Source organism: Homarus americanus, unplaced genomic scaffold, assembly GCF_018991925.1.
Source record: "Homarus americanus isolate GMGI-L3 unplaced genomic scaffold, GMGI_Hamer_2.0 scaffold6317, whole genome shotgun sequence".
Classification (NCBI taxonomy): domain Eukaryota; kingdom Metazoa; phylum Arthropoda; class Malacostraca; order Decapoda; family Nephropidae; genus Homarus; species Homarus americanus.
The window spans coordinates 20,495,055-20,603,083 of NW_024730668.1; the positions used below are offsets into that span (position 1 = coordinate 20,495,055).

Consider the following 108,029-nt stretch of genomic DNA (forward strand, 5'->3'; position numbering starts at 1 on the left):
CCAGATAAATCAAAATGGACATGCAGACAATTCCAAGTTCCTAAATGGAGTATTGATATTGCATTATCCCATTTATCATGTCAATTAACTTAATCTGCTTAATTATTTATATTTAACACCAAGCCTTTCTATATTCGATGTCAAGACTTGCCATTTATGAGGTTACCGATACCAGGAACAAATACAATAGCATAGGCTTTCAGGATATTTAGTGAGTGAGAAGGCTACTATAGACCTTGTTATATGTAGCGCTCCAGTGTGCAAAAGTTACGTGAAGGTTCCCTAACTTGTGAGATTTAATGCGGTGCCCTTTGGAACATATTCCTCGTTGTAGTACAAGTTTCATGTTCTTTCTTATCGATATTTAATAAAACAAATTATGGGTCACGGGTAACCTTAAGATTAACCACCCTAACTCTACTCTAACCTAACCTAATCGAATCAAATCTAACCTAACCCTGCCTAATTTACCCCACCCCGTAGATCGCTTTAGAGTGGTAAATCTCCAGGTGAAATAACCTGGGAGATAATCTTTAAGTGATCCAAAAATTTCAAATAAGGCAACGCGAGCAAACAGTTAAGGTGATATTGAAAAATGCCTTCCAGTATGAGGCAGCGATGTCAGTTCTGGAAATCCTATAATGGAGTCAATATGAAAAACGCTGAGGCATGGGCAGGTGAAACAAAAACCTGGTTAAAGAGGTGAGGCTGTGAGCAACTTGACCATTATAGAGTTGAGGACGGCAGTTTCATGTTTTTTGTTTAATTGATTCCTTTAATGCCTGTCCAGTGTTTGTTCAGTCTATTATACAGTGCAGTAATGGTTGACGATGAACAGGATGCAGACCAATATCCAGTCTTTTTTTCTTAGACTGAAATAGATCTGAACCTCTGACATACTGTGATCACATATCCATCTGGTGGTGACTTGACTTCGTTGAGGATTACCACAGCCAGACGATAAGTAGCTAACTTTACAAACATGCATTCTTGAAGAAGTCTGACAGATTATAAAATAAGGATAAATATGAATAACGTAAGTTTTTCTAAGCATGTCGTCTTTCCTCTGACGTAACGCCCAGTCATCACCTTGAGATTTCCTGAAGGACTTACTGAGGCAATCCAGGGCATTAGAGAGATTCATCCATAAGCCACTTAGTGAATTGTTGTCTTAAAAGTCGTAAAATAAATTAATATATGGATCTTATTATAGTTGTATATTGTGATTATTGATCCTATAAGTGGCGAAGAAAATTTTACAGTTAATTAATAACAAATATTCATCGTTAAATGTGTTCTTAGATATACGTACAGGGTGTCCATAAATGATTACCCTGATTAAAGCATAAGAACATACTGTTTTAGGGTAATCATTTATGGACACCCTGTATTACCTAGTCCTAACGTCACTTACTCAAAATGCTCGTACAGTGATAATTCCTCGTAAATACAGATATGGGGCTAAGTGTTTTGACATAAACCTATTGACAAAACTAAAATAACATTACAATATTTTCTAAAATATTATCTACACTACTTTGTCACCTAACTTCTATCTTGTTAAAGTAGAATCTCGAGTGTTACCTTTATTTGTCATTTTTGTGGTTTAACCTAAGTCCACTATTAAAGTTAGGTATATTCTTACATCTACAGTATATGAATCTTTATGATTTTTACTTGCAGCTATTACGCCTATAAACTGATTACATTTTGGAACATAAATGCACCATCCATTAACAATGAGAAATATTACGTACGTACTTGAACAAATTTGACTAAGATACATCGACAATGACTCATTATTAATATTTTCACAGAAGGATAATTCAAGTTTATGACAATATGAATGCGTGAAATGTCGCTATTGAGAATATAAGGAAAAAAGCAGAGGTGACTTTTTTATTGTTCACTCCATCCATCGTCATAGTTTATCACCTTTAGGGGTACTGAAGATAATTCTATAGTCTACCACTCCAACGAGGCGCGAAGGGGTGAGGGGGGGGTGTCATGTGAGTGAAGGCGCCGTAAGCTGGCAAACTAAGTTTTGTGTCGGTTAGCCACCTGGCTCAAAGGACCACCTGCCCACCCGTCTTTTAGAGCGAGTTATGATCTACCTCATCTCTCTTTATCTTAGTCTGCCCATTAAGCTATCACCTCAATAAATACAAACACAGACACACACACACACACACACACACACACACACACACACACGCACACACACACACACACACATACAATTATTTATATTATGTTACAGCGCCCACAAACATGTAAAACGTTTGAGTCCCCCAGTAGAGACGTCCGTTCTCTATCCACTTCAGGATGTTGTAGTCCTCCGTTTTCTTCTCACATGCTCACTCAGGGACTCGGGTATTTTTTAATTAACTCAAGATGTTCAGGGAATTTAAATTTGTGGGTGAATGAATTTATTGTACAGTCAATTAGGTACACCCGCAGTCAGATAAAAGAGTCTAGATGTATTGAGTATATATTAGAGGTATCTTGTATCTTATATGTAGAGTATTTCGTGTTAAGAGATTGTGTGTTGAGTACTCTGTTTACCAGCTGTAAATCATGTGTACCGTTTGAGTCCAGTGACTAAACCACTTGAGTACAGTGACTAAACACCTTGAGTACAGTGACTAAACCTCTTGAGTACAGTGATTAGACCCTTTTAGTACAGTGACTAAACCACTTGAGTACTGATTATTCCATAAGTTCACAGCTCTCAATCCCCAAGAAGTTAGCTTAGACAAGACGAATGAGTCTTTCAGAGGAATACATATCGCTCGAACTCTTAAGAGGGGACAGTAAAACTATCAGCGAAGGCATACCAATAGCGATTTCCCCAGGAACAATAAACACTGGACATGAGTCGCTCGTGGGAACGCACATTAACCGGGCAGAGGAAGTCATGCCAACAAACATGATTATTAGCACAAACAGACGGACCGACGTGACTGACACCTCTACACACGCACACCTAATAGTGGTTGCCTTTCGTGTACGAGGATGGCCTGCCCAAGGGCCACCTTTAGGCGTGAATTTGTTTAAGGTGTAGAAGCTGTCGCCAACAAAACAGCCACACCCTAAATTAACGAGTTGCATGACCCAGTGTCAAGGAATAGTCCGAGAAGACCGGACAATTCGCCAACTGCACAAGCTAACCATTACCCCGGAACACGATCCGGAAATCGATTAATATGCACAGGTGATTAATATAGGGGACTACAGATTACAAGTATGTTTCTGTGACCTAGTGGAAATGTGTGTGCCTTTTGTGTCTGAATAGTTGGTAGAGTTTGACGAATATACATATATTGTAGGCTATATGATGTCTCTTTAGTGAGGATCCATCTATTTACTTGTACTATTTTTCCAAATAAAAGACCATTTAAACAGTATATACTTTTCTTCAACTGCTGGTTTAGTCCATGTCAGTAACTTACTGTATACATCTTTACTCCTAACATTGAGCGTCAGTATTAATGTCTTTACGATTGGCTAAGGTTTTGGCCTATCGTTCTAATTCATGTCTGAAGTTTAAAGAAATTGTGTATGTAGAGCATAAGATTAGAAGAAAAAATATTGACAAAACGAAGGGAACTTACGTGAATGGAATGCAAAGGGGTCCAACAGAAAGCTGGAACATCACTCAACTGTGAAGGAAAGATACACAAAGGCTGAATGAAGCAAGATGACGGGAACTAGGCTTCAGTCACAGTTCTTATAGAGATGGCTGCTCCCACCAGTTTCCCAGGCTCTGTTGTCCTCTTACTAGTATTTTTTTTTCTACTCCTCTTTGGCTCTTATAAAATCATTCTCATCTGCCTTAGATATTCTTAACCAATTTTATCATTAAAATTTGTCTCTCTTGTGTTTCAGAAAGAAATGAGAAAGGCCATCACACATGAAGTGACAGCCTCTAATTCCTCTAACACACACACACACACACACATACCTGAGAATGTGCAGTTCACCATCAATACACGGTAGAGGGAAGCTATACACTGGGATTAAAGTACCAAAACAGATATTCGGACCATTAATTTTCCCGTCCACTGTCACTAGACCCAACGTCACTGCTCACGTCATCCCTCATCCTTTAGAGCTCCAACCATTATCGCCCACGTCATAAGCTAGTCATTAGTTATTTGCAAACATTAGAGTTGATAACTGGTATATATGTCAATCTGGAATATGTGCAGTAATACATCATAAAATCAATACCATTGCATAAGTCATACGGTATTGAAGACATGTGTAGAGAGATGTAGCTGACCTTAGCAGATAACAATTAAATATGTATAGGAATTGTAACAATAGATGTGTTTATAATTAGCAGGTAAATAAAGGAGTGGCCGTAACCAAGCAGCCACTCAGCGATAATCGTTATTATTTGTTAACGTCCTCCGATGAGGCCCAGAATCAAAGACTGTATACGACTATGTAGTTTTTGCCCAGAATCTAATCTGGCAGTTTGAACGACCTTCGTCCCCGTGACTTGATAAGAGGCTGATCTTGTTCAAACACAAGGCACTAAAAAAAAAAAAAAATCTAAACTGAGGAATAAAGTAACTGACAAAAGTAGTGTTAAACCTCCACAGTGATCATTTCTCCTTGAACAGTCAGTGGTCACCCCACATCTGAGCGTCCTCAACCAATAACAAGTGACTATAAATAATCCTCAAAGCCCTTCTATGGCAGTTGGAGACAAACAGATATGACTGTCAAAATAACACAAATCTTAAATTTTCGGTGACGAAGAACTGCCGATGCTGGTCACCATACACGCCGCCAACCAATTACTTATAATATCTTGTCAAAATGATAATGGTGAGAGCGGACACCCTACACCTTCACCATGTTCTTCTTTTCGTTTTTTCCTTGCCACTTCAGGGACTGGGAAAGTTAGTTACCTTTGATGGGTTAAACTTGTGGGAGACATTCTTGCTGCGCCGTTAACACCATTATCACAAGAGCAGATGCCGCCTTTCCTCCTCTCCCCTCCACACATCCTACCCATCCTCCTCAAGCCTCCTTTGTCCTTAGCCAAGCCTGAATGTCCTGAATAGTTGAAGAATAACACTACAGGACTTTGGTTCTCCGAGACATTAAGACAAAAATGTACTCCATTAGCGGTGAAGACAGACATGCTTACAACTTACCTAAGTGGAATATTTTTGACAGTCAAGGACATTGTTTGGCTATTTGGAATACCCAGGGACGGTGTGCGAATATCTTATATACTCAGGAGGTCTGAATTTCTTAACAACTCATGGACATTGTCTGAATTCCAAGAATACTCCTGAGCGGTTTCGGCAGAATATTCTTTCTTACAAAACTTGACCATTTTATTATAATCACCGCCATAATTACTACGAAATTTCTTGTAGTGCGAATATAATATTTACAATAAGTTAATCATCAGCTAGCATTTATACGTGATTGCAATGTTTTCTTAACTTGTATTGTTTTTGAACTTGGTGTGACTCAATATTCTGTATATGTTCATCTGTACTCCGCCCGGGACATTTTTTTTCAGTCTAATTCTATTTACATGTAGTTTATAACCACTGTTTAATTCCTCGTTTAATTCAGTATTGATGTATTTTCAATATTTTACCAGTGATACCAGGAGCCTGGATATCCGAGGTTAGTCGTGTATGTGAGATTTCATCGAAAGCTTAAGAAAAATTCCTGCATGTAGTGCATTCACTGACTGGAATTCATTGGTTAGATTAGGTTAGGCTAGCTTAGGTTAGGTTAGGTTAGGTTAGGTTTCCATTGAATATGAGCAGAGTGAAATAAATCTATTCTTCACGAATACATACTAGAATACCTTGACGAGCCTGTTGCCTACACCGTCTGGGAGTGGTCATGTGAGAGAATGGAACAAAAGATGACGAAATGACTCAGAGGATCAAAAGAAAAGAGAATAAGATGTGAATAAAGAAATGTATTGAGACAAATTTGTGAACGAATGTAAAGTAGAGCATGTCCAGTGGTTTTGTTGAACCTACAGTACGTGTATGGGCGTGCAGCATAAATTCTATATAAGCATTGGCGTCCACAGGAGGGTCAAGGGGGCAACTACACCCAAACTGGCTTTTTTTTTTTTCGCTGACTAAAATTATATGTCAACAAGGGAAGACGAGGAGGCCATACAAGAGTGGGGTGAGACGCAGAGGGGCAAAGGGACCACAGGCGGGGGGAGGGAGTATAAAATAAAGAGGTGTTAGCATGGAGAAGCAGAAGATGGTGTCTTGATGCTGGATGGAGTACTGACCAAGAAAACCACAATTACAAGAAATTAATTAAAAAAGAAAATGTCGATATTGAGTTAAATAAAGGTCTGAACTCTAATGACATATTCTTATTAACTTTTAGTACCTAAGGAAAGCTTAACTGTCTACAGCTGTCTTCTTCCTCAGGAGAATACGACATCTTACTCAAACGGATTAAGTCATTGTATTCAAGGGATTGTAATTGTCAACAAAGGATTAATCAAAGTCGTCAAGAAATTATCAGATCTCAACTTTTACTTTTTTATTTTTATCCTGGCCACTGAACGGCTCTTTAGTTGATTGGGCGGTCGGTCAGGTCTCTGTTATAGTCCAAGGGCATTAGATTTGAAATGAAAATAATTCGTTCAAAGCAGAGTTATGCTCTTAGTACCATATACAAATTACACCACAAAACTCCTTGAGGAATTTCTACAATTAAAGATGGCGTCCACGATGGCACATGCAAGGTGTAGATTGGAATATACTCGTATTAAATCCATACAGTATTATAAGAAGCGAAAACTTGATGCTGAGCTTGTACAGGTCACTATGCTAGTGTTATGATCTGGTACCACAGTATTTGATATCAAGAACGATTGTCTTTGTTGTGGGGAGCACATCACTGCAGCTTGTAATGAAAGACAGCCAGTTGCACGACGGAGGTCTGTGAGCGAGGTGACGACCTTAGACTATCTTGAAATATGACTCTGAAGGGAATGACGAGTGGGCTGAAATTGTTCGAATCCGGGTGCAAGCAGTTAATAACTTGGTAGCAGAGGAGGCAAAATATCATCACGACTGTGCAGTGAGGTCAAATGCTCCTGGACTCTGTTGGCCAGTACTTGGCATGCACTGGCTCCTGAATATATCGAAACCTGCTCCAGTGCCCAAGGGATTATTTCATTGTCCTCAAGGGATTAAGTCATCATCAAGGGATTACATCATCGTCGTCAAGGGAATACGTCATCGTCGTCAAGGGAATACGTCATCGTCCTCAAGGGGTTCATCGTCCTCAAGGGGTTCATCGTCCTCAAGGGGTTCAACTACCCCGACGTTTTATTGTATCCATCACCATTCGTTCAATTGTTTTTAGATATTTATTTACACAGACAGACAGACAGACAGACAGACATCAAAGAAACGATTGTAAATACTTTTCTGTCGCCCAGAGAAAGCAACTTCACAGACAAACACTTGGACGCATATTCCTATAAACACTTGGCCAGTCACACACCCACCCACACACTTAAGAGTCCTATATACAGTCAGACAGACCTTTATTCCTGCAAACAAACAAACAAACATATACGCACACTCATACATATACTGCATAACAAGAGCAACAAAAACTGATACAAACAATACGACAAACAATCATCCATAGTTAATAAAGAAATAATCTCAAACACAAACAATGCAATAAACAAATACACACACACACACACACACACACACACACACACACACACACACACACAAACAGCTAACAAGAGAAAAAAAATCCAGGCACAAATGATATAAACAAACGGGATGATGAACGTCCCCAAATTTGTGTAGAGACCTTCAAAATGTACACAACCATTTCATACAAAATATTCCCTAATGAATTGTTGAAATTCGCACCATACTTAGGTTTTATGCTTGTTTATTTTACTCTAGTTTATCCATCACGTGCATAGTAAAACTTTTTCCATATATTTTTTAATTTATAATTTTTGCAGGTGAAAAAGTAACTTGTAAATTTTATCCTTTCTTTTATTTTCTGGTCCTCTATTTTTCTTCTTTAATACTCGTTTCTTTTATTAATTTATAATATTTCCTTCTTTTTTTGGAAGGGGAGGGTATTTTTTGTTGAAAATTTAATAAAAGTATGCAACTGTTTTTGATCGAGTGATTGTACATTAAAACCGGTACATAAATATTCTTTGTTTTTGTGTGAAGCCTTTATGGAAAAAAGTCTTTGTTTCCTCGATGTCTTTTTTTTATTATTTTAACCTTGGGAACTTATGTTATCTTGTTAGGTAAATTTTCTTACCTTCAACACTCCCTTGCGGGCCGTAAATACAAATCTTAGCAGGAATCATTGGCTCTTCGACTCATGCTGAGCTTCGAAATTTGTTGCCTCGACTCCAGGAATAGATCACAAGATTTATATTTTTGACCAACAGTAAGTCAATACTGTACATCATCATATCACTAATTTTCATAGAATCCTAAACATTATATCTATACTCTATTGAAACACGGTAAAATATTTAATTCTCTCTTAACATAAATAAAACTTATTTTTCTCTATACAGGTAATAAATGTCTCATTAAATTTATTAGAATACAAAACACGCGCATTCGGCTGCAATTAAGAAGAGAAATGCAAAGAGTGAGATTCCCCACTAGGCTCCGAAACTCACATGTCAGAACCCCGTCGGCGTTTATGAAGCAGCCTCAACGCTCAAGCCAACAAGGCAAACTTTAATTAACGTGGAACTAACAGCCGAAATATCCCTCCTACCCCCCTCCTACAGTCACTCATTCACGACCGTAAATAAACTGCAGGATGTGTTGATTACCTGGCCACAGTGTCGTAAGTCCATGACACCGTAGTCGTAAATTTTCTCGTATGGATGTAGTTCACAAAACCAGAGGGTAGAAAAACGTGGCATTATTCTTTTTGGTGTTTCATTATGGACGGAGGTAATAGTGTGTGTGTGTGTGTGTGTATGTGTGGATGAATGCCAGACTACGTAGATGTGTCAAGGACTGAAAACATGTATATGAACAAGAGGGATGTATATGAACACTATAATTGCTGAATAAAATGAACATTAGATGGTTAAATAAGTTTAATTGATATATAAGTACAGACAGACAAACACATAAACAAAATCTGATGTGTATAATAAACAAAAAAGTAAAAAAATATAAAAACAATCCTCGAAACAAGGATTTTTTCTAATAATTCACATCAAGACCTTTACTGTAATTGCTATTGAAGCGTAGTAATACATTATAACATCAACATTACAGGCGCTTGCCAAGATGGTTCAACTAAGCCTCGACGATCTCTCCTGTCTCATAATTTTTAGCTTTTTCTTTTTCAGGTGTAAATGATTCAGCCTTTATATAGTTGTGCACACGACTGGAACAAAAATATACTCACAGTAGTAGAACACACACACAACCACCGGCTGCAACTCTATTAATGAACCGTTTATTATTATTATTATTATTATTATTATTATTATTATTATTATTATTATTATTACACACACACACTACTTTGCTGTCACTCGGAATCGAGTATGATATTCATCCAGCTATGATACAATGATATGAGTTATTAAGGATGTCACCTTCATTGGTGAGGTCGGAGGTGACTCGAGAGGCCGAAACGGGATGGACAGGGCTGTCCACAGGTGTTGCACGTGTGGAGGGCTATATCAAGTGCGGGAGGGTAGGCCACACAAGACGCATTACACCACCCTGTGTGTACACACACACACACACACACACACACACACACACATGCGGCTCAATTACCAGGCACCACAAAAACACACATGTCCCCACATGAACGTTTAAGCACATTTAGTCACACACTCATACGTTTAAAGACTCAGCTATACATAAACACTCTTTCGGTTGCACTTACAGACACACACACACTTTCCACGCTTTGAGACATATCTACAAACAAACTCTCTTCTACACGCATTTATAAACAAACGTACATCCTTGCACTCCCAGACACATATTTTGATATTTATTTGTAACTACACATGAAATAAAATCTTTACGCTCAATGTACTTGAAGTATGCTTTTGGGTATTAATTTAATAATACAGTTGGTGGTTACTCTTTCCAATTATGTTGACGCAGGAAGGAGAGAGGACTGACGTAAGAAGTATTAGAGAGAAATGGTGCACAATAACCACAACAATTTTACATAAAAATAGCTTATTTTTATTATATGTGAGATAACACCTGGGCAGGCAAGGATTGTGTTGTTATAATGTATTACTGCACTTCAACAATTAAGATTTTAAAGCGCGTATTCTGAGTTAGTATATTTAGCGGAACGGCTAAGTGTCAATTTTTTAGGGAATCTTGCAAAAGTGCAAATCTTGCACTTAAATCCCAGGCTAAATTTTGAAAATCCCGGGATTTCCCGCGTTTTAATAATCCTTCTCTAGTCAACCTAAATAAGTACATAAACTGAATAAAAATAAAATAAAATAGAAATAGGTGAAATACGTATGTTGCTAAATTACTAACCAGTTACGACCTGCAGGAGTAGAGACGAGTGTTCCTGTCCTGTACACCAATATGACCTGACTGGTATGTCGTGTACTCGTACAGTATATGTTTAGACGAGTGACGAGCATGCCAGTGAGGCTCTGGCGGCCTGAGAAGTAGGGAATGTTTCATGTAATTTTGTCAAAGGTCTAAATAAGTAGAATTTCACAGGATGTATTCATTCTTGTTCCCATTATCATAAGAAATGCTGTTAAATTGCAACTCCATGCTGTAATGTTCTTTTTCGTTCTTATTTCCAGACTCCAGAAGAAAAATCTGAGAGATCCCGGGATCCCGAAACTAGGGCTAGTTCTGTACCAGAATTCAGGGACATATGAAACTCCGGGAAACCAGAAACCCACTGGGAATGAAATATGAACCTAGTGGACGTCAAGCTGTAAGGATTAGGTATGTCTGTCTCTCTCAGGTGTTCTAAATTTGAGCTGAGTTGAGCATGAAACAAGTCAAGGGATATACAGTATTGACTTTTAGTACCAAAACCATAAAATTTTAACAGTTAATATGGTATTGACGTAGATTTGTCTGAATGTTCGTTTTGCTTCACTTCAACTGTCAATAACTTTACAAAAAAATATATGATCAAATTCAGTCAGTCAGAGCTCAGAATGGTATTGTTGTCTCGAGTTAATTGCTTCAACTACCACGGTGAGTGAACACTGGTGTCATGTCTGTTCCGAAACACTCGACTTTAAAAAAAAAAACTCTAAGTGACAGCATCGTTAGTGTAGGACAAGGCGAGGATGATGCCTTTTTTTAATAGATGTTTCAACTGCCATGGTTGTAGGCATCAGTCACCGGGTCTCTTGCTTGCGATAACCAATGAGATGCACAGTATCTCTCTTAAGTTCTTTACTATTAGTTACTAATGTATTTACTAGTCTAGAATACACGCTTAAAGACCTTAATATTGAAGAGCAGTAATACATTATGACTAACAACCAACAACTCGGAATTCACCATTAGTTGAGATGTATAAAACCCAGATTAAAGGTTATGATATATTATGTATTGGTGTTTCTTCATCTTAAGTGTCTTTATGTATTCTTGTGTTTCTCCAACTAACTTCTTAAAGCACGTAAAGTACATGAAACAATAACTCTTAAACGTGTAGAAAATTAATGTTGTTAGTGTATAGGATTTGAAACTTGTACGAACATTCAGTTTCCCGAGTGGACCGTTTTGTCGCTATTCACTGTGCAACTAGATGACATGTCTCTACCGTAGGAGTGAGGAGAGTCAACGATACACTGAACATTGATCTCTTGAGGTGTGTGTATGTGTGAGCTTTGGTGAAGACCGAGTAGACAAGTGAGCGTAAATGATGAAGTTACTTAGTGTGTGGGAGTGTAAGGATATGTAGACTATGGTGTACTGGAGCTGTGTGGGCGTGTGATCATTCTCTCCTTCCTTTAAGATTACTGACCGTCATTTACAGGGGTGGTTATTATTACGGCCGTGTCCTTGTTGTTGAATGTTTAAGTTTACTGTAGCCTCTTACATTTGTTCTTCTTGTTGTTGACTTCTTTTTTCTTCCTCATTTCCTTGATGTTATTTTTGTTCTTTATGTTCTTCAATTTCCATTTCTTGTTCTTTCTTCTTCTGGTTCTTGGTCTGCTCCTTGTTCTTCTGGTTCTTGGTCTGCTCCTTGTTCTTCTGGTTCCTGTTCTTGATGGTTTTCAGGTTCTGGATGGTCTTTCTTGTTTTTCCTCACTTGGAGGAGAGCATCCTTGAAGGAGAGGCTCTTGGTGTGTTTCATCTTCACGATCCTACACTGTTCCCTCTGGAAGTTGGTGGAGAAAGCCAACTAAAGCTGAGGTGGATTTTCCGTCAGATCTCTCCATTTTTCGTTGCACGACTACTATTTTTGTTTTTCCTATAAATCTCCGATCTCGTTTTCGTCTATATGCTGTATTTCGGCTTGTGAAATAACTGCCCCACACCGCGTTGTCTTCGAATATTGTTTCCACCTTAACGGGACGTCATTGATGACTTTGACGTCGCACAATTGCTCAACCTGTCCCACGACGCTGAAGGTAACCATAAGACCACCAATCGGCCGGCGGACGACCTTTTTAACCCACTTCTTGAGGACGAGGAGGTTTAACTTTTCTGGAGGTGTGGAGTATGTAGCATACAACCGTACCACCGTCACCTTGTTCCAGTCAGAAAAGTTCATGGTGTCCTCGCTGAGGTCTTGTCTCGTCTCTGGCCATGGTGAGTGTGATCATTACTACCGAGGATAAGCAATAGTGGCGTTAACGGAAGAGTTGCGTAGGGGTGGGAGAAGAAGAGGTGTGAATGGTGGTAGAGGCGTCATAGTATAGGCTGAGGGTTATCATTCACGGGGAAATACCCAACATAATCACAGAGTGTGACCAGATAACCTCGCTCTACGTCAAAGGGTGTGTCTGTCGTGAGTGGCACTTCCTAAATGAGGAGTAAGCTCACTGTTATGGTTGCCAGGTTTATAAAGACGCAACTTCTAGTTACAAAGATCAATAATACAGTCAACCAAGTCAAACACTAATTATTATTATTATTATTATTATTATTATTATTATTATTATTATCATTATTATTAACAACGCTGGCTCACCTGAAGATTCGGTCTCCTAGATTATTTCTCCTTTAGGGGGATTAGATTAGATTAGATTAGGTTAGGTTAGGTTAGTGTTAGAGTGTTTAATTTTCAGGTTCAATAAGCTGGGAGGAGGGGGGGGGGTTATTACACTCCCAACCTGTATCAATTACATGTATTCTTATGGGAAAAATAGGTTTAATTTACACGTTTTTGAATTAAGCGGAGATTTTCAAGAACCCGATCCCCACGTAAAACGAGAGGTGGGTGGGTACTGGCAGACAGCGAGCGAGGGGATACGTTACAATAGTTTAACATAAGTAATGCAATGTGTATTTATTTCGGCGTAATTAATATGATTTTCGGTTACCAAATGTAATAGAATTAGTATGCCACAGAGCCACGCATACCAACCCTCCAGGGAGATCACGAGTTGCATGTAGCATTTCGGAAGTCAGATACTTTTTTGAGATACCAGTACTGTACAAAGTCTAATTAAGTTGATATTACAAACACTTCATTACTTAACAAGTTTGTACCACTGAATTATTGTGTGTGTTTTTTTTCAGAGTGTATTAACGTCTTTCATTGGGTCATATTTTAAGAGCAGGTCACTTATCAGGATCTACATTACTCAATAATCGGTGAATATATTTGGAAAGGTACATCTGCTATTCTGTAAACAACTGAAATTATCCCAAATAAGACTTAGAGTTTTTTTTTTCATTAAATTCCGGTATCACTATCATTATAACATTAAAATGATTGTAACTGTTATAATTATTAATATATAACATGAGCATTATTAACACAATGACAAGTGTTATTATCAGTGTTATTAATGGCACGATTTTGTACAGTGCCACATATTATACACATTACTTTTCCTGTGTTCCCCAGCTGGTTGTAGGGAAATCAGCTGGGGAACACATACTGGCATTTCAGTATGTTGTTTCTCTTACAAAGCCAGTTATCTCTACCCCTGAACACAATACAAAAAGGCGACCCTGCCCCTTCCAGTCTCATATACTGAATTTAGTTACATTTCATAAATAAAAAATCTTGGTTGTTGTCTAATATCTTTCTACTTCATGAGCGGCTGAGATAACATTCACTGAAGGCGACTTAACCACAGCTATGAGAACTACTTTAGAAACTGTTATTAATAATACAAGCTGCATTAACTTAATTTTATACGGGGTTAACTCTCTGCTGAATAACATGATCTGCCACAATAGCCACGATACCACTAATAATAAGGTTGTCTTGATATTACTTTTGACGCCACTCTATCCATATATATCCTGAGCCACTACTGTTTATATGAGTAGTATTACAATGAACAACTATGATGTTACGTTTAGTTTTAGTACTCAACTCACCCTTATTAGTGCTACTAGTATTGTTTTTTTAAATACAATTACAAGCTCCTAATATCACTAATTTTACTATAACACTATTACTACTACGACTACTACTACTACTATGATACTTCTCCTCCTTCTTCCTACTATGAGTAACAACACCTACTACTGCTACTGCTACAGCGCCCCAACACCAAAAACCGTAAACACTGTGTCATCCACAGGGTGTCAGGCGAATCTAAATTTTTTATCCCTTGTGTGACGCATGACGAGTGACGCCGCCCACCCCATAGGGTAAACACCATGACGGCTCGACGTATACACCAGCCAGACATGTCCCCCCTCCCCCATCAGCCATACATTTCACGACATTAATTAAGCCTTTCTTGATTCACGTTTTACAAGTGCAGATCCGGTGGTATAATGACTGATTGATCTTCTTCGGCGTGGCTAAGATAAGATGGCGGTGATGATAAAGATAATCCTGGAAACGAAGACAATCTGAACGGGAAATATTTGGTTTATAGGATTTTGGCTCCACAGTTTTTATATTTTAAAGCCTGATTAGTTTGGTGTTATTAAAGAAGGCACGGGACTCAATACATTTTATTTTTCCATGTTTATTATTGATGAAGACTAATAAGAATCATGTTTACGGTTCACCTGAAGATTTAATAAGCTCGTGTAGATAGTCTAAGACTCTAAGGTGTGTGTGTTGAAAGAAACCCGATTTAACAAGATTTGTAGTTGGGCAAACAAGCAATGCAATAACCCTGGACCAGTGAGAGAGCGCCGAGATAGTGACATCACTGTGTGGGCTGAGATGATTGGTGGAATGAGCGTGACGTACAGTAGATGGCATCCTCGACCAATGGCTGTGGGCGGAGGAGGGTCTTGTATATATATGGGTGCGCGTGGCCAGATGCTGACTTGGTTACCTCCATCCCTTGTAGACGAACGTGAGTTACTGAGGCTCTGCCCAAGCACAAGCAACAGGCGACACCCCGCGCCCTCGTCCCTCACAGCTGACGCAACAGGCTCTTCTCCCGCCAGTCTAGCCGAGCCAGCCCTACCTCTACACGTGAGTACTCGGCGCTCCTGCTGCCTTACTTCACCTTCCCTTCCTCCCGTCCCTCTATTCAATTTTTCATAGTCAAATTCCCATCCCTCTCACAGTAACCCTCTTATCCTTGGTCCTACCCTCAGCTTGTATTGTATTCATATATCTGAGATTTTTTCTCATTCTTTTTGTCATTCTTCGCCCCTTATTTTTACTCGCTTTTCTGTGTTCCCTCTTTAGTGTATCATTTGCTCTTAACCCTATTGCTTTCTTTTTTCTTAGCCTCTTCCTGCTGCTGTTTTCAATCATTCATTTTCTTCTATGCTATCGTTCCTGTCTTATTTTCACAGCTCTCTGTTGCTGCCTGTCAATTCTTCTGCTTATCTCTGTCTACCTTTATTCTGTTTCTCTCGTGTTTATGCCTCTGTTTATATCTTTCACCCGCTGTGTCGTGTTCTTGTCTTTCATTCTTTTTTGTCTTCTTTGCTTCTGATCATTCACCTCTGTCCCTAAGCCTCTATTTTCATACTCATTCGGGCCCTCGCTCCCAATTTCTGTATTAGTCCCAATTCTTATTCCCAACTCCAGTATTAGATCCTGTTTCCTTATTTCTCCCGATTCCCACATTATACTTCGTTCTCGGTTCATTTCCCAACTCCCGTTCTTCGTCCTACATGTCTCTCTTTCCTCCTTCATATACTTCCTCCTCCTCCTCCTCCCAAGTGTGAGACATAAAGTGCCAGCCTAGCCACCGAGAAGCCAAACGACAGATGTGGCAGTTATACCTATTTTCATATACGTATTAAAGTGATTTTGGTGTGTTCATTTCTTCGTGGCAAACTAACCGATCTATGTCTGACTTGTGAAAATAAATATCTTAAGTATCATCGCATTTTTTTGGGTATTGGAGTTTGTTGAGGATTTTATAACACGGGTAGAACACTGTTTTTTTGTGAAATGCCTCGTAAATAAATAAATGCTGCTTCGTTTGGATTTTTTTGAGGAGTTGGAAGAAATTGTGTTATTATTATTATTATTATTCCGTATCATTGTAAAACTCAGCTATACAGAAAGTTATATCAATATAAACTGGTCAGAATTCACAAAACCGAACTTTACTACAAACATGGTATTTTATCAAACGTTCTATCAACTTGAAAGGGAACTCGTGAAGTTGTTATATAACATTGCAAATATTATTCTGTGTAGGTTTATAAACTAAGCGACATTATGACCAAAAAATAGAAAATCGTGGAGTATTTTATAGACCATATGGCATGTTAGGTTACGTCTTTTTACAGTGTAACTCTATAATGAACAATGATTTCAGTCAACTTACTACAGTATAATTATCAACACCAGTTATAGTAGTAATTTTAAGACTAACGAAAGATTTAGATGATGAGTATCGGACTCGCACAGATCGATGGCTCAAACTTTAAAAGCGCTGATGTTTTAAAGTGTCACTACGACCCTACTCCTAAAAATTATAAGAGAACAAGTAATTTAGAAACATCAACGATCATTTACAAAAGAAAGCAAAACAAAGATAAAAACGAAAATCAGAGTTTGAGACAAGAAATAGTTATGACCGTAAGTGACTATATATATCTACAGTTTCTGGATCAGGGATAACTGTCTTGCTAAAATCTCTATTGCTATTGCTATTCATTTTCGCTTAAATCTACTGCCCTACGCTATCACTATTACTTAAAGTGACAGAATAGTTCTTGTCATTAGTACTACAACTATCATACAGAACAGGAAGAATTTCATTTCTTTTTGACAGTTGCTCTCTTACAGTATATATAAACTGACTTCAAAATACGCACTTATACAACAGCAACGGGTTACAGAAAAATTACGTTTCTTAACTGTTGATAGCTAGTGTATGGACCTACTTACAATACATATTTAAAGACCTTAGTTGTCGAATTACATAAATGCATAAATACAATAGCAACGGCTACAAGTATTCGCGAGTATTACAAGGGGGTAGATTGGTGGTCTATTTTGATGTATCCAGATTCATGTTTATTCTTGGAGAGTAACGTTTACTTTTATTCTCCTCTCGTTAGTACGTATACTCTGTATGTTTATTATTTGAACATTGCTATCAGTCAAGCTGTTTACGGTATAAACAAGTTAGTTCAAGTGTTTGGCGTTATGCTAGAAGCAAAAACAGTCAGGATTCTGATACAGGTTCTTACTGTACTTTACACATTTAATCTTCTAAAATTATTATTTATTGTGAGACTTAACTTCACGATCTCAGGGTTATCAGTTAAAACACGTATATTAGTTGGCGTCCTGTGTATGCCTTGTAAAGATCTTAGTTGTTGCAGAATAGTAATGACTTATAACATCAGCTATTTTAGGAAAAATCATGCTATAATCTTATCTTAGGATAACGTACATTATTTTTAATTACCAAAAAATAGGAATTTAAATGTAAAGCCTCATTAAGTACTTGACAAATATGATTTGTGTATCACACCTTAAAATAATGTACTACTTCTTGGTTTATCTGAATAACACTTCAAACTTTAACTGTTCGGCAAAACACAAAAGACTAAATATCAGAATTAATAGAACAAGCACAGAAAAATATTTTTTTTACTCAAATTGTGATAAGCAAAAACAAAAGGCCGATCTTACACTAATGACTTACAGGTTGTCATTATTCTTCTGTCATTAACAAACTGGAGGTAACAACACATTATGAATTCTTGCGTAAAACTTCATCAGCGTTGCTCGAGTTTCAAGACTAATGCACTGTTAATTAATGCTGTTTGTCCTCAGATCTAAAACTTGCAAAATGTATGACACTGCAACACAACACTCAGATAGCATATTAGGGTTAAGTCTTAATCCACTCGCTTTACTAACTTTGCTTTCGGGTTTATGTTTAATAAAGGCGTATGCGATTAAATTCATGATGATATTTACTGACTTTAAAAAATGAAATAGAAGGCCAAATGTGTTCGTTAACCCCGGTTGTCTATTAATTTCGCAATCACTGTGTTAATGGTTTCGTAGAAGAGTTAAAAGATAATATACATAGGTTAATACCCATTGAAATATTTTTTGTTTCTCTTAATCTACACCGAGAAGTCAAATTAAGAGACGTGTTTACTCACTATGTAAATTATAACAATGTGGCTGTACTGTAGGCCCGGGGTGAGGGTGGTGGTAAGAGAAGCAGGAGGTGGTGTGCGGATTGAGCCGATGGTTTAGTGGGGATGGGTGGGGTGGGGCGTTAACGATCAATAGTAAGCTATCACAAGTACCGGGGGTGAAGGATCACAGGAAACACTTTTTGTGTTTGTATTTTTTTTTTATGCCTGGTAGAAAATTTGATTCTCTAGGTGTTACCAGGAAAAATTGAGATATTACACATTTACATAAATTACAATTACCTGTTACTGTGTTAGGCTACGACTGAGTTACTACTTATTAAAAGTCTGGTAGTGAAGGTAATCGTATTGGACCTTTGTTATGTGTATTACAATCGATAATTTTTATGTATGTTAAAACTCGTAATTGTTTTGTATGTTAGTTTTAGTAGTGGTTTAATGCTTGGATTCATAAACACTGCTGCATACTAGGATAAGCAGTTGCTCTGTTTGATAGGATCTACAAAAATTATGTATGCGAGGTTAGGGAATTTCTACGTGTTCGTAATAAATGGTGCTAATTGTGTCAGCTAGGGATTACATTTGTTTTGTACACCAGTGTGGAAAAATACTTCGTGTGATGGAAGCGATAATAGCTGTTTGTGCAGTGTATGAGAAGTGTATGTATGCTAGGAATAAACCACTATGTTTGTGTGTTAGGCAAGACTCGTGGCCAGGAGTGGGTTATCATGTATGGAGTAGGTCGGGTCTACCTAGAACCTCCAACAATGTAATTTCCTTTCGATGAAATACAACATCCTAAATATCTAAAAAGTGACCTATTTAACACCATTCACGGGTCTGTTATATTCTTACCGCTAGGAGAGACAATTATTGATACATGGATCAAGTTAAAAAAAATCGGTGAAATACTATTCAGAATGTACGTTGCTGATTGATTGGGTATGTACAGCAATATCCGCAGGCGAAGTAGGATATTAAAGAGTATTGTGGACTTTATTTCAGCCGTGACTATTATAAAACTTGGACTCGGGTCAGTGCTGCTGTACGATATAGGGAATACAAATCGTTAAACATGTGTATACTTCTCCAGTGGCTCCAGGGCTTTTCGGCTTTAGTTCTTTGTCATGAAGCCTCTCCGCATCTCTCTATGCTGTGCTGCCTCATGTCAATCGTACATTACACCAACTTCATCATCATGCATGATTGGTTCTAGACAAGACATTTTTTTACGTATATTCAGAAAAAAACAACATTAAGATTGACACAAATAAACAGCTAACTTAATGATAAAAACATTTTAGAATTCATAGGTAATAATTTTTCTCAATCAAAGGGAACACCTTACGAAAATTATTATGGCACTGAATAAAGCCTCAGGTAATTATCGGGATATACTAGAAATAAGAAATTCGTTAAATACATTTCGTAGCAAATAGTTGCTTCAGGAAAAGATTATAAATCAAATGAAGATTTTTCTACATCGTGAAACAAAATTAAACGAAAAAGAAGACATACACACATTACATGAGCCAAGATTTTTAGGATATATATATATATATATATATATATATATATATATATATATATATATATATGTCGGTAAACAGTCGAGCCAATTTCCCGAGCAGTGACACTGTTGGGTCTAGTTAGCTCCTGGATGGGTGAACTCGCCAGCCGCTGGCCAATCCGAAATGGTCCACCACGGGGTTTCATGAAACACTTCTGGGAAGACTTACCCAGGAGTAATCTGATATTAGGGTATCTCTTATAAGAATATACTTCCAAAAAAATAGTATCAAATATGACTACTTTCCACCCTGTGAAGTAGATAAATATGAGCCCACATAGATGATACTTGGCTAAAAAATAAAAATAAAATAAAATTCTTCAGTATTAAAAAGAATAAATATAAAGCATAAAAGCGTCTCTCCACCTTTGTGGCGCCACTCTCGCCCCAACATAAATAAAGTTAATGACATTTTCTTTTCCTCTCTGAAAAGTCAATCAACTTATCATAGTCGTTTTCATTCAGCCAATACAGAACCCTGTTTTTGTCTCTCCATGTCCTCCCTCCCCTTCTTCTTTACCTTTTTTGTACTAACTTTTACTGTATGTTATAAAATTATCGCATGCTGACACCTATTTAATCCAGGGAACAATGAAACTATAGAATACATAGAGGTATATTAATAAAAGATAGAATATCATCACTATATTTTCAAACACAGTTATCGAGTGTAAAACTTGGTGAGCGCTGCTTGAACACATGTTGATGCTAAAGTGTATCACCACGCATCGACATCTATGGGCGATTCTAGATTAGTAAATTAAACTAATCATCATCAACTAAAAATTATGATAAACAACTTGAATTTCCCAGTAGCCGAAGCAATTGGATATAAAAAACCACAAGAGGCCTTTGAAAGATATTAGTGTAGAAATAAAAACTTGTAAAAGTTGTTGAAAGACCCAGGCAGCGAAGGGCATTTTAATACATAAAATAATCACAGCAAAAATATTCACTATTGTTAGTTACGTCGACCTCCAAGACGTTTGAGGGACTTGCTTCACTCTACGCTCACACGCTACTCTTCTGAGTTCATTTCAAATTGGGCTTTTATTCTCTTAGGGCGTTTCTCAGTGTCCCCCACCTTTCTAGGGTACGTACGTTCACGCCCTCTCATGACATTCTTGAACCCCTACTTTATGCCCCCGTCGATCTAGGACATTTGGTGTATTGAGAAATCTTGAGAGAGAATGAACATGAAACCCTGGGAAAGAGAGAGAAATGAGAGCAGTATCAGTTGTTTTGTGTCTGCCACTAATGGAAGAGCTATGAGGAGAGCACTGGCGCTACGAGGATTTAAGATATAACAGTATATAGTTTCCTCCGCGAAAAATAAAACGAGGAGATATAACTATTACGAGAACAAACACAAGAAATCCGATCCCTTGTGGCGGGCCGTACGATCACGAGGTAAACACACTAATTGTGAGGATGTCCAATGTCCGAATCCTCTTCTGTTATTTTGTTATTTTTTATTTTTTGGGGTTAAGTGAGCCTGGCACGCCTTAACCAATGGACAAAATCAATGGCCTTTCCACACATGAATCAATTTTGGTCGTGGTGTGCATGAGCAATGAGCCACAGCGGAAAACCTATCCTATTCCTCATCCAGATTAGATTGAGTTTTAGAGTTGCTTTGCACAATACTTCCTATTAGAAATGTCGGATCACCTGAAGATTAGACACCCCAGATTCACCCTAAGATTAACTGCTCTAACGCTAACCTAAATTAACCTTCCCAAATAGCGTTAGAAGGTTTAATCAACGGGTGAAATAAGTTGGGATGCCTAATCTTAAAGTGATCCGAAATGGCTATGGGGCCTCCTAAGAGGTAATCTCACGTCACTAGGTAATGAAAATATTGAACATGTGAGTGTTTGAGGAGCCGGTGTATGAAGATAAATAGATAAACATTTAACCATTAAAATTGTCATACCTGTTTACATTGATTCAGCATATGTATAGACAAAGCAGGTATACAAACAATATACCCTGACCGTGCAGGTATACAAACGATATACCTTGACAGTGCAGGTATACAAACTATACCTTGACAGTGCAGGTATACAAACAACGGTAAACAATAATTAAATTCGACCAAGGAAACCGAACAACTCCGACAGATGGTTATTTCTAGTACGGGCGACAAACCTCAATGATTAGAGGTCAGGATATCGCTGGAGGTCACGGTAATTTATTGGAGGTTATTACAGGTCAGAGTAGGACGGTCCGTTCAGGTTATTAAAGAGCTGTAGAGATTAAGGTTGAAATTTCTCTCCAATATTTCTTTCCCATTATCTCGTTTCTTCTCTTTATTTCACTTTCTGTTTTTTTCTCCTTGTTTGTAGTACTCGTTCTGTCAGCCTGACTGTCTCTCTCATTGTGGCTCTCTGTTTGACTCTCCCTGTCTCCACCAATCTCTCTCTCTCTCTCTCTCTCTCTCTCTCTCGCTAACACTCCACGGTATATCTAGTTCTACAGTTCCTACATCCTTCTCTTTATCAACTATCTCTCCCTCCCTTCATTCTCTTCTCCCATATACATTTATCACCATCTGTTCTCCGTCCACTACCTTCGACGAGTCTTATTCCCTTAACAATTGGCTATAAACACGATACAAAATATCCTCTAAGCATGTCTCTTTTTTTTCATTGGTGGAATTTTCACTCTCGTTCCGTACTGTATATACACCTGGTACCTACCTTTAAATCACTCTATTAATACCTGTGCCAGACTCTACATCACTGTACTGTACCTATATCGGAACCTAACTCTTAACACATGATACTTGTGTTTGTACATTACTTAAAGCCTCTGTAACTATGCCTGTATAAATGCCGTTGTTTTTAGGTAAACTATTTGAAACTGAACTTGAGTTTGAGGCAATGGGAGAATTGTAAGTCTTGTTTTGGGATAGTTCTTTTTTTTTAATGGTGTGTGTGTGTGTGTGTGTGTGTGTGTTTGTGTTTGTGTGTGTGTGTGTTTGTGTGTTTGTGTTCTCGCTGACTTACATAACTCGGTCATATAAAAGTTACCATGAGTTGCCAGTTAGGGATATAGAGATTTTCATAAAACGAGTATGGAAATGATTTATCTAGGGCGGTCACTCTATGTATAATTAAAATTTTTGTATCCATTTAATCTACCATTAATTTCTCCCTTGGATAAAAACTATGACGGGATCAAAGGGATGGACTAGGAGGCCGCTGTCAACATGACCTACTGTGAATATTACCACGAAAACGTAATTTGCATTTTAGCATCGGGTATAGAAAACGGGTATTACTTTTTATTGGGGAACTATGGCTTTGAAAGAGTAAAATGAGGTGGTGATTATAATACTGTGTGTGTGTGTGTGTGTGTGTGTTTACAAAGTTGCCCAACATCTTGCTCTTGCCTGAGTCATTTCCTATTACAGTATTGTAGTGTAGGTGTTGACAAAATATCATCAGCACTCACTTTTCAAACAGGGAGACCAGTGTTCGATCCCAGCTATAGACCGTATGGTTGATATATGTATTCATCTTTATAATAGCACACCATAATGATGTAATGTAACAAAAATATGACCCAGGTGATAGCGGTGACTCACTCACACTGTAGACACTGATGTTCAAACGTAACTTGTGAGGCGTGCATGGGGCGGCATGCTACACCCATAGAGCGACAGGCAATATGTATAAGACGTAATATTACATACAGTATGTAGTGTTTTAGGCCTCGTCGCATAGTTCGCCCTGCCTTGAAGCAAAAAACCAAGCAAGGAACAATACTTGTGTGAAAAAGATGAAATTCTCTTATTGTATACGACATATACAGTATACAGTAATTTAACTTGACAGACAGGGAACATCCCACTCAACCGCTCCAGCTGAATATATTGCACATCATGATGAAGAGGTCCATAACGTGATCACAGACAACCATCTAGTCAAAGAAGTGTTCCTCCCTTCCTCCATCTGGACAATTTATCCAAACCTTGTGTGACACTTTTCGTGTTTCATCGTTTAATCTCTGCTTGTGGTGTGATGCAGCATCTGACGTAAACAACCAGCCTTCACCAGTTACTGTGTGACCCAAGATGAGTGACTGGCGAGTTAGTTGTAGCAGGATGAGACGAAACCTTAGAATGCCATCTTCGAGCACATGGGTGTAGTTTTCTGTTGGCGATATGTTTTTTGTATTTTAATACCTTTGAAATCAATTAATACACTCAACAGCTAGTAGAGTTTCTATAAATATTCAAATATTCATTTTGTATACAGCTAAGTAGATTAAAGGAACACCACGTGAAAAGAAAGTCAACTGCTACGCTTCGTGGGAGTTGACGACTTAACCAGCACACACAAAGGAGTTTAATGATATATTATAACATCACTAAGACCAAAGAAATATTAAGGGAAATTGTATGAGTCAAAAATATTCATACTAAAAAAAAATGAAGAAAAAAACTCGCAAGAGATAACTTTATACTCAGAAAAAATGGTGTTTAAAACGCTTGAGTTAACGCGCCTCGCCTGGCTCCTGCCCGTCGGTATAATAATAATAATAATACGTAGTATACACTTGACCCGTGAAGGAGCCTCCGCCTACCCGTGGGAAGGTGATGGTGTCCCCGGGGTGTCTTAACCTTTTAGTGGGTGTGTGTGCACTTCTCGCGCCTTCATGGTTGCTAAAGATGACTTTAATAACCCGTTGTCAACACTTCCTGGAAAGTCGTCGACGGGAAAAATTCTATTTTTTTTTCGCAACACCAAAGTCGAGAACTTGCGTTGAAATTGCTCGTAATATATGCATGTATGTATACGGCTACATACAAAACACATGCACAGACACACACCCACACACCCACATACATAAATCAATTGTCTAGAAGTAAAACATTAACTTTAGTCAAACTCATAATCAAGGTGAGAGCACAATATCAAAACACTAACTAAAAAAAAAAATCAATGTAGTTCCACTCTTAAGTGTTTTAACTGCGAAAATTTACCGCAGCTGAAATTCGTCGATCACTATCCCGTGGTTGTGTTGTTGGGTGATCCGGGTAGTATTTCTGCTGCCTGTCCCACTGTCTCTATGACACTAAGATGGTAAGGCTAAGACTATCAAGGGTATCGCTGTGAAATTCGACCTTCACGTTGTTACGAGGAAAAAGAAAAATCGGCTATGAGATTCTAGCCTAGAGAGTTAACGCTCAATAAGTTTAGAATCTTGATTACAGTCTTGTTTACACCTGAATACCAAACCTAAATTCCTCTTAACAATATCCATCTAACGTTTATCTCATCTGACGCAGTTTTAACATCACACGTAACTTACCCAGAGAGCACAAGAATTCATTCGACTTTCTATCCTGTAACTTTGGTCAGGATAATAAGTGTTTTATATACTTTATCGTCCCAGGTTCACTCAATGTGGTGGTAGAGGCGTCAGGTGAGTTTTAATATAACGCTGTATTTATGATGGTGTTATTCGGTGATTGTGTAGTGTTATCACCTCACACTGACCATATATTCTCGTTTTATGTGCGGTGTATACATTTGTCTACTCCCTTAGTGAACAGATTCGCTTATTCGTCTGTTATTTGTCTCTTAAATATATTCTTCCCCATTATTCTGTTATTTATTTATAGTTGTCCGTCCATTCCTTTCTTTATAGCTCCGTGCGTTTAAGTTTTTTTTCTTTAATGTAATTACTGTATGTATTAATCTTAGTTACTTCATACCCCTGACCCTTGATTGTTTGCTTTTACACACACACACACACACACACACACACACACACTCATCTCGAAACGAAAGATAACAATTTAGTGAAACGTAGCCAGGAGGACCCGTAGGCCTTACAGTGAGGATATATACAAGTCCCTTTCTTCTGATACACATGGTGGCCGGAACCACCTGAAGATTAGCCCCCCCCCCGGCTTATTTCACTTCTAGATTAATCACCCTAATGGTAATCTAATTTAACCTATCTTAATTTAATATAACCGAACCTAACTTAACTTACCCTAATTTAATATAACCTATCCTACCCTAATTTAACATAACCTAGCCAAACCTAACTACAACCTGGATTAGTGTAACTTACTACACTAACCTAATCTAATCTAACGTAACCTAACTTAATCTTTCAAATAACTTTAGGGTGAAATAAACCTAAAGGGATACGGAGCTAATTTTAAAGTGACCTTCAAGTACACATCCGGCACTACTTCAAAGGACAGGACAGTAGGAGCACATTATATCATCCAGCCACAAGAGAGAAAATATAGTGGGTTATGTTTAATGCAAGTTGTCCCCGTATTGCGCCGCGTTAATGTCAAGTGCCTCGTGTCTGGATGGCAGAGGTTGGAGTAGATCTGGCGGGTGTAATGGTAATCAGCTGGAGTGTGTCGTGTTGAATTACCGTCGCACGTTCATGAGTGTTTATGATGATCAGCTTACCAGTGAAGGAGGGAGGGGTGCAGGGAGAAGGGTGGTGAGGGTGGGTGGGAGGGAGGGAGGGAAGGAAGCAGGGAAAGGGGGATATGAAGGAGGGAGGATGGGAGGAAAGCAGAAAGAGGCGGGGAGGGGGGAAGAAAGAGAGACACCAAAAAATAATGTAACAGCAAAGACAGTACAATAGATTCTTCACGTCAGAATCTCTCTCTTATAATAACAACAACAGCAATAGGTCTTTACATCTAATTCTCTCAAACTACAAAACACAAACAAGAAACCAGGACAGTATTCGTTGACCGCAAGATCTCAACTCGCGGAATACCACACCACGAGATTCTGTACATTCTATATCCAAGGCTTTGTCCATCACCTTGAGAAGATACAACTCTACACAGGCTGTCTTAAAACGTGATATAAATGAAAAGCGACTTTGTTATTGTTTCTAGCGATAGGATTGGGCAGTGGTATCCCTCACTCACACATCCTTCTCACTCTACTCATTCTCACATCCCTCTCACACACACACACATATCCTTCCCACTCACCTCTCTCATTCACACACTCCACTTATTCGCACATCCCACTCACTCACATTCCTCTCACTTACACATCTCACTCACTTACACATCCCTTTCACACACACACCCCTTTCACACACATCCCTCTCACTCACACATCCCACCCATTCTCACATCCCTCTCATTCACATAGCCCACTCACTTACACATTCCTCTCACTTACACATACCTCTCACTCACACACCCCCTCTCATTCACACACCCCCTCTCATTCACATCCCTCTCAGTATCACAATCCACTCACATATCCTGTGACCTTCGCTACAGGATCAACCCACACCCGTCCCTCCCCAGCCCTCTGCCTCCCGATCCGCAGTAATTAGGAGCAATATTCTGTTTGTCATGGCACTTGAGGTAATCTTATCTTTCCTTATCCGAAGTTGACAGCTCATAAATGACATCAACGAGGCGGGTGGATTCGAAGGGCGACGGTCATAATAACATAGGAAAGACTAAAAAAAAGTTAATATTGTATTATTATTTTAGTAAAACTGTGAACGTAAAAATTGATCGGTAATTTCTTGTTTGCTTTCTTAATATATAAATAAAAACTTGATTTTCTCAATAGGAAATCCAAGGTTAATTAGCCATTAATATATTGTAATTATTTTTGTACATTTATAATTGTTTTATCTTGTTCATCTTTCTAAACCATCCTGTCTACAACATAGTTAATCTCTCATATATTTTACTTGTTCTTGGACTAGTGTATTACTGTACTAATCTTGTTCACGCTGACAGACCATAGTTGTTGAAGCGCAGTAATATCATTATAACAACATCAGCAGTTATCCAGTTTTTCATAATTTAATAACTAACTATCTTGTCCTGTTTTAACGACAGTTAGAATTATTTGTAGACGCTTTATAGTCGTTGATGATTATCTAGACTGTTTTATCTGAATTATCGTTATCTGAAACTGTAATCGATAAGCAGGGCGACACAGTGTTATAGTATAGTCTCCCTCTTGTTATACCCAAAATGCCACTGACTCTCATAAATTATGAAGATTTTGTTTCCACTAAGTTACACTCCGAGTTAACAGTATTTGATATACTGTGAAATGTATGTATTTGTTTTTCTTAGCAATCTATATTACTAATAGAAGTAATGCAGGGTGCAGCGCAAGTCACTTTACCGAAGACTGTACAAAATAAAATTAAAGGATAAATAGTTAGCACTACACAGAATGGAGTTTCTTAAAATAAAAAATGCCCTCGGTAAAGCGACTTTACTGCGCACACCGTAATACAGCACATAATATGCTGCTACCGAGAAACAGCACCACACAAAATTCTGGTGCGGGGCTACAGTACCCACCTCTCTCCAATATTTGTTTGACCTCACAGGAATACCTATTAGGATTCTTCCGATTTGAGGAGAGAATCGATCTTTGTATGATGTCGATGTTCTCTGGGGACAACCCTATTACCGTAGAGATAATGCTTCTCATCCGTAAATAAGGACAAGACCGTACTGTACTGTACATGTAACGTGTTGTTTAATTTGGGGGTTATGTAAACAAGTTAAAGGTACAAATTTTGATGCAATAACGAAAACTTTATCTTATTTCCGTAATATATACTGTAGATGCACCTTTGAGGCTATAAAATTAATATAACCACTCCTGCTGTTAACATCATGAATAATAATATAGTTAATTATTCCGTCCTAGAGAACTATACATTACCATATTATTAACACTATGACGTACACAGATTTCTATGTTGTATAATGTCGTTACTGCGCTTCAACAACGAAGGTGTTAAAGCGCGTAAGAAAGTTACTAATACACTAGTAGTCCAACAACGATAACAAATTATGAGATAAAACTCTCTTGTGCGATTTTACTAACTGTAAGAAGTAATAAGCCTTATAATTGCTCGTCTCTAATATGAGTCATAACGGGAAAATAATTGTATGAAATTGCTTTGATTAGAGGCTGGTATAATTGTTCTCCATATCATCGAGGGGGGAGGGGACGGAATCACCAGCTCCTGCTACTCAAGTGACTGGGTAGGTGTGATGCTTAGTTTACTAGGATGAAATAAAACAATTTTATCATATCATACTGCGTTAGTGTTAAATGTCATGTGTAGATGGTACAGTATAGGCCAGCGGTTCTTAACGGGGGGCACGCCCTCTTAGGGTCGTGAACCCAGAGCAAAAATAAGGAATGGCCTTAACAGGTGTATGTCCTTATTTGGATTTTCGTCGGGGAGGGTTGGAGGGGCTATACACACAAACACACACCTATATATATATATATATATATATATATATATATATATATATATATATATATATATATATATATATATATATATATATATATTCTGTGTGTGTGTTTTTGTGTGTGTGTATCCAAACCGTTATTAACTATTTTCGTTAAGACAACAAACTACCTCGGTGGGACAGGTCTAATAAGAGTAACTCACATACCCCGACACAAGAAAGTTGTGACGATCATTAAGATATCCCCAAGTCCCTGAGTCTAATTTCATCCTGTCTCAACGTCTGTTCTGTTTTGTTTTATTGTAAGAAAACACTGACAAACACAGTTTTTGTAAAGGTTGAAAGATAATCAAAATACGCTGATTAAACTTAATCTCTGCCATCCAAAGAATTATAAATAAAATTACTATAAGCTCTAAGCTCTCGTGATGAAAAAAAAACAACAACACTGGTTAAAACTTGAGAAAACGAAGGAATAAACTTTAGTGAAAAAATAAATATAAACACAAATATTAGAGCCTATGAAAGATAAGTATATACAGTAGAGTATAATTTTTTCAATAACACAAAATTCTGAAAAAAATCCTTCTCAGCAAATATTTCGTCGAATACATTCTTATGCAATAATGGCAGACATAAACTTAAAGCAATATTAACTCCAATCTGTCTTAAAGGCTTTTGATAAAATCTTTACGGATAACTGATTACAAAGATGTGAATAAAAACACAACTCGTCAGTACATAGTTGTTAAAACACTTGTACGTCGTTAGATTTAGGGTAAACAATTTCTCTCAAGACATCAACCACCTCTACCTTTCTATAGAATTATTATCTTAACACTATTCACTTCCATCTGACCAGCAGCAAATCGTTAAAACATCTTACAGCAGTAAAGTGGAGTCCATTACCGTCGGACTATGTCAAATAACCAACGTAGCGGCTCCATTACAACTTGAACCGTTATCAATCGGGCAAATTTTATGTAACGACCATTTTTATCCCTTCCAGAACACACTAGATTGTTTTTTTATTAAGTAAGTGAATTATTACCGCTCACGGGATGGTGCAACGTTGTTAAATCCCACTTGAGTGGTTGTGGTGGTATACTGTTGTTCAGTAATGAGTAAGACATTCCTTGACTCCCCAAAGGCACATGTAGAGGTCAAGCTGGGTCTTGGTTGTTGACAGACGGTACACAAAGATTCGAATACATTATAGTGTACACCATGTTGACTGACTATGTTTGCCTCATTACTCATTCAATATCTTTAGTCCAGACGGTATTTAACTGATGTTACACTATCTTGTTATTACACGGGTGTTATTGCCGTTTTTATTAGATGCTTCCAAGTATATAAGGCTGCTGCGAATACTGTAATACATTTTAGGATAAGCGGATTTAAATCTCTCATTCAGACAGCCAGGCTGCGCTGCTGAAGTAATCGCTCGGGGAAATTAATCTGTGATGCTGCCTGAGATAGTAGGATTTGTGTGTGAATTCGCAACATTTGTATTGAGTCATATTTAAACACAAATGAATGTTTAATGTTTTTATTTGCTGAAAAAAATAAATTCGTATTTCTTGCAGTAGTTATCTCCTGTTATGAAGTACTCGGAGTTAGCTGAACATATTACATAGACACTTGTATAAAACAATAAATTCATAGATGAAGTCTGTATATATACGTATCCATGGGCGTCAATATTGCACCTACCTGTAGATATATTAAGACCTATGGATTATTTTCAATGAGGACAATAATTACTGGACAACAACCTGGGGAAGAATATAATACTTGGGTTATAGCGGGACAACAAAATTAAAACTGAATGAAAAAGGTGTCACAAATAGCTCTTTAAAATTAGCCCGAGCTATTAAAATTAAAGACAATATTATATCAGTAGCCATTACAGTGCAACTTTGGCTCATCTACTGCAGAAGTATGTAATCAACGATGCAGCTGGAAGGTGTGTGGGTGTAGGATGGAGACCGCTCTGACTCCCCCTCTCTCAATAACTCTGATAAATTGGCGCGAACACCGATGTTTGTTTGTATAACGGAAAAAATACCCGAGCCTTGCAACAGAGGGAAGTGTGTTTTATTACTTGGCATAGCTCAACAATAAACTTCATCACACAACAATAAACTCAGTAATACACGAAGGGAAAGTATAGCAAGGGTAACAAAGGGATTGTTCATTTCCTTAATGATCGGTAAGGCCGGGGAATGCGATTAGGGGCCGCGGTGTGAATGGTACTAGAGGCGTGGGAGGAATTTTTAATCTCGATCAGTCAGGCAGCCAGCAAAAAACGTTTAAGAATTTTGACTAACACAACTACATAGAGCACACCAGACTCACCTTCAATTCCGAGCAATTTTCAACTTTAAGTGTTTCATCATGAAAAGCAACGCATCTAACGAGTCTATCGCCTCAAGATAAGCACATAATGTTAGCCACTAAAACAATTTCTGGCAGCAGTAAATGAGGCTGACTTAAAGGCGCCAGTAAACACCACACAATGCTAGTCCATATCTTTCTGGTATTTGTATTGTAGCTGGAAGCTCACAGTGCAAGATTATTATCATTATTTTTTTTTTGATTTACAAGATTAAAAGTGAGACTTTTTCCCGTACATAATAGATACTGTCCAGCGTATGAATCAACTCATTGAACTCATAGAAAGAACTGAGTTATTGAAGCAAAGAAATGCTTTATAACAACATCAATTTACTTGTGTTTGTGGGTAATAAACAACAGTTATTGGTGTGCAGGCCTAGATAAAACATTGTCAAAACATTGGGACAAAAGTAAAGTGGTGGCTTTAAAGGGAGAATACTTGGTAAACGATTTTTCTTAAAGTGGAAAAAAAAGAACGAGTGAATGACATTTAAAAAGATGAAAAGTAATGGTTTCTTTATAATGTATTCGTTAGGATTTATTTATATATATATATATATATATATATATATATATATATATATATATATATATATATATATATATATATATATATATATATATATATTTGACTTGACCTGACTAGTCACGTCACCCCCCTTCTCTTAAGCTCCTCTACGTGTGTGTTGGTGTGGGGACTAGTGGATGACATCATTAGGACCTGACCTCATGTTTTTAAGGTCACCCTGTATATTTAAGCCTCTCTCTGTCCATGTAATCCAGTTGCCTCTGAAGATGTCTTGAATAAAGACGAAAGCAAAGGTGCTCCGTTGTTTCCATATATATATATGCTGAGTTTATTGCTGGAAAATTACCCATTTTCATTAACATTATAAAAATTCCAAGGACTATCTTAACCCTCTTTTATCCACATTGGATAACAAAATATAATATTTTTTATTCTATTTTGTTTGTTTTACAGCAGTAGGGGTGAGTTATACGAGCTGGTGTAGAGGGAGGGGGCAGGTGGAGCACGCGGAGTGTGGTAGTGTGTTACCCTTCTACTCATCTAGGCTATCCAAGCAAGTTATTTAATGATGTTGAGTAGCTATTCATATCCAACTTCAGTGAACTTTATCTCAAATCATTCGCCTATTACCGGCCCCTGCGTCACAATTACCTGATGAAAATTAAACCAAATTGTATTTTGTGCTGTACTAGAGGTGAATGGGACATCTGAGATACACACACACTTCATTTTGTTTATGTTTTCTTAAGAAGATAATATTAATACTTCACATACATTCATCAATACTTATTTGCCATTATCATTGTTTTCTTGTATGTCGGGAAACTCGGAAACTTTCCAGAAACAATAGAGCTCCACTCGCTGGTCCCCAAACAATAGAGCTCTACTCGCTGGTCCCCAAACAATAGAGCTCTACTCGCTGGTCCCCAAACAATAGAGCTCTACTCGCTGGTCCCCAAAAGTTATACATCTATAATCCTCCTATTATTTACGCATTTGTTATTAATAGGATTTTTCTAATATCGATGCAAACAAACAATATTTATTTTGTGCCTATACTCTTTACTGTCTAATATCGATGCAAACAAACAATATTTATTTTGTGCCTATACTCTTTACTGTCTATAAAGAAGGAGTCATCAGCAGCACCCTAACACTGCCAGCGGCCACCCTATTGCCCTTTCGTTTATTACAGTGCATCAGTCCCTCGGGGCAGATAATCACCAACTGGTAACTACTGTATGTCTCTACCGCGTATTATATACTTATCAAGATTAATCCCCCGAGTGTGACAACCATAATAACTGGGCCACAATAATTACCTCCACTGAGTATGTGAAGTGTCTTGAGGATTACGGTTATTTGCTATAAAGGAGTTATGTGACATTTTCAGCTGTGTCCGTTTAATTGTCTGTCTATCATTTTGACTGTCTGTCACTCTATCTTTATATCTTTCTAATTTATGAGCGCGTCTATTTTGCTTTGTTATTTCACCTGTCTGTCTCTTTCTGTCTTGTCCTCTCTCGATCTCAGATACTCTACCTAACTTTCTATCTCTCTATCTCGCCCTTCTCTTTCTCTGTTGTGCTCTATCTACCTCCTCTTATCCTCTCGCTCTCAGAACAGTTTAATGAAATGTTAATTTGCATATAAAGCGATTTTTAATTATACACTGGTTAGCTAATCCCCGACGAGGCAGGCTAAGAAAGGACTCCTATATTGGGGAATATTTTTTTCTGAGCTACTGTAACTCAATGGATTCTTCACGTGTCATTCATATACCAGGTGATGGTAATATTACGTATGCCACGCCGCAAGTGATAACTGTTATCTGTGGCAGAAGTACTGTACTTCAACCACACACACACACGATAATAATAATAATGATTGCCCTTCGTGTAACGAGGATGGCCTGCCCAAGGGCCACCTAGGCGTGTATTTGTGTAAAGTGTAGAAGCTGTCGCCAACACAACAACCACACCCTAAGTTAACGAGCTGCGTGATCCAGTGTCAAGGAATAGTCCGAGAAGACCGGACAACTCGCCATCTGCACTGGCTAACCATTACCCCGGAATAAGATCCGCAAATCGATTAACATCCAGGTCCCAGTTACTGCTGGGTAAAGAAACTTGCCCATAGACTCACCCTGCCCGGGGATCTAACCCGGGTCCGCTCGCTTGGGAGGCGAGCATGCTGACCATTACACTCCAGGTCACCCCCCCCCCTCCCACACACACACACACACACACTGTAAAAAGCTGTTTGTGTATACCATAGGCACCAACACTTAATAAAATGCGCTACAATTTCCCTGGAGCTGAAAAGTCCAAAAACGTCAAAACAACACTCGACCTCAAACACCTCCACGTCGGACAATTCGTGTATCACTTCAGAAATGTAATATAACAATAGTCTGTCTCATTGTGGGGTAGATAATATTCACAGAGGAAATCACTAGACATCACTAGGCTTGGAGAGTACACTTCAGGCTACTCATATTACTGGCCTGTTGGGCATGACAAAGATGAGAGAAGTTCACTTTGTTAAAAAAGATATATTTTTGATCTAGGGGAAGAGGTTATAAGCCAGGTTTCTTATCTTTATTACTCTGTGTACGTCGATAGCCTATAAAATTTAGGTCATAAAATCTTTATTCATGGCTCAAGTGACGAACCTTGACTATCGAAGGTAAAAAAAAACATTTATTGAGAATAAATAAACGACAATTGCAGGCTTGACTACCATAGATCACTGGTCATAAACCCTCAAACAACACAACCGCTGGGTGGGGTATCAGTACTCCTGGATCTTTCTTTATCTTCTGATGTGATGAAATATCTGTGCAAACAGTAAAGCGATGATATTTGGTCAGTAATTCATAAACCCTTTTGGGAAGCATGATTGAAAGTCAACATTTATGAATGCTATGATAAGAGCATTAACGTCGTGAACAATACATCCCTATTAAATTCTAAATGCATAACAATATCACATTAATTTATGGATATGAAAAGGTATATATGTTTTATATTTTATTACAAGGTCGGGATAACATTTTTCGATCAAATGTGAAAAAGGGGGATAAAAAGAATGTAAATCCCAGCTTGAGGTGGGACCACTTCCAGTAAGATATAAATTAAATCTCCTGACTTCACTTGGTCTGTAGATGATGTACGATCCAAAACCGACCGCCGGGTCTCACAGGTATTATACTTTCTCAAGACAGAAAGAAATTGTGTAGCGTTACATCATCGTCAGCAACTCACTGGTACGGTATCTGTATTTGAAACAGATAAACTCTCACGTTGAAAGAAACCCGCCAAATATATAAGAACTTGTGCTCACTTAATGACAACCCACGACATTTCTGAACATTTAGTCGACTTCCTGGTAAACGTTTTCTCCTTAAATTAGTTCTCGGCAAGAATTTCCTCCAAAAGGGGTGCAACTCCAGCGGGAAGAGGTGGACCGTATAATAGTTCTTTTTATGAGGGAGGCTCCCAGCTGGGCTAAGCCCACGTCATTACATCAGGCTAAAGGAGAGAATAAGTGAGGACTGAAGAGCATCAGTGCTGACTTATTCCTAGAAGTTTATAGACGATTGGAAGAATGAGTTCGATTTGCTCTGGTGAGGTGAGGTGAGGCGACTTTAAGGGCCGTAATCGTTGATACGTTGGTTATAATAGACCAGATGTCAGATATGAGATAAAAATTTACTTTAAAAATCAAGAATTTACAGGACATAGGTCACCTTGCCTGTTGAAAGTAGTCTAGACAGACTGGGGTAACGTTACTCCCCAGCACGAATATAATTACCAATAATGAGTCTCTTGTAATTAATTACATAATCAAATCTTTCCATTGGTTAATTATTCACGAATAATTTTTAAACATACCTAATTATCATTAATCAACTCACTAACTTCACTATGCATCGTTTGTGGTTCGCTCACAGACTATCAGTTGTAAATACAGGAGAAAATATTGTACTGCTGTAGGATTCACAAGATAAACGGTGTACGAAAAAATAACTTCATAAGATTTAAATTCAGGAAATTTGAAAGAAACTCGAATAAGTCCCGGTAATAAAGAAAAAAGACCAAATACTCCCGACTACAAATGTTCGAATAAGAAGTAACTGAATAAATTCACATCAACAGAGTTCAGCCAATATTATTTACTGCTCACTGTTTTATCAATCGTAAAATCTTTTCAAGGGAACCCATTTCCCCATTGGAATACTGTAATATCTTTTGTTGATGTTATAATGTAATACAGTACTACCCTTTAACAAACTAAGTTATTAAAGCGCGTATTCTAGCTTACTACATACACTAATCGTCAAAAATTAAAAGTTAAAGAGTACTGTACAAAGGGTAGCAGGAGAAAACGGCCCAAACCAGAACGGACCCACTCAGACTGTCAACACGGCTGCTATCATGTTCAGTTTTGGTTAGGTTAGGCTAGGTTAGAGTTAGGCCGTTTTGGTCATATGGTGGGGCCGTTTTGGTCGCAGGGTGGGGCCGTTTTGGTTAGAGTGGGGCCGTTCTGGTTTGGGCCCTTTTCGACTGGGGCCGTTTTGTCTCGAAACCGTACAGTGCATACCTCAGTAACTGGTAGGTGTGACAACCTACAGTAGGCTTCAGGCGGTTCCAGTTCTTCTCACCCACGCTGATAGACGATAATTAAATCGTAATTTTCTGCCAAGATTATGTTGGCTTTATTATAGGTCAATTTTTTTCTCACAGCTCACTTATGTTCACAAACTTCTTTTTTCGAGGCAATAAAGAATCTTGGCTGAAGAGACACAAACTTCATGCAAGTTTTTCAATATAAAATCTTTTGGATAAATACGTAGATACAAAATTTCCACTGGCAACTCCTCGTGTTCATCATTTTGATATTATGTATTTTTGGTACTGTATATCAAGAAAACGAATCGTCAGGCATATAATAATCGATGTATGCTTAGACACTAATCAACGAATGATATTATTTAGCCACCATTCGTTAGTATTTACTGGAAACACTGCTTACTCAGACTAACCTTTCCCGCCACACCAAATCTCTTCTGAGAAAGCTGTCGGGGAATAGCGCAAGGAAAATATGGTTTCCTAAATCTCACTTTTGACAGACACTACCCTGTAATAACAAATCCTATCCCCCCCACCACAATACGGCACAATGTCTATCCCAAATTACAACTTACAATTAAAACGCAAATCCCCGAATAACAGGCAAGGAACAAATAACGAATTTATTTTACCCCCCAAAAATATAGATATGTGAAATTTACAAGAAACAACCAGGGGGAAAGCATGTGACTACCAATAAAAACGGATCGTAAGTGTGTTTAGATCTTTGGATTACTGCTACAGGTCTGGAAGATTGGATTATGGGATTTATAGTTTAGTTTGTAGTCGCATGTGTTCGTCTGGACAATGATTAAACAGTAATTTCTTTTCATCGAGAGAGATTTAATCAAAGCTAGGAAGGAATTTTCTCAATAAAGTCGTCAATTTAGAGTTGTTTATTTGTCAGAGGGTCAAATGTCCTTCATTCCAAATAAATATACCCTAATTATGTATATACTGAAAGAAGCTTTGCTATTCTGCTATTTATTTTCTAGCCAGAATTCCCAACGCTATGTCGAACAAGAGAGCATCAGCAGTAGGAGGATCTAAGACGTGTGTATAGGGGAGCCAGGTGGAGCCGGTCGAATTAGATTATCTCTAACTGATTATTGGAAGTCTGTAATGAATTGATGGCATATCGTGGGCCGGTGTGGATCTTGATTAAATACACCAGTCTGCGTGTGTCTGCTCAACTTAACATCTGTGGCACATTAAACGGCAGTGAGGACGGTGCTGCTTACGTGATGTGATGGAAGAGGAGAAAATGTCTGAGGTTTGTAGGATTGTAAATGGAGTGTGATAATTTAGAGGTCAGCACACACACACACACACACACTCTGATATACTGTATTGGTTATTACCATATTCATATTGATGTAAGTAACGCATACGCATACATTTTTTACACACCCGCATTCACACTCAGACGAGCTTGAAAATCACATGCACAGGGAGTACAGTAAGTGCTGTGTATGTGCTCTTTACTGCGGGCACGCGCGTGTGTGTGTGTTTGTGTGTGTGTGTAGCATTCAGATCCATTTTATTTTTATTTTCTTTCTAATCCCCAACTTAAGAAATTGTTTGACATTCTCAGATAAATTCACTAAGTCAAACACCTGATGAGATATAACAGCGAAAACCTTCTGACGTTAAAATTGTAACTTTCTCCCGAGGGCAAATTTCTTCCACTCTCATATTTGTAATTATAAAAACAGTAAAAAAAAATCTGTTGACTTCTCGTGTGCCACGACAGGGATACCAGGGATCGTTTCACTCTTGGGTGCGCCAAGCAACAGGAGAACCACTAGAAGAACCTTCATTATAACAAGCTCCTGAGCACCTCTCCAGCCTCCCTAGTACCCTACCCATACAGTGTGAAAAAATCCGCGAGGACTGTACCATTACCTCACTCCATCCTTCCTGTCGGGGCCCGAGAGGCCAGCTATTCTCCTCAGGATTTCTATAGTGTCTCCTTTACGTCGAACTAAAATGTAACCGAGTTGTTCAGCGTGGAAGATGAGGAGGTAGAGGGGTGGGGCGAGGCCTGGAGGCACTGAGAACGATCTTCACATCCCGAGGAGTTTCCAAGCCCATTAGTCAGGGACTCAGGGGAATAGAGTTGTATTCCCTAGAAAGTCAGAAAAAGAATGTACGAGATCTTCCTTGATGCTCTTCCTGTTCTCTAAACACGAGGTGCTGTTTATTGTTTCTCCTTCTATAAACTGTAGCTCAAATATCTGCCTGGGTGACCGTTACCAAGTACGTTCTCTGAAAAAAATATGACAATATTTTAATTTTATATTCATTGCTGAACGTTTTTCGTACGTAGGTTATCTCAATAATTTCAAATTATTCGTCGATTTTAATAATTTTCTCAAAATATAGTTACATTTTTTCTTCGACTTCCGTATAGACGGGATAGCATACCAGCCATTCTTAATTGTCTAAACTCTTATCATTCCGTCGTTATCGTTTGCCTTATTCTCCTTCACTATACTTTGTAGACTTCCCTCACAACATATTTTTCAAATTATATTTTGGGGAGAGATTTTATACCATATTATTATTCCTTGCTGCTGAAGCTGTCCATCTACAGATCCCATAAAACTCTTAGCAAATATCGTGTTCCTAGACAGTAATATTTTAAGACACTTTGTTATATCTGTTGTTGATCCTTTTCATAATATTGGAAAAAGACAAGAGAATAAAAATTACAAAATCCAGTATGTATGTATGTATGTATGTATATATGTATTTATGTATGTATGTATGTATATAAGGGATAGAAGCTAATACATGTGGCTGGTCCGAGTGTCTCAGGGCGCCAGAAACCAAACAGGGGTTCAGAGCTAATGACTTAGTGAGGATTATCTTTAACTGCCGGGTGCTGTATAACTTAGCAAAGTCTAACGAGTAAAACTTGTAGCGTTACGGTCAATTAGCGATGACATGAATTGCTGTAGGTGATCAGTGGTGCAGGAGGGTGAGGTGAAGAGAAGGGGACTGTCTGTGGGAGCGTGGGAGGGAGAAGCAGCCGGTAAGTGAGAGAGGAGGAGAGCGTGGGAGAGAGAAGGGGAGCGTGGGGGGTGGGGAGCTATCGTGGGACCTCCTTCCTTATGAAAAGAATATGAAAGGAAATATATATAAATTCATTTAATAAGCTTTACTTATAAGTCTCAAAAACTGGTTGACTAATTCTGACGACCATTTAATATATAGACTGAAAGTTGGCCAAGGAAGAGTTTATAGTTTTGGATACTGTATGTTAAAGGCTGGGTCCATCTTTATGTACTAATAATAATAATAATACTTTGGTCATATAATTAGGAGATGAGGGAATAATAAAAACATATTAATGGACAAAGTTGAGGGTAGGAGGGCAAAAGGAAGATAGAGACTGGGATGGATGAAGCAAGGTATGCTCACACGCAGGTAGCAGGGCAGGCGTAACGTCTAACCTCACCCCGTCAGCCAGCTTTGTTTTGTATGTGAGAAATGGGTAGGACTTACCACACTCATATTTCCCTGTAGTTTTGTCTTATTTAAGGATATAAGCTTCATGGTCGTAAGATAAATATTTTATCCATTCTAATTCTACTGATGTTATGGTAAACCGAATGATATTATGTTGAAAATATTCTCAACCTCTCCACGACGAAGATGTTACTTGGCCAGTTGAACCCGTTGAAGTCTGTGTATGAAGGAAATCATATCTAATTGATGATTTATACCAATGTATATATATATATATATATATATATATATATATATATATATATATATATATATATATATATATATATATATATATATATATATATATATATATATATATATATATATATATATATATATAGTATATATATATATATATTCTATCAATCGCAAGTCTACGGACTTGGCGCACCCTCATTCAACTACTAACATGATATCAATATAAAGTCTACGGACTTGTCGCACCATTATTCAACTACTACCAAATTTTAAGCGTTGTCATTGGTTAAAATTGTCCTATTATCAATGTCAAGAGGAGGGTTGATTAAAACACACACACACACACACACACACGGTAAAATTATATCACTAATGCCATACTAATAAAAGTTTGGCTATAAAATCACAACGAGGATAATTGCATCACAGTCGCATGTTAATTCTGTAAGGGGTGATGACAGCGAGATCAAAGAATTTAATTGAATTTTTTATTGACTCATGGGAAAAACACAAAATATCTTAAATGAATTGGAGATATTTCAGGTTTTTGCCTTCGTGTTGTGATTTTTTATTTTTTATTAATCATTAGCTGTTTTCTGGTAGTATACGAAAGAATGTCCTCAGTCGCCCTTGAAAAACTTTGAAAAGAAGGAAAGAAATTAACTCACAAATCGATTGTTTTCTTTTTTTTCTTTCATTTCAAATCCTTCACAGGTAATTAATTATTTAAAAGGGGTATAATTTCTGTAGTTCTTTATTACTTATACTTCGTTCAAATTATCTTTTTTTTTTACCTTGTGACGGACGACAGGAGATACTATACAGTTGGTGTCGAAATATCCTGAACACTTGGCAATATCTAGCATCTACTTCTGGGTCCTATATAAGATTAGTTTATACCTAATAACGCTGGTTGAAGCGCTGCAATACATTTTAACATCAACTGCTTAACACGTAAATAAACGGTCATGTTCCTTTTAACACTATTGTATTGTGGTGTCAACAAGTGATGCTGCAAAAAAAATATCTTACAATACTCATACATAACACACCTATTTCTGATGGCTCAGTGGTTGATTAACAAACAAACAAAGGTGGGAAGAGCTAGAAACATTCCCGTGTCTGTGTGTGTGTAGAGTTGCATGCGCGTTTGTGTACGTACTGCAGAAGGCCCAAGAGAGAGAGAGAGAGAGAGAGAGAGAGAGAGAGAGAGAGGAAAGACCCACAGAAGCCTAGCTAGTACGGTTCTGTTACCTAGACGTCACTCGCTGGAGGTCCTGTGTAGTCCCTTGAAGGTTCTTTTGTCCCTCACCCTGGGAGAGAGAGAGAGAGGGGGGAGGAGGAGGAGGAGGAGGACGAGACAGGAATGTTGAGGAACCTGCTATTGTTTCCTGGCTGACGAGGAGGAGAAAGACAGGTGAGGAGATGAAAAGGGAGGTAAAGGGGAGAATAGACAGGTGAGGAGATGAAAAGGGAGGTAAAGGGGAGAATAGACAGGTTGAAAAGGGAGGTAAAGGGGAGAAGAGAGAAGTGAGGGGTAGAAGAGAGAGATGAGGAAGTACGAGGCCACAACATGCTACTCCCTCTCCTACCACTATCACCCATATATCCGATACCTTGGCACCTATCCATATCCTCACCTACACCCTTATCAACACCAACCACTTACACCTCCCCACCCCACGTAAACCGTCCAAGATACATTCTACACCTAAACACACGCACACACTACCAGCAAAGGTGTGTGTGTGTGTGTGTGTGTCCTCCCTCCCCTACCATCACTCGCCTCAATGGTTCAATGTTGGTCGTACTTTTATGAAGATGAAACCAAAGCCTCCACTCTCACCACCGCCTTTAAAATAACAATATATTTCCAATAGTGTAACCAGTAAGAAATTATAGATACAAAAGAAAGGGTTCGTCTGAAAATTACACACACCAGTTTATTTCACCCCCCACGCTTACGTAACCTTACCTAACCTAACCTAACTTAACCTAACGTATCCTAACCTAACCTATCCTAACAGTTCCCAAGGTAGCTGTAAGGTGTTTAGTCATTACACCAAAAATAACATGGATGCCTAATATTCAGGTCCTTCCCCTCCAAAAAAAAAATAAATGCGTTAGATCTACTGTTCCAAAACATCTCATTTTATTATTCTACTTTATATCAATTACGAAATGAAACTAACTAATAAGAACGATATGGAAAACAATTCTAAAACATAGGATACGACAACACATCCCAAGAATATGGTATCTATTGTAAGTGTCATAGAGTAACTGTATATAGCCCAGTTTGTATTAATAAAGATAAAATATATGAAATGGTGGAAAGAACGATGTGACTGTCTTCTAAAATTATTACCAGAACAGTTAATTGAAGCACTAAATCACTAGTCCACCTCCATGACGCTTTCTCCAGTATTAAAAGTATTATTCACTAAACTAAATATAAGAATGATAATAAAAAGTAATATCCATATAAAAAGTTTGAAGGTATTTGTTGCTTTATGTTCAGTTGAAAATTATTTATGTAAATTAATCTACGTCTAGGTTTTCATGACTATAAGTTAAATGTAAATAAAACTACTCAAAAAACTGTAAATGTGATACCGTCGAAATAGTCAAACTGTGTTAAAATCGTTTCCTTTCAGATATTAAGTGTTGGTAATTCACACAGTCAGCGGTACGTTAATAACATGTTGCGTTTCAATTGAAGTCAACAAAGCCACTCGTCAGAAACCATTGCATTACCTTGGACGTTTAACACTTTGGCAATATAATACTACTAATAGATTATCTTTTCCAGCAAGCATTTACACAGCGAAAAAAAATTATGGCGAAGGTTCTATATTTTACTTCTCGTTACGATTTTAGTGAGTTAGTGAGTATCAAATGTTATAATGTTTTTGTTATGATGCATTACTAAACTTCAGCAACTAAGATCTTTCAGTGCGTATTCTAGATCGTTAATACGCTAATCATCAACTAAAAATTAAGAAAACTTAAAAACTTTAGATATATATATTGTAAAAATCAAACTAATATACAGGGTGATTCAGCAAGGAGTACATTAAATTGAAGGATGAAATACTTGGCTAATTCTAAACCACAATGTCTCTATGGTAAAATGTCAGATTCTGCAGTTTTCATGTTACAATACATTTATGTCGTATTAATTAGAGTGAATTTGAAGTGAAATCCCCGTAGGTTTTTGTAATCACTTATTCATAGATCTCTACAGTGTGACCCCTCTTTGTTACAACCTAAGGAAATGTACTGCTGGCAAAAAAAAAAAAAAAATTATGATAACACGACAGAAATAATCGCCAGGTCTTTTCAATGTAAGAGATATTTCATTAATGTTTTCAGATATTTAGCTCTGTACGTCAAACTGCATTTCTACGAAAATTACAGACATAGAGTTGAGTAAAATGTAATAATAGAGCATGAAGTCAACTGTGTTGCTTCGTGTAATTCTGGTAAAAGCATGACGGCCTATAGACGGCCAGCCTTCTGTCCGCCTTAACAATATCGTCACCTGGCACTCCGCATGCACCAACGCGCTTTCCCTTAATTTTCTTAATGGCGCCAGAGTTGTTGAATATTCAACAACAGTGCAGTATGCAATTGTTGAGGCCACGGACTCAACTTTGATTAAATATTTATATTAAGGATAAAAGTGACATGATATATATATATATATATATATATATATATATATATATATATATATATATATATATATATATATATATATATATATATATATATATATATATATATATATTATTTTTTGTGGGGGGGGAGGGATTTTCACACATTTTAGTAAACAGAAGGGTTTCTGTCCTAGATGCATGATTAAATTTTGTAGGACACTGGCGGACCTCCTTTTATATTCAACGTAGCTCTTACCTCCTCGACGACAGCGCTGATGGATGCTCTGAAATTTACTGCAAGAAGCTTTAAAAGATGCAAGAAAAATTTGCAAAAATATTGTGAAGATTCAACTCCGAAGACTGGAAAACCGTCCTTAGAAGACTAGTGTTAGGTGTTTATACTCCTCTTGAGCAACCCATTTTAACGTTGTTTATCACCATTAACGCCTACACGCAGCATTACAATACTGTAAGTTTATCAAATTGATGAGGGCATCTTGTTTTCACCGCTAATTTCTCGTTATTTTTAACACACTAATGAAGCCAAGGATTTTTCTTAGTATTTGAGAAAATGTCATTGAGTGTTGATATGTCGATGATTATCAGACCTGACCAGCGGCTGGCTGGTAATAATAGCGGACACGGGAGTCACTCCAGTTCTGGGAAATGCACGAGGTTTCATTTAAAAAGCTCACGTAATGAATATTTTCTTAAGCTTTTGTGTGTTTCAGCAGAACTCCTCCTTCTTGGTGCTGGATAATTAAAAGGATGTCTTTAGTTTCGTTTATTTTTTTTTTAGAATATGGTCAAGTACCTTAGGCAATAAAGCATTAGCACAGTGCAATGGATGAAAAGGAAATGAAAACATCCCAGTTTATCGAATTCATTTCAGATGCTTACAATGAAAACGCTATTTATTTAATTACCCCTCCAAAAGTGAACTAAACAATATTCGTAATTAATTTATTGAATAATTAACTTACGTCTCTTGTTATAACCAATATTGAAATAGACTACCCGATATATGTCATAACCAGGCTCATGGCGTGATGGTCCCCTCCAACCCCCCTCTCTCTTCCCCAGCGTCCCTCACCACCACCAGCCACACGGAATAATTTAAGTGGGACAGAGACACGCATACCACCTCCTCATTGTATCAATTTCAACAGCGAGTAGATAATCATATTAATAATTATCATTTTGAGGTAGAGGAAGGCTGGTGAAATGACAGATAAAGAAAGAGAATTTATTTTATGCTACAGGTAACCTAATTAATTATAAAAAAGTATGATTGGAACAGTTATGGTTAATAGCAATGGAACTATGATTATTAATTTAAATGTGAATAAATGGATAGAATTCAGAGTTTACTGTCAGTACTGCAGACCAAGGTTATGAGAACGAAACTGATATGAATAAGAAATATTGTAATGGATAATAAAAAGTGAAAGTCGTGGAATGTGATCACGGGAAAGTAATAGAGTTATTGTAATGTTAAAATTGATAATAACAATGATGATAATGCAGACCTTCACGTGACAGCTAAGAGACTTCAAGCACCTTTCAAAGACTAAGGATAAAAGAGAACGTTGAAGATCTAATTTACCCCCAACCAGGTAATATTAAACTCCCAGGTATATTGAAAAGGTCGCGTCGAAAGTCTTGATATCAAATACGATCATATTTTCACTCTGATGTCTGTAAATAATTTATAAATACGTGTGTGTGTGTGTGTGTGTGTGTGTGTGTGTGTTGAATACTTACATATTTGTTAACAATATTATTTATCAAAGGTCTTGCCATGTTAACTAATACGTTTGAGACATTGCTGGTAACTTAAAAGAATTAATACATTAATAAAACTATATCAAACAAGTACTGATAAATAAAAATCTTTGGGCTACACACATCAGGCTTATAATAAAGAGAAGAAAAACCGTCAATTAGGAAAATCTAGACCGGCTCCAATTCCCGCAAAATAGGTTCTTATATTCATGTAAGGGAGCGAGAAATTGAGACTCGTCCCTCAGTCTTGAGAAACATCCCGGGTGATTTCTCTCTTGACTGGAGGAAAACGGAGACTGTCAGATAGATATTGGTATGGCAATCTTCTAAAATGGTGGCCTTGCTTTTTATCCTTCACAATATGTCTCTCTTTGTTTCCGAGTCTCTATAGAAAGTGTTCTGGATTCAAGAGTTCTGAAACACTTCCTAGCGCTGTATTCCATTTTATTACGTGGTGAAAAATTCGTCGGTATATTGCCGAGTCGATTCTGTTCATTGTGTTATTTAACAAAACTTCCTTAGATATATAAGCTATTCTCTGATTTTGTGCATATCTGCTACTTGATAGACGCGAAAGATCAAGCACACAGACCCAACCATTCAGGAATGTCCGTAATGTATCAACATATACGCTATACAATGGAAACCTTTCTTGCTCAGCTGTGTGTGGACAATCACAATTTGTGCAGATGTGACTGACATTCAGAGGTACATCTTTGGGGAATTAGTGTCTTACTTTGTCTTAATTTTTTTTTCTGGCATAAAATTGATCTTTTGTTTTGTCCTTAAAGAGCTTAATACGTTAGAACAACTAAAATCTTACGTTTATTGATAGGTTTGTTTTTCGACGGTTCACTTAATTATTCTGTTTTGCACACACAAACATAACTGCATATGCGCACGAACACAAATGCAAACCCACACACGTAAACATTTAATTTTGCCCCAACAAATCAGCAAATATTCCATATCTATCAAAATAAAAACACCAGCAAAGAAAATACGAAAGGTCTCAATAACCCATCCATTGTCACTCGTCTCTGTGATCTATAGCGCCAGCTTGATTAAGAAATACCTGTCTCACGTTTATTATTGCTCGGATATCAAACTTTCGGAACACCTGGTGTGCCCGAATTCATCTTACTCACGGTGGCGTCCGTCATCTAAAAAAGAAAAGGATGTGGTTCTCAATAACTTTGAATTCTTTTCCGTCCACATCGAGGAATTATTAAGGAGTGCAGCGTTAGTTCTTGCCGAAAAGGTTTTCAATAATAGGAGTGAGAAAGAGAGGGCCAGTAGACGCAGCTAGCAATTATTTGGCAATGCTGGGGGCGACATATTAGTTTTCTGAAAGGTCAGTATTTTTGATAGACTCTCTTGCTTTCTCCCTTAGCGTCTTGTGGCCAATTGGTGACTTTTCTCACTTGCGGAGTTTTTTATTTTTATTTTATCTTTGGAGGTACACCTTTAAAGAATATTATTACTATTTGATGCTTGGCAATCATCGTACTCTTATTGCATATGTATTCCTGTACTCGGAGTATTGTGTCAGTTGACACAATCTACATCCCTAAAAAATCTGATATCGTATTTCTGAATATAATAATTTCCTCCAAGTGTCTGTCAACATTGACTGCAGTACTGAGGTCAAATAAACAAGTGAGTTGAATAAATGGCTAACTCGTTTATCCTGCGGGTATGATAAAATTCAAAGACGTTTTGTGAAAGTGTAACACAAGAAATGTTGACGCGACTCAAGCATCGAAAGTGTGTGGCGTGTACCCTATCACCCTCAGGCTCCTGGCGGATATGAAGCAACAAGGGTGAGTGACGCGTTGGTTCAGATACTCTCACAAACAACAACATAGTGTAGTGACGGGGCTGGAGGTGCGAAGACCCCGCAGGGAATTGCTACAGGAAATGTCAAAAGAAATTACAGAATTGACAGCAGGTACTCTTCCCTCGTTTGAGAAGTCTAAAGAAGTACGGTAACTATATGTCAAAGAGTCACTGCATAAACACATTAAACATGAAAGAACATTATTTACGCGACGAAAAATCAACTAAACATGGCAATTTCAAATGAATTCATATTAAAAAACAATTATATATACTTGAATCATCACAGTAGAAGTGTCACGAAGACTTGTTAGGGGTTGTTCCTGGAAATGGAGAAGTTTCTCCGCTGTTTGCCTGAGTGCTCATTTAGGACGTCAGGAAAAACTTTAATGATTGAAGTTTTTGAGAATTAATAACCCTATACGGAGATAATTTACGATATACAGGTATCTGTGGAGTTCTGCGCAAACATCATGACATCACAGATGATTTTGCCTGAATGCAATACATCGTTCTATGTTAAAGATTTATATGTAGCAAATAAGAAAAGACAGTCTTACCCTTTACTGGCGAGTGGAAGCCGTCATCTTTCTCCTCCCCAGCTGATCCCGCCTGACACACACACACACACACAGACCTTTAACCAAGATTTATGAGACTCTGTACCTCCTGATAACACAGCCGTGAGGAAGGAAAGAGAAGAGCTGACTCATCATAAAAGAATGATTAAATTTCATTCGTTGACTTTATAGTTTTTAAAGATTTAACGAATTCGTCACCGCCGAACACTACAGCTGACCTCTTGAGTGTGACGGTGTTGTTGTCTCAAGCGTCTCGCCTCCAGCACCACTCAGGCACTCACAACAAACGCTGGTCTTAGCAACACGCCGGCTGGAGGCTATGATGTCTTGAAAAATTCTTTATATCTCGCAATAGACAAAACATTCAAGACAAAATCCCATGAGTTGGAGAGGTAAACTTTTTGTGTGAGCATCTGAAGAGCCACTCGCAAAGCAACCCCACTAGTTAATAATTTCGCTGGATTTACGGGGAAGAAAAATATTATTAAAACTTTTGTCGTAATAGCGTAGTCGACTCTTCACTGCCCGAGCCTGAAATTTTCCCGTGATTATTCGGAGTGAGGGTGAGGGGGACATTTTATGATAAATATTTTTTCCCTTGGAACTTACATTATCCAAGCGAGAAATTCACATGTAAAAATATTATTTCTGTGGTTTAATTAGTTTAAATGCATTTTTAATCACATGTGAGTAGATAAAACGGCTGGTAGAAATGTGAGACTAACTTAATCGCTGTTGGTTATGGAATCCTCATTTGCATACCACGTGTAATATTATGATACGAATCTAGTTACTATCGTTCTCTTAATTCACCTTCAACTCTTGCTAAGACACAGACAGATGGAGTTACAGTCACGTAAAGACAATGAAGAACACACAGACACACACAAACACTACTCCACAACCATAGACACTAATCTACACGCCCACGCACACGCACACGCACACAACTCATACCAGCTCCCCCTACTCCCCTCCCACACACACACAACTGTTCACTCCCCCTTCTACACTCAACAGCATGAAAATTAATCCCTCAGTTGCCCCCCAGAGAGCCACTAAGCTCTTAATCACCCCCTGACGTTAGAATTCGCGACTGGAGGATCCTGAAAAGCCACATGTAATCTTGACAACGTTGACCACCGGGCTGCATATAAGTGAATCTGATATCATGTATGTTGAGCCTGGCGCTGGTGGTGGTGGCGGTTGTTCTTGCTTCTGGAGAGGTGTAGGTTGTCAAAGGATTCGCTCGTTGATAAGTTTTCTGTTTCGTCTGACGAGGGATTTAGGAGAATGCGAGTAGTTGTGTCATATGTTCATTTGATTTCACAGTGATTTTTAACGACCTGAGCGAATATTCTCCACAATATATTGATTATTAAAAGTTTAAGGATAATTTGATCAGCGAAATTTTAATGTAAACTGAACAATTATCTGTAACGCAAACTGATCAACTCAACTCGAAGGTAAATTCATCAACCAGACTCCTCGGTAAAACTAATTGAGGAGAATGCAAAGTAGAAAAGAAATTCACCAATTTTTACCCACCCGACTAGGCTAAGTCCAGCAAATTTCTGGCGGAGGAAACGCAGTTGCCTGGGAAGCGCGGGAGATTGGATAGCTCACGACGCTTCATCGGTTCCTAATACATGACAAAGTGACTGTGAATGGATCATCAGCACGAGCGTGGAAAGATGTAGGATCATATCTCATACATATTTAATGGAGACGTGAAGGTTCATTTTTACGCGTAGAGAAAAGAAAGAATGTCAGTGTCATTTCTTGCAGTCTCAGTTCTTGCTGTACGTTCTCAAGCCTAGTGTGTTGTTGGTATTTTTTTTCTAGTTGCTTTTCGTTCAGAGAGGTCAAGATTTTAGTGACACCATTAATCTACGGGTTGTCTTTCGTTCACCTTATATTAAATTATCTAGAATTATGTTTTTTTTTAATCAACATATCTATGATTTTCTTTTTCTTTCATTATCTCTGATTTATTTATTTTTTTTCGTCTTCGGGTTTCTCTGGGTTTCTCATTCTCTAATTTTGTTTCCTTTATTTCTCTTATCTCGTTGATTCAATTTCTTATTCTGTCTTTGTCTTCTCTCCGTCTCCTCTAGCATCTCAAACACGAAGAAACTAACAATCTCTTGGAGTACAATGGGAATAACACAAAGAGAAGAGTAAAAGATCTTAACTTAAATCTCAAATCTGCTGAGTCGTAAACTAGGATTTACAGAAATATATCTCGCTTACTCGTATCATCACTTTTCGAATGTTAAAAATATATTCTAGTTTGATATAATATATATATATTTTTTATAGCGTTTACTGGGATGATTTGTTTCTAAAATCGTATTGATAAAAAATGACTCAAAAGGATTAGTGGTTGGCGCCATTTGATACATCCTTAAGTGTTAGAATTCCTAACTTTATTGGATACATTCTTTTTTATAATGTATTACAGTTTCAGTAAATAAAAGCTTTCACTGTTATATAGTTCACTGTTGTTGCTGTTGATGTTGTTATTGATTTGATTTACTGACCGTCGAGATCTTAGGTAATTACGGCCGTAGTATTGTTATTTTACTTCTGTTCCTTTTATTTGTTTCTTCTTCTGGACGGTCCACATTTGATCTTCTTCCTCACAAATATGTTCTCTGGAGTGCGCATTCCCCGATGAGTCTAGCGATCACCTTGACTGGCACGTCGTTGATGTATAAAACGTTCTTCAGTTGTTTCGCCTGGCCCCAGTCACCGAAGGTAACCATAAGGCCACCACTCAGCCGGCAGGCGGACGAGTAAAAAAAACTTCTTCAGGACGAGGAGGTTCTGTTTCTCGGGAGGGGTTGAAGGTGGAGAAGCTAACCTCACGGTCTTCATCTTCTCCCACGCAACTTTCACGGTAAAGGTCTTGTGTCGGTGTTGTATAGTTCACAATTTCCCACCTAAATTATAATGTCATCTGACTGAGAAGCTAACGTGTATGAACTACAAATTGGGGAAAAGTCTACGGATATTACGCTTCACATTTCACTAACAAGCTGATGAAAATAGCTGGAAGAGAACTAGTAAGTGTAAATTACGACCAAAATTCAGATAAAACGAACAAACATAATATCCCATTTATTTTTACCACCTGCAGGTAAAAATTTGGGAGTTTCATTTAGTGCGTACGTGTTTACTCCGACCCGACTACCCTGCACAACTATCACCCGTCCAATAGATGTATTTCTCCTTTAATGTATAACACCTTGGGAACGAAGACTTAACCCCTTAAGTTGAATTATTCAACTCCTTAAACATGATGACTTACCCCCTAAGTATGATGACAACCCCTAGAATACGATGACAAACCCTTGAATAAGATGCTACTACTATGGGTGACCATTTAACTTATCTCCATAACAATAGAATCCATATACTCGTATTTTATTATTTTACTTTTAAATTTAACTATTTATCAGGAAATTATAATGTCTTCGTGCAACGTGGTAAGAAGCCCTCGTTACCTCCCTCCTAAACACGAAAGTGAGGTTGAAGCAGAGGGAAGAAACCCACATTTGATTTATTCTTTTATTCGTGTTGATGATATATTCTGGGCGGGGCTTAGGTGGTGAGGGAGGTTATTAGGTTAGAAACTTTGTGGCGGTAAAATATATATGAAGGAACGGTGGGATATAATAGTAACTGAAGGGAAATATATTAATTCTGGGTAAAAATAAGTGAATAAATAGATAAGGAATTGAAGAAAGAGAAAGAGACAAGACGCAACAGGGAATAATTCAAAAATAAGTAAGAATCTACATATACTGTATACTACGTGAAAGCAAAAGAAGGAGATTTTCAGAGCTTAGTGTCAGTCGCATAATGGTAGCACGAGGCAGCTACTGATGGTGTACAGTGAATGAGGGGGAGCTGCTACACGTCTTACCTTGGATGGAACTTCGGAGGAGCTGTTAGCAGTCCATTCAAAGTGGCACCTACTATATCCCCAGGGCACCGAGGCCACCCAAGAACCTCACTGTGTGTGTGTGTGTGTGTGTGTGTGTGTGTGTGTGTGTGTGTGTGTGTGTGTGTGTGTGTGTTTTATGCTTTTACATCTGAATGTACCCGACTTTGAGTATTGAATACAAATTTAATTCATAGCACAACAAGATCCTTACAAGTATAGAAACAATTTTTCAATTTTATTGTCATAAAGCTTTTCATATTTTCCCCAATGAACATCTTGTGATATCAGAAGCTTTCTCCCTGAACAAATTATAATTGTGCAAAAATTTTTATATCCTCAATTTGTATGAGAGAGAGAGAGAGAGAGAGAGAGAGAGACTCAGTGTTTACATACTTGGAATTATCGGGGATGCAGGATATAAACAATGGCTGAATGATCTAATGAGGCATCCAATCGTGCAATTAACATAACCCCTGTGTACGCTCTCTCTCTCTCTCTCTCTCTCTCTCTCTCTCTCGTTTACATCGACGCACATCCGATAACATTCCCCGTCAATCACAAGGAATATTCAATCATCCATATTATCAAAAGTTCTCCACACGCTGCGTAACGAGTCACCCAACCTTCACCGGTATATTCACAACTGTATAAGAACATAAAACCCGATGTAATAAGGTATGTTAAGAGGACGACAACATACCTCTCCTCACTGTGGATAATGCAGAAGACCCGACAGCCGCACCCTTAACCACTACCTCCTAAGATGTCCCCACACACAACGCTTCCGTGACGCCTGCTGGACCACCACTCCACGACCCCCTGACGGAGACACGATGATCCTCCCCATACTGGCCAGATATTATGTAAATAATATTGATAATGTGTTAAAGGAATATCTTTCCTTCCTTTGGCTTTAGTAAGCCCCTTTATAATATTTATACTGTATATACTTGTCACACTTGCCAGGTGCTTCTGGTGTTATTGTACAGGGGTACCTAGTGACAGCACTAGGATCCCGCTTCCTCTATCAAGGAATAAACTATTGAAATTGAAAATTGAACATACCTCTCAAGTTCTCATAATGTCGACGGTTTATTGGCAAGAGCTTCAAAGATAATAACTAGCCCAAGTAGTCTTGTACGCTGTGTTTTGGCCAAATTTATTTTATTTTTTCTTCCTTCCTACTCCTTCTTGTCTTTTACCTCTTCCTCTTCTTTCTGCTCCTCCTCCTCCTCCTAGTTCTCTTCTTTCTTCTCCTAGTCCTCCTCCTTTAGCCTACCAGTTACTTAACTCCCTACCGTGACATTAAAAAAAATTATATTTCTGGTATTTCAGCTTTACCATTAGAAAAATAGATGAAGCCAGACAGACAGACAGACTGAAAATCAAAACACACACACACACACACACACACACACACACACACACACACACAGACAGACACACGGGCATAAAAACAGACAGCGTGGGAAGAGGTAGCACTTCTGGACCCTTCGACCGCCCCCACATACAACAATAATCATGATGCCTTTCAGCGTGACGGAAGAGAACACTGGAGCTACACTACCACACAGACACACACACAGACAGTCAGACATACAGAGATAGATAGACACTCGGTGCCTTCCCCCAGTCCCTGCTCGATTGGTGTCTTGGTGACAAGTTAATAAAGGCCGGCCACTGTGTATTTGAGGCCACACACCTGTTATCTAACTAAATAAAAATGACGCGTCCGTAATGTAGGTGTTGAGAGAGAGAGAGAGAGAGAGAGTTTGAGTTTGTGTGTGTGTGTGTGTGTGTGTTTGTTAAGAACTTCGTGGAGAGATGGAGATATATATTTTAGTATACAGTTATTGGGAGCTGTTTATATCTCTCTTTTATCACTTTAACGAACTGTCTCTCTCTCTCTCTGTAAGTGCTTCAACTACCATTCTCCTCTTCTCTTTTTCTCGACTTTTTTTTTACTCTTTATTCCTCTGTGACTGTCTTTCTATCAAGGTATATTTTATAAAATCTTTCTCTCTCTCTCTCTATCACACACACACACACACACACACACACACACACACACACACACACACCATCGTCATTCGTTTAAAATTCCAACACATGAGAAAAATAGCGTTGAAATTCCTCTAAAAAAAGATTTATTCTCGGTAAATCATATATTATAAAATTAATTTAAAAATGGCTGCATTTTATATATTCATTTCAAGCCTTTTCTGACCGTATGAGAATTATATATTACTGTATTATCAAGGTGCTTCAACAGCTAAGATATATTATATACACCATGACGCCATCTGATAATTTCTATACACGATTTTGTAGAATAAAAAAAAATAAATAACGATGCTGGATTCAAGTTTTATTTCACACACACACACACACACACACACACACACAGTCTCTGATGTTTGTTTTTCTTTTGTTTCTTCAGCTTCTCGCTTCACCTTCCTTTTATGTTTTTTTGGGTACAATCTTCTTTCACTTCGCTTTACTTTCTCTTCGTCTCTCTTTTTTTTTTCCTGTCGTTTCTCCCCACGCTGCCGCTATCGGTTCCTTCCCGACACTGTGTAATTCACGTAGGAGAACCAGGGTGGGGTTGTTTTTACGTGTGTGTGTGTGTGTGACTGCCATAGCGATAGTGACGCAACGGACTGGTCTCTGTTTCCCTCTCTTTCACCTCTCACTTTCCTCTCCCACCACTGTAGCACAAACACTCACTCTCTCACAAACCTTCGTACGCTATCACAACCACCTATTATAGAACAAACTATATACACCCAATCCCATATCTGCCACAGCCACTTATTACGCCATACTAACTCCTCCTCTCCCCCACCCATCATAAAACAACACTGCTAAAACTCTTTCGGAACCGTGAGGCCTTATGTTCGATGCCCTGCCTAAGGCCCCGGCGTTGATCCATTACCAAAGAGGCGAGAGCCAGGTTGATGTAGCGGCTGCCTGTAACGTCTCAGTGAATACAGTTTTCATGTTCAGTGCGCCATAAACTCTTACCTGTGAAGGAGCGGGGTCTAATTTCCTCTTCATGTGGATGAGTCAATTACGAAAACACATACGATTTTTTTTCCGGGTTCTGAAACGGGGTGAAATATTTTTATATAACTAGTTCTAATTGTGGTTTTTTTTTTCCTGTTTATCTACTTTGATGTATTTTTGTTCTGTCTATCCATCTACTTAAGTATATATTTACTTATATAATATTGTGTGTTTTTTAGGTGTTGTTAATGAGGAGATTTGAAAATGTGAACTTGGTGTTATAAGACAACATCACAACCTTTCCTCTTTGTGCTTTAAGTTACGACTTTAGTTTAATGTATTAGATTGCTTCCCCTAGAACTGTGAGCAATTTTCCACTAGATGTATCAACTCTTATTGCTCCGGAAATTACACATTTCCCGCCGAAATGTCGACTGATATTGTGTAGGAATTGAAGACATTTTCCGCCAAATATATCGCTCAAAATAACACGGGGATTAACTACAATTGTTTGAGTTATTTCTTCAGCGGTTATTTCTGTATGAGTTACACTAATGAAATTAAAAGTAAGCTAAAGTATACTGTATTTGTTGCTATTTTCTTTTCTAAGATGCCTTTGATAATTTTCTACAGTTTTGGAGCTGATTATTTCAGTGGTGTACTTATTATACAATATGTTTAGGTTCGCGGTCTCTGGATTACTTCCCCCCGCCTCCCCTCCTCACCTGCCTTCTCTTTCTCCCCAACAGACAAACAATGGTGTTCCGCAGCTGTTCGTGGTCTTGCCTTCTGGTGGTCGGCGTGGTGGTGGTGATGGGCGTGTGTGTGGGCGTGGGTGAGACCATGCCCCCGCCCATCTGCCTCAGCCAGCAGGTGCCCCTAAGCCCCTTCGCTAAGAAACTGTGCTCCGCCCTCATCAACATCTCCGAGTTCTCCCGAGCAATGGAGGAGTATCTAGGTGCTCAAGGTGAGAGTCTGGCACTATTACCCTGCACAGAGAGAAACAGACTGGCCACTTGAAGATTAGACACCCCAGCTTAGTTCACCTGAAGATTAGACACCCCAGCTTATTTCACCTGAAGATTAGACACCCCAGCTTATTTCACATGTATATACATCTAAGCTTATTTCACTTAAAGATTAAACACCCCAGCTTATTTCACCTAAGAGATAAGACACCCAAGCTTACTTCAACTGAAGATTAACCACCCTAATGCTAACGTAACCTAACCTAACCCTTCCAGATAGCGTTAGGGTGATCAATCTTCATGTAAGACAAGCTGAGGTTTGTAATCTTCAGGTAATAACAGTTGAGAGTCTACACAAGAAACTATATCCAACTGGTTGACTTTAAATAAGACTATATATGGACTCCAAAATCAGTATTCTGAGTTGTTCTGAGATTCTACTTTAACTAAATACGTTCATTAATCGCAAGTTAAGATATAATATTAAATACAGTTTTTTCTAAGTTATTTATATGTTAATTTTCGTGGTGTTAATTAAGTTAGCGTAAGGTAGAAACTCAATATACACAACATTGATGGTAGTTTTGGGGGTGATGCTGTTTTAGCTGTACCTTCTTACTTCTTTACTGACTAACGAGGAATATTTAACATAAACTGCAACTGAACCAGGAATGAACTTGGACTGGACCTGGACTGGACCTAAACTGGACTTTAACCTAGACCTAAACCTAGACCTGGACTGGACCTAAACTGGACTTTAACCTAGACCTAAACCTAGACCTGGACTGGACCTAAAGTGGACCTATGCATGGACCTGAACGCTGATCTGAAGAAGCGTGTGACTCTCTCAAAAGACAATTGAGTATCGACAATATAAACATAACCAAAGTTGCTGTTAATGATCGAGAAATGTTACAATACAGATTTATATGATGTAGACATTATGCAATAGTCTTGTATTACGGGTTTTAGTTTAGAAAATTAATTAAAACCTTCTTGCTGGCCACGTTGTTAGTAATATTTTTTAAGATATTTTGTCAAAGCCCCGATGCTTGTTAATCCAGATTGTTGAAGCATGTATTTTAAAACAGTAACAATAATATGCATACTAATTAATCCCTATTTTTTGTTTTAAATTCGTTTTACGGAGAAAATAAAACCCATTGATCTCTTCTGATAACCACCGCTACTTTAAACACCTAAAAATAAAAAATAAAATACCATAGGTAATATTTACTCTGATATATAATAAAAAAATAACTTTACTCATTATATTACTAAATTCATAAGTTCAATTTCATTCTTTAAGCAAATAAAAGACGATATAAGCTATGGCTCAGTTCTCTAATCTCACGTTGGTTGTCAATTCTGTGTACCAGCTTACACGAGCCCGTCAACATGTCCTGATATCTCTTGGTGAGGAAAAAATACAACTGTGTAGCTTTATGAAAACAATAAACATGACCTTTAACGCTTGACGTCAGCCATCCCGTGTGCAGCGTCCCGGAAACTTCATTGTAGCCCATAAACCATAGTTCCCTTAATGACGACAGAGCCAAGGGGGTGTATTATGAGCCAAGGGAGTGGATTAAGAGCCAAGGGAGTGAAGGTCAGTGTAGGCCAGTTTACGTCAGTGTTGGTCTGGGTTGTTAAGTCATGTCAAGATAATAGGTCAGTCTAGAGTCACTCTCTGATGGTAGTAGAGGCAGCCAGGCGAAGTCAGTCACTCACAGCCACTCCCTGGTGGTAGTGAGTTACTGTTTATGGGAGTCTGACTGTCTCCCTGTTACTGTCTGTCTGTCTCTGGATGTCTCCGTGTTCTGTTTTATCTCTCTCTCTCTCTCTCTCTCTCTCTCTCTCTCTCTCTCTCTCTCTCTCTTCACACACACACACACGCGAGGACAGAGTGCCATATAAGGTCCCCAGTGCCAAATGTGCCACAACACAAACTTGTTTGCTTCACGTACCACCACGACCACCGAGGGGCCGTGAATCACCTCCTCCAACACCTACCTCCGTCGTTATCCGTTTATTTAGGGTAATGAATGACCTTATTGTCGAAGGTATCAGACCGTGCAGATGTTTTTCCTGTAGTGTCTGTTAAGTGAATATGAGGGTAGTGTTACATAGTCTCAGTCAATTATCATCATATTAAGCTTTCTCCCTTTCCTCCCTCTCTGTCTTTCCCTTTCCTCCTTTGTCTTCCCTATACTTTCCCTTTAACCCCGCCTCTCTCCCTACCTCCCCTCTCTTTAGTCTCCTCATTCCCTCCCATCAGCCCCCCCCACTCACCCTCCCTCCATCAACACAATTTACCCTGTGAAGTAAATTGGCTCATTGCATATAATAGTGTGTATTTACGATCCAGCCAGATGAAGGCGAGCGCCGGACTGAGTCTAGATGAGGCCGGATATAGACTAGATGAGGCCGGATAGTCTACATGAGGCCTAATCTAATCTAACATTTTAATCTAATCTAACATTTTAATCTAATTTAATCTAATCTAACGTAACCTAATCTAGACTAACCTAATCTAATCGGATGTTATGAACCTATCCTAACCTAACCTAACCTAACCTAGTCTAACCCAGCTTAACCTAATATAACCTAACCTAATTTAACCAAATATGAACTAACTTAACCTAATCTAACAAAACCTAAAACCCCAGCTAACGTAAAGGTGTTTAATGATTAACGTGAGAATAAGATGGGGTGTCTAATCTTCAGGTGGTCCAAGAGAATTTAATAGCCGTTAAAAATTCAACTATCCGTTAAAAAAAATGAATATCCGTTAAAGATATGAGACTTCGGTTGGAAATTTTGAAGATCCGTTAGAAAATGTTAATATTCACTTAGTAAATAACACCAGTATAAACGATAGACTAATTTAGGTTTTTTACTTTGAAAAAAAAAATAAATAAAAAGTATTAACATATAGTTTACTCAATGACTGAAAGAGAGAGAGAGAGAGAGAGAGAGAGAGAGAGAGAGAGAGAGAGAGAGAGAGAGAGAGAGAGAGAGAGAGTGTGGGTTTGTGTGCTTTATATATAAGTAAATATGTTTCACCTGCAATTTTAGGCTAAATCACTTGTAAATACGATGTCACATGACCTCTTGGCTGTTGCAACACTAGATATATAAAATCCAGTCACTCATGCAATAGCAACTGGCCACTTGACGCAATGTTTTCATCACCTGCACCTTCACTTAAGTGTACATAATGCCAATGTTTATTTTCTGGGGGGGAGGGGAGGTCAAGTGGTGAGACTCATTAGCATTCAAGCTTATTTATGGGGAGAATGAGCCCTTATTGAACAGTTCACTGACACGAGAGAGAGAGAGAGAGAGAGAGAGAGAGAGAGAGAGAGATGATGATGATGATGACATAATGTATCAATGCGCTTCACTTACACACACACACACACACACACACACACACACACACACCTACAGTAGAGGCCATTAACCTGCGTAGACCATAGGTGAGGGGATGGGGGGAGGTGAATAACACTCACCCTTTACTGTTGAAAATGAACGGCATTTTCAATAGCTACAAATTCAAATCAGAACAAAATTCTATCATACGATCTTTTTTATTTATATATTTTTTTTTTCGATTTATTTATTTATTTGTCATCGTTTATAAATATGGTCATGTAATCGTCTCTGTCTTTCCGTCTCCGCCTGTCTCCGTCTGTGTGTTTGTCTTTCCGTCACTTTGTATTTCCGTCTAAATGTCATTATTTCCGTCTATGTAGGCCTAGGTCTATAGTTTATTCTGTTGTCCTTATTTCCGCCCATTTATCCGTATTTCTGTCTGTTTACGTCCTTATTTACATCTATGTGTGTGTGTGTCACCGTCTAAGAACAAAACGCCTATTATATAAGAATCAGTCCTTCAGAGTAATTACTTCCAGTCTTTCCTCTCCTTTACAATACACTAATGGCTTAAGGAAACAAAGAAGACAATATTACTGAGTTTTGTCATTATTGAAATACGGAAGCACTAAGGATCACCTGTAGTTTAGACACCTTAGTTTATTATTTTACTTGATGCTTAACCACCCTAAAGGTAATCTAATGTTCACCTATCCTAACTTAACCTAACCGAATCTAACGCTGACCTAACCTAACGCTAATCTAACCTTTGACCTATCCTAATTTAACCTTACCGAATCTAACGCTAACCTAACCTAACGTTACATTGCTAACCTAACTTAACCTAACCTAATACTATCCTAACGTTAACCTAACCTAACTGAACTTAACCTCAGCTACCCTACCCTAACTCCTCGGTGGCATTAAAGTGGTTAATCTTCAGGTAAAATAAGCTTGGCATCCTAATCATCAGGTAAAATAAGCTGGGGTGTCTAATCATCAGGTAAAATAAGCTGGGGTGTCTAATCATCAGGTAAAATAAGCTGGGGTGTCTAATCATCTGCTAAAATAAGCTGGGGTGTCTAATCATCAGGTAAAATAAGCTGGGGTGTCTAATCATCTGCTAAAATAAGCTGGGGTGTCTAATCATCTGCTAAAATAAGCTGGGGTGTCTAATCATCAGGTAAAATAAGCTGGGGTGTCAAATCATCAGGTAAAATAAGCTGGGGTGTCTAATCATCAGGTAAAATAAGCTGGGGTGTCTAATCATCAGGTAAAATAAGCTGGGGTGTCTAATCATCTGCTAAAATAAGCTGGGGTGTCTAATCATCTGCTAAAATAAGCTGGGGTGTCTAATCATCAGGTAAAATAAGCTGGGGTGTCAAATCATCAGGTAAAATAAGCTGGGGTGTCTAATCATCAGATAAAATAAGCTGGGGTGTCTAATCTTCAGGTGATACGAGTTCAGACTCTTTATATCTCAACACAGGTATAATACACTATCCTTCACCCCATGTTTCAGCATTTCCTGTAAACCCATCTCTCTTATATTCCTCAGTAAATCTCTATTGATCATTCTCTTCACTGCACATAACACTCAGGACCTCCTCTCTCTTACACGATTAATCTTCACCTCTGTGTTATTAACTACGGACTATAATTTACACTTCAGCTCCCTCTCATTTACTTTTCATTTCCATTAATCAATATATTTTTTTTTCTCTCCCTTACTCCCCCTCTTGTAACTCCCTTTCTCTTAAATAATTGTCTCTCCTTCTTTCCCTCCTTCCCTGTACAATAATTGGATTACTGCTTTAGTTCTTTATTCGTAGCTCTAAATAATCTCTGGATGCTCAATATAAAGAAGGATCTATCCCCTCCCCTCAGCAGTACTTTAATACATATACAGTGAGCGTTTCTTTGGCTATTGTTGAGGCATGAAACGTTGGTCCGCAGTGGGGAGTAATGGCCTATGTAATGTACCTGGAACTTAAACAAATGGCTGTCCATCTGGTGAATTAGATATGGCCTAGGATTATGGTGGACTCGTACTGAGGAGGGGGGCAATGTTGTGTAGAGCCTCGTGTCATGATAATTTATTGAGGAAACGTTTTATCAAATTAACAGTTTGTGGAAACGACTTTTATAATACATATACATACATACATACATATTATGGAAACGTGTTAGACTTTTCGGGAGGGGGGGGGAGAACTTTTTTTTTTTTAATTTAATACGGAGGCTGGCTACCAGATCCACGGGGTGACTTTTCTTAATATTATGATGTTTCCAAAATTTTACGGTAAGAATAAAAGGATATCTACGTCCCTCTGGAATGATAAACAGAATTACACTCGTGACTTTTGGTGTAATCTAGGGTACAACGTCCGCCTCGTGCACAACAATATAAATGTAACTTTGAAGGTAACATTAGGCTTTCGTTATGAACAAAAATCTAATTCCTGTAACGTACGCAATGCTAACTCAATTCCTAATCTATGTTGGTGTAATCTGTCGTGGAGTTCACCTGTTTCACTAATTTTCTTTCTCTCTTTACTGTGGGTGTTTTAATTGACCAGGTTAGCCACACCATTCTTCTTTAAGAGTTGCATTAGGTTCTTCATCTGCCTGGCCTATTGGTCTCAAGTCTGTGTACTAGAGTAGACAGTTATTGGAATTAGTTGGCAGCATATTGTTATTGTATTGCTGTGCTTCTTCCCGCCAGGTCTCTCTAGGTGCGTGCTTTAGGTTAATAAATACACTGAGTCATTAACAATTGAATATTAAGATATACGTTAATGTTATTATGCATTACTGCACTTCAACAACTAAGGTAATTAACCGCGTATTCTAGGTTAATAAATACACCAGTCATTAGAAACTGAAGGAAATTATAACGGATACATTGCAGCCTATCTTTGTTTATTGGTCCAATGGTTGTCTCTGTTAGACCTTCATGAAGTCTTCCCCCTCTGACATCACCACCAGCGCCCCCAGTGTTACACGAGATCGATTATGGTCCTAATTAAATTTTCCATCACCTTAACCACTAATATGTTGGCGCAAAATTACACTTGGCACTCTGCCTTGATTAAAGATGCTGAATATGATGAAATGAGAGACTTCACTAATTATATTTCACAAAATTGCTATTAGTCGGGAAAAGTGAAGGAGCATGAGTGAGTGAGGAGGACTTGAGTAGATGAAAGGATGGAGTTTTGTTTTTCTTGGAAGTGTTGACCATGTCAGCGATATACTGTAAGGAGAAGATTAAAGAGCACTCACTAATACTAAGAAAAGCTCGATATATGAAATACAGGAAGCGATCCTTCCACTCACCCACTAGAACCCGCAAACAGAAATAACAGAAGAAGAGAATGGTAAATGGTGAATAAAAAGAGGATTCTTTTATTTTCGTTGAATTTCCATTTTCTTTCTTTAGGTGTCTATTGACATTGGCTTTGAGGTAGTGGAAGTAATAATGTGAAGACTCTGTAGTTTCAGAAAGAGCCTTCTGTGAAAGCTGTCAACTGCGTTGGAATAGTTGGAGACCTTTTGTATTCTACTCTCGTCAATTTACACTGCATCCCTATGAAAGAGAACAGAGTAAGATTTGACACAACACTCGCCCCCAGACTGAAATACACAAGCAAAAATCCTTTACCTTACAGAAGAGTCGTCTTACACAATAAAGCCAATAACTGTCTTCCTCTTCTGAGTACCTGACCCGACTTGACCTGACTTCCCTTTCTTCTCTCCCTACAGCTATCGAGCGCAGTATGCCCGTGAACGAGCCCGAGGTCAAGCGACAAGACTTGGACCATGTCTTCCTCCGCTTCGGACGATCCCAGCAATAAGTCAGCAGGGATCATGGAAGGAAGAAAATGTGGCATAATTTTCGCCGAGAATGAAAAAGAAAAAACATGTTACTTTGCCAATCGTTTTTAGCCTTCGGTGACGCGCTTCTATACGGCTTATGTTATCATATGTGTTTCTAGTGGTTTAAGATGCCCATTTCTTTTATAGACCAAAAATGGCTGGCATTGTTGCATAAGAGTTACCTTCTTTGTGTTCAGTTTTATTAAATATGGTACGAAATAATTAATATATTTTCTGTTGTTAAATAAAAATCTATATACAGTACATTATATACATAAATTATGTTTTTTATCTAATGTAGAAATATATGCGCGAATCTTATCTTAAAATATCCCAAATAAAACTGAATCTCCCCTAATCCTCACTATGTAACAAGAGAGTGTAATGTGCCACGCTCCATCGTGTTGATGTTGGGATTCCCAGTCCCAGAAGAGCCCGGTGAGGCTCATATGATTCACCTGTTAGAGAACAATAAACATGACCTGGCCTCTTCCTGTGGTCTTACTGCTGGCCACGCCTTCCTTTAACCATTAAATGAACCGAATGGTATGTTGATCAATCTCGCCTGTCCCCTATGTGTCAGACATTACTCAGATACCTTGGTTCTTACATTGCGTTACCTCGGCGTCTTAGGCTGTGGTAAGGAGAAATATAGGTCTTCTCTGAGCAGGTGGATCTTTCTCTTTGGGGATAAGAGACGGCATGAAGCTGTGCCGGGTACCCAGCTTTGCCACAGGCACTTCTCACGTCCTTCACCTGTCACAGAATCGTCCACCTGAGATGGAGAATACTTTTTTTTTTCGGAGACTCGACGAGCTTTCCTTCGTCAGGCATATGTCAACACCTCCTGGCTGATGTGTCGACACTGAAGTGACGACTATGGCTTCGACAGTCCTAAGAGCAATTCTGTAACTTATACGCTTATATTTTATAAATGTTGTCTGGTATGAGACGGTTTGTGTACATATGCCCGTCGTCACAAAGGATCCATAGCTGTGACGGTAGTTTGCCTGTGTGCGGGCAGCCACTTATTATGTGCTTCAGGTTATGTTAGGTAATATTGTCAACAACTATTGTACTCAGTGCCAAAAAGGAAAATTAGTTTCATTAACACATATACAAAGAAAAATACTGTTTTTATATCCTTTAGAAATTCGGTCATGCCTGGTTTCTATTCATTCCAACAAAACTCACATTGAACTTCCTACGTTTCCAAATAATATTAAGGCTGTTAATGGCTGGTTAGGTGACTCACTATTAGTATATACAGATAATACATCTTTAATATACATTGACTCCATCCAAGACTAGAGAGTTGATTGGCCGTGACTGATGCATTAAGGGGAATGTCACTGCCTTAATCTTTTATGTAACTCCTCTCTGGTGTTAATTACTAAACCCCATTCACTTGGATCGAGTGGTGAAGGAAGCACTAATAGAGATGATCATTAAGAAAAATCGAATAAACTGCCATTAAAGATAATGACTCATAACAGTGACGTAACGTTGTAATTGACGTACTTAAAACTTCTTAAAGGTTGAGAATGTAAGACAAAGGTGAAGTGCAGTTGATTATAACTTAAGAAAATAGTTAAGGTATATATAACATCACTACCTATAATATGAATCTCCTTTAGTGAGACAAATGTATGACAATAATGGTAATGAAGATGATAAAGATTATGATCATAATAATAATGATGGTGTTGATAATGAGGATGATGATGATAATAATGATGATGATGATGATGATGAGAATAATGATGATGATGATGATGATGATGATGATAAAAATAGGAATGATAATAATGATGATGCTGATCAATCTAATGATGATCACGATGATGAGGACGATACTGAAGCAATCAATTAGCATTATCACAAAAAAATCACATCATGTTCAATAAAGATGTTGAAGAATACATCAACCTTTTTATTTATTTTTTACGGGGAATAGCCCACCCGGGTACAGGTCATCGAAAAAATAAGAGTAAAAAGAAATTAAAAACTAAAGAGAAATATACTATAATAATCTACACCACGAAGATGCCGGAAAACCAGTTTTTTGAAGTGAGACAGATTGTAAGAGTATGGAAACACAGAAGAAGGCAGAGCATTCCACAGTTTGGCTGTGTGAGGAAAGGACCAGAAGGATTTACTGGAGGAAGAGTTAGTCAGGTCAGCGATCTTTCTTTATATATATATATATATATATATATATATATATATATATATATATATATATATATATATATATATATATATATATATATATATATATATATATATATATATATATATATATATATATATCGTTTCAGCATTATGGTAATGTTTATTTTTTGTAGCAGTTATCATTATGAGACTTATATAAATATATAAAGTGGTCAAATAGCTGATAACTATAAAGATGAATATGATAGTAAATATGAAGAAACATGTAAAGATTAAATATATTTACACACTGGCTAACATAATATAATGGAATGATATGTGTTATACAAGACATAATGGTGATTAACTAATATGTCAGTGAATATGATGTAGGGGATATAACAATATATTTTCATTGAACATTATGATGTATATGAACTCTAATTTTTTTCTTATATATAGAAAATATGATATTGTTAAGGTTGGAAAAAATACTATTACCGATTATTCGAGAATCAAAATACACCAACAATGTAATTAGCATAAAAAAATTATAATTATTTACACTGAAAGATAGAACAAAAAACAGTAGTTTTAGGTACTATGTAGATGACTGCACATATGCTGGATAAATCATAGTAGTGTGAGCTTCAATAGACCTGATGAAATTAATGGTAGTTACTGAAGGTAATGTAAACAGAACTGGTGATGGTAAGCAAAGGGTATAAGAGCTACCAATAAAGATAAAGGTGTTGACTATATTCTCTATATGTTACCATGTATGACCCATAATACAGGTGATGATAGTGGGTGTAAAGGAGTCGATTTTGTTTTAAGATTTGTGGGAATGTGACCTATGCGAACCTTAAGCTAGAGGTCTGCCCGAGGAGAGATTCACATTCGTCCAAAATTAGGGATATTCTGTACACTGAGAGAAAAAACATCCCTAAAGTGCATAAAGTTTCCATCAGTCATTTACGGAAGGCGAAGTTTGAGTTGACAAAACGCAGAAGAAAAAAATATATACAAGAATGATAATACATCCATGAATACAATGCACCGTATACAATTTACAGGAGTCTTTGGATATTTTAAATAGCTTAATTTTATCTCAATATTATTTTAACTAACAATATGAAATTACATCTTCAAGGCTCAATATATTACAATTATTTCAATATATAAATTATAAACGGTTCATGGTCAGAACAATACTGTGAGGAACCGGTATACAAGAACACCCACATATTATATTGAAAGATAATTATATATGAAAATGATTGGCCAACCAAGTCACATGACACGATACTTGAAGATCATTGGAAACATGAGGACACCCAATGGACGAATATTAACCTACTTGTTTAAAAACGAAATAACGGTAATTAACCCAGGACATAATATGTGATTAATTAAACCCAACTTATCATAAGACAGATCTATGTAGCGTTGAAATTATGTCATACTTCAAGTCCTCAGTCTTTCATTTTTCAATAGTATGATTTAACATCGAGTAATTTATCTGTACTGCATGATGAATGATGACCGGTGTAGGAACTGACTATTTTTTTTTTTGGGGGGGGGGGTGTTAAGACGTATTTCCTGAAGCACAAAAATACAATTAACAACACCGATGCAACTCACAAACTCTTGACTGGCCACTCTAATTCTCCTCCATTACTCGGACAGCCAACATTTACTTTCAACCACTTCACCTATTTTTTCTTTATTTCTTATTGGTTTTCTTCCTCTCAACTTCTTCCATTCCCCCAAACTTTCTTGCAAGTTTGTCTTTCTTAATCCATCTAACTTCCAGCTCAGAATGACTATCTGTTTTTATTTTCGATAGTTGTTGAGCGTTAGAGTTTAAGAAGTAATGCGCGAAGCCTAATCTTTGCAGTGGTTGTATAGTAAACACAAAACTATACAGCTATGACAACTATAACTGCAAACCTAGAATACTTGCTGAAAGATCATAATTGTTGAATCGCACCAATACATTATAACATTACAATATCAAAGTCCCAAGGAATTCAGAGTTTCTCCTGTACAGATGTTCATTCCGCTGTGTAAATATCTGCTTCAACGTGATACCCTTAATACTCTTTTATGTGGAGGCAATCAAGCTTACAGAGACAGTCAAGTGTAGAGGCAGTCAAGCATTCAGAGGCAATCAAGCATACAGAGGCAATCAAGCTTACAGAGACAGTCAAACGCATGAAGGCAATCAATAAATAATCACCGTATCTAATGGCAACCTTAAAATACATTGGTCAGTGAAAAATAATCTATTGCATCACTCCTCTTTTTTTAGTGATCACTGATTATTATTATTCTACTCCTTGTAATACATGATGGAGTAACGGAAGATCTATTTGCCTGTTCCTACTCCCTTTCTTCGTTATCCTCCTCCTCTTTCCCCATTTTTCTTCCTCTTCCTCCATCTCGTCTTCTATCCCCTCTCCTCGTCTTTTTCCTCCCTCCCCTTCCTACCCCACGCCACGATTAGCACTCATGTCACCGCGCTTGTCGTAACACCATGGTAAATTTGTCGGCCGTCTCACTTCAATATTCGGGAAATCAGTAGAATTTTGTGTTTTGTATAAATTTTGTAGATGTATTGATGATAGCAACGGACGATAACTTTCATTTATACCTACATCTGTATACATAGTTACGTTCATATGCATTGTTTTTATTTATTTATTTTTTATGAGTTAATTTATTGCCTTCCATCGTTGGAAAAATACACCTAATTGAGTTTTCCATAACTCTGAATTCATTCCGGTGTTGGTGATTGATTTTCTCTCCTCTCTTCTTGACCTTCTTCTCTTACTATTTCTTTCTTCTCTCCTTCTCCTTCCCCTCTTCTAGCTTTTCCTCTCACTATTTCTCTCTCTCTCCCCTCCTCTTTCTCTTCCTCGTTTTCTTCATTGGTCAAAGTTATTTCCTCTCCTTTCTTCTCCACTTTCTCTCCTCACTACTTCTCTCTCTACCCCTCCCCCTCCTTCCCCTCTTCTTTTTCACTGGCCATGCCAATATTCTCCTCTTGTCTCCAACTTCCTATTTCACTATCCCCCCCTCCTCCCCCACCCTCCTTCTCTACTTCCCTTCACCAGCATCACCAAACAAGTTTTTCAATAGACCCTGAGTAAACACACAGCCTATATTGAAAACACACAAGTCTGTCCACACTGTACAAAATTGTAATCAAAGCGTCGATGAATAGTTTATTGTGGTGGATGGATGTTAGTTGTTCCCTCATGCAAGTACGGTATTACAACACAGTTTCATGCCAACAGGTACTATAGAGGTGATTGATAAAGGCACTCAATTACTGTTGATATAAGCTATGTATTGTTATTGCGATGTGTAATAATAATAATAATAATAATAATAATAATAAAGAAATATAATATTATAGGCACACAAATGAATTAGAATTGGTATAACATAGGTTAGGTTAAGTTAGGTTTAATAGTCGAATGTCCGGCAGCACAGCACAAGCGGCCAGGGAATAAAGTTCTTTCAGGGATTTGATCAATTAGGGAGGCGTCTGTGGAACTGATTAAGTGTAGTCTGTGACCTTGCCAGCAACATCTAGCATAGCCACTTAACATCAACCACCACCTCTCAGCACCATCCACCACAAGTCAACCACTTAGCATCACCCACCACCACCACCTAACACCACCCACCACCACCTACCACAACCCACCACCACCTAACACCACCCATCACAACCTAGCACCACCATATACCACCTACCACAACCCACCACCACCCAGCAGAGAGCACACACCACTATTCCCCGAGTAACCTTTTACCAGATCCACATTTATTACTTCATTATCCTTTGTTGTAGCTCCTGGTGGGGTGTCCCGCGTCCCCTCATAATCCTACCACCATTGTTCTCTCTCATCGTTATAAGACGTATTTAACATAAGATCAATACATCGTGGAATATTTTAACCACAGTCTTCCCTAGTCGTTATGGGTCACTTCACCACAAGTGTTTTTAATCACTTTGTCGCCTTGTGTTAAAGCGACCAAAACATTTAGGTCAGGGTCTTCAAGGTCATAATCATCATCACTGCTTCTAGGTACTTCAATCATGATTATTTCTTCCTTGTGTGAGAGAGAGAGAGAGAGAGAGAGAGAGAGAGAGAGAGAGGTAAGTACAGTACATAATGGCCAGGCTTCATCGTGTTAATATTAAACACCTGAAAAGAAAAAACATCAGATTTATCCTCTGAATTTACTTTTTTCCTTGTATGATTATTTACGAATTATTCACTCCAGCTCAGCTTTTATTGTACGAGTTTACTAATAAGATAACCTTCCCGCCACACAACATCTGGCTACCTGATACATTTAAAAATCTGGTTATCAATCACTGTTGATCAAAGTATTTCACTGAACTACCGCCGGCTTGTAGTAATGACACAGTCAATCATTAATTAGTGTGTGTTCTCTCAAGCAACATAAATGACAGAGGTTACCTTCCGACGACATCAGACCTTTCCAAAGGGCAGAGCAGCGGGAGAGGGTGTTGTTGTTGTTGACCAGTGAATGTACAGAGACCAGACAAAATTAATTTATTTTTTCAGAATTAATCTACACCTATTCTGAACTCTAAATTTATATATATATAAATACTAACTTATTCACATGTGGTGTGATGTATGTCGCTTTTGACGTTGTGAATAACCCATATATGAATATACTCACAGGTCTGGTATATCTCAGTAGTGAATGTATGACAGTATAGACAGATAAACTAAATCAGTGAATAACTTTTTTTTTTTACAAATATACATACAGGTCTGGTATGTCGGTATATTAAGTTTATAATAGTAAAGATCAGGAAATATAATGAATAAGTTAATAATCCTCTTTTAAAATCTTCCTTTCCTTCCTCTTCTGCGAGTCATTTTACGTACAGAAAATAAATAGAGAGAGGAATTTAGAAAAGCAGAGATAAAGAGAAGAGAAATGGAATAAAGAAAAAGAAAACAAGGAGAAAATACAAGAGGAAAAATAAATATAAGACAGAGGAAAGAAAGATAAAAGAAAGGAAAAAAAATATATAACAGAAAAAGTAAGAAAATAAGATAAAGATAAAAATTAAACCAAAATACGAAAGAAAGAGTTAAGAGAGAATTTTTTTAATCACTGAATCACTGACGGAGAAAATTATGAGTTTATTTTCTTTGCTACTTAACCTATTATAAACACTGTAAACGTAATATTATTAACATTTCTTAATCATTAATATATAAATAACAGTTAAAGGAACCAGCTGTCCCTCCTCGTGTGTGTGTGTGTGTGTGTGTGTGTGTGTGTGTGTGTGTGTGTGTACAGTAGACCAGCACCCTCTTCTTATTATAGATTCAAAGATAGAATATAAAAGAGAGACTCCGGAGAGAATCCCTGACCTGAGATGAAAAAAATACCAAGTAATTGTGGATAAGCTATGGGGGAGGGGGGGGGGGGGTGGAGGAGGAGAAGGAGGTGGCAGAGGAGGGGAAGATTGGAGGAAGAGAAGGGGAGGTAAAGAAGGAAAGAAGCAGGAGAAAGAAGAGAGAGAGAGAGAGAGAGAGTGGTAAAGGGGAAGGAAGAGAAAGGTGGGTAGATGGAGGAGGAGGAGGAACAAGAAAAGGAGAAGAAGAAGAAAGGAGTAAGAAGAAGACGAGGACGAAGAGGAGAAGGAAGAGGGTAAGTGAAAAATGGCGGAGAAGTAGGGAGGAGAGAGAGAGAGAGAGAGAGAGAGAGAGAGATAATCATAACGACAGAATTAAAAAAAATGAAATTAAAAACAGAAGAGGGGAAGTAGAGAGACTCGAAAGAAATAAAAAAATAATCAAATACACAAGAAGTTAAGAAGGAGGGAGTCTAATTATAATACTTCCTTACAAACTAAATCCAAATTATCCAAAGAAATTTATTATATTTTCCCGCGTAACTAATTATTATGGATCAAATGAGCGCCTCTGTCTTTACTATATATGCTCATTTGAATTTTGACGCCATTTTGAGACTCCTTATGTGTGACTTAAACGGCTCCATTTAGATGAATTCTTACATACGTACCGTAGTCATGCACATCAATACCGCCACCACTCCAGTGCAAGCTCCAGCAGTTACAGTGGGTACCCATCCTCTCCAGTTGGTGCAGTCTGCCAAACTCCTGGGTGTAGCTTTAGATCACAAACTGGACTGGAAGACCCATGTAAACAACACAATCAAGTCAGCCTCGTGCTGACTCTACATACTACGACGACTCAGGTGATTTGGGGCACCCACGCCAGAGCTGAGGACTATCTACAACGCCTTTATTCTCCCAAAACTAACGTATGCGTCACCAACCTGGTCGTCTTCTCTCAACTCTACCCAACAACGTCAGCTAGAGAAGGTACAGAAGAGAGCCTGCAGAATCATGCTCGGTGCAGACTACTCCGGCTACACCAACGCTCTCTCCACCCTGGAAATGACATCCCTCAGTGACCTCCACCACCACGCACTAGCAGGGTTTGGCAGTGGACTACTGCACCATCCTCGTCATCGCCACCTACTGCCACCTGCAGTACCCCTCCCACCTCGCGCAGTCCGCCACTACAACAAAATTCAGCCCATAAGAGCCCGCACCGATAGATATAAGAATAGCACCACCCTTTGGAAATCTGATGTTTGTGACCTGAAGTTAGAGGTCATGTTAGTCTTTATGACCTGAAGTTAGAGGTCATGTCAGTCATTATGACCTGAACAAGAGGTCATACTTGTCTTTCAGTAACTTCAGGGAGTCTCTAGCTGACCGAATGCTCGCTGGTAAGTGATTTCGTATGATAAACATCTCACCTGAATTCGATAATTAGCGAGTTTTATCTTTTTGTTTTTACCTAAACTAAACTAAATTAAAGTAAAGTAAAGTAAACTGAACTGTACTTAATTAAACTAACACTAGCCTAACTTAACCTACCTTACCCTAACCTACCCTAACCTAACCTAACCCCCCTCAGGTAACATTAGGATAGTTAATCTTCAGGTGAAATAATCTAAGGTGTCTAATTTTCAGGTAATCCTTAATTTCTTCTACTTTTACCCTTTACTCTTTTCCTCTCCATCTTCATTAGTTCCCTTTTCATTGATCTACACTTCTTCCTCTCTTATTCCTCATTCACCCATCTTCCTCTATTCTTCTGTCATTCCCTTCGAACAAAAACATCCAGATAATTATGACGAGTAATTATTAAACAATTATCAGAGCACAAGGCCCCCAAATCGGGACCACTAAAATAATCCATCATCCCCTGAGAGCGCCAGCAGGAAGACCCACGACCAGCTTAAGTCTGTACCTGAGATAACTTTATTTCAATTTACCTGTTGATCTGTTACCACACCTGGGTTGGGTTAGGTTAGGTTAGGGTAGGTTAGGTCAGGTTAGGTTAAGGTGTTTGATCATCAGGTGAAACAAACTAAGGTGGTTAAACTTCACGTGATCAAAAATGTTAAAAGATATTCAACTCCCGAGAGAGAGAGAGAGAGAGAGAGAGAGAGCGAGTAACACCTATCTCCCCCCACAGTATATAAAATACTATCACCTGACCCGGACAGGTAACTCGGCCCGTCACCGAATAATTAGTTTCATATTAAAATCCATTCAAGATTTTTTTATTTTTTTTACCGAATTGGATTACTTATTTATACATGATGATGTAATTTTATCGTGGGCTGTGAGATTAATTAATACTAGGCCTAACTCTGTCTGTCTGTCTGTCTGTCTGGAAATTAACGTGTGTATCTGCTAAAGATCATCATTAAGTGATATGAGAACGATAGATATGCTGATAGATTTTAATCAGTAAAATGGTCATAAAATGGATTTAGCATAAATAGTAGACAATACAGGTATACAATGTACGTACATAGACCGTGCAGGTATACATTACATACATCAGACAGTACAGGTATACATACAATTATAAACAGTAAATAAACTCGACCAATGGAAGCCAACAAAGCCCTAGCGTTCACTAGATTCGCTAAACCAAAACACAACGATATTTCATTATGATTAGACACTTTGTTTTTATCTTAGTCAGCGATGCCCTGAAGCTCTCATGGTTGAGGCTGCCAAAAAATACCATCAGTTTAAGTTTAGTTTTATTAAGTTCTGATGCTGTTCTTTTGAGGCTTAGGTTACGTTAGGTTAGGTTAGGTTAGGTTAGGTTAGGGTAGGTGGGAGCAAAACACAAGCTACAAGACGAGGAGACGGACGTGTTTTACCTGATGGAGTTTCTTAATGCGTTCTTTGCCATACTCCAGAAATGACAAAAGAAAGTGAACACAGAGAATAATCGAGTATCTTTCAGGTGTTGTCGAAGAGGTTGAAGAGGATCACCAACCAGGAATCCTTGGAACACGAACTCTAAATGTCCTTCTCGGAATACGGAAGAGGGAGAAGCGAATTTAGTGATGAATACTCTTTCTATTGTTGCTACCATTTCCCATGATAAGCAGGACGAATTCTTGACCTTCAGAACGATTTTCCTGTCAAAAATATCTCCGTGTGTAACTAATGACCTGAGTACACGACTCTTCATTACTGAGAATCTTGTCCAGACGAATTCCCGAAAGATATTGAGAACGATAAGTGGGACTCAACTTACTCAAGGAGGGTAGCAGAGTCCTCTGGAGATTATTTGAAGTCACCTGTCTGTATGTCTGTTAACCTGTCTGTCTCTATTACTCTGTATGTCTGTTTGTCTCGCTAAGTCTATATAATTTCCTCGGCATTTGTTGAAAAAAAAAATAATAATAATAATAATAACACTAATAATAATAGTATAAAAATGACAAATAATAAAGGTATTGATAAAAAAAAGGATAGGGAACGAGAGAGAGTCAGTCTCTCTCTCTCTCTCTCTCTCTCTCTCTCTCTCTCTCTCTCTCTCTCTCTCTCTCTCTCTCTCTCAGCTGTATATAAACTGAGAGAGAGAAGTTCAATAGGTCAGACGCCGAGGTTGAATGACAACAAAAGACTTCTGAAACGATAATGTGAAGGTGACTCAAACACTGATTCTTAATATATTCTTTTATTCTCTCTCTCTGTCTCTACTTCTTAGCTTTCTCTTTCTCCCCGTTCGACAACTAAGAAGGAACTGATCTGAACATCCCCCCATCCGTAGAGGGACGGTAGGAGGAAGGAAGAGAGGGGAGAGGGTGGAGGGGGGGGGGTAGAATGAGTGGGGGAAGGAGTTGAACGACGGAAGGAGGGAGGGAAAGGGAAAGGAAGAACAAGAAGAAGAAGAAATCACGTGGCGAGGACAGTAGGAGGATAAAATGAGAAGAAAGGAGTAGAAGGAGAGACAGGAATCATGAAGAGAGAAGAAGAAATATAAGAAGTAGAAAGAGAGGAAGACACCAAGGAAACAAAAAGAGGAAGAGGAAGAATCAGAAGTAGAGATCACAAGAAAGAAGAAAATAAGAAAACTAATAAAAGAGAGGACAGACATAGAAGACAATAAAGAGGAATAGTGGGTCAAGGTCACGACAACACGAGGACAACAACAACATAAAACAGAGATTTAATAGATACAAAGTAAATGATGAAAGACAATGAAGAGAGAGAGAGGGAGATAGAGAGAGAGACATAATATCTCTCTCTTTCTCTCTCTCTCTCTCTGTCTTAACACCACAAACAACCAACTTCAGCTTATAAACGTGACTCTACTGCCCCCCCCCCCCCTCCTCTCTCTTTTTTAATTGTTCACACGTCGTTTAGCCACCCTAGCTTATTTCACCTGATGATTAAATACCCTATCACCAGTCATGAGGGTTAGGTTAGGTTAGATGTAGGTCAGGAGATATTTTATAGTCGGTCGATAAAGCCTTGACGCATCGAAGGGTGAACTTGTGAAATCGGGATAATATTTTGTTATAACACACACACACACACACATACACATACACACACACACACACACACACCTACACACACACACACCTACACACATACACACACACATACACACACATACACAAAATAATCCACTGTACACCCCCACTAACCAGGCTAACATGAGCGTCTCGCGTTGCAAATAAAACTAAAACTCAACTTCTCGGGTTCGTACGTATATTAAAAAAACTAACTTCACAACAGAGAAACTGACGAACAGGAACGTAAAAGAATACGCCGACAGAGATGCGGGTGTTGTGTTTGTTTTGTTACGGAGTTAAATTTGTAAACAGTGGGGGAATGTTTGCAAAGAAAAAACACACTCTCACATATATATATATACTATATACACACGCAAACCCACCTACGCGTTTTAATGTACTGTACTGTTTGGCGTCAGAGATTCACATGTAATAATATTCTTTTTGTTATATTTTACACTAGGTTGACGTAAATAAGTAGATATAGTGTCTTTATTATTATTATTATTATTATTATTATTATTAATAGCCTTAGCTGTATCTTTCCGAAAATAGAAACAAAAATCAAGTGAATGATGGTTGAAGCATTAAAAGAAATGACTAACTGGAAGGAATTAAATTTCATCTCACAAAGCTATAATACTTTGCATGACGGATTTTCTCAAGAGTGATTGACTGTCTCCGCTGGTTGATTCCTTCCTTTAAATTATTGACGGTTTAATTTCCTTATGTTCATTTTTATATAGAAGGTGAATTTAAAATATGCATTAGATTTTAGCTTGCGATTGAATTTTCTTGATTAAAAGTATCCGTCTGTCCGTCTGTCTCTCCCTGGCGTACATGGTGTTAACAAGAGAGGCGAAGAGAAGTGTGTGTGTGTGTGGGCGGGGGGTAACGGAGAAGGGGAGGGTACAGCCTGACCAACAGCCTCCACCAGGGTTGTCAACACATGGTTTTTCACAGGTGTCCCAGGTGAGAGAGGGACGGACGGCTGTTACCAGTATTGTTCTGCCAGAGGACGATGCCTGAGGTTAGGTTAGGTTAAGGGAATTCTTTAAGGAGTAAATTACGTGTCCAGCGTTAACATGTGGCCACTGTTAATTAATATATACAGTGGAGAGAGAGAAAGGGAGAGATATAAAGAAAGAGAAAACTAGAGAAATAAAGAGAGAGAAAAGTGAGAAAAGAAAGAAAGGGAGAAGTAAAGAACGACAAAATAGAGGAGATCTTTAACTTTCCATGAGTTAAAAAAAGAAAAAAAACATTTAAAACCAGGTAATTGAAGGGGAATACTCAACATGCTAATTAAGGATCTACAGTAGACATTATAAAAATTGTCATTTTAGTAATTAGTTAGGCTAATGACCCATGACAGTTTCAATCATTTCTGACCTCTAAATACTCGCGTCCTGTAATTGAGTTTCCTACACTGCTGTTTCATCGTAGAGGAAAAAAAATACGAAAACAAAATCAAATAAAAGAAATTGTTTATTGTTGTCCAGATTTTCATGATGTTCAAAATCTCCGTAATTGGGAATCTTTTTTTTTTTAATAATAATTTTACCTATTTGCAGCGGCTTATTATTTTTTGTCTGTAAGTATTGGATGCTGGGATGCTAGGATACAGGAATGCTGGGATACAAGGATGCTAGGATACAGGAATGCTGGGATGCTAGGCTACAGGGATGCTGGGATGCTTCACTCATATACACAGTCTTTTCTTAATTTAATACATTCTCACCCGTGTATTTTTTATCATAATCATTGATGTATTTAGGATAATATTATGCGTTCGAGTATTAGCCAAAAGATGTTCGTGGTTTGAGAGTGACATCATCAAGTTCTAGCAATTGTTTCGATTTACCTTCAATGTTTATCCTCGTAAAGTCTTAAAAAAAATGAGTCAATTATGCTTCAGAAATTAGTTTGGTGATGTCACTTTCTGTCTGTGATATGGTGATGTAACTGTCCGTTTCTATACTTGGTGATGTCACTTTCTGTATCTGTGTTGGCTGACGTCACTTTCTATCTATTTACTTGATGTCACTTTCATGTATCTGTGTGCTTGGTGATGTCACTTTCTGGCTGTTCCCAACCCAACCTGACCTGACCTAATAACAATAAAAATAAAACAGTCATATAAAAAACAGACAAATAAAATCGCACAAAATATACCCCCTCCCCCACCACTAGCACCATTACCACCATCACCATCACCACTATCACCATCACCACTACCCCCCCTCTCCCAAAAGGCCGTAATATAGTCATGTGCAGCCATCAACACCAACACAATATTTTATCCATTATATTTTACGCATTTTTCTCACACCTTATAAACTGGTGTAGCCCAGAGAGGTGAGAAACCCGACCAGGTGAGAAACCCGGCCAGGTGAGAAACCCGGCCAGGTGAGAGACCCGGACAGATACGTGTTTCTCATTAAGAACATTTCATATTTCATAGCGGGTTTTTTTTTATTTTGTTTTTTTTATATGTATTATATTTTTTTTAGCGAGTCTCCATTCCCGCTCGAAAAAAATAAACAAATCAAAGAAAAAACTATAGTCAGGTGTTTTTTTTCACAAGATTTCACTCTGTTTTTAAAAAAATTATTATTATTTTTTGCAACTCTTTGATTTTGAATAAAGTGGTTGTGCTGTTAAAATTTTAGTGTTGATTGAACTTAAAAAAATTTCTTGTATTTTGTGTTGTCAAGTTTATTCCTTTATTCATCTATTCATCAATCTACTCAGTCAATCATCTATCTTACCCAGGCGTTGAAGGAATAGTTGATGGTAGACATTGAACAAAAAGAAGGTGGGAGGAAGGAGGAGGAGGAAACGAGATGGGGGAGAGGGAAGAGGAGAAGGAGGAGGAGAAGAGGTGGGGAGAGGGGAGAGGAGAAGGAGGAGGAGAAGAGGTGGGGAGAGGGGAGAGGAGAAGGAGGAGGAGAAGGGAAAAGGGGAGGTTTTAGGACTTATGTAGACGATGATGAAGACTAATAAAATGAGAGAGAGAGAGAGAGAGAGAGAGAGAGATTGGGTTAGGTAATGCTAGGTTAGGTTAGGTTAGGTTAGGCTAATCTTCAGGTGATTCTTAAAGTCTAAAATCATCCAATAAATAAAGACTATAAAATGTCTTTGCTTGAGGAGTAAGACTTTTTTGTTTTTCTTCCCAAATGATCCTAAATTTGGTTGGGGGAATCAATACCTCTCGCTTGAAGGACTCCGGGGAGCTGTTGGAAGGAGTGTGTGTGTTCCTACTCCAGTGCCTCAGGAGATATGAGCCACTTACTAGAATAGAGGTATGTGGGGTGTGGGAGATGTGTGGGGGTGTGGGAGTGTGTGGGAGTGTGTGGGGGTGTGGGAGTGTGGGAGGTGTGTGGGGGGGTGTGGGAGGTGTGTGGGGTGTGGCGTGGAGTGGGAGTGGAATGAGAGGTATGGGAAAAGGAGTATGTGAGGATTGGAAATTGTAGTAAGTGGAGTGGAGAGGAAGGAGGTGTACGTCGTGTCTGGTGGCTAAGTTTGTATCTGAGTGTTTGAAGTTATGCAAGATTTAAAGACACTATGTAAACTATTCTTCAACTGAGGGAAACACAAATACTGTATTGTGAGGTGAGAGGAGGAGGAGGAGGAGGAGGATGAGGATGAGGATGAGGACGAGGAGTAGGATGACGAGGAGGAGGAGGTGGCTGGGTAGTGGTGGTGGTAATATGGAGGTAGGGACAGTCGTATCAGCAGTTGTAAAAAGGACAATGGTGGCAGTAGAGATGGTTGTGGTAATTGTGGTATTAAAAGAGTTGGAAGACATTGTGGAAGAAGAAGTGATGGTGATGGTGCTCGAGATGGTGGCAGGAGATGGTGATAATGCTACAATAGCCCTCCTGTTAAACACAAAATTAACCGGCAATACCTCATACCCTTCAGTGATTCTACTCCTCCTATGGTAGTCGGCCTAATGACGTTGTACCTGACAACACTCTCCTTCCATTACTGAGTGTAGTGTATGATCACCCAGCCAGTCCTCCCCGTGTAACAGAGAGCACCGCCGCCAAAGGTTCAGTGAAACATGAGGTGGTACTGAGGCTCCTGATGGTGGAGGTCATCAGCAGCAGGAGACGGATGGATGAGGGCAGAGGGACGTCGCTCACCTCTCCTGTTATCATCATCACGTCTGAGTCCAAATACCTTTACTTCATGGCTGTATAATCCATTCGCGGTCGTCGGGTTAACTAACTAAATATATATATATATATATATATATATATATATATATATATATATATATATATATATATATATATACACATACATACATACATACATACATACATACATACATATATATATATGAGAAAAAGGAGAGCACTCCTATGGTCCTCTTCATCAGGTTACAGTACAGCGGTCTCTATATTATATGTTTTATCTTCTCTTGTGGCATTTCAGTGTTATTACTATTATACCGAAGCTCTCGTCTCCTGTTCACCCACCTGTAAATGGATACCTAAGTTTACAATTTGAGGCAGGGAAGTCGAGCGAGAGCAATACCGGCCACGTTGTCTCCTTGTGTACCGAAGGTTTTGTATACAGTGTGATGTATCCACACTGCTCTTAAGAGGCAGTCATGCCTATGGGACCCACTCTCACTTTTCACTCTTATACCGTTGACCTTCACAAAAGGTCCTGACTTAATATCGTTACCCCTCAACCTGTCGGCGATTTTCCATTTTCTTCCGAATCTTCGTTTTCTTCCTATCATTACTACTACTTTGCTGTCACTCGGAATCGAGTATGACGATCATCCAGCTATGATACAATGATATGAGTTATTAGGGATGTTACCTTCGTTAGTGAGTTCTGAGGTGACTAAAGAGGCCGATGTGGGACCAGCAGGGTCGTTCAAATATCTTGCACATGTGGAAGGCTACATCAAGTGCGAGAGGGGCGGCGGCAGCGTCTTTCCGGTGTTGGCGCTTGTCTGCCTCGGTATGCAGTCGGACTAACTCGAAAGTATTGACACCTCGTGTGGTGCTCCTCCAAGCGTTACGGTGTGGAGTAATCGTCTCCCAGGTGAGGAGGTCGATTTGACACTTTTTCAGGTTTGTCTTAAGACTATCCTTATACATTTTCAGTTGCCCGCCAGCGTTACGTTTACTATTCGTTAGGTGACTGTAAAGTAGCTGCTTTGGCAGTCGACTGTCGTCCATGCGGGTAACATGGCCAGTCCAGCGTAGTTGTTCATGGATAATGGTAGCCTTGATGCTCCTATAGTTGGTGTCAAAGAGAATACTGGCATTTGTTCTCTTGTCTTCCCAGCGAACTCGGAGGATGGAACGTAGACTACATTGGTGAAAGTTTTCAAGTGCCCTGAGTTGCCTACTGTATGTGATCCATGTCTCGATGCCATATAGCAGGGTGGAGAGGACCACTGCTCGATATACGTGCAACTTTGTAGATAATTTCAGCTCCCTATATAGCTGAAGACACAGGTACGGAGTCTGCCAAAGGCTTGAGATGCACATCTGATCCGATGTTGAATATCTTCGTCGATGTCCGCAATGGTGGACAGGTGGGAGCAGAGATACCGAAAGTGGGTAACATTAGAGAGGGTAGTACCATTGAGCTGGATGGATGGTGGGGGTGTGGCTGAACCAGGGACAGGCTAAAAGAGAATCTGAGTCTTGCATACATTCACCTCAAGGCTGAAGTGTGCATACGCATCTGCGTAGGAGTTCAGGAACTCCCGTACCGGAACCTGCCGACACCTTTGTTCCTGACTGGAGTCATCTTATGTTGAAAAGACCCTTCTTCCGGTACTGAATGTCCACCCCGCCGGATAAATTAACACACACACACACACACACAAGAAAATTTCTATAATTTGGCTTCGAATTGCCAGTGAAAAAAGAAAATCCTCTACATTCATTATCTAATATTTAAAAGTAAATCATCAAAAATATCCCCTCGGTAGACAAAAATAAAAACACGTTTAATTTCTCAACAAAATCCGCAGTGAACACAGAACTCTCCTCCAGTATTATCCTCACCAGCCAAAACTTTATATCACAGGGCGGACATCACGTTTTTATCTACTAAGTTGGTTATGTGATGGATCAACTTTCTCACTGCCGCCCTAACACCAAACTATCGTTGCAGGGGATCGTTTTTATTCTGTCTCCCGAACCATGTGGCAGAAAGATTTTTTTTTTTCCTGCAGGACTTGTGTTGAAGTTCATAAAAATAATTAATTATGATCACATGAAGATTAGCCTCCAGTTTATTTAATTTCTTGATTAAATATCCTATTCTAACCTAACATAATCTAACCTAACCTAACCTAACCTAACCCCTCTCCCCAGGTATCATTCGGGTGGCTAATCATCAGGTGAAATAAGCTAAGGATTAGGGTGTCTAATCTTTAGGTGGTTCAGAATACCAAGATAATATTCAAGATGATGGGTGAAGCAGGAAGGCTGTACAGTAATAGGTTGGAGAATATGTTGTCATTATAATCGTCGGAATAACTTAGACGGAAAGACTATCGTATCGGTAATGATTTTTGAAATGTTAATAACAATAAATCATTGTGGACACTCAAGTGACGTACAATACACTGGGGACTGGCTATTAAACTACAACAGACAGTTACTCTGTCCTTTTAAACTCTCTTCACACCCCTCCCATCACCCTTCCTTTACCTCAATTTCTCTCTCTCTCTCTCTCTTCCACTCTCTCTTGCTCTCACATTTTCTCCCTCCCTCTGGTATCTCTCCTTTCTAACCTCTCTCTCTTGTCCCTCTCCTCCCCTTCCTAATCCCTCTCCTCCCCTTCCTAATCCCTTTCCTCCCCTTCCTAATCCCTCTCCTCCCCTCCTAATCCCTCTCCTCCCCTTCCTAATCCCTCTCCTTCCCTTCCTAACCCCCCACCCCACCCCACTCCCCTGCTGAACCGTCCTTATTTGGAAGAATGAGGTGGTGGCAAACAGCCAAATTGCTTGTCTCCAGAAAATTGGTTGTTACGGCGCTAATTAAAAAACAAATGATTCTCACTATGGAAAGACACCTTGTGGAATAACCCGAGCCCCGCCTCACCTAACCAAACCTAACCTAACCAAACCTAACCTAACGTTACTTTCTATACAGCTCTACTACACCAGACAACAGACAACTTCTATTAATTAAAAATAACAACTTGCCTTTCCATAACACGTTGTCACATAACTTATAAGGCGACTACATGATTACTATGGCTCTTCATCTTCCCTTCCTTGGTGATAAATATGGACAGGTACGTACTCTCATCTCTTCTCATTTACATAATAAGATAAACTTCATATCACCCAGAAGAAAGGCAAAAGGTGGGCGGTTATCATTGTGTTTCAGCTCTGTTGATGAGTTGTGTAGATTTTGATAATATGCTAATTTGTAAGATTGTCCAGCGTAGGTGAATTATAATTGTTTGCTAAAAAAAACTGCTTCGTCATGTCAATAAACGTAAACTTATTGCCTGGAACTGTGCTGCCTACATTCTCTCGTGTTGGCTTGTGATTGGCTAACGTGATAATGACCCGGGTGATCGTTAAATTACAATAAATCTTACTATTTTATAACTTTGTGCTTGTTAGGCATAATTGAAATTTTTTTTTTATTTATTCCTTAAAGTGAAATGAGCAGTGTTTTAATAATATGACATCAACAGTAGTTCCAGTATTAAGACCTCGTATGAACTCACCTACTTTTTCTAACCATTCAAATATATTTTAAAACCGTCGAGAAAATATCATACATACTTTACTCAACATATGGCAATAATATTTTAAAGAATTAATATGTTAACAAGTGATGATATTTTGTCACATCTCGTTCTCTTGATCCCAAACGTGTGTACGAGGACACCAATATCACCACGGATTGACAGTGGCAGGAGCGACGTGAGAGAGATCCCAAACACCTGAACACAATTGCCAACACCTCCAATATACACGGATAATTATAGTATATACCGTATGTATTTAAGGTAACGAATATATTGGTCTTTACCGGTACAGCGACTACACTTATGTCTTTTTTGGAGGAGGGGAGGGGGGGAGGAGGGGAGGGGGGCACTTTTGAACACTCGCTCGGGTCGTTTGTAAATCAACTTGCTGCTGTCAGACATTACCAGGGATGAAATTGACGGGGAGATGGTGTGAGGTGTGAATTAAATAACAAACAAATTCCCTGCACATTTCTTTAAAACTGTCCCTTCTTGATATTTTATTTATAAATCTTTAATGTACAGTACATTTTTTAAATATCGCAGTCGGTAAAGTACAGAGGTATACACATTAACCCAATCCCAGGGAAAAAAAAATACCCAGCTTTTGTAGAATAAAAATATTTAAATAGTGTATGCAATATTTTTTTTTTACCAAACAACCTCACTATTACTCTACGCATTATTTCACCATCACAACCTCGTCACAGTATCTCACCATCAGAACCTCATTATTGCTCTACGCTACTATAACCCCCGCATTATCTCACCATCACAAGCTCCCGGTAATACATTAATGCAGGAACTGAACAAAGTCGATGTTGCCGAAGGGTTATTGAGAACTTGGCCAAATGTTCCATCTCACCCTATTGTCTCGCCTCGTGATGGCCTAATTAAGGAGTCACAGACAATGGGCGGAAATTCTAGAGGAAAATTATGATGTTGGTGAGCAGAGGCGGTGTGGATGGTGGAGGGGGAGAAAAAGTGGAGGTGGAGGGGAGAAAAAGTGGAGGAGTAAAAGTGGAGGAGAAAATGGAAGAGGAGGAGGAGGAGGAGGAGGAGGAGGAAAGGGTGGTGGAGGAGGGGGAAAGAGTGGTGGAGGAGGATGAAAAGAAGTAGGGATTTACTATATATTCTTACACCCCAGACAGCATCCAGTCTCGTCTCCTCTCCTCCTCCTTCCCTCCTAACCCTTCTTTTCCCTAACATTCCTCCTCCTCTTCCTCTTCTTTACACCCCCCTCCCCCTAAGGTCTCTGTTATCCCTTGATTTGGTATCGGCCAGTATCGGGTGTCCAAGTTAGCCTGACTATCCCCAAAATGCTCACACCGGGCCTTCTAACCCTGCAATCGTTATATAAATGAGGCAGAAAGTCAGATCAGCAACCTGGGAACTCGGTCACATATGGCAGCAGGGTCTACCATTACAATAGCACCTCCCTGCCTAGTACTTGTGATCCAATAGAGTAGTTCTTCTTTCTCCTAATTGTTATCCATCCGGTCCTAAAACACCTGAAGATTAGAGATCCCAAAATTGTTCCCTTCTGAGATAGACTTATTTACAATCATCCTTCATCTTGTTTTTTTTCCTGTATATCTTTTTTGCGTCTATCTTATTTCTCTATTTTTCTTATTTTCTTTGTGTCTATCTGTTTGGCAGTATCAATGACTCTCTCTCCTTAATTCATATCCTCAATTACTCAAGAAAACTGTTTTCCTAAGATACATCACAATTAACTTAAGCATTTTCAAGACACTAAAATACAAGAACCAGAACATGCCCAGTACGGATAACTGCGTAACAGACGTAACCGACCACCCTAGAGGCTAACAGGCCGAGCAGTGGTGAAGATAAAGTAAATATCAAATAAATAATATTATAATCCACGTTAAAAAAATGACATTTCGGTAAAAATCGGTAACCATAGCAACAGAAAAGATCTATTAAAGTTACAATGACATCTATTAAAGTTACAATGACATCTATTAAAGTTACAATGACATCTATTAAAGTTACAATGATAAGAGTAAAAAAAAAAAAGCCCAGGAAGAGACAGAATTCTTCAAGGGGATCGGAACTCCCGCCAGTCCATTATACAGGCACAAAACCCACAGATGAACTCCGCCACATCTCGCTAAGAATAAAACAGTGAGACGTTTTCTAGCCGTGTGAGTTTTATAGCCAGAGAAAATGTTGAATTCCTTTGACCGACGACTGCTTTAAAAACCTGAGAGGCACACAGTTCAGGGCGGTGTGTGTAGCAGGAGGAGGACGGTGAGTGTAGCAGGAGGAGGACGGTGAGTGTAGCAGGAGGAGGACGGTGTGTGTAGCAGGAGGAGGACGGTGTGTGTAGCAGGACAATTTGTATAGCAAGATCCGGAGAAGACGACTGACGTATGGACCATGTAAAGGGAAAAGACAGGGAAAACTGAAGAACTTTAAGGCCAGGGGAGGGAGAAAAGGAGCGGAAGGAAGAGATAACGGGAGAAGGAAGGGTGGAGACTAAAGGAAAGGGAGGGAGGGAAGAGGAAGAACAGAAGGAGGTGAAAAATAAAGAAGGGGATTGGAAAGAGGGTGGGAAACCGGAAGTGAGAGAAGGGAAGAGGGGGAATAAACAAATGGCAAATTGTTTGTGTGAAAAAAAAGCAAAGAATACCAGAATGCAGGAGTGTTCCCCACCACCGTGAAATAAATAAATTACATGCACGAGACCGGTAGCCACCGTAAGAGGTAACAAAGTACATTTGTAAAAACAAAAACTTAAGTTTTACTAAACATTGAAATTTTTTCATAGTTTCTGCGAAAAAATATAATAAATCTTAAATAAATCTTATTTATTTGTAGTAAGTTTCACCTCAATGTAATTTATACTATAAGAAGTTTATATGAACTTATTATAGTTCGCGTTGAGACACAGGCGACTGAGGAAGAAAGGAGCAGCCGGGCACCAAGTACTGTACCCTGTGAGTTACTTACTGGCTCATCCTATAGTCCTGTTCTATCCCTTGGCCGTCACTAGTATCCGAGCAGTACAATATCTTTTACTCTATTAGTTAAGCCGATCCTCTGTAGGCAGTGCCAAAAAGTGGACCTGACTAGTGAGGTGGTGTAGCTAAGGTATAAGGTTCAGTGACCACCCTTCTGCACACAGGCACCTTGTATGGGAGCTGTTCATCTTTAAGTGAGTAAACAAACCCGGAAAGAGTCCGACTGCTGGCCTTTACGGAGACAACTGTTCATTAACTCAGATTCTGTTGTTTCTGGTAGGATAGTTTAGTCTCTTTAAGATGTGGTGTCTTGCCACGCCACCATGGGAGCACCTCATGGAGGGGGTTCATGACAACACCTACGCTCAGTCCCCCACAAGAAGAGGCACAAATTCCACGCGTACCTCTCTTAAGAGAGGAGGGAGCGATGGATACTGATTACGCACTGCCCAAACCAATAACCGACTAACCAAACTAAGACGGAAAACGCCAGAATCGTAAAACTTTGTAATTTCCGAGTTAGCCTAATACACAATATGATAACAATTGAACGAGTGTTGTTAGTTTACAGAGACGGTGCCAGTTGTGACACACTATTGATTTGTATTTGTTGATAACTACTGTTATACATTTACTAATCCACAATAAGCGCTTTAAGACCTTCGCTATTGAAACTCATAATGTTGAAATAATTCACCGTAGTAACCTGGGATGAGGGTGAGTGAGTACCCCCACACACTGTAGGTCGGGAAGAACAAGTATTCTGCAGTTTAGTTTATTACAACGATTAATTTCTTGGCAGGGGTCTCCAGCCATGCGTTAAACTGTACATTAGGTGTCGTCTTAAAGCATCCAGACATTTCACTGTGAAACTCTGTGAGGGGTTTGTTCTCCTTGTGGCGTGAAATATACTGAATGGTTGAAGACAGACTATATAGTACGCGCTTAAATACATAATTATTGAAACGTAGTAATACTGTACACCAGGGGTTCTCAACCAGGGGGGAATTCCCCCCAGGGGGGGAATTCAGGTTTTCAGGGGGGGGGGGTGGATGTATATGTACTAATATGGAAAAAAATAAAGGATTTTCAGTATTATATGCATATTATTTGGAATGCACTTTTTGAGGCAGACAATCTTGGAAAGGAGGGGGGAATTACATTCTGACATATGGTGAAAGGGGTGCATGGGGCAAACAAGGTTGAGAACCACTGCTGTACACTATACATAAATAAAAAATGTATAGTGTTATGATAAGAATACATAGCGTCACTACTCAGTTAAGCTAGATAAAATTCAATAGAGTATAAGGAGTTACAAAAACCTCACAAGTCTGACGTTACGTAGACCACCTGAAGATTCTCGTCACCTCAGCTTATTTCACCTGAAGATTAGTCACCTTAACGCTAACCTAACCCAGCCTCATTCCCCCCAAATAGCGTTAGGGTGATTAATCTTTAAGTGAGAGCAAGGCGTCAAGTGTGGCTGGCTTTACTTTATAGAATGGTTAAAAAGTTCCTATACACCTATGATAAAATAGTAATATAGTTGTTCCTTGTTATGTATACAATGTTATATATCCTTTACTACATACAGTAAATATTAGAAGTGCTCACATATCTGGCAGTTAGTAGTATATTATGTAGACAATAACAATAAACAACTATATTAATAATTACTCCAGGTGTACAGGGACTCTTCTATAGCCCCGTAGGATTATAGTCACCCACAAATACTTTACATATCAACTACTGCAGAGACTGAGCAGAGGAAGCTATCAACACCTGTAATCAACAAAGTTAAAGGTATTAAAAAAATATCTTCCATAGAAATTCTCTTAAGATGAAGGTTTAACCCATCAGTATAAGCATACAGTATATTTTCTGTTTGTTGCTCTCTGCCAGGATGTTGCCACGGTACATTTATGAGATAAGTAGACGCTATAGGGCATACGAGTTGGGCAAATGATATCCAGAATATAAGATTTACAAAGATCTACCCGGGATTAAGGTTAAAAAATAAATAAAGATGGAATGTCCCTCAGGTTAGGTTAGGTTAAGCATGGTATTATGTCTTGCATTAACCTTAGTTCTATGTGATTAAGGTCGTCTTTCACATGTGCATAATTGTGTCGTTGAGAGACATGGTGTCGGGTGACGCCTGGCGATTAAACTTAAGTGTTGTCAGTTACTACAACACACACACACATACACAACTTGAGAGGTTCAACACGACACCTGCCTGGCTCGTTCACCTGTAATCAAAGTGACGGTGGTCCCTCCCTCCGTCACACTCTCTCTGACCAATCCTTACCCCCAGGTCCCCTCTCTCACCATTAGTACCATCCTGTTTCATCAAATCGATTTTGTACACAGGGTCATCTAAAAAGAACGTTCAAATATTAAATGAAATGTATTAAAATCGTACCTTCGCTTTCGAGAGTTTTAAAGATCATCTTTGTAGAAGTTCAGTAATAACATTATAACAACCTTCTCCGGTCATCCAGCTAGTTCTATCTGTAATATCTTTGTTTAGTGTTGAGGGATTAATGTATTTACTAACTTTATTACGCGCTTGAATCATCGTAATCAGGGTGTTGTCATCGTACTCGAGGTGTTGCCATAGTACTCGAGGTGTTGTCATAGTACTCAAGGGGGGTTAAAGATGTTAGTTCTTCAAGTGCTGTAATACTATAATAACATTTTACAATCGCATAATGAGAGGTTTCCTGATTACCCCCTCTCCTCCCCTCTCCTCTCCTCTCACTGCCAATACAATTAATTATCGTGTCCTTTTACAGTGTTCTTCTTATTCCCTAATGTTCGCCAGCACCTACGCTACGGCAAAGGCCAGAAATATTACAATTACTGCAAATGACAAAAACCGTGAATGGCGCAAACGAGACGAAGTGACGAGTATTGAGTTACCATGACAACACCTTTCCACCACAACGTCTTTTTCTTCTCTTCGCTTCTGTGCCTTCCAGCTTTCTATAACTCGACCTATCTACCGTGAATTCTATCGACCCTGACCTCAATCTACCTTGAACTTAATCTACCCGCTGTTATATACTTTGCACTCTAGTTATCTTACGCTCGAAAGAAAGGATGACGCTAAATATCATACACACACACTCATACACACACACACACACACACACACACACACACGAGAGGAACAAAGAACTGAGAGAGAAGTAGAACTGTGTGTGACCCTGAGAACCATTACATGATTTTACGACAATTTTTTTTTATCAATCTGTTGCAAAATCAAAATCATACAAAAGTCTTTACCCGTGGAAAAGATTTGGATCACATGAATATTAGCCCCGCAGCTTACCTCACCTGATCATTTGACACCTTAACGTTACCTGGGTGAATGTGGGGTTAGGTTAGGTTAGGTTAGCACAAATGTGGTTGATCTTAAGGTGAAATAAGTTAGGGGGGCTAATCTTCATGTGATCTAAAAGGGGGTACAAGGATCATTATATATACCTTTTTAGTTATTTGTAATTTGTTCTATATGATACATGATGTAAAGGCAGACTATTAACACACTCCTGGGCATTTAGTTTATAATATACCTTTGTACAGTGAACGTTGCCGTGTGGGGTGTGAGTCTCCTCGCTCAATACTGTACAAGATGAATCTACGAGTTACTGTTGATGTGAGAACCAATTTGTCTGATGAGGTGTTCAGAATACTTAATGGCCTCTGAACAGCTATTGTCATGATAGTTTTACCTGATGGCTTTCATGCGAGTATTTACATTGTTGAGTTTGTGCCCACCATCGCCTACAATGGTATAGTGGCTGTATTACACACAAAGCAGAGACGGCGTCCATTAGTGCAGGTCCGCATCTCAAAAGACAAAGTCAACGTTTCGTATTTCTAAGGAATATATGTATATATATATATATATCACAGGAAACATAAGGAATATTATTTAAATGTTTATGGTCTCAAAATACAGGTCTTCAGTCATATTTATAAATGGAATAATTTATTTTAATTTGACGAGGGAGATAAATTTAACGAGGTCTTTTAAAAGTGTTCTGTAAAATCTAACATAATACGATTTCAAAGTCCTCGGTTGATGAAGGACAGTAATACATAATGTCACGAACCCCTTTAGTCGCTTACCAGCCTCCACCATTGGTTACAGCAGTCTAGTTTTTAAGTCATCATCCATTGCTCAATTTATTGTGATGTTAGCGCCAGAATTGTTAAAAAAAATTCATCATTATTATTGACATTACTCTCTATCTAACTTAAAAACTAATGTGGTTATTGCCTAGACTATTCATTTGATAGTAGGATTCGGCAAGATGGTCAGTTCCTTGATTGGTATTTATCAACTACAGTTGCTGGAACACACAAAAATACCTGGACAATATTGTTGTTCCGATCCCTCGACCATTAAGCTCGGAATTAGTTGAGGTTTAGTATCAGCGAGGTCCGGAGTCTCAAAAACGATACTTCTAAATGGCCACTACGCTATTTTGGGCTACACCATTAAACTGGGGGCAGATTGTCGTGTGGAGACCATCATGTGCTCTTTAAACTGTTTGAGGTAAGAGGAAAGACAATATTTGTTTCATTTATTATATAAAACTATTCGTTAAGTGCGTATACTGGATTAGTAATTACAATAATCCATCAACAATTAACAATTATTGTCACCTGTTGTTCCGTGCATGTGCATAACTGTTTTGGTATCCATCTGTAAATGCACAAGAGAGAACATTATTGGATATAGATCTGAAAACTTAATCCACACAGCTTAAAAGTGAACTTAATCAACGCAGCTTAACATTGAGTGATAGTACTGTAATATCAACTGAATCAGCAAGACATACGAGTTAAAAAATAATATTTTTGACGCTACACGAACTGGGATAACAGTACTACTACTACTACTTCTACGACTACTTTCCTGACACTCGCAATAGAGTATGACGATAATCCAGCTATGATATAATGATATGAGTTTTACTGTCATATGGTCAGTTTTTCACCATATTTTACCTTGCAATTTACCTCACCCTTCATACCTTGCCCACTACAGGTGATGTGTGAACGCAAATAGAGAAAAAATGCTTATAATTAAAATAAAAAGTTGCCATATCGACTTTACTACTTACTATCACCCAAAGAACATCTATGGATAAAAATAACGTAATCCAACAAATCCTGTCTGGTGTTAGCCGTCTGTTCCACTATTACCAAATATTCCTACAGTATAATCTTTCATAACTTACCAGATCTCACTTAAAATAGTACAATTATTTCCTATTATATTCTCCTAACACTAGTGGTGGCCATCTTCCTCTGTCCATTTCATAAGTCAAAACTGATATTTAAAAAAAATATATTCCTCCTGCATTTTATATCTGTTCCTTGAGGTAAGCAATGGGTGATAGAGAACGCGACAGAAGGTTTGCTGCAGCAGTAATAGTCATGCTGATGCTGGACAAGAAAAAGCAAAAACAGAAAAGGTGTTGGATAAAGCACTGAGTGGAACGACGAAATGAACTGGGTGCTAACAACAGGCTTGTGAAAGAATTACAGTTAGAAGATGATCAACAGTTCCGTAATTTCGTCAGTACGTCAGCAGTTCAGGTGGAAGTGTTGGTGAAATTAGGTGGACCATTAATTTTTCAAGAGAGACACGCGGATGAGGGAAGCCATTTCAGTTCACGAGAGAGTTATGGTGACACGTCGGTTCTTGGCATCAGGTAAGTAAACAACAAAAATACACCCAGGCGTCCTGTCCAATGCCAATAATTAGTATTGATGTTCAAGAGCTTAGTTCAAATAACCTACACCTGTTGCTTCAATGAATCTGCTGTAAATTCATAGTCAATAATCTGATATCCATCTATAGTTAATTAGAAGTGAAATACTCATGGGGAACATAGTATCTACCACATTCATCTGTTGACCTTGAACACGACTTTTCAGGGGGAATACACTTGAAGTTTGAGTTAGACCTATTAATATATTGATGAGATTGTATTCAAATTCATGCTTCACCTCTCGAGAGCACTGTCAGACTATGAACCAGCTGGTCCGTATAGTTGAGAGCTGACGTGACAGTTGTGGGCTACCATGTGTCCACACGATAGCAAACTAGCAGAGTAGCTGTCCGACAGTAAACTCTAATTAGTAGCCCTGTCGACAGCACTTTCGAGTGGACACGGGCCCTTAGTGTGAAAAGGGTATAGTCACAAGACCATGCGTACTCGTGTCTCGCAGGACACGCTATGACTTGTGATATGGAGACATTGGTGTGATTTGAGGACAATGGAATTTAGCACCCACCAAGTATGGGTAGCGTACAAGAATTACATCTAAATTATTATGTATTAGTAAGTGGTGACATACAGTGGTCAGTGACTTCCTGTGGTAGGAGATCCCTGACAATGGGACAATCAAGGCAATAGTGTTGAAGGGTGTTAGTGTTGGACCAGTTACAGAGTTTACAGGAAAAGTGCAGGTCATCCCCCGTTTCAGATACTTGCCAGATAGGTCTGTTATCTCAATCGCAGGATTAAATCTTTCCCCAGTGGTTCATTACTCTTGTAGTTCCCTCTGCCCTTGACTGCTTAATTGAATCGTCTGGACTTTTAGATGGGTTTAAGAATTGGTGAACGGGAGGTAGGACGCTGAGCCAACATTACTCACTGTGGGAGACGGGGCACAATGGGTCGGGTGGAGCAGATGGTGGTTCGACTGATATCCTCACTGATAACACAAGTGGGGGAAGAGAGAGGGAAAGATGTTGATAATTGATTTGAGAGAGAGAGAGAGATAATTGTTAGATAATGAGATAAAAAAAGAGAGACTGGCAGTTAATTGTATAAAAAAGAGGAAATGACAGATAATGAGTCTTAAAGATAAATATTGGTAGACAATGAAATTTAAAAAAAAGGAGATTGACAAATGAAAAAAATAAATAGACAAAGACAGAATATTTATGGAGAGAGATATTGTAAGACAATAACAAATAAATATATACAGTAGTTCGATAAAGGGAGAGAGTACAGTAAAGAAACAAAAAAATTAAGGGTTTGTACACAGTTCTTTCTAACCTGAGTATACTGGATATGTCTCTCTGTTTATAGAATGAAGGAATGGGAGAATGGTAGGGAGGGCAGTAAGAGGCATGACCAAGAGACACAGGGAGGCTACATTGTTCGGAACGTTGCAGTAAATGTCAAAGGTATATTTGTGTCATGTGTCCACACCTGGTCGCTGCAAGTGTGCACTCACCTTCACGGGTAATTATCTCGTGTAATGAACCATGTTAGACGAAGCACATGTTAATTATGAAGTATATCGCTAGTAAGGAAACGAAATTCAATGCATAAATTTGAAGAAATATTCACACACACGTAATGGCTTCAGTACCACATAGATACCAAACGCTAAAATATTTTTCCGTCAGTAATACAAGGCACAAACAGTGACCTAATAGCTTAAATATTACGTATAAAATATTAATACATGTCTAGGTTATTATAAAGGTACCGTGTTGCATAACGTTACATATTAACTCAGAGAAAAAAATCCTAGCACACAACATCATTTGGTAACCGATATTTGGATGATAAATGACGATGATTTATTTACCGTTTAGCAACAGTGAAAATATTGAATCGACAATTTATTTTAACGGTAATATCCTCTCGTAATTAATTTGTAAAAAAAAGACAACCACAAACTTATATTTTCCTGTGTACGATAAGTTTAAACCATGAAACACGCAGGATGGTCTTCACTTACTATTTTACTGAGGCACACACATGTAGTCACCCTTTAATGGAACACTTGCTTTAATCATCACAGTTCTGGAGTTTTAGCATTAATTTAAAACTCTCAAGTGAGTGATGACTAAAAAACTGAACGATAACTTTCTGAAAATATCCGGGACAAAATCATTGATAATTGAAATATGCCCGAGGGGGGATTATTACTGAAATATGCCCGAGGGGGGGGGGGGTTGTTACTGAAATATGTTCAAGGGGGATTGCTACTGAAATATACCCGAGGAGGAATTGTTGACCATAATCATTAATAGCTTTTAATTTTACCACGGCACGAGACAAATGAACGGAGTTTAATAATTTATAAGATTGATTTAAAGAACTCTGTAGTAAATCCTTGTTTACGATTCTAAATGTTAAAGCTTTTGTGAAAGACAAGTTAAAGTACACACATATATGTATTTCAATGTAAAACTTATAAAACAATATTTTCAGATGATGGACACGTGAGAGAGAGAGAAGGGAGGGATAAACAGAGATAGGTAGAGGAGGAGGGATAGACAGGAAGAGGGAAATGGGAAGATAGGCTGAGAGAGGGGGAGGGATAGACAGAGAGGGAGAAGGGAGGGATAGACAGACTGAGAGGGAAAGTGGGAGGGCACACAGAGAGAAGATTCATGTACAGTCCCCCAAAAAGTATTGTCAGTCATGGGGTCGATGTGGTTCGAGGCTTTCCGAGCAGTGTTACTCGACCTGTTTCTGGTTGGTACATCCGCGACCTTAGAGCATGAATGAATATATACAATTTCGGACGATGTAAATCCTCCGAGGCTTCAGATCATATATTACAAGAAGAGGAGTGGATGTTGTAATGGACACCAACGCCATGCCAGTCATCAAAGGGATCTTACATTGAATGGAGCGAGGAATTGTCCGGAGGACATCGCACTGGGGTGAGCGAACCAACAGTATTGCGATGGGTTAGGCGCCATGAAACAAATGGTACCACACTGAAACTGAAACTTACAACCAAATGTCTTACTATAGGTGGACGGGGGGTTCTGTTGCCTGCAACTCCTTGGATTTTAAACCTTATTTCGGTGTTAAACCAATGAGATTTACATATTAGTAACATGGCAGCTCTCATGTAGGCTGATATATTGTATATTGCTGTAGCTGTTCACTCTAATATCAAGCACTATTTGCTTAATCAGTCTTTATAAATCAGACATATCGTGAACAACAAGAGTAGGCATATTGTGAAACTCAGTAATGCATTAGAAACATTAACACGAAATCTACACACTTTATTAGATGGCACCGGCAGTTTTCTAAAGTATTCCTCGTACACGAAGCCTCACCATGGTGCATTGTCACAATTCTTTTCAATTCTAGTACTCGTGTCCCACCTGGCAACAATGGCCAAGTGTCGGAAAATATGAATATGGTGGGAAAGGTAAAGTTACCGACTTGCTATCAAACAAAGAGTTTCCAGGTAAATTAATTTCAAAGTTTACGTTCATAATTATTTAGGAGCTATTCCCTTGATGAATTATTTTTATTTCATATAATATTTTAGCGGAAAATAATAAACGTGTTTCAATTTAAGTTTACAAGCAATTATACTATTCATTGTGCAAAGTATATTTACTCATTTCATAAAATTTACATTAAGCTTTGTATATGATATATGTTTGTATTGCCCAAAGAAATGATTTCCAGTACCAGGGTGACGCAACCTAGCACCACCAACACTCTACCTCAACACCAGGAAAAAATCCGTATAAATAATAATGGTCTAGTTAACAAATATATCAACATTAATACTCCCTGACAGTCAACACACGGCTGACGAGTGTGTACAGTATATGACTGAACCGGGACTTGTGGACTGTTGATTGCTCGGTGTTACATACAGGGTATACGTGTTTATCTCGTTGTGTGTGTGTTCATATAGCGAGGCAAGCTATACTAGAGAATAAACCAACTCATCACTTAAACCTCAAAGAAAAGGCTGATAGACAAGAGAAAATAGTCAACAGTAGATAAAGAGGACTGTCGAAACCTGTGCTTTATCATGTCTGTTGGGGAAAGTTTTCCACTGATCGTCACAGTAAAAAAATTAGTCATTTCATCCATTGTAGGTTATAAGGTAACCAAAATCTCTCGAGGTAACAGGGGGACACCCCTGGACCTGAAATACCTTATGAAAACAGACTCAATCTCGCTTAACTGACAAGTAATCAGCGATCGGCCACAGCTGTATACTCAGACAACATAAATCAACAAGTAAATTAGTTAGTTCTGTATAGTTACAGTATAGCAAAAATAAAACTAGCGGCACCTGCCTAATTTGATGTTTTGTTAAAAAAGGGGAAACAAAACTCTTTCATTACTACAAAATATGGTAATATAAAATTGTCTTCTGGCAATACAAAATAAATGATTCACATTTGAAGCACGGAAATGCAGGAGAATACGAAATATTACGATATACTGTACAGCACAAAACCCCTAACGTGATAGCTTTAGAAATAAAAAACAACAACTGACTTTCAGTTGGTGTAGTGATGGTGGGAAAGAGAAATAAGGACCCACAAGTTTTTACTGGAGCCTCGTACATCAAAGTGTCCACGCTACTGACCTGTATAATAGTTCTGGTCATACGTAAAATTTATACATTCTTTTTATCATACAAATACGTATGGCCCTGTTCACGGATCTGTGATTATTAAATGAATTCTTTGCTCGAGTTATTCTTTTCGTCATTTCTTTTCCACGTTTACCATCAACTTTTATTGCTTCTCGAAGTAAACAATATTTTACACCCTGATAAATTCCTGTTGTCTAATATAATTTTGATTATAGGGATTACTTTCTTGTCTTTACAGCAAACTCTAAGCCCACATTCTTCACCTGTTTCCTCTTATCCGTTTACCAGTTTTTGTTGTGTTTCTTCACTGTCTGTAATAAGAGCTGTATCATCTGGATATCGAATATTTACTATTGTAGTCCGCCAGTGAGATGCGCCAACCTCTGTGTTTGATATAGTTTTCTTCTCTTTTGTTTATTCTTCTATAGGGTCTCAGTGAACAGTTCCAGGTGGGTGTGGAATTATCACCCCTGGGCAATTTTAATTACACAATATTTATGATTAGTACTAATAGACTATGTGTGGAAAAGTCTATTTTGATACATATGAAGATCCATACAGCCCCAAGTCCCATGACGAGTGTTAAAATTGCCGTGAATTAACAGAGCGCTGTAGTATAAAACATGATTCTACTCGTCTTTGCTGCTGGACATATTAATTATGCAAGATATGGCCTGAACTATATCTGATCTATGGAGCAGATGCCAGAAGATATTTGTGTACATTTCATGAAATCTGAGCACCATGAACCACAATGCCGGCATCTATAATGGGATACGGAGACACATGGCCAAAGAGACCAGCAGACCACCTATGGTCATGGTCAATCAAGCATCATTGGTGTCACCTTCAAACCTGAAATTGTCAGCTCACCACCACTAATTTATGTCAAGCCATCATATAGGCGACAGAAATAAATTTGTTTGTTATTAGATTTCTTTCAGATCACCAACCACCGCCATTCCTTTAACAGCTGAAATACCTTCACTTTCAATCTTTAAAATATAATAGCTATAACTTGGTGGAAGGTCGCGGTTTGACTATGCACAAAGTTAAGCCAGAGTTTTGCACGTTGGTTAAAAATGCAATGTAACCGGGTTTTTTTTTAGGGGGGGTAGAGCATTTCTTTTATATCAGAAAATAAAATTTTTAGGATCTTTTCGACTGCAAAAATCAGTGCCAAACTAGTTTTACTGTATCGAAAGCTTCGGTTTACTTTGACTGAACAGTATGGTACACCCACAAACTTGTAGGAGCTACCTAGTACTGTATAGTGGTCAGTGATAAGTGGATTCTTAGTATAATTTCACAATACATCATCAATAAATACATGAATATTAGTAGTCATACTAACGCTTGGCGGTGTTTTAACAGCACAATGTTCTTTAATTAATTTTATATTTCTAAATATGCCAGAAAATCAATATAGCTCGTTATCTAATCGACCGAGAAAAAATTTCATTCAAACACAATCAATAATTATATATCTACGTTGGTAGCCACAATTTCTCTACTATTTTATGATTAATATAAATACCCCGTTTAAATAATATCCAGTCAATTACGAATATCTGCCCAGGCAATATTTTTTTGGTTCTCGCCATGATCCCTAGTTTTGTAACTAAATTTTAATATTTCACTTTATATTATTAAGTAACTCCCAATCTGACCCCAACTTCCAGGTACTTAGTAATAATAAGGGGAATGGTGTTATTTTACAAATTTTTACTCATATTTAATGAAAAGAGGAAATGGATTGTAAATATATTGGATCACTTGAAGATTAGACACCACAGCTTATTTCACTTTTTTTTACGGGGATTAGCCCACCCAGGCACATGATGATTTAACACCCTTACATTACGCTAGGCTATGGTAGGCGTTAGTGTAATCATCACGTGAAATAAGCTGGGGTGCATTAATTATCAGGTGAAATATATTAGTTACATTATCAATAAGAATATAAACACAAAATTCTCTGCCCTGCATGATATTGACTTAAGAGCTTAGAGATCGTAACCTCTTGCGGTTACCAAAACTTGTTGCTCTTCCGCCCTCTCATAAGCAGGATATCAAAGACTGGGCGAAATTCCTGTCTCCTCTGCCTACTACCTCCCCCTCTTTCCCTTGTCACCCCCCTCCTCTTCCTCTTTCCATGTCTCGCTCCACATCTTCCTCCCACTCTCTGCCTTGTCATACTCCTCCTCCTCCTCTTTACATATCTCACTTCTAATTCATCTTCCACTCACTCTCTGCCTTCTTACCTTCCTTCTCCTCCCCCTCTTCCCTCTTTCACTTTCTCTTCCTCATCGTTCTCCCTGCACCTCCCTCTGCCCTACCCAATCTATCAGCATGACAAAGGGGGTAATACCGAAGCTGAGGGTCATTTACAAGTATGATGTTGTTTTTGTGTTAAACTGAGGAGTGGTATTTTTTCTTTACTTCAGCGTGACGCCCTGACACACACACACACACACACGCACTCTTATATACTAGTCCACCATACATTCACTCGTGTCTCCCATTGTGTTATTAGATGGACAGATAGATAAGACAGGTAGGTAGATATAATTTAGAATTCTAGATGGTGTAATATCTAGCAGATTATGAGCGAACTTCACTCATATGATTCAGAAAGTAAATCTAGGTCTTCACATGAACCAGGACTGGCTATACTGTATATAATCACTCTATCATAACTCGTTTCGCTCATTAATTACCCATTTCAGTATATAGAAGCTCATTAATATTACAATACAACTCCACGTTACCGCAGGACATATTTATTACACACCCGCGCACATCTGGCAGCTGTGGTCATTGTTGCCATACGCAGATTCATGAGCTGGATTACGGATTGGATCGGCGTGTGAATTAACGACTGATGACTGGCTTAACACATTTCCATTGGTCGTTTCTACGCTCGCTTACCACTGATGAGCGGTTGTTGGTATGTCTATGACGTGTTTTAAAGCGTTTGGATACATTGTGATTTTTATTAAAAAAAAATCGAAAATTGTTTGCTACATGTACAGCTAAAGTATTATTTCAGCAAGAGGGCACTTTTGGTTGTGTCACTGCCATCTACCGTACAGCTCGCTCTTGCTAAAACAGAGATGAATTGTTTAGCTGTTACATATATCATGACATACAAAATGTCATGATATATGCAGTCTTATGACTTTCCTAGTGGTGATGCTGACTGGTGCTCTATAGAGTGGGAAATGTAATAGTAGAGCGACGACCCTCATTCAAGGGTACCATGAGTGTAAGTAGAGGGGCACCTGCCTCCACTTCCCTCCCTGCTGCCCCCACCCCACATCCTTCTTACGTCACCTCACCTCGTTATACCACCGTCCATTAAGCAAAACATAAGAGCCAATTACAGTCTAATTAAATCATTTCTTATTAAACGTATGAACGTTACCACAAATTTTTGCATTGAGATATTTGTTTTAATATTCTTTTACTTTGATTCCATAGTTTGTGTACTATTGCGAGTTTCCTTTTGTTGAATGTAAACAAATGCAGCGTGCCACACTGCACAAAACCTGACGAGCCCCTGTAAACGCACTAGTGAAGGGGACTGTACCTACAAGTATTACACCGATAAGAATAAACAATAGAGGACTGTAATTCCCTGGGATAAATAATTTTGAGGGCAAAGCTGTTCCTTCCAGTATACATACAGTAATAGGTAAGTAGGTGATTGTTTTGTTAACTGTGATTGTTGGTTATCTTGGGAGTATGAATTGTACGAGTTTACCAACGTAATTGGCAATGAAAATTTTTTGAAAAACATTTGCCATTAGAGTCCTACTTAGGAATTGAAGTTCTATGTATAAGTTGCAGTTACTAGAGCAGATGTGAAATGCACGGGTCATTTTAGTGGAAATTAAGTTTCTTTTGTATTATATAGTGTTACGCCGTCTCTTAATTTACTTAACTATCCAGGTTCTAGGCGTAACCAAACAAAAAAGTGAAGTAAATTAAAAGAGAATAAAAATAAATAAAGTAAACCTTTAAGAATTTAATTAATTAAATATTAACACAATAAAGAGCCTCGTAGGCTGTCACAACAAATTGATTCACCATCGAAACTTTTAAGACAAATGATACAAAACATCGAAACATCGAAAGAATAAAAATAAAGCATTGGATTACGTTAACACTGCATAAACATATAAAAACTATCACCGAAATTAACTAACGTGAAACACTGAATTACTTGAATACAGCTAAGCAAAAACTAATGGGCACAAACAGACATAAATAGGTACTCACATAGATATACCACATTGGTGGCGACAGGAACAACACAAATAAATTAAGTATAAGTAACAAGTAACACTCAAAGGATGTGGACTGTATGACAAGAGGACTGAACTAACTCAAGTCAGTTGGTGGGTCCTATATATAAGGTCGGCTCCCGCCACGCGACCCGCCGGTGGGTCGTTTAACGATGCAGATGGTCGTTAGAGAACAAAGAATACTGGTTACAATACAAAATGGGTTTGAACAAATAATAACAGTTAAAACCTTAACAGCACAGGGTTAAGGTGACTAGATTATATAAATAGTTTTTAAACAGTACGATGTGTCTGAGCGAGCATCTATCATCAACGTATCTTCTATAGAGTAGTGGTTTAAATGAAGCTATATTTTCTGTAACCATTTAGTCTCGTGGGAGGATACATCTAAGTCTCTGAGTACGTGACGGTTTATGTAGAAGACGACCTGAATCCGTCTATTTTCACGTTCGTACAAGTGACTGACGCAACTAAACACCAAACTGATCACAGAGTGCATTTTCCACCTTCGTCTTCCCTCAGGAAAGTTACATCTGATGTGCCGAAACTCATACCAGGCTGTCAGACAAGTATTGGCGCCTCTGTATATAAAGTGTCAGGCTTCATGGACCTGTCGCAAGTCATGGCAGGGTAGGTATGATGTCATATCATGCAAATCATAATACTGTTTTCTGGGTTGATGACGCAAGACCATGTTACCAGGGCAATTCTGATCATATCTAGGTTAAGGAAGAAACATTGTACCTCTTATGGGTTAGATTCTCATTTTCGTTCATTACATGTTTCTCGTAATGAATATAATCTTATAGAAAAGAGTCAAGTTATTTTATTTCCTAATTATTTCTAGGTGAATTAATTTATTTAAGGTAAAGTCAATGTAATTCTTATTTCATGTATTGACGCTATTGAGGATTTTAGGTTGAATCAACCAATTGGGTGTATCCTTACTTACGAGGAAGATTAACAGACGCCAGCGTCAGTTTTAGACAGTTACTGTATTTTTCAAGCAGTTTCATGCAACTGAATGTGATGTTACGGATGCCTTGCTCTCGGGGAGGGGAATTCTCGATTGATTTTGGGTTGCTGGGCCAAAGGTCAATACCATTATTGGTGAAAGTTTAAATTTTGGTTTGCGGGCCATAATTTGAGTTTCCATAAATTGCTAAAGATGATAATACTAACGTTTAGCGCTTGTGGAGACGTCATTCTGGAGATTTTGTAACTTATTTAAGTACTGCCATCATATGGAAATTATTATGCTTTGTACGTAACTATACAATTTTTAATATTTTATTCTTTTAATTTATTTTTTGCTTCAGATGCTACTAACTGATATTTAACATTTAGTGCTTCATAATCAAGACTTCTATAAGCTAGTTTGCACGTCATGCAGATATGATTAAAATAAAAGTGTAGCATGTAGAATTCATTAGTATGTGTTGAGCTTGTTCAACCATCTACACTCACAGGTTTGGTCAGGAGGCGCAGTGTGTCGAGACCATTCTGCCTATAGTACAGTCGGCCTCCAGTACAGCACCCGATGAACCAATCGTCCATGACTACGAGCATTTATACATCCATATACAGGATGACAATTAATTCATGGACACATTTGTTTTGTTGATCAATTGTTTTATTTTGTACAGTAAAACTTCGGGCTACTAAACATTTAGAAGAACACAGTATGGAAATATTGGTGAAATTTACACTCCTTCATTGCTTGAAAATGACTGATGTCAGGTAACTTTAGTTAGCAATATATGAGTTCACGGCAGCTGAAGACGTTATCCGTAACTTGCTGAAGTGTTTCAGAAGAAATGCAATTTATTTTGTTTCCGATGTTGTCTTTCAGCTCAGGTAATATTTTTGTTCTATTTGCATACACCTTGGACTTTAAGTAACCCCATAGAAATATGCTTTCATAATGATTCTTGTCAGATTTATGACTAACACTGTGATGGCGGGTTTTATTATTTTATTTATATTTAGAAAAAATGCTACACCTTACTAAAGGAAAGTTTTATTATGAATTTATAGTCTGTATTATGCAAATAGATGGATATCTTTTCCATCATGTATGGAGTTGTAGTTATAAAAATTAGTAAGCAAATACTCCAGTCGCCCCTGTACCGAATATGCTGTCTGACACTGCGAGACAGATTCGAACTACTGTATCTATCGTCAGGTCGAGACGGACGGGGGAGGGAGGAGCAGTTCTAAAGTAGCAGTAGTGGCGACAGGAACAAACCTTTACAGCGGGAATCATTTAATTTACCACCAAGTAAGGAAACTAAACCTCCAAGTCTCACAGCTAAGTCTAACCTTATACCTGATATCTTTCTTGCTTGGCCAGATGGGGAGTTGATAAGGTGGGTTAATTAGGAGACAAGAGGTGGCCAGTACAGTGCAGTGGAAGCAATCTGATGAAGCGCCGTATCGGTATGCAATATGGACACTCGAAGGGATAAGTGATTATGTTTAATTATGTATACAGTTTGTAGTCAGTAACTTCTCCGATGCAAAGTGACATGTTGAAAATGTTACATAATATTAATAAGTTGTTTCACTTAATTCATACGGCTCCGTGAGATAACAACCAGGTCTAGTCCACAACCGTTAATATACTTTAATGCGCTGTTAACATCCCAGCCAAGAAGTTATTGAAGAACTCTGGTGGTCCTTCGTGAGCAATAACTGTCGTTCAGTAATATCGAAGGTGAGTGATTCTCAGTGCGCTGGATCCCTAGCGAATATTTTCCACACTTCCAGTAAACTAAAAACCTTCAAGATTTTTTTCAAAGTTGGTCGTTAAGTATTTGAGGAATCCTGTGTTTCTTACTTCCACCCCATCCTCTCCCTGTTCCTCTCTGAGCGTATTGAGAGAGAATATTGTCCACACAGGCGTACTAATTAACTTTACATACATACTACCGTCACTGAATTCAAGAGCAGCACCACCGCCAGCCCCGCTACTCTCCCGCGTGGGACTAAGGTGTATTTGTCCACTTTACTTGGGGAACATCGGCTTTAAAGGTTGAATTTGCTGTCAAGGTTACCGTTTGCGTGTTAATTAATCATGCGTGAATAACCCAATCTGGCGTGTGTGTGTCCGTCGCTCAGGTGTACATAATGGTAACTTGTGTTCTCTAGCATCAAGCGTTATTTTATTGTGTATGCTTGTGTGTGCGCGATGTGTGGTGTAATGCTCGCCTCGCGAAGGAGCGGACACGGGTTCGATCCCCGGGCAAGATGAAACCAGTGTTAAGTTTCTTTACCCCATTTGCCTCTGTCTAACCACCAGTAAATGGGAACCTGGATGTTAATCGATGTGCGGATCGTGTTCCGGGGTAATAGTTAGGCATTGCAGTTGGCGAGTTGTCCGGTCTTCTCGGACTATTCCTTGACACTGGGTCATGCAGCTCGTTAACTCATGGTGTGGTTGTTGTGTTGGCGACAGCTTCTACACCATAAATTTACGCCTAGGTGGCCATCCTCGTTACATGAGGGGCAACCATTGTGTATGTGTTTGGAAGGAAACGCGTTTCTGAGAAGAGAGAGAATCTAGTAATAATTTGACAGAAAAATTAATTGAGGGGACGATATAGTAAGAGACTATTATTTTTCTCACCTTTTTCAGGGTAGTTTTCACAAGTAGTCCTTTCTTCACACACACATCACCACCGTCTATCATCTTTACAAAACAATTTATTAAGCACCTATAGTACCCTAGTTTTTCTTTCATTTGCTATGAATATTTTTAAAGTCGCAAACTTCATCAGTGGGTGAGGAGGGGGTGGAGGGAGGAGAGGGGGCGATGTGCAATTTTACGCCTGATAGTAAGTTGTAAAAGAGCGATCATTACCGGTCCTTGATCCAGTGTTTCGGGGAAAATCTTCAACAACATAGCCCTGGAGCCTAAGATAATACCACCACTAAATGGAGCGCCCCGACAGGTTGAGATATACACTGGGAGGAGTAATTGCCGTGGGGAGAGGAGGAGATGTGTTATATTTCCCTCCTTCGTGCGCCGCGTTACACCCGTCTCACCTTACTCTGGACTCCCATCCATCGACCTATTCCCTTGGGTGAGATTTTATACTAGTTGGTTGAGGTTTTCACCGCCAGTATAACTGCTGCTGTTTGGTGTATATATATATATATATATATATATATATATATATATATATATATATATATATATATATATATATATATATATATATATATATATATATATATATATATATATATATATATTCATAGTGAGATCCATACTTATTTGAAAGTATATTTACTCTGTATGTCATGAGGTTTAGGGAAATTGTAAGTTAACGGTGATATCAACATATTTCAGATTTTTCGAAAATTTTAGCTGAAATGGATAGTATGAGGAATAGCCTAACCTAATTTAAGGTAATTTAACCAGGGTAAAGTTTGGTTACAAACAATTAAGGACATTTTAAGTAAAACAAAGTCACCTCAACTGTATATGCATTATTTTGTATAAAGTTTTAAACTTATACCGGGTACTTATTTCGCAGAACAGTCCTTTGTGCTTTACTGCTTAATCGAGCTATAATCTATACATGATGGGAATACACGAGAGCGCTTGGAACGTTTGTGCATCATTTACCTTCCTGCCCATACAGTACGTCCATGCCTGTTTCCTTAACTATTATACATTTTCCCTTGGTGTAACGCTGCAGAAGAAACTTAATGAGCAAAGTCTATATATATTTTTTTTGGGTGGACAGCTTTATTTATCATGAGCAGACCTTGTCCTCAGAGGGGCCGTGTGTTGTGTGTAAATAAAAAAAGCTGAGTAAAAAGAATTAATGCCAGCGTGTCTATACGAAAAATCATAAAAAACGACATATACATCAAGACATACATTTCGGCTTTTCTGTCGGCAAATTTAATTCGCTTATAATATATAATCGTCTCCTCTTTCATACTGTATTTCTCCAGCCTGCTTCTTGACTCCTCTATCGCTGAAGTCAGTATTAGCAGCATATATCACTGGATAAAAGACCCTACTCATTACTGGCTGGAAAAAACACGGATACGTTACTGGAAGAACTGCACACACTGCTGGAACAAAAAGCAACACTGTCCACATTACTAGGGGGAAAGACTTCACACATTATTATTAAACCTGTTGGTCTTTTCTCTGGGGGTTGTGTTTCGCACTTAATGTAGGTTCTTCTGTCCAGTAATTGTAAACACTCGATTGAACGGTACTGTACGTCTGTCAATGAAATAAACTTATAACTTACGGACAACTGCCACTTATAGGATAGCCCACCACCACTACCAGCACATGATCTACCACAGCTATCACTACCCACAGGGCCACCTACCACCACTACCACTACCCACAGGGCCACCTACCACCACTACCCACAGGGCCACCTACGACCACTACCACTACTCATCGAGCCACCTACCACCAACCACAGGGGCCGCCCACCAGCCTGTCAGATCACGAAGCATCATAAAGAAGCACAAGTGACGTGGAGGGCGGAGGTAGAGTTAGTAATTGACACACTGAGTGACTCGCTGCCGCCCATCCTTAACAACACTAGGCTGACACTTGCCCTATTTTACACTAAAATTTGCATTCCGCTTTGTAGTGAATAAACAGATAGGTGAATAAGTGCACAAACAGATAAATGGGCACATAACTGTAGATGAACAAATACTTAGATGGTTAATTTAAAATATAATAAATTATAGATGTTTAGATAAATAAATCATAATTGAAACTTAAGAAAGTTTCATCATTTAGAACTACATGGCCGACTTTACTTAGATAACAAAATTGGGTTAACATTCGTCCATTGGCTGTCGGTAAGTTTTCAATATTACAGACACAAAGAATGTTAATTGAGTATTTCTTAAATTTTCATATTTTTTTTAAACCGTCAATTTGCGCAATAAATGAAGGTTAAATTTGAGTACAATACCATAATACACAAACTATTCTCCTACCAGAACCTGACAAGAACCAATGGATGAATATTTACCCAAAATTAAGATCCACTAATGATTCACCCGCCCTCTTAGCTTATTTCACACCATAATTTACCACAACGCTAACATAAACTAACCCCCCCCCCCCCACAAATAACGTTAGGTTGGTCTTAGGTGAAATAAGCTGGAGTAAGAGGGGGGGGGGGGGCAAGAATCTTCAGGTGATCCCAAAACTGTTAATCAACTTTGACACTGACCGACAAAAACTATTATTTTATTTTCCTTTATTTTTTTTATTTTTTTTACGTGTTTATATATTTGTTTTTACTTATTTCTTGCTCTTCACGTGTCGGAACCCACGCACTTCCGTAATTGGTCGAGATTCCTGCTATTCTTCGTAATCTTATTGGGTGATATATAGTGTAAGTTGTGACGTTGTTAACAGTTTCTTGGCGTGATTGGTTGAGTCTGTAATATCCCACCTGGTTAATTGCAGTGAATAAAAAATAAATAAAAATCTTGCCGGTGAATATATTTACTCAATGTCTTCTATCCAGGAATTAAACCCAAATTTATAATACAATTTCAAG

General features: G+C 38.4%; 1 protein-coding gene across 1 annotated transcript; it reads left to right on the plus strand.

The window, feature by feature from the left end:
* The first annotated feature begins 15,469 nt into the window (after nucleotides 1–15,469).
* LOC121867295 (myosuppressin-like) lies at nucleotides 15,470–64,390 on the plus strand. Its single transcript, XM_042367190.1, has 3 exons — nucleotides 15,470–15,627; nucleotides 56,424–56,641; nucleotides 63,786–64,390. The coding sequence occupies exons 2-3, from the start codon at nucleotides 56,431–56,433 to the stop codon at nucleotides 63,875–63,877; spliced, it is 303 nt and encodes a 100-aa protein (XP_042223124.1). The 5' UTR covers nucleotides 15,470–15,627; nucleotides 56,424–56,430; the 3' UTR covers nucleotides 63,878–64,390.
* Nucleotides 64,391–108,029: the final 43,639 nt, after the last annotated feature.

Excerpts from the sequence above, each read along its gene's own strand:
- LOC121867295 (XM_042367190.1), top strand. The coding sequence starts at position 56,431 with ATGGTGTTCCGCAGCTGTTCGTGGTCTTGCCTTCTGGTGGTCGGCGTG. Across the intron at positions 56,642-63,785 it reads GGAGTATCTAGGTGCTCAAG|CTATCGAGCGCAGTATGCCC; the intron begins GTGAGAGTCTGG and ends CTCTCCCTACAG.